Below are 112,606 nucleotides of genomic sequence, written 5' to 3' on the forward strand. Positions count from 1 at the left end.
CGGAAATTAAAGTTAGTTGTTAGATGTTAAAGATAACCATCTTGAAACTTGTCAAGTATGTTATCAAAGTTAGTAATGAAGATCGATGGTGAGTGAAGGATGTTCTCGGATTTAAATTCAATGGAAATTTATCAGAAGCTTGACAAAATCATAGCGACTACACGATAAACCTCCATAAGTCTTAAATCAACCGCATACAATTCTCTTCCATATTTGATCTTTTTTATTCGGGACACGAAATATTGCGCTATTGTAATACGGTGAACTGACTTTTATATCGAAATGTGCAGTAAGCAAGAGTCGCCACCGACTTTTATTTTATCCAATTTTAGGAAAGGCTAAAAGAACAAGAAAAACCTTTTAAATAAAAAAAACTGAGTTCGGGGGGTAATTATGCAAAGGGAAGGTGTAAGGCACCCTTTGCATCCATGGTTTTCCATGGGATCTTAATTGCTTTGCTCTTTGTTTTTTCAGAAAAAGTAGAAGAAAAGAATAGGGACTTTAGCTCGTAAATGAGCGTAGCCCTTTTGAAGAATTATGAGAAAGAATATAACAAAGGTTTAGAGCAAGGCAAAGCAATTAGGGGCAATTACCTTAAAGTTTTGAAAATGAGGTTCTTTTAGCCTTTCAGGGTGAAAGGGTCTATCCTTGCCATAAGGGGGCAAGAAGCCTTTCGTTTGGAGGTTGAAGGGTCATCGTGTTATCGTTCGCCACAAGACTGACCCATGCCATAGAGAGGCAGGTAGTCTAAGGGAAGGATCAGAATAGCCTTTTTCGTAGGCAGCCAGAGGATACCTCAGCCTTTTCGAAGGCAACTTTCGAGGGTCGAGATCATGTGTATCGAAGGCAGCATCATTAGGGACCATGATCTTTAATCGAGGCAACATGGCTGAGAAATCCTCGTATTCGAGGGACTGGCTATTCTGCAAAGAAACACAAGACAACAAGGCAACAGGCAACAGGCAACAGAGAGGTTTACCCAAAAGCGTGCGTGTGTGCACCAATCACGTGATCATATTCAATTATATTATCTTATAATTAGGTGATTCTAATTCAGTTCAGAGTTACACTCCCTAAAATTACTAACCACGCAGTTTAATATAAACAGTAATAACGGGGAAGGGAAATTGTAACCAGCGGAGGAGAGGGGAATTGAAACCAGCGGGATAAAATAAATGGGTTTGAAACAAGTAATAATATAATTGAGGTTAGGGTTAGGGTTACCGATACTCGACGCTTTGGCAATTGACAAACCTTGAAAAGGAGGGGAAAAAAATTAAGAAGGCAAAATATAATGAGTGCATTATCGGTTCGGAGGCAAACAAAGCTAAACCTAAAAAATAAAGAAATTAAAATAAATAAATAAAAGAATAAGCACTTAGCTTTTGATTTTGATCTGAGATGGTTGGCGGTCGGAGGAAACCTCGGGGTCAATCCTGAAAATGGCAAGGCAAGGGCAGAAGAAGGAGTGAATGTATGCATAGTTCAAAAAATATAAAAGGTAAACACTAAAATCAAAAGGAAACAAAATAGACTTTAAAGATAAAAGAGTCGAATACTTAGCTTCGTATTTGAAGTGGCGCGTAGTCGGAGTGTATTTAAAGAGTCAACCCTGAAAAGAAGACACAAAACAAAAATACTCAGTGTAGGGTTATTTCTTGTAAACCCTGATTAGGGCACAAGTTAACCATGGTTATACTTAATAGAATATAAAATCGATTTAATTAGTTATTGGTTTTTCAACCTAACTAATTGAATCGGAGAAAATGAAGTTTTGATTAAATATCTAACCCTAGCGTGTATTTTTAATCAATGGATAAAATTAATAATCAACTAAATAATTTAAAAAATTAACTAAAAAAAAACAATTAAAATACAATTAAAACAAATAAATATATTTTTATTATTTATGTTTTTAGAAAGAAGGAATTAAGTTTTATGTAAAAAGAAAATTGTTTAAAATGTTTTTAAAACAAATAATCGAAACAAAAATAAAAAACCAAATTATATAATTAAAATAAGAGAAATTTAGAAACTCTTAGCTTGGATCAGGTGAGGGATGCTGCTGAGTGTGTATGATGTGCCATCAGCATGAGGGAGCATTAGATCTGACTGGACACGCATCTGATGGCCAGGATGAGATGGAGCAACGTATGTCTCCTGGGAGTGCGCGCGTGGGATCATGTTTTTGCTAATTCAAAAAATTATAATGCAATAGCAGGGTATCGAACCCTGCGTGGCCGGTCATCAGACGTTTTGCTTTACCATTTGCACTGGATCGCTATAGTGTTATCATTCCGCGCGCAGTAAATTATATAAAAAGCAATTTAACCAGAAAAAATATTAAAACAAAGAGGCGCCCAGGGGTCCTTCGTCTTCCCCATTGGTTTTCTGCAGAAACAAATATTTCTACCTACGGTTGTTCTTCCATGTCACTATAGCCCTGCATCGATCAAATTCATAATAATGCAAATAAACTCCAACCAAGACCATAAATCAATGGGAAATATCCTACCGAATAGAATAATGCCCTTATTTACGGCTAATTTCGCTTCCAAGAAGAAGTCCTGAATTGGAACCTCGAGAAACCTATCAATGGTGTTTCGCTGTTCATGGTTTTAAACTCAAATCAAAGAGTTCAGAAACATTTTATAGGTCAACATGATCACGAATATATGTTCAGAATATGTTTATAATGCACCTATGGTCAAGATGAAAGTTTAAATATATTATGCAAACCGTAAAACGTGAGGGCGATGATGATGGCCGACTGAGATAGCTATGATGCGCGTATTCAATTCAGAATGTGCCGCGAGCGTCTTTGTTGGATCCTCAAGAAGGCTGGGATCGTCTTCTCCGATACGCCGCTTCCTTCTCTAATTCTACAAACTTTTGCGCTTCGACTAGGGTCCTGGGGCAGCCGAAAAAAACAAAAACCTCTCAGTCTGGAATCCTTGCACCTTTATAATAGAACACTTAGGTTAGGAAACCTGAATGAATCCTTGTGATAGAAATCATTGGAGATTTTATTTGGAAGAGATTTATAATTTGCCATTTTGAACCCAATGATGTTACCAATCACGCTTCAATTAGCTTTAAGTCTGATTCTTGATTGACTATTAATCATGAAAACAAATCTACGTGCATTACCTCCATGTTTGATTATTTACTTGATTTATTTTGATTTATTTTAAATAAAAATCAAAATAAATAGAACCAAGATCAAAATTATGCATAAATGGGCTTGCTCTTCACACCCCATCAATTAGGCCCATTTACTCAAACCTTTAATATTTTTTTCTTCTTTTTTTTTTTTTAAGATAGCATAACTTGTGCCAACCCTTCCTTACAAATTTCTCTATAGTAAACTCAAATATTTACTCGGGGTTTGACCATAAAATAAACCAATATTGTATCTTTTATTTTATTATTTGTTTACTTTTATTTAAGAATTTAAATAAATAAATTCAAAAATAGAAATAAAATAATAATGACACAAAACAAAAGAATGGCTTCATGGGTCTTGTAATGGGTCATGAACATGCTTGAGATGGAAATGTTTTGAATTAGAGTTTGAACTTTGTCATAGAGATAGTCTGAAACATCATAAACCATATGAGGTGCCCTGGAGCTCTTGATTCACTGATTTTCCTTTGAATAAGCCAAACCCTAGTTTTAGAGCTTTGTGTAGAAGAATGTGTCTAGGAGCTTTGTGTATTGATTTGAATTTGAATAGGAGGAAATGTGTGGGCAAATTTTGGGGTATGACAGCTATGTTAAGCAGATCGCCAAGTGATTTATATAGAAATCACCCTACAACGAGGCCGGTCAAAACTTTATGTGCTAATGCATGCGAGAGACATGATATGTAGATCATTCTCCGAAAGCAATACCGCACGAAAAGAAAATAGGTAACGATCTAGTCTTTACTAAGAATCCATAAGAATTCTCAAAGTATTAAGACTTTCATCGATCAAAAGAAAAAAAGGAGAAGAAGAAGATAAAATGCATAAAGTAAAATCAACTCACACTATCATTAATATCATTCATCTAATATTATGGATTTGGTCCTTTCAAACCTATCAACATCCTAGATCCAATGATATTAATGAAGTAGAGGAAGAAGAATAAAATGCATAAAAGACAATCAACTCACACTATCATTAATATCATTCATCTAATATTATGGATTAGGTCATTTCAAACCTATCAACATCCTAGATCCAATGATATTAATGAAGTGGAGAAAGAAGGAAGCCAAAACAAGCATAAAAAAGGCAAAAAACACATTCTGTCCAGGGGAAATCGATTTGCCTAAGGAGGAAATCGATTTCCTTAGTGCAGGTTTTCAAATCTGGCGCAGAAACGGAATGGAAATCGATTTCCCTAAGGAGTAAATCGATTTCCTCTGTGCAGTTTTCAAAAAATCAGCATTAGGAAGCATAAAACTTGACTTAAGCAAACATACAAACACCTTATGATCACATATCAATTGGAGCACGAATTTTCCATCAATTCACCATCAAATAGGACCAATATAGCATCAAAGATGCATCACATACAAGCACAAAAGAATCACATTATGATGGATGAATAAGGACGGAGAAAATTACCAAATCTTGAACAAAACTTAGATCTACTTCAAAAATCACCAACACAAATCTTGATCTCTCAACAATTGAAGAAAAAAGAGTGAAATGGATGGTGGTTTAGCTCAAAGTTTGTGAGGTTCAAGATGTGACTCACAAACTTTATGAAAGAAAAAGAGCTTTGGTGAATTTGGTAAGGATGAGGAGAGAAATTGCAAGGGGTTTTTTGGCTCTCAAAGCTTGAGAAATGAGAGAGTAGAGACCTCTATTTATAGAATTGGAGCAAGAGTAGTGGCAATTTGGTCTTTTTGAATTTGGTAATTAGCTTATGTTTATCTTAGGGTCAAAAATTAGCTTATGTTTATCTTAGGGTCAAGAGTAGTGGCAATTTGGTCTTTTTGCATTTGGTAATGATTGAATGCAAGTGATGTATGATCTTAGGGTCAAAAATTGGGGTATGACACCATCACACCAAAGGACATATTGTAGTTGCCTCTGGAATTTCTAGTGTTTGGATATTAATGTGTGAAATGACATATGTTAAAGGATCATTCAAAGTACGATATGGCGAGTCTGCACCTCCTAATTTATTTGACCTGGTGTCTTCCTAGGGAAAATCCATCTTAGATTTTGCGATGCTATAACCTTCTTGTGGATAATTTTTATCACGGGTTGACATCATCTTTTTTGACATTGGGAGAGTGACGTCAGTATCCTTGATGATCTTATTCGTCGGAACACAAACCTTTTGCCGAAAGTAACTTATAAGTAGTTACTTTATTTAATAAAAATTAATTAGTTCTAAAAGGGTAACTAACTTATTTAGAGATAATTACATTTAAGTTTTTTATTAATATAATATGTTCGATAAAAAGGGCCCAACTGGGTTTGAACCAATTATCTCTTGATCTATAGTCAAATGCTTTACCAATAATATATCGACCCAATGATGGCATTCCATTGGTTATTGAAGCAGTTGGTTTTTGTTACAGAAATTAATTATTTTTAAAAATGTAACTTCTTTATAAATAAATATATTTTGATGGTCAAAATACCTCTTTTTGGTATGGCACCTGGTAGATATCTTATTAGGATGAATCTTAATTTAACATCACTAATTTGTGGAATTAGGCTAGTGTTATGTTTGTGTTTGAAAGTATTAATGATTTTGTTGCTTAGAAGAAGAGTTATGAGTTTTTTAAGAGTAGGTTCAGGTATGATTGTTTTTTTAGTAGGAGTTATGTTTGGAGTTATTGCAGAGACGTTTGGTATGGTTTTGGTACATGGTGTGATAGTTACAGTTTATTTTTTATGACTTATAATGGTGGTTTCTTAGTGGGTGTGTTTATTATTGTGAATTTGATGTTTGGCATATATCTTCTTGCACATATTTTACATAATTCATATATGCACCTTAAGCTCTTGCTAGAGTTCGATTAAATTGATTGAATGCATTACTATATGTCACACCAAAGGACATATCTTGCAGTTGCCTCTAGAATTTCTAGTGTTTGGATACTAATGTGCGAAAGGACATATGGTAAAGGATCATTCAAAGTATGATATGACGAGTCTGCACCTCCTAGTTTATTTGACCCGGTGTCTTCCTAAGGCAAATTCATCTTTTACTTTGCGATGCTAAAACCATCGTGTGGATTGTTTCACTAGCGAGTTGACATCATCATTTTGACATCGGGAGAGTGACGTCAGTATCCTTGATGATCATATTTGGCAGAACTCTGACCTTTTGTTGGTAGTAACCTATAAGTAGTTACTTTATTTAATAACAATTAATTAGTTCTAAAAGGGTAACTAATTTCTTTATAAATAACTAAATTTAAGTTGTTTTTAATATAACTTGTTTAACAAAAATGGCCAACCAGGTTCGAAACACTGACCTCTTGATATGCACTATAATGTTATACCATTGATCTATGGGCCCAAGGATGACATTCCATTGGTCATTGAAGTAGATGGTTTTTGTAATAGAAATTAATAATTTTTAAAAATTTAACTTCTTTATAAATAAGTATATTATGATGGTCAACATATCTCTTTTCGGTATAGCTCCTGGTGGATCTCGTATTAGGATTGATCTTAATTTTACATCACTACTTTGTGGAATTTGGCTAATGGTATATTTGTGTTTGAACCTATTAATAATTTAGTTGCTTTGAAGAATAGTTATGAGTTATTTAGGAGTAGGTTTAGGTATGTTTTTTTAGCATTAGTTATTTTTTAGGTTATTACATGGATGTTTGGTATGTCGTTGGTACATGGTAGTGATATATGTAATTTGTATTGGGGGTTTCTTAGTGGGTTTTCTTCTTCTTTTTTTTTTCTTTTGTGAATTTAATGTTTTGCATGTATCTTCTTTATCACATTTTTCATATTCCATATATGTACCTCAAGCTCTAACTAGAGGTCGATTAAATTGGTTGAATGCATTATACTATATCACACGAAAGGACATATCTTGAAGTTTCCTCTAAAATTTATAGTGTTTGGATACTAATTGTGTGAAATGACATGTGTTAAAGGATCATTCAAAGTACGTTATGACGAGTCTTCACCACCTAGTTTATTTTACAAGGTGTCTTTCTAGGGCAAATACATCTTAGATTTTGCGATGTTATAACCTTTGTCTGGATGCCTCTTTATAAATAAGTATATGTTGATGGTCAACACGCCTTGTTTCGGTATGGCACCTTGTAGATATCATATTAGGTTGGATCTTAATTTTACATTAATACTTTATGGAATTTGGCTAGTGTTATGTTTGCTTTTGAACCTATTAATGATTTTGTTTCTTTGAAGAAGAGTTATGAGTTATTTAAGGGTAGGTTTAGGTATAATTGTTTTTTTTAGTATTAGTTGTTTTTGGAGCTATACATGGATGTTTGTTATGGTGTTGGTACATGGTGGTGATAGTTATGATTTGTTTTATATAACTTGTATTGGTGGTTTCTTAGTGGATTTGCTTATCATTGTAAACTTTATGTTTTACATATATCTTTTTTCACATGTCTTACATATTTTATATATGTACCTGAAGCTCTTTGATACTAATGTGTTAATGGACATATGTTAATGGATCTTTCAAAGTATGATATAACGAGTCTCCACCTCCTACTTTATTTTACCCGATGTCTTCCTAGGGAAAATTCATCTTATGTTTTTTAATATATAATTTGTTTAACAAAAAGGGCCCAACCAGGTTCGAACCGGTGACCTCTTGATCTGCAGTCAAATGCTCTACCACTGAGCTATGGACCCAATGATGGCATTTTGTTGGTCATTAAAGTAGATAGTTTTTGTAATAGAAATTAATGATTTTTAAAAATGTAACTTCTTTTTAAATAAGTATATTGTGATGGTCAACATGTCTCTTTTCAGTATGGCATCTTGTAGATATCGTATTAGTCTGGATCTTGATTTTACTTCACTACTTTGTGAAATTTAACTAGTATTATGTTTGTGTTTGAACCTATTAATGATTTTGTTGATTTGAATAAGAGTTATGGCTTATTTAAGTGTAGGTTTAGGTATGATTCTTTTTTTATTGTTAGTTATATTTGGAGTTATTGCAGAGATGTTTGGTATGGTGTTGGTACATGGTTGTGATAGTTAATTTGTTTTTTATGTCTTATATTGGTGGTTTCTTAGTAGGTGTGCTTATTAATGTGCATTTGATGTTTTGCATATATCTGCTTCCACATGTTTTACATATTTCATATATGTACCTCAAGTTTTGGCTAGAGGTCAATTAAATTGGTTGAATTTATACCATATGTCACCCCAAAGGACATATCTTGCTGTTTCCTATGAAAATTCTAATGTTTAGATACTAAATTGCTCACAGTTATGAAAGGTGTTGCAAATCCTGCATAGAACCTCATATTTCGAGTCTTTGATTAAACATTCGTATTTTTCAATTCATGTTCATAATGTTTTAATAGGATTTCTGGTATACTATGTTTGTCTCCTACTTATAGTTCATTCATAAAACCTAAATTAATATTATTTAAAAGGAAAAATATTGAAAAGAGTTTTATTCATTTTCAAGGTTTATAATGTTTAGTTAATTGATTTGACAACTTGCAGTGATATGTAGATAAAATCTTTAAAAAAAAAAAAATCAATTCTACATAAAAATGACTTGTTTAGAAACAATTAGCCATTTATAAGTTGTTATTTGTGTTAGTAAAAAATAACTTTAAAAGGATATCTTCTTTAAAAATTATTAATTACATTTAAGTAATTTTTAATATAAATTATTTATCAAAAAGGGCTCAATTGAATTTAAACTGACGATCTCTTAATCTGCCACCAAATACTCTTCCACTGAGCTATGGACCTAATGGTAGAATTATAATGATCATTAACTGAAATTTTCTATATAAAAATAATTAAAACTAAAATATATAGAAAGAAGAAAAAAAAGGCAAAATTATAAAGAGAAAGCGTCAAACCAAAAACCCTCGTGTTAGCAAATGCGGAAGTTAGAGAAACCAAACTTATTTATAGTGAAGTCATCCCTAATAACAAGAGACAAATCAGACTACCAGACAAAGTTATGCAAAAAGACCTAAATTTACTAGCTTGTATGCATAATAATTTCCTTCTATATACATATGAGTTATCATAAAGTTCACATTAAGAGTTCTAGTAAGAGATATATCTCGTCTATTTCTTAAGGTTCCAGGAACCATGTAAGGAGTTGTAAAAGCTAGAGTAGTGAGTTTAGAATCATATTTAATTCAAAAGGTGTTTCAACCATTATCAAAAGCAGCTTCAATTGCAAAGAGGACCCTTGGAACAATGAATAGTTTCCTTAGTATGTGTAAAAAGTAAAAAAGTGACACTTAAAAAGGAATGGATGGAGTATCATATATTATCGTGTACCAGTGTGTTTCTAACTGTAGATTGGAAATTTCTTATGTATTCTTGGAGATACATCTCTTAATTCACCTCAGAAAAATTTGGAGATGCATCTCGGAACTAAATTTTGACAAAAATGAAGAAATGATGTGTTCGGAGATATATTTTAAAAAATATGAAACATTTTTCACATTTCGCCCTAGACCTAAGGGAAGGTATAAGGTGCAATGAGAAATTCTCCAAATCAAGGGCCCGTTTCTTTAGGTTTTTTTTAAAATGATTTTTATAGTGTTACATAATTTTGTGTAAAAAATATTATAAAGAAATTTTTCATAAAAGTTTCAAATGAAAATTTAATTTGAATAGTCATTCTTAAAATATTATTTTAAATATTTCATCTTTTTATTGAAACGTTTTTGGATATCAAACTTTTAAAAAATCAATTAAATTTGAAGCTATTTCAAATAGATTTTCATGAAAATCATTTTTAAAATAGTATTTTTTGAAAATTGCGATTTTGATTATAATTTGGTCTTCAATAATATTTATTTATGTTATAGAATCTCAAAAGTAATATTTTAATTTAAAAAAATTAATATAAAAAAACTTGTAATATTTTAAAAAATATTTTGTAAAATCTATTTTCAAAAATAAATATAAAAATCATTTTTCAAAGCTGAAATTAGGGCCCGTTTGTTCTGGCTTTTTTTAAAAATAATTTTTATAGTGTTACCAAATTTTGTGAAAAAAAATTTTACAAAGAAACTTTTTATAAAAGCTTCAAATAAAAATTTTGTTTGAATAGTTATTCTTAAAATGTGATTTTAGGTATTTCATCTATTTATGGGGAAAAAATTTGGATATCAAAATTTTAAAAAATCACTTAATTTTGAAGCTATTTCAAATATATTTTCATAAAAATCATTTTTGAAATACAACTTTTTGAAAATATTATGATTTTGACTAAATTTTGGTCTTCAATTATGTATGTTTATGTTATAGGATGTCAAATCAAGTGTTTCATTTTAGAAAAAACGAATATAAAAAAACTTATAATATTTTAAAAAACGGTTATAGAAAATCTATTTTCAAAAATACAAAGAAAAAATCCATTTTTTTAAAGCTTAAACAAACTGGCCCTAACCGATCCTAAATAATCCTATTTGTTCTAAATCTCAGCTCGCGCTTTTTGGGCCTTGGAGAGAACGGCTCGAGGATGGTTCATGGAAAGAGCCCAATAACTTCAAATAATGAAATTACAACGAAACCCTCCAACCCTCGAGTGATAAAGATCACAACAACGCTCTTCAAAATTCCTATTCTCTCTTTTCATCGCTATTTCTATTCGAAACAAAATTCCCAAATTCTATCCGAAGAAAAATCAAAACCCTAGTTTCATAATCCACCATGGGGAACACCGAAAAGCTTCTGAATCAAATCATGGAATTGAAATTCACCTCGAAATCGCTTCAACGCCAAGCAAGAAAGTGCGAGAAGGAAGAGAAATCAGAGAAACTCAAAGTAAAGAAAGCAATCGAAAAAGGAAACATGGACGGCGCACGGATCTACGCGGAAAACGCGATCAGGAAACGAACGGAGCAGATGAACTACCTCCGATTATCCTCCCGACTGGACGCCGTCAGCGCTCGTCTCGATACGCAGGCGAAGATGTCGACGATCAGCAAATCGATGGGAAACATCGTGAAATCGTTGGAGTCTTCTCTCGCTACCGGTAATTTGCAGAAGATGTCGGAGACGATGGATCAGTTCGAGAAACAGTTTGTGAACATGGAGGTGCAGGCGGAGTTTATGGAGAGTGCTATGGCTGGATCCACCTCGCTTTCGACGCCGGAAGGTGAGGTTAACAGTTTGATGCAACAGGTTGCTGATGATTATGGACTTGAGGTGTCGGTTGGGCTTCCTCAGCCAGCTGCTCATGCTGTTCCGCTTAAGGAGAAGGATGCTGAGAAGGTTGATGAGGATGATTTGTCGAGGCGGCTTGCGGAGCTTAAAGCTAGAGGTTAATGTTCGTCTTGTTTTCTCATTGGAGAATGATGATACACTCTGGTTATATAGTATTGTTATTACGTTGCTGTTTTATGCTTTTAAGAAGTGGGTTGTGTATATGAATTTGGATGTTTAGCTTTAACATTAAGCGAAATTGTTATGTTTGTGTGTTCACGATGATCATATGTTTATATTTGATTGTTTGTTTTCATCCTTATGTTTAGTGTTTGTCTCTATTGAATGCTTGTAGTTTTTTTGGGCAAGTAGCCTAGTGACTCGAATTCCACCTTTTAAAGGTGATTAAGTGGGATGGTGCGGGTTCAAACCCGCGTCCATGCGATTGATGTCCTTGTATAGCCATCAATTGAGTTTGAGTTAACTTAGCGAGACAATGCATGTAGTTTCCTTTTGTTGTATATTGGAATATATTTATTAACTCATGATGAGGGAGAAAGTTTGAAGTTGGCTAATTCTATGAAATTAGAATGTGTATATTGGTTAGGGTACATAGTTGTGAACCTTATGTCGGTGACTAACTTAATGTAATGATTTTAATTGGAAACAAACCCTAATTGAGGGTGACCATTTTTTTGATCTTTCCTTGAGGAGTAGAGGAGTTTCACATTACAGCCTGTTCCCTGTTAATGTTGCTGCGAAGGTGGCAAAGATTCTTAGAATTTTGGGGTCAAAATTGATACAGTTATATTGCTGATCAATACATTGGAATGTTTGTCAAGTGTTTTCATTCTTTATGTAATGGCGATTTGGATTTTGGGTACAGTGCATTTATTCTTTGTGGGTTATATCCATTGTTACCGTAGTTGAGACCATTCTATGTGTGTTTCAATGGTGCTCGATGATCTCCTTGCTATGATTTTCCCAACAATCTAATTTGGTGTTATTTCCGTAATAGCCTTAACTACAATGATCATAAACATAGAAGTTGAATTCCTTTGGTTTATAAAGAGACTTGGTTTGAGTTTAAAATCCAGGAAAATACTTGTACTTACATATCCAACAAATTAGGAAGTTCTGATAGGCTTCACTATTAAGTAACTTGATTGTTGAGTCTATGTGAAACATCTATTTAGAGCGCTAAGGGGTGTAGAATTGGGCTTATAACTGGAAGGATGGAAATGTATCACCTTCAATGCACAGGTATATAAGGCTGCATCAATGGCACCCTTGATTACCATCTGATAGAGTTGATTACCATCTGATAGAGTAAATAGTATCTGTCTTTTGGATATCGAAGTATCTGTCTTTTGGATATCGAAGTGTTTGCTCTGAGGAAAGCTTCATACAGTTCTGAACACTATTTGGGGAGTTTAAGAAATGGGCTTGATGGTAATGTTTTTTGCTTGTGCCGAGTCTCTGTATTTTGTGTAAATTATTGAATTTTATCATTAGTAGAAACAATGCCATTGGGCAAGTGTTCTAATTGGTCTAGAGTTGTTGAAAAAACAAAGCTGGTATCAGAAGAATTTTGGATAGAACCGTAAACACTAGCCCGTTAGTCAATTTGTTTCTAGTTCAGCATCTAGCTTCCATTTCCTCCTGCCTGGTTTGTTATGCAGTATGTTACGGAAGCCAGGTACGTAGGAAGTTGGCTCATACTCATACCCTACAGATGTTGCCCCCCGGAATAAAGATTTTGTTGCGAGTAAATTGTAAGTGGCTCATACTCATACTCTACAAATGTCGCCCCGGAATAAAGATTTTGTTGCAAGTAAATTTTAAGTATTGTCAGTGTTTTCAGAGTCTGGAAGTTTGGGAATAGATTCTCTGCGTGACATTTTTCTGCAGTGAGATCTCACCAACTCTTCTTTATTCACAAAAAAAATTGAAGTTAACTTTAAAAGAATTGGATATGGGCAGAGGATCCATACTCAAAAGAATTGGATGGTATAAGATTGTAACTGGACCCTGTCCGGTGAAAACTTCAGAGTTTGGAAGTTTGTTTACCCTAGTGAGTCTTATAAAACAATTTGTCTATTCAGGTAATTTTGTCTCAGTCTCAAGCTATTTGAAAAATGAAACGTTCCTCTCAAAAACATGTTCTACGCCACGAACATGTTCGACGCCACGAATGCATCCCACATTTTCACTCAAACCTTCCCCACCATAATAATTGCCAACAATTCTTCTAAACAGTGCAAGTATGAGCTTTTTAAAAATTACTCGATACCTTTTTTGTTTTGTGCTTCGTTTATTTAATCATATTTTTAGATATAAGAAATATATGCATTTTACACTCATGTTTTACGGACTAGAAAAAAAGGAATTTTAAATCATAGTCCTGAGTGAAGTAGTTCCTAAAAAAAAAAATAGAAACTTAATTTGAGTGAAGTTTTTACTTGCAATTTGAATAAAGTTTATCACGGACACAAAAGGTTAAAATATTTTTAAGCCTTAAATGATTTGGACTGAACGAGAAAACTCCATAGTTGATAATTGGTTTAAGCCTTAAATGATTTGGACTGAACAAGAAAACTCCTTAGTTATTCGATAATTGGCCGTTATCGGAATCTGGTAGTTACAATTTGTTATAATAAGTTTTTTTATCTAGACTACAAGTGCACCATTGTAATCGTTTTAAAAAGTATGAAAAACAATTAACATAATTGTAAATCAAAGTCTGCATTATTATTTTCTTTAGTCTAGTATGGAATCAGCAAGATAGTTTGATCATTCCACATCCGTCACAAAATGGTGGTTCCATGTCGTAGCAGTTGACTTCTTATCTGTATCTTTCAAAATCTCTAAAAAAAACTCACCCAATACAACATTCATATATAGAGTCAACAAGTATAGCTTTATATGCACACAATATCATTGATTTGAATTCATTGTATGTCCAAGAATTCAGATAAAATTCCTGAATGACGGGAATTGAAACATGCATATCTCTCGTGGAGACCTCGTGGTCAGATGCTCCTATTGTGGTTATAGTTCATGTTATCAAGTCTATTATTGTATTGAGTTCTTGGTATGTCTCATGCTCATGAGCTAGGGGATTGATTGTTCACCTATTTTCAGAAACGTCATATTCGTTTTGAACTTTTTGCAAACAAGTTTGAAAATGTGAGGCTAAAAGTTTATCGCTTTCAAATACACAAAATTGTGGATGCTTTGGTATCAATTGGAGATCTCGTTCTTGTAAGTCATCATGTTGATGTGAGTTTAAAAGGATTATCTTCATATTATGCACAAGTCATTGCTTTAAGTGAAAGTAAATATGAAAGTAAACTAGAGCTAAATATGGTTTCATTCAACCTAGACTTGAACATAAACTTCTACTTACTCACACTGAACCCAAGAAAGACAAACAAGCTCTCTTAGAATTTCAATGGAAGGCAGTTATACAAGCTAAATATGATTTTGTGCAACAAAATAATATTGGCATTGTGGTTACTCTCCCAACATATAGGAAAGTCATTAGTTGTAAATGGGTTTTTAGAGTTAAAGAAAACACGTATGACAGTGTCAACAAATTCAAATTTAAGTTAGGGGCCAAACAACTTTATCAATTACAGGGTTATAATTTAAATAGAACTTTTCTCATATGGCGAAACCTATAACCATCAGGTTGATTCTCACTCTTGCCATTTCATACAAATAGACCGTCCAAAAACTAGATGTCAATAACCATATGGGTTTTGGATTGGTCATGAAGCTCTTGTTTGCAAATTTATCAAAGTCCTTTATGGCATCAAACAAGGACAATGGTTCGAAAAAATTCAGGATTCTCTTCTTCATTTAGTTTTAAGGCTAGAAAATATGACCCTTGATTATTTACTTTGTCTCAAAACAAGTGAGTTGTCTACTTATTAGTTTATGTTCATGATATCATAATCACACTTAGTTTTGCTTCTCTCATTCAGCAACTCATAATTAAACTTAACAAAACCTTCTCTCTCGGGCAATTAGGTGATTTGTGTCAGAAACATATGGGTATGTGTATAATGGTCTAGAAGGGAGGGGTTGAATGGACTTTTTCCCTAAAACCATTTTTAAAATCATTTTCTTTTCTTTTTTGACTCAACAACTAGTGGGAAACCCGTGCGTCCGCACGGGTTTTGGTGTGGGTTGGACTGTGCTTATCAGATACATATAATCTAAAGTGAAAAAAATCGAAAAGTGTTATCATATGAAATTGAAATACAAATGTTTTATTTGTTTAAACAAAAATAGTAAAGTGAAAAAAATTCAAAAATAGAAGCCCTTGCATCCGGAAGAGTTCTGGTGTGGGCCGCTGATATGTCATAAGTTTGTCATGAGAATTCAAACAAATTAAAAAATATCAAAATATTATTGGAAATAAGAAGAAAAAATAGACTGCAAGATAATTGTAAATTTTTTTTTAAATATTATTAAGAAGAACTATTAAACACATAATTTATAACAACAATTGAGAAAAACACATAATTTGTAAGAACAGACGTTGTTAAAAACAAATTTAAAGACTAATTTAAAAATAATAATAATAATTGTGCAAAATAGATAGAAATGAATGTATTTCTCAATACTGCTTACTGTGCGTTCACATGGTATTGATGTGTTGCTCGTGCATTCGCACGGGTACTGGTGTGGTACGCCCGTTTTTGTTTTCAAAATATGATAAAAGTGTAAATAAAAAAACAAAATAGTTTTACTAAAAATTTCAAAATAAAAATATTAGATACATAAATAATTAAAAACAACACATTTTTATCGTGTTTGAATTCATACATTAATTTAAATATATTTTATTTTATTTTCTTCACTTGTACAAAAAAAATGTAATTACCTGTGCGTTCATACGGATTTTGACCTACTAACTCATGCGTTTACACGGTACTCGTCTATGACTCGTGCGTTCACACATATTTTGGCTCGGTTATGCGTTTACACGGTACTGTGTGTTACCCGTGCGTTCACACGAATTTTGACCTGTTACCCGTGCTTTCACACGGTGTTGATGTGTTACCCGTGCACTCATACGAGTTCTGGTGTCGATTGCGGATATGTCACCGGTTAGTTTTATTAAAATAGTTTATTATTAAAAAAACACATTTTTAAAATAAAAGCAAAATTATTGTACATCAATAATATAAATTTTAATTTTCTACTTATTATCTTACTTCAATATTGTTTTTTTAATTAAAAATAATTTTTTTTTAAAATATTAGGAACATAAATAATTTATGAAAAGTTGATTTTTCTCGTGTTTGGGTTCATATATTATATTTATTTTCTGTAATTACACTAATAATGTAATAACCCAAGGATACGCACTGATATGGTTGATATGGTTACCAGTGCATTGATACGGTACAGGTGTGTTACTCGTGCATTCGCACGAGTATTGGTATGGTACGCACGCTTTTGTTTTTTAAATGTAATAAAAATGTAAATAAGTAAACTAAGTTGTTTTACCAAAATAAATTATTAATTTAAAAAAAAAACTATGTTTAAAATAAGACCAAAATTGTTTTACATCAATAATATATATTTTAGCTTTTGTATCTTAAAATTAAAAATAATTTAAAAATTAAAAAATTAGAAACATTCATAATTTAAAAACAACTCATATATTAAAAGATGTTCACCTACCCACATTTACACATTGAAGATGTATTTTTCTACTATCACTTAATCGAAACAATCTAAACTGTAGTAATATTTGAAATCAATTAAAAGAATAGATATTCACTTTCCATAAAAAAAACTTCATATTTATTTTCACATAACTTTCTTCTTTCACGTTATCTATATTTCTTACTCTTTTAAGAGGAGCTCCTAATAAGTTTGGAAGCTCTATTGTCTTTTATAAGAGCACACAATTCCTTTCTATTATTACACTTTTCAAATATCCTATAATTATGGTCAGCATCTTCATGGAAAGTGAACCCTTCCAATTAATATATTATATATATCTTCCTGTGAACAAAATAATTGTGTACTACACTACTACTACCATAAATTTACAAAGTCTATAGCAAACAGAACACTGATGTTCCAACAAAGATAACATAAAAACCCAAGTTCTTCATTAAAATTTCCTGTGTTTTTATGTGTATTCATTGTATCACACAAAGCATTTATAGGACATTTCTTTCTCCTCTTGTAATACAACAATGTAATATAACATTCTCACAGCTCCAAACACACCAAATGAGAGAATATATTATTCTTCCTTCCAACAGATATAAAAAATGGACAGAATATGCATCCAAACACAATAGCTTGTCCCACCACCGACGTCGTTGTATTCCGAACACACGTCGAAAACTGCTCTATAATTTATATCAGAAACACATTATAAGCTGTACAAACACTGCAACACAAACATCGATACGACACTAAAGTTGAAACCCGTTTATTAAAATTGTATGGACCTTACATTCACCTACATTCACCTTTGGTTGATGTACATGCAATAAACTTCTATTGGTACACCAATGAATAATTGACCCTACATTTACAAAATGAAAAACCTGTTAAATGCCTTTTCACTTAAGTTAAATGCATGACAGAAAATCAATTTAGTAAAAACATAATATATAAGTTACGAACATGACAGGAAATACCAAATTGTAGCTAGTAAGTATAATTTCCTGAACTTCGGTATAAAATTGTTCTGTGTCTGCAATCATACGAAATTGGCAAATTAACAAACACTTTGACTTCATATAAGAGTAAGAGATGATTAAAGTTAATAGCTAGCTGGAAAGGTAAACGCAGAAATATTACCGATCTCGACATACCAATTTAACAAATACATATGATGTTCAATTTGGTTATTAGATAATTTAATCCATATGCTACTATCAATCAATCTGTTAAAATGGCGACATATTGATATCATCCAAAATAGCTCTAAGATTGATCCAAAACTAATGCCATTTTGCTTGTTTCATGATGCACCAAAAAAGTTCTTGAATTTATTCATAAAACTCACAAAAATCATGTTCAAAATGTGTCCAAACACATGCCCATAAACCAGTCCAAAAGCAAGCCAAAATTGATTCAAAACTTGGCCAAAATGCATTGTACACTTCATGATTTGTACCTAATCCATTTACATCCAAGCACCTGATCAAAATTCATACATATCCAAGCAAACCGAACATCCATTCTACCACAACAACAATTTCGACCGAACCTGCATCACAAAGTCATCGAACAGTACACGTGTATCAATGAAAGAGAGAAGAATATATATCAAAATAATTTCTGTGGTCCATTCAAATTCGATCATTGTCTATCATAATTCGTCTAACATGCATGAACTAAAAACAAAAATTAAGAAAAAGAAACCAACCTGAGCAAGTTTGTTAACGCCTTTATACAGTTCATGTTGCGAATGAAAAACAAAACCGTGAATTTAGCATTCAACATGAAGATTTCCTTGCATTACCATGATTCAAAGGTGTTAGTGCAGATTATGATATGGATATGCACCAGAAATATGGATACTGCATTCCTCTCTATATATAAAACAATACAATTATATACAAATTACCACTGCATACAACAACTTTTCCAATATGCAAGCTGGCGAGGCAGTAGATGTTGCTTAAGATTCAACGTTATGAGTTGAATATTTTGTAAGTCTTTAGGTCATTCGCAATATTGGTAATTGAGCCAAAAGCAGTCATAGTTGTTACGCTAAGGCATAAAAGACTTATGGTTTTCCAACCAAATCCACATTATCAAAAAAACCAAAATTGAACAAATGATAGGCTGAGACATTCGTATTCTCCAAAATTCCTCAATAAAGTTACACTTACAACAATGTGAAGCACTAACATGACGACTGTCTCAGTCCCTGACCTGAAGCAGCTTTGACGTTTGGTTACGAAGCTTCCTACAAGAACTTTTATTCTTTTCTTGAATGAATGGCACAACCTGCTCTTGAAACAGTAGTGAATTGGTTAACTTCTGCCGGAGTTGTTGACTTACTACCTAGAAACAGAGAAACTATCCAACACATCCAACATAGCAGGCCACGAAATGAATACATTGCAAGCAAAACTGAGTTTCAACACTGACCCTTGAACCCGAACATCACCATATGCTAAATCATGTCCATATTTGCCTGCAAATTTGCAAATTTGCATTTATTAGGTTAGTGAAATGAAAGCATAACAAACTTGTTAGGTTACTGCATATTTGACAAAAGCAAGACAAACCCATCAAGGTGTTAACACAATTCCTATAATAAACCCATGAAATGAAAAAAAGAAGACAACTTGAAGTTGCCTGTAAACTCATAAACCTGATACTACCAACTATAAGTTATTTTTCTTTTCTGCAAACTCATAAACCAAAACAACAAAATCCTACCAAGTCTATATTATTTTACTTGTTTTGAGTTGGATCTTTTTCTTTGAGTTGGATCTTTTTCTTTGAGTTGGATCTTTTTCTTTGAGTTAGATCTCTTCCTCTAAATCCATAAACTCGGAAACAAAAACATAAATAAATATCAAAATAATAAAAGGATAAAACTCAGAAACGAAACTAATTTCACAATAAAACTCATAAACTGATAAACTCAGAAAGGAAACTTAATTCACAATAGAAAACAAAATCAAAAACATTTCTATTCCCAAAAATATTTCACATTTCCATTAGCAAAAACCAGAAACCATAAACTCAGAAACGATACTTTTTTCACAAAAGCAACAAAAACCAGAGCAAGAAATGTTACTTACTTCTTTATCACACAATAACATCTCAAAATGTTCCGTATTCTTGGAAACAACGGTCCATTTGTGATGGAATCTCACAACTATTTTCCATAGCTACTTTGTGTCATTAATGTCTTTCACCACCTTAAAAGATCTTGTCATATTTGAAGTTGAAAGCCGAAGAAGGAACAAAGGACCAAAGCTGTAGAGGTGAAGAACAGTTGAAGCATTTTGGAGAGGTTGTGGTGTTTGCAGAGAGAAAGTGGTGATTGAAGGAGAGAGTATAAACGAAGAAAGAGAAAAGAAATAGGAAGACCAACTCGGAAGTGATAGAATCAGATGGTACAGGAAGTGGTTCATGAAGGGACATACCCATTTAGGTGATTATTGGGACGAGAACGGTAATCCGGTGGACAAAAGAGTTCTAAAGCTGAATAACCCGATGGACAAATGGAAGGGCGGTATAGATCTGTTTTCAAAAATGCAAATTTTTAAAAAAAGTTCAAATCTCAATAAAAGAGATGCACCTTGTATGCTTTTTTATGTACTTTGACAACTTACTTTTTCAAATATCTATTATATCAAAAAGATATATGGCTTTTGATATACTATTTTGTACTTTTAGTTCTAACATTTTGTCCCACTCTAACTATTAAAATCAAATATGCTTGCAATTTGTAACAATTATCAGTAAAGACATTTAAGGTGTAACCAATAGTACAATTTGGTTACAAAAAGTAAATTTTGGACACATTTTGCCCCCAAATCAATGAGGTGGAGGGTAAAGAAGAAAGGTTAAAATTATGTTTTCCAGAGCCATTAATTTTCTTATATTATAGATTTCTTAAAAATAGGAGTTTTGCAAGCAAAAGTGTGACATCATGATTTCATAAAAGATGCTTAAATGAGCATTGCGTCAATTAACCTAATTTAATTTACACACGAGATTTACATTGAATGTTATTGATTGAACATTCAATATAACATAAAGATTTTATACAATCATAATCGTCTGAAAGAAGATTCAAATGTGATTCTTTTTCCCCTACGTTTATACAATAAATCATTATAAACAGATAAAAACTAGCAACATGTGATTCTTTTTCAGACAAAGTGTCGAATACGTTTGCAAAAACTTAACGTGCTCATCATTTTAGGCCTCGTCATATGTGTCAATTTTCTGATCTTGGAGTAATTTGGCTTTAACAACTTTACCATGTGACTTTAGGGAAATTAATTTTACCTTATTTAAGAGATCCATTTGCATTTACCTAAATCTCATGGGTCTTCATTTGGTAGAAAAATTTTTGAGAATCTCCATCACATGATTTGTTGTAGTGTAACTTTAATCCAAAACATTAAGTCAAAAGTTTGAAACCTTGAAAACATGGTTCCAATATTATTATATTTCTTCATCTCAATAACTCTTGCTAATGAATAAAAAGTCTAGATTTGGCTTCTTTGATTTGTTGGTCTTCTTCGTAGATGTTGACTAAAGAATAATAGATGCTCTTAGCAGTAGATGGATCCGGAATTTTGAGAAACTCCTTGAAAGAGATAATGTCACCATGATGTTTCTTACTTTATGATGAAGTTTTTATTTCTTCTTAATCTTGGGTGATAATCATTTTCTATCTGTAGCAATTCCTTGCTCATTGAAAGAAACTATATACCTAGACCATCTTCAACTATGTCCCAAAGAACTTCATCTTGGGACATGAAGAAACTATATACCTTATCCTTCCACCAGGAAAATTTTCCAATATCTATATTGAATACAAGTGGTTAGGAAAGAACTGAATGTTTAATGAAATTTTAAAAAGAAACAGAGGTAGATTCATGATCCATGGCAGTCGTGTTTTTCTCTAAGGAACTTTTATGTTTACTCATTTAAGTGTTTAAATAAGAAATTGGTGCTCTGATACAAACTGAAGGTGAGAAAAACACGACAAATTAAAGTTTTAATTGTCTTAGTTTTAAAACTTGTTTCGGTATTCTTAATCCCAAAGTAGTACTACAACTAAAAGTAGATATGATATGGAAGAGAACGGCGCGCTAATGTTATATTGGTTCAACAAGTTAACTAGAAGCTAATTAAGTCTCACTATACTTAAGAGATTTCAACTATAATCATACCTGATTACAGACAATCTAGTCTTAGATTTCCTTAAATCATACTAGAGTATTTGATTGCCTTACAACCTATGGAGACTTATTTGTATCACATTAAAAGGCTTCCTTGCTTCACACTAGAGGACTTCCTTGCCTCTTACAACTTAGATACAATTGTAATAATTTTTGTCTAAAAGAAGAATGAATAAACAAGCACTTGTGTTTTTGTATTTCATTATTTTCTAACATGACAATGTTTTGCAAAGTTTAAAAAATATATATATATATATATATATATATATATATATATATATATATATATATATATATATATATATATATATATATATATATATATATATATATATATATATATATATATATATTAGTGACACAATAATAGTACGGTTCTATGTCATGGTAGAGTGCAACCTTCAATATTTTAAGTTAACATTTATATAGGACTTACATTCTAAATTGCCATGTCAATTAATTTTTTCAATTATTTGGTGATTGTGAATGAAGTCGTTGAATTATATCACATGCACAAAGACTTATTCATGCATTATTTGTACTTATCGATATTATTTTATTCTTTGTACATATATAATTGTCATTGAGAATATTCTTTATGGTTACACAACATATTAGGTCTTTGTTATTTGAGCAAGGATGATCACTTCTTCTGGACACAAGATCTCACTTGTGTTGAATACAAATGATCATGTATGTCTGAGCATAAATAATCATTTTTTCCTTGAGGTATAGATGATTGTGTTAGCCTGATACATATGGATGACTTCAGGCACAAATGATCAACCCCTTTCATTAGGGCATATAATCATTTCTTATAACATAGTATAGATGATCATTAAGTTCAACTTGTTGAGTTTGGTGCATATGATCATTTACTTTGCATTGATGTAGATAATCATTTCTTCTAACATAGTATAGATCATGGTTGTCAAAATCGGGATTTCACTCAAGATCGTTGGGGCATGAAAAAAGCGTGGATCGTAAGATCGTGAATCGGATCGTAAGATCCCACAAAATCAACAAAATTATAAAAATAACTAGAAAATAATAATCATTAATATAATTTCAAAATTCAAAAGATAACATAAACTAATTTAACATAATTCATAATTCCAAACAAACATAACATTTAAATTAAATCCAAAATTCAAAACACAAACTAATTTAACAAATCATTCAAGAAATTCTGATCAAGTCCTCCATGATCTTCATCTTCATTTCCTCCATCATCTTCATCTTCAAGGTTGTTTACCTCCAAATCACCTTGATTGGCAATTTCATTCTCTACATCATTTTGGTTGGCAACTTCCAAATCCCCTTCTTCAATTGTGAAATCTAAAATATCATCATCCAACGCGCCTTGATCATTATCCACAATGATCCACTCTTCATCCGACGCAATATCATCAATGCTATAATCTACCACCTTCCTTGTTTTCTTCTTCTTAGCTAATTTTGAATTCGTCATTATAAATACAACGTCATTCATTGTTTTTTGTTTCAAACGATTCCTTCTCTTTGTATGAACCATCTCAAAGGCACTCCAATTTCTCTCGCATCCCGATGAGCTACAAGTCAAGCTAAGGACACGAATCGCAAATCTTTGAAGCTCGGGATGCTCATTACCATATGACTCCCACCATTGTGCCGGAGTTTTATTTTTAAGCGCCGCCAATGCTATTGGACTACCAAAAAATTTTGCCTTTCCCTTGAAATCTTCCAATTGAGTATCAATCTTACTTATTTCTTCTACATCTCCAATCATCCTTTCCATACAATCATATAACCCTCGTTTCACTTCATAGTCAGCTTTAAAACTAGAGCTATAATGCAGAATTGGATTGAGATAGTAACCCGCAGCATGCAAAGGTCTGTGCATTTGCTTATCCCACCTTTCATCAATTATATCCCAGAGAGGCTTGTAACTAGATAATAATGATAATAAAAAATATTAGAGGCTGGATAACAGAATTGGAACAGAATGGATAACAGAATTGGATTAGAATTGGAACGGAATTGGAACATAATTTAAACATAATTTAAAAGTGAGCTAAATTGGATAATATATTAGAAAAAAATTGGAACAGAATTGGAATAAAATTGTATAACAGAATTGGAACAGAATTTAAATCAGAGCGAAATTGGTTAAAAACAGTGAGCTTCTTTGAACAAACAGTGTCAGATTTGAAGAGAATTAGAGAATAAATTATTACCTTCTTTGAACACCATTGAAGCTAGCTTGAATTTTCTCTTTAGCTTGGTCCATTGCCTCATAAATTAATCCCATTGCCGGCATTTCATCAGAATCCACTAAACGGAGTACTTTGATTAGTGGATAAGCACCCTTACAACAGATAACAATATCTTTCCAAAACTCTTTATCCATAACCACTTCTTCAACTTGCTTTCCTTCACTTGTTTTTGCAAACTTGGTTACCGTCCACTCATAAGATGTGAACATCCTTATCAAACCTCCTTTATTCTCCATGAGACACCCCAAAGTTAAATAAGATGTCGCAAATCGAGTAACCGCGGGTCTCACCAAATCCTTTCCTTTAGTATGAATTTGTAACAAAGAAATAAGGGAAGGCTTTGAATAAATGAATTGAGTGATTTTTTTACCTTTTGAAATTGTTTCACTGTGAACTGAAATTTTTTTCTCAAAATCCTCTAACATGAGATCAATGCAATGGGCCGCACACGGTGTCCAGTAGAGTTTCTTTCTCTTTTCCATTAACATTGTGCCTGCTGCTTTGTAGTTGGCAGCATTATCGGTGACAATCTGTACAACATTCTTTTCTCCCACATCTTCCACAATGTCATCGATCATCTTAAAAATTGCATCTGCGGTTTTTGTAATGTGTGAAGCATCAATAGACTTTAAAAAAACCGTACCTTTAGGGCTGTTAACTAAGAAATTTAGAATTGTTCTTCTTCTTTTGTCTATCCACCCATCACTCATAATAGTGCATCCGGTTTTCTCCCAAGCAAGCTTGTGTTCTTCAATGATTTTCTTTGTCTCCTCCATTTTAGAGTTCAAGTACTTTGTTCTAATTTCATGATATGAAGGTGCCTTGAATCCAAGACCATGTCTTGAAACTAACTCAAACATTTTTTGAAATTCTTCACATTTTGCCGCATTAAAAGCTATGGCATTGTTGTAGAAGAATGAAGCAATTTCATCACATGCTTCTTCTCTCAAATTCTTTTTGAAGATGGAGTTGATGGTGGATTGAGTACTCCCTCCCTTCTTCTTGAAAAGTTTTGCCGGCGTAGCATTACCATCATCCTCCACTGGCCTCTTTCCGGTTACTACTTCATCTTCATCCTCTACTGCCTTTTTACGTTGCGAAGATTTTAAAATCTCCCACATTTGGACTCTAACATCATCAGGTACAGACTTACATGCCTCAACATTTAGTTGTGTACCAGCCAAATGATGCTTCAGTCGGTACACTCCTCCGATAACTACCTTTGAACAGTAGTTACATTTGATTTTTCTGGTTCCTCCATCCACAGATACACCATGTTTCCAAGCAATGTCAGTTCTGCTTCCAGAAGCATTTTTTTGAGGTTTTGGTGGTACAGACGAGGAAGCTTGAACTGGAATGGAAGACATGGAAAAAAAAAAAGGAAGAAACCGAATAGAGAAGCGAATTAAACGTGAGATTGATGAGAGATGAATAAGGAATGAAAGCAATATATAGAAAGAATTGAAGAAGGAATAAAAGGAATGATTAAATCAATTAATGGGTTGATATTTTCCATAACTGATAACCCTAACGTTCCAAAAAAATAGCTTTGGAGAGAGGAATCGTTTTTGGCTATTAACTCAATACGGCTGAAAAACGGCTGGAATTTAAGTTAAACCGGGTCGGGTCAAACTGGGTCGAATTGGTCCAAGCTAAAAAAACGGTTCGAAATAGATCTAGGATCTCACGCTTTCACGATCTTCCACTGCGCTCCCGCCGCTCCGCCTTCTCCTACGATCCAAGCTGCGATCCGCCGCGGAAACCTTGCTGCAACTCGTAAAATCTCACGATCTCACGATCTTACTCTAGATCTTGACAACCATGGTATAGATGATCATTAAGTTCAACCTATTGGCTTTGGTCCATATGATCATTTACTTTGCATTGATGCAGATAATCATTTAGACTTGAGATCTAGATAGTCATACTTGTTGACTCTGGTACGAATAAGCATTTCTATTACAAACAATCATGACTTTATTTCTTATAAATTATTGCAAATTAATGTACACATGGAAACAAATACATTATTAGACTATCAATTGTTCTTAATTATATTTTTATCATCATAATTTTACAAATAGAGGTTATTGTTCTTCAATCATATTTTATTAAAAAAAGGAAGGGAAAAGATGGTATTCATCTCAAGTAATTAGAAAGGAATGTAATGTCTTCCCATATACCTAGACCATCTTCAACTATGTCCCAAGAACTTCATCTTGGGACATGAATAAACTATATACCTTATCCTTCCATCAGGAAAATTGTCCAGTATCTCTATTGAATACACATGGTTAGGAAAAAAATTAATGTTTAATGAAATTTTAAAAAGAAACGGGAGTAGATTCATGATCCATGGTAGTCGTGTTTTTCTTTAAGGAACTTTTATGTTTACCCATTTAAATGTTTAAATAAGAAATTGACGCTTGATGGGTCTGTTACGTATAGCCTAAATATAGAACTGCAAGTGCACAGCCTATCGAAATAATATATAAGATTATCGAACCACAGAGACCAATCATCAATCTATCAATTCTATTGTTAAGGTGTTTATCTAAGGTGAACAAGAATATTTGATGTGAGTGCAGTGCAAGAAAGTAAATAGATAAAATAAATAGCAGATAAAGCAACAGGTTCGAATGTAATTCACGTAAATTAGACAATGGTTCAGTCATGCATAGATGGAATTACTTATGGGGCAGTATTTTCTATTTGTAGCAAAGAATCAATTTAATGGGAACTTGTAGCTTTTGACTACTAAGAACCGAGTTTACTCTTTAAATTAAATTCCTTTATTGTCACATATAAAGGGTGCCTTCCGCGTTAAAGATGCAAACCTATTTTTAAGAAATTAATAGTTTTGACTTAGTAGAAAAGTAATTTTGACTTGGAAAGATTAAATTAAAGAGACTCTTGGCTTTTGGCCAAGAGTCAGATTTCAAACCTACAAACGCGTTCAAAAAGAGTTTCAAAATCGTTTAAAGATTCGTATTTAACCAATCAAACTGTTTTCACCCTTTTTGTTTGGTTAAATACTAAGTAAGTCATATCATAAGTATGGACGGCTTTCGATCTTACCCAATAAACAATTAAACATAGTTGACTTAAGTTAAAAGCAAAACATCCCCAAAGTGTTTTCACTAGCATGACATTTGGAACACGATCGTCACTACGATCCTTACATCCTAACCTTTTTAAATTAGCCAGACATAGTAATAAATGTGAGTCTATAAAACGTGTAGACTATGGTAAGAGCATTTAGAGTCTATAAAACATGTAGACTATGGTAAGAGCATTTAAAGTCTATAAAACATGTAGACTATGGTAAGAGCATTTAAATTAGAAAGAACATGCTTCAGGAGGAGACTTCAAATATGATACAAGATGCGGGAATGTAGATGATCCAAAATTGATACAAGAACAATTGTCATAATCCTCCGAGGTGGAGGATTATGACTTTCAAATGGTGAAGTATATGGCTTAGATTGCACTAAGCTTGGATGGAAAACGAAAATGAAATGAACTTGCTATTTATAGAGAATTCTGGAGGTGTGTAAATACAGGAGTGCCCTTCAACATCTCTTGAGCGGGAAACAAAACGTGAACACCGCGCCCGCGGTGGGGGGGGCGCCCGCAGCCTTTGGAATTTGAGAAGATCGTGGGATCGTAGGGGTTTGAGGATCAGTTGAGAAGCACCGCGCCCGAGGCCTTCATATTTTCCATGGTTGTAGATCTTTTCGTTTTCTTTCCAACGCTTCGAACGGGGGGTCATTCCGACCTACGGTTTAGGAGTTATGGCCAAAACAGTCGGACAACATATCGCGTGCAAATTACTTCATTTCTTCTGTTTTTTCGTCTGTTTTGCTTCGTTTCTTCGCACACGCCTCTAAAAGGGAATGGAACCTAAAAACAAAGAAAACAAGGGCATAATACAAGAAAACAATGATAAAAACTAAGGAAAACATGTGATAGTCGAGCCAAAAACATAGTGCGATTCAGTGCGATCAGCGCTCTGATACAAACTAAAGGTGAGAAAAACACAACAAAGTAGAATTTTAGTTGTCTTAGTTTTAAAACTTGTTTATGTATTCTTAATTCCAAAGTAGTATTGGAATTAAAAGTAGATATAATATGGAAGAGATGGCGCACTAACGTTATATTGGTTCAATTTGTTGAACTATAAGCTAATTAAGTCTCACTACACTTAAGAGATTTCAATTATAATCGTACCTGATTACAAAAAACCTAGTCTTAGATTTTCTTACATCATACTAGAGGATTTCATTGCCTTACAACCTATAGAGACTTGTATATATCGCACTAAAAGATTTCCTTGCTTCACACTAGAGGACTTCCTTGTCTCTTACAACTTAGATACAATTGTCTTAATTTTTGTCTAAAAGAAGAATGAATAAACAAGCACTTGTAATTTTTGTGTTTTATTATTTTCTAACATGACAATGTTTTGCAAAGTTTAAAAAAATTTAAAATATATTATTGACACAATAATAGTACCGTTCTATGTCATGGTAAAGTGCAACCTTCAATATTTTAAGTTAACATTTATATAGGACTTACATTCTAAATTGCCATGTCAATTAATTTTTTCAATTATTTGGTGATTGTGAATGAAGTCGTTGAATTGTATCACATGCACGAAGACTTATCCATGCATTATTTGTACTTATCCATATTATTTTATTCCTTTTACATACATAGTTGTCATTGAGAATATTCTTTATGGTTACACAACATATTAGGTCTTTGTTATTTGAGCACGGGTGATCACTTCTTCTGGGCACAAGATCTCACTTATGTTGAATACAAATAATCATGTATGTTTGAGCATAAATAATCATTTTTCCTTGAGGTATAGATGATTGTGTTAGCCTGATACATATGGATGACTTCAGGCACAAATGACCAACCCCTTTCATTAGGGCATATAATCATTTCTTATAACATAGTATAGATGATCATTAAGTTCAACTTGTTGAGTTTGGTGCATATGATCATTTACTTTGCATTGATGTAGAAAATCATTTCTTCTAACATAGTATAGATGATCATTAAGTTCAACCTGTTGGCTTTGGTCCATATGATCATTTACTTTGCATTGATGCAGATAATCATTTAGACTTGAGATTTAGATAGTCATACTTGTTGACTCTGGTACGAATAAGCATTTCTATTACAAACAATCATGACTTTATTTCTTGTAAATTATTGCAAATTAATGTACACATGGAAACAAATACATTATTAGACTATCAATTGTTCTTAATTATATTTTTATCATCATAATTTTACAAATAGAGGTTATTGTTCTTCAATCATATTTTATTAAAAAAAGGAAGGGAAAAGATGGTATTCATCTCAAGTAATTAGAAAGGAATGTTAATTTCTTCCCATATAGATACCTAGAACATAACAAAAATAAAACTAAAATGCAAGTTAATGATACATTGAAATCAGGAGTGATTCTCCTTGTTGGCGCTGGACTTGGTAGGGAGGACCATGGTTCGATCCCCGCAACTGCGATTGGGAGGGGGCTTGACCCGCTTGATGTCAGAGCTGCTCCACCGAACCGGACTATACCGATGGTGATAAGCCAAAAAAATGTGTTTTCTAGTCTGATGATACTTGTAAAGAAGAAAGGCGAAATGTGACGGATGTGCGTCGACTATTATGAATTAAATAAGGTAAACATTCTAAACAATTTTCCTTTTATGGTAATTGATAAGCTCTTAGATAAATTCTAACGCACAATATTTTTCCTAAATTAAACATAAACTCAAGATACCATCATGTAAAGGTGAAGAGATGATATATCCATAAGACTGGATGTCATACTCATGAAAGTTATTATGAATACCTTGCAATGCCTTTTTAGCTAATAGATGAGCATTCAACCTTTCTAACTACTATGGATGATATTTTTAGAAGTTTCCTAAAGGAATGTGTGCTGGTATTTTTTGCCTACATCCTTGTCCAAATTAAGAAGATCACGTTACTCGTTTAGTTATTGTACTAATTATTTTGTAGCAACAACGGTTGGTGGCGAACAAAAAAACTGATCTTTTTAAAACAAATGTGGAGTATCTTCAACATATTAATTTTAGGGAATGAGTGGCAATGGATCGAGCCAAGATAGAGAGGTTCCTACAATACCCCCAATCTAAGAATGTCAAGGGAGTAAAAGGTTTCATAGGACTTACACGATAATATTGTAATTTTATCAAAGACTAGGGTAAGTTGGCTAGACCTCTAACTAATTTAACAAAGAATGGAAATTTTAAGTTGGGGAGAAAGCAAAAGAAACATTTAATTTGGTAAAATAAAAATTTACTACAACCCCTCTTTTTCCACTTCCCAATTTTCAAAAAGAGAGATATGATTCAATACGGGAGATCCATTGCTTTTTCAGCAAGGCCTTAGAAGAGGAAATATATTTTGAAAAATAAGCTTATAAGAAGTTGTTCATTATTGTAGCTTTAGCTATCCATCATTGACGTTCATACCTCATATGGAGAAAATTTACAATTTGTACCGATTTAGTGATTTTGAAGTTGTTACAACAAATTATCATAATGAATCAAAAACTAGGCAAACAAATTATTAGGGTATCAATTTAACAGTGTCTACAAATCAGGGCTTGAAAATAAAGGTGTTGAAGTACACTCTTGTATGCATAAAATGTTTCCATTGATTCCATTCCGTTTGAATTGGTTTATGAGGTATCCCCCAAACCTCATCAAATTTCTGCGCGGAGACCAAAGAAGAAGAAAAAATTGAAATAACCAACTTTAAAAAAAATACAAAAAAAATACATTTTAAAAAAATTTATCTGGGTGACCAGATTTGGGGGTGCCCCACACATAGGAGCCACCCTCATGGCGTCAATGCACAATTTTTTGAAGGAATGCGCCACCCCCCCACGACGCTAATGTGCAAGCCCAAAATGGGCTGCAATGTGGGTGGCGCCAATGCCCACTTCCGTGTTTTATTTTAGTTTTTTAAAATTTTTTAATTATGTTATTTATATTAAATATTTAATAAATAATTATAAATACGGAAATATATATTTATCATAAAAGGTGCATTACAACTTTTTTTTAAAAATATTACAAATATTCTAATGTTTATTGTCACCGCAACGACCGTCAGTTCCGCACCTAGGCGCTACCCGATTTCATGTAACATGTTGTCGACCCCTACCCCCTTTGAGGTTCTTGTTGTGTTTGGGTAGGTGGGCTTTGGATTAGCCCCTCCATGCTCTTGTTGTCCATGTACTCTTGGATCCTAGTGTCAAAGAGTCGGTTCCCCATGCCCTCAAAGTTTTGTCATGGTGGTGGTGGTACTGGTGGGGTAGCCATATATGGTTAGTAGCAACTGGAACTTGAATTGACATGGTAAAAAGGCATCGTTGATTGGGGTGTGGTGTAGCCATATTGTTGTTATTGGGAGCTACGGTAAAGGTATTCTTGTGTGATTATTGGGTGGCTTGGGTCGTATTCCTCATCTGGGCTCAAGTCGAGCTAAGATGGGATGTGGAGGGGCCCGCCTCAGGGCGTTGTTGGGTGAAGCCATATGATTGTTGTTGGTAAGGTTGTTGTTTGTAGGGTTGTTGTTGGTAGGGATTTTGATACTCTGCCTGGTAAGGGTATTGGTTTTGGTGTTCGGAGGTCTGATGGAGTTGGTACTAAGTTTGGTATGAGCTATTTTGGCTTGGTTGGCTTGGTTGGCTTGGTTGACATTGTTGACTTTGTTGGCTTTGTTGGTTGTATTGCTGTTGTCGAGGGTCGTGCAAGTAGTACGGGTCAGACACATACATTTCAGGGGTTGTGACCGATCTATACCAATTTATATATTCTTCAGATGGATACAATAGGAATGGGGCAACGGGGAACCGGAGAACATGGCAGCAACGTTCCTTCCACATCTGACAATATTCGGGTGTGAATGATTTTCAATCTTGGACATCCCATTGGTGATTCACTCTTTTCATATGCCAGTTGCCCAAATCAGTTAGGGGAGTCGGGATCTCTTGACGCATGCCAAATTGAAGTTTCACACGGTCAGCTTGGTGCATCTTCACAATGTTGAACCTTATGATAGGTGTTGTCGCAGACCAGACTTCTTGGTCATCGGGGTTCGACTCATGTTTGAGATCCATGTATGGTCTCCAATAAAAAGAATACAATATATTATTTGGAACATGGTTGGTAATATATATATGATTCATAAAAAATTTAGTGGTAATACATCTTGAGGCCGTTGGTGATCCAAAAGTTGTCGATACAACAAAATTCTCCCCCCCCCCCCCCGGGTTCTTGCTGTAATATAACCCAGTACCACAAAACCTAAAACAAATAAAGAAGGGAACCTGAAGTTGCCGTCGTTTGCAGGGGCTAGGTATGCATTAACTCAACCAACGTTCCATCATTATCAATGTGAAATCGTATTGTCAAATTCGGATGCAGGCAGATAGATAGATAATCTAGACAAAGAGAAATGGACTAGGGCTTACGACAACGGGCAACGATTGCGGAACATGACTACAAATTTTGTGGAGTCAATGAACGGTGTTTTTAAGGGCATAAAACACCTTTCAATTACTTCCTTGGTGAGATCAACCTACTTTAGGATGGCTTCCCTTTTCGCAAGAAGAGGTGAACGGTGGAGTGCAGTTTCAGAATCGGGACAACTGTTGAGCGAAATTTGCATGAAATTTATGAAAGAACAATCAGCCAAAGCCAACAGCCATCATGTTACAGCTTTCGACCGATTCAACCACACCTTCAGTGTCAAAGAAACAATTGATCATAATGAGGGTATGTCGAGACAAGAGTACGGGGTTCTGCTGGAAGAAGGGTGGTGCGACTGTGGAAAGTTTCAAGCTTTTGCATGCCTTGCTCCCATGTCATAGCAGCATGTTCATATGCGCACGGAGATGTCTTAGCACTCTTATCTCCCATTTACAAGACTGACACCTTGCTTGGAGTATACTATAATGCATTTCCAGTGCTGGCAAAGGAGGATTATTGGCCTACGTATGAGGGGGGTAGTTTGGCATAATGACAACATGTGGCGAAAGAAAAAGGGTCGACCCAATAACACGCATATCAGAACCGAAATTGATGATCATGAAAAAATGGTAAGAAAGTGTAGCATTTGTCGTCAAGTCGGGCACGATAAAAATAATTGTCCTAATCGTGAATCAACCTCCACCAACCAATAATTGTATGTCATGTATTTGTACTATCTTTATGCAATCAACTAGACTTTCTTTATTCGTGAAACATATTGGTGTTACAACTGAGCAGACACAAACAAGAATCAAACAACAACAACACAAACAACGCATAAACAACAACATAAACAACTTTAAACAACAACAACGAAACAAACAATGCTTAACAACAAACTCTGACGTAAGTTAACTACATTAAAACAACTGCAGTTTCACGCTATCACAATCATCAAAACGATGTCGTATGTCTCATGCGTCATAATCATGACATCAGCGTCGTTCTTAACTTCAACCCACCAACGTTCGGTTTTTCCCGTGATGATTGATGTCCTCGTTCTCTGCCTCTAAATTCGTCTAATGCTTTCACCAGCTTCGTACTCCACGTCTAACCAGTGCAACAACGATCTCTTCAGATGGTCCATTGAATGAATGTTCCAAAATTTCATTTTAATCGAAGGTTTCACAGCTAAGTAAAACACGTGACCATCTCTCTTAAAAATCGGCAAATCCGCCATGACAAGAAAAATCAAAGAATGTGAGAAAACGGTGGAGAAAAGATGTAGAAATTGAAGGGGGATTGGGAGTATATTTATGGAAGATACCCTAACACATAGTAGTCATCCCATATGTCTCCTATATACAAAATATGTACATAGGCGCCACAAAAGGAAAACCCTAAATTTGGCTTGCACATTGGCACCACCTAGAGTGGCGCATTCCTTCAAAAAATTGTGCATTGGCGCCAGGGTATCTCTACTCGACAGAGCTCACGTATAATGGTCCAGATGGTGTGCTTAAGATGTGGAGAGTGGTGTGAAAAAGAGATGGTTTACTTAAGATGTGGAGAGGTGTGAAAAAGAGAAATCACATTGGAGATTATGTTAGGAAGTGATTTCTCCAAAAGAAAGACCCTGACCTAGATTCCATGTAATAGAAAGAAGAGTCGATTATTTCACTCAATTATTTTTCTCGAACCGTTTATACATTTTATATACATCTGCAACACTAGATTTGTCTTTATCATTCACTTCAACATATTATCTCCTTCAATGAACCTATGTAATGATAACAACCATCATCTTGTTTTAAAATCAACGAGTAGCTTATTTGAAAAACTATTATATTTTTGCAAAAGTAGCAACTTTAAAATCCTGCAAACTTTTTGAGTAGACATAAAATCACTTCTTGACAACTGAAGAGAAATACCCAGATAAAATTAAAACAAATTAAAAAAACAAATTAAAAACAGTAATAATATGGTATTGGTCTTATATTTAAAAAGACAATAAAATTAATGTACCAGACAGAAATCCAAAACTCCCAAACCAGTTCTAGAATAGAAAAAACTACAAAAAGGTGGACACAATTCATGAAAATGTAGCATGCAATTAAACTCTTCTCAATCTAATTCAATTAAGCATGTCTGTTCCTCTTCTTTGCACCAGACTTTGCAACTTTGAGGCTTCTGTTAACAACACTCAACCTTGCAAGAGCAGCCTTCTTGAGATCAGGTCTGTAGTAGTTATCTGCCACCTGTATCACATCAAGAGCAACCCAGAAAGTTAGCATCCTAAATTAAGTCAATTAAGCTTAAGAATGATATTAGGTAAAGGTGAGACATAAATATGTAATCATAAACAAGATGCAAAATTAAGCTGATAAATCACATACATTATAGCCTAGTATTAGGGGGATAGTAGTTAGATAAAATGTAAAGAACATAAAGTTAGAGATCAAGGAGAAGAACTTTTGAAGGACCAGATCTAAGAAGCCAAGCGTAACAAGCAAATTTCATAGAAGAACCCCACAAAGGGATTCTTCTTACGTGTTAAAGAGTTCATCACAGATGGGGAACATTCAGCCATATTAGAAGTAGTTCAAAAGAATTCAGTTTACACGGAAAATATGCAAAATAATATATGAAGAGAATAGTTGACCTATAAAGGTTTGCTCTCCTCAACAAACTTAAACTAGAAAGAGATCAAAACAGAAGAACATTTGGATGCAACAAAGGGATCAAGGAGAGGAGAAGAACAGTTGGATGACCAAGTCTCAGAAGCCAAGCGTAACAAGCAAATTTCATTGAAGAACCCCACAAAGGGATTCTTCTTACGTGTTAAACAGCTCATCACTGATTGGGGGGAACATTCAGCCATGTTTCAAAGGAAAATATACAAAGCAACACTTAGAAAATAGTTAACTTAGAAAATAGTTAACTTAGAAAATAGTTAACTTAGAAAATAGTTAACTTAGAAAATAGTTAACTTAGACAGGCCAGCTCTCCTCAAGAAACATAAATTATGAAAATATCAAAAGGTTGCATTCAAAACTTACTATGATGATTAAAGCTCAGAAGCCAAGCGTAACAAGTAAATTTCATTGGAGAAACCCACATAGGGATTCTACTTATATGTTAACGGCTCATCACTGCTGAGGAACACCCAGTAACACTTGAATATCAAATTGATACAGCATATTATTTGCAATGTGCAATTAGGAACAAAATAATTTAACACAGATAAGAGGCCAGCTTCCCAGAATGAAAAAAATATATACTCCCTCTGGTCCTATTTATAAGAAGAAATTTGCTTTTTAGATACATTGAGTAACTAATGTATCAAGACAATATATGGGTCAAATACATTGTCTTTTCAATGAATCTAAAAAGTAAAGTTTTTCTTATAAATAGGACCAGAGGGAGTATTTAACAGATTCAGGCTGAAATTCATAAAAACAAAATCTTTTGAATAACTAGGTTAGGAGTCAAAAAGTTTAGTCATAATTATCAATGAAAGCTCAGAAGCCAAGCGTAACAAGTAAATTTCATGGAAAAAACCCACATAGGGATTCTTCTTATATGTTAACGGCTCATCACTGCTGGGGAAACACTCACTATTACTGGCAGAAGTTTAACTTGATTAAAAGGATAGCAATCAGGAAGAAAAGATCAACTGATAAAAAAATGAGAGGCAACAATTTCTGAACGATCAAAGCTCAGAAGGCAAACTACAAAACAATTTCTTTGACAGCACACACCTACGGATTCTTCTTGCATGATGATGAACAAAGACTAACATCGAGGCATTATGGGGAATATAGTAAAAATGACAAAAGTAAGAGATACTAGCTCAGAAGCCAAGCGTAACAAAAAGATTTCATTGAAGAAACCCACATAGGGATTCTTCTTACATGTTAAACGGCTCATCACTGCTAAAAACTCACTCATACAGAGCCAAAATAATCGCAATTCTTAAACATATAACTTGCAGGGCAGGATTTGGTGAGAATAGTGTAATTAATAGAAGATAGGCTAGCTTTCGAAGATAGTGGAAAAATGTAATGGATAATTAGCATCAAGTTACGAGCAATATACAGACAGCTAACACAACAATAATGTGAAACACAATAATGAACAGCACAATTGTAAAATCATTCCATAAAATGACAAATTAATATGTCCCACTAAAGTTCATCACAAATTACCTGGTTTTGAACAGCCTTTGCCATCCTCCTGAACTCCTTCTTCATCACAGATTTGTGAAGCAAAGCAGAAGGCTTGTTCTGCTTCCTTGGCTTGGTGGTGGCCAACAACACAGACTGATCTTTGCCAGCTGGCTGAATAGTAACAGTTTTCTTGTTTGCCAAACCTATCAAATTCAGCCATACACAAAACTCAGATCCATGTACAGAAATCAACAGAATCACAAACACATCACACAACTAAATATTCACAATATCAAAATCAAAATCTTAATACTAATTTCACAGAATACAAATAACATCACATTTAACATTAAAAAGAAGCTATTTTCTACTAACCAGAGTACTTGTAGGAGTTGAGGTTGTAGAGATTGTTTGGCTCTCTGCTAAACTGAACACTCTGAGTGTTGTTACCGAACTCCTTAACCAAGAAAGAGTTGTTCCTCTTCACGATCTCCCAAACAAGAGGTCCCGGTACTGTTGCCATCTTCTTCTTCTACGTGCAAACCTGCAACACAGATCAAAATCAACACCGAATCGGTAACCAAATAAAACCCTAATAACACATACACTACAAAAACATAACAGAACCTTTACCTGTTGTTGAGAAATGAGATTTGGATTTGAGAAGAAGAGAAAGCCGCAGAGCAATATATGTAGAGAGAAAAATGGATCTAAAACCCTAATTCGCTTTTGTAGTTAGACTGAAGATGTTGGGTTGAAATGTTTATAGCCCATTAAGCGTAATAGAGGCCCAAAACTAATTTATAGTAAAAAATATAATTAAAAATATTTTATAATATATGAGTGAATTTATATTTGTATACAATAAATTTAATTAGCTCACACTCCAAATGTAAAAATAATTAGAAATTTTTAACAGCAGATACAGATTATAATTTATTATTGACAAAAATAATTGTCTAGATAAAATCGGTATGGATTTCTAAACAAAAAATGAAAATATATTTCTATAATAAAATAAAAATAGACTATAGATAAATAATTATAATTCTGCCAGGCAAAATTACTTATTAAAAAAACAAAATGCTTATAAAAAACAAATTAAATAACAAATATTATAATATCATTAATAATTTTTGCAAAAATTAATTTATAAAAAAAGAAAAGTATAGAGGAACATAAACTATATCAAATAAACAACAACAACAATTATGCTTTATTTCATTAGGTGGATCGGCTATATTGATCAACTTTTATCCATAATATTGTGAAATATCGATTTAAGTTGTGTGATTGTTAGTTGACTGAATTGTTTAAATTAATTAGTTGATGGGTTACTATCATTTTTGTCCCCTGTCATATAGGCGACTTTTGGTTTATCCCCTGTAAAAAAAGTTTTTGTAAAAATGAAGATTATGTCGTTTTAGACGACTTTTGGTTTACCCCCTATCATTTTTGTCCCCTGTCATATAGGCGACTTTTGGTTTATCCCCTGTAAAAAAAGTTTTTGTAAAAATGAAGATTATGTCGTTTTAGACGACTTTTGGTTTACCCCCTGTAAAAAAAATTGTAAAAATGAAGATTCTGTCGTTTTAGACCTCGTCGGCAAATGGTTATGTGGCATGCTGATTGTGTAATTCTTTTATTTTTTTATTTTTTAAATTCAAATATGCTTACGTGTAATTATAAAAAACTTTGTCACAAGTTAGACTTGAACTCGTTCCCTTTAACTCCTTACAAACAATACACTTACCACAATGCACATATTATTCTCACTTAGTTATCACTTAATTATAAATTTTACTTTAATTTTATAATAAACTGAAATTAATTATATATAAAATATAAAATAATTAAACAGAAATAATATATATAAAATAAACTGAAACTAATTGAAATAATTTAAATATGTTAATTTAAATCATTAAACTATATATAAAATCGAAACTAATATAAACTTAAATTATAAATTATTCTCTTAAATATATAATTTTATTCTAATAAATAAACTGAAACTATTATTAAGCACCCCCCTCCACTCAAATGCTTAAGTCTTTACCACTACACTATAACAATTGATTTTTTAATATTTCCCATGATATTTATATGTAGTAAACATTGTCAATAACATAGTATTTCACATATTCTCTTTAAAAATATTTAGAAATTAATGTTTTAAATACATTTGAAAAATTAATATTTTAATTATTTTAATATTAACAACTATTAGATTTATTTTAATTAATTTCTAGTTTTAATATTTTGTTTTAAGTGCTTTTTATAATATATAGCATATAATAATAAACTGAAATTAGTTTATAATATATAGTATAATTTGGATAAATAAACTAGAATTAATTTTTCATATTATTTCAAAATATATACTATAGTTTATTGTTTCATTTTATTTCAAAATTTATCTTAATTTATTTTTATATATCATTTTAAAAATAATTGTACATCAAAACACATTTTAATAGTATATATTACAATAAAAAATCACTTAAAACCGGAAATTAATTAAAATAAATTAAATAATTCTTAATTATTAAAATAATTAAAATATTAATCATCCAAATGTATTTAAACTACATGGCAAATTAATTCAATATATTGACATGTTTACTACATATAAGTATTATGTGTAATATTAACAAAGCAATTGTCATAGTGTAGTGGTCAAGGCTCTAGCATTTGAGTGGGGGGAGTGGGTTCAAGTCCCATGCGTAGCAAAATTTATGGGGGTAAACCAAAAGTCGCCTATATGGCAGGGGACAAAAATGATAATAACTTTTAGTTGATTATTTAGTTGATTAAGTTGTAGAAATAGTATTAGAGATAATAATATGTTATTTATATGGGTTTTGTGGTTAGAATTAGTAATAGTGGGAAGGTGTAAAATGAAGCCCAATAAGAATAACAGAATAATAATATTCTCATCATATTAGTTAATCATAATAAAAAGAGGATTACACTATTTGATAAAAAAGTTTAACCAGTCGACCCACGTGTTTTAGAGAGAGACTCTCCAACTTCTCTCTAGAACTTATTGTGTCCTCTCCTCTCTTATCCTTTAGGGTTTAAGAGTTTATCTCTCTCTTTTGAGCGCCTTCCCCAGTTTCACTGGTCTCTCACCACCGACGGTGGTCTTCTCGGTTCTTGGAGCTCTTCAAGAATCTTGTCTGCTACCAGTTTTGGTGGCGAATCTGAGATTAAGATTTGGTTTGTGGTCTCGCTACCATGGATAAATGGAAATCAGTAAGTTTCTCAAAGGAGGAGGAAGAAGGAATAACGGCTGAGGTTGAAGAAGTGTGTGAAGGAGAAATCTTCCAACGGACCTTAGCGGGGAGGCTATGGACAGACAACAGCTTCAACTCAAAAGCGTTTACAAATACAATGGTGGGGGCTTGGAAGCTGAAAAACCCAATCGAAGTGCAGGAACTGAACAAAAATCTTTTCCTCTTTCGTTTCGCAACGAGAAGGGATCTAGAGAATATACTGAAGAACGGCCCTTGGAGTTTTGATAGAAACTTGTTGGTGCTCAGCAGGATTACAGGTGAAGAACAACATCCAGATCTTAATATGCATTACGGTACTTTCTGGGTCCGTATTTATGAACTACCGCTAATGCTTAGATCCGAGGCGATGGCGAAGAAACTAGGAGGTATTCTGGGCGAGTTTGAGGAACTTGACACAAAAGAGGCTCATCGGAACGGAATATTTCTAAGGATAAAAGTCACCATTGATCTAAAGAAATCGCTTAAGAGAGGAACTGTGGTGAAACTCAAGGAGAAAAATCTACGCGTTCACTTCAAATACGAGCGCTTACCCACATTTTGTTTTGTGTGTGGAAAGCTAGGACACCAGATAAAGGACTGTGAAACGGTGGGAGATTTAAGTGATGAAGGATTTGAAGAAAACGAAGAACAAGATCTAGCATTTGGAGCATGGCTGCGTGCATCACCTCTGCCGAGAATTCAGGAAGAAGCGAAGAGGAAGGATTCCACATCTAGCTCATGCAGTAAAAACCTATCCAATGTCTCTTCTAGTCACAGTAGATGCGAGGAAAGAGGAAGAAGCAAGGATATAGAGGAAGGAGAAGTGGAGCAACTACAGGTAAAAGATCAAATGGAGAAAGGGGAAGGTACAAATACGAACAGAGAAAGCGGTAAGGAACTGATGATTAAAGGAAGTAACTCAAATCAGAAAGGAAAGGGAGTTGGTAAAGCGCTACTGGAAATAGAGGCAATGGCAGAATCATTGTTGGAGCGGTAAAGCGGCAAGCAACAAAAGTTTTGGAAATATTTATCCGAGAAGTTATCGTGTCCACAGAGATTGGTGAGAAGAATTGCCATTCGACTATCTCGCGTTCTAAGTTTCATGATTGGGTGCGGAAGGTAAATGCGGGAAAAGTAAATAAAAGCAAATAAACATTCTTAATAGTCTAAGAGAATTAGTTATGGAATTGCATTTCATTCTACCCGTCTAATACTTAAATCGGACGATCTTATCGCAACATACTCACAATACGCATCAAAATCACCAAGCATCAATCGAGACGCCACGTCAGTGTCCATGTCTGAAACACCGACGGAAGCTCAACCGTACTATTCACATCAGCGATCTCTCAACTGACACAAACAACACGGAGGCATTAAATTCGATACCCATTACGCTCGTTAGCCCTAAATCCATTTCTGAAACCTAGAAACTAACAGTTATCATTCCTAATCAAGATCTACGGTGTCCATTTCTGAGACAACACAAATCCAGAGCATTTAAGCAAAAAGATCAAGAACAACAACAATGATGATTTATAAAGTGAATATTTAAACGATCCCAAGATCGACAAATATACATACAATAAGAGTAGAAATATACATACAAACCCACCGTTGAAATGAAACATAGGGAAGAAAGCAGATGAACCGGAAAAATCTCACCGTCACAATGAAATCGATACAAGTCCAAGATCAATCCACATGATGTAGCATCCAATGGTGTTTCCTAAACCTCTAAACTACCAAACATGGACCAGAGCCACTCCAAGGGGGAAATGGGTGATAAAAACCCTATAAAATCTGTTCTAAACTATATATACAAAAACAGAAAAACGCAGAGCGCGCGACGCAAGCTGGAGCGCGCGACGCAAGCTCTCTTACTTAAAACACTAAACCGCCCTAGCGCGCGAAGCGAGCTACATAGCGCGCGACGCGAGCTATCTTCTGCCAGATTTATTTCTTTTTATCCTTCAGCGCGCGACGCGGCCTCCTGCGCGCGACGCGAGCTACACCAGAACAGCAGAATTATTCTTCAAAAAATGCATCCGCAGCCGTGTCTTCAACACTTTATTCCTCGAGGCTCCGACAACGCAGAAAAACCTACAGAAATACAACAAAACTATCAAACGGTACATATTTACACGAAAACGTAATAAAACTCAAAGTATATGAATTTACACACAAACGGGGAATTATTCAAACGGTATTAACAAAATGTATCGATAAGTGCCACTATTTACATACACAAAATAACTACATTTTGGCACGTATCAAACTCTCCCCAGCTAGAATCTGTTTGTCCTCAAACAGGGCCAAACACTCAAATCGCAAAAGTAAAAATCCAAAGAATCAAGAATCAACAAGATTTGGAAAAACAAAACAATTGTACGGTTTAAACAAAAACGTACGAACAAAGTAAAAACTTACCACAATCCTACAACGACAACATGAAAACGAAATGAATCCTAAGTACAAAAATCATACAAAACATTCTAAAACATAACAAGCTCAATCAAGAATCCCGCCTAGCAAAAATTCATCAGTAGATGAAAAACACCGAAAGGTGAGGACTTGACACACACCCGACAAACTTGCAAACAAAAGACAAAATTATGCATTCATCCAAAAATAGTATTGAAAATGCAATGGCACGAATCACAAGGGCTTTAAAGGTTGTAATGTGGCTCGGTTAACAAACAAGTGATAAGTCCTAAAGCTAATCGAAACAAAAACTTGCCTAAACCTAAGGGGGTAATTACTTCCACAAAGTTTCAAACAAAAGAATTTCAATCCAACTTTTCTCTTCAACACAAGTTTCACACCAAACACAATACTTATTAACACAAATCTTATTCAACTCTTTTTTTTTTGTTATTTTCTCTTTCAAACTTTTTCTTTTTTTTTTCTTTCTTTTTCTTTTCTTTCTTTCTCACATTTTTTTCTTTTTCTTTTCTCAACCTCACATCAACCACAACATAAGCAAGTAAACATCCTCTCCCCAACTTAAATTCAACCATAACATAAAGTGAATACTCCCTACTTTCTAAGGCAAGGTAAAAATACAACTAAACATCATAGTTAAGGGTTCAAGAAAAATGATAATCAAAATCCATCACAAATGTGAACTATGTCTCAAGTTCAAAAACAAAATGGACAATGACAAAAAGGCTCAACGGGGTTACGAATGGTCACACACTCACAAGGTAAATTGATATTTGGCTAATGGTAGTTGTGCTCAAAATCAAACAAGTGCCTTGATCACTTTCGTGCATTCACAAAATCAATACAAACGAAAGATTAAACATAATAATATCCAGTTAAAACAAGAAATATCGTTCACTCGCATATATACAATGGAAAGCCACCTCACATTTATGGTAAAAAGGGAAATCTAATTGTGATTCAAGTCATGAGCAAGTTATGCAAAAAGAATGACTAATATGAAAATTGTACAAATGAAAAGTCTCCTAAACATGTTATGCTATAGAAAGCGATAAACGAGTACCTTCCTATGTACAAATTCGGCCAATCATTATCGCACAACCGGCATGTTGAAACAATCAAAATTGGAGAATTACCAAATGCAACCACAAGCGAACGGGCCAAAATTTGAATCTAAACACGAACAAAAGAATTACAAATAAAACTATAAAATACTAAACTATAAGGCCTTGGTGTAAGTGGAAAAAAAACGGGTCGAGTGACCGGTTAAAAAGAGGTCACTGGCCAAAAGCAACACAGCGCGCAACGTGCGCTACACCAGAAAAACAGAACTAGTCTAGAAAACACAGAATTTCCAGTGCGCCACCACTTAACACCTACACTACTCATTTACAGAAAAACAGAAAAATAAAACCGTTGGGGTGCCTCCCAACAAGCGCTTGTTTTACGTCGTTAGCTCGACGCCTTTATTGTTTCGCGAATGGTAAGAACTTCCCCGCGGTACGCCAATGCTTTCGCCTCAAACGCCACCTAAAGAAAACGTCCTGCCCAACACTTAACAAACGAATTATAGTGCAACCTTCAATCCAAGGTAATGGTGGGGTTTTGATTCTATAATAGGGTATATGATGAGTAGTATGTGGGATTGGATTTATGAAATCGTTTCTGTTTGTGTTTGATTGTTGTGGTTGAATGTTGAAAATTATTTATTGTCAATGAGTTGCTGTCATGCCCTCGATTTTTTATATACCTCGTGTGAGAGATACGAACTGACTCTTCTTTCGCTTTTGAGTTTTGAAAATCAGAGAGTCGCCACCGACTTTTATTTTATCCAATTTAAGGAAAGGTTTATAAAAGAAACAGAAAAAGACCTTTAAGAGATTTTGGGTAAGGGGGTAAGTTATACAAAGGGAAGGTGTTAGCACCCTTTGTATCCATGGTTATCCATGGGCTCTTAATTGCTTAGCTCACTTGTTTGAATCATTTTGTCTTGCCTTGAAATGCTTGTATGTGGTTTTAAAATTCATTTTTTGTGAATTGACTTTGTAATGATCCTTGTGCGGATGTATACAAAATATTTTATCTTTCGAAAGATGTTTTGAAAAAAAGAGCTTTAACTTCGTAATGATCCTTGTTTGGATATATACCAAGTATTGTCTTTTTTGAAAGTTTTATTTTGAAAAACAATGATATATGAGACATTTGTTATTTTGATTTGAACAAGCAATTAGGAGATCTACCCTAAGTTTATAAGGTCCTTTCCTATTTCTTTTAGAAAATTCTCCTTTGACCGGATGTAAACAAAAGTTTGAATTTGTATTTGAAACAGTAGAACTTGATTTTGAAAAGAGTAACAGAGGGATTACCCTAAGAGGTGCAAGTGTGATTGTGTTTTGATTCAGATATTTTTTGTCTTTGAAGTTAGTGACCTAACGCTTCAGTTATTATCTTTGACATACACGCAGTTTTATATGTACAGAATTTAAAGTGCGGGAATGTAAAATGCGGAAAATAAATCTACGCTATTACATCGATTGTGCGAGAAATGTAAACTACGCTATTTACATGATTTTGACAACCTATACACTTTATCTAGGAAGTTAAATTGCAATAAGATAAAATGAAGTATTTTTGGAATTTTTGTATGGTTGATTTTAATTAGAATTAATGCATAATTAATTTAATTAAAATGAGAAAAAGGTAGAAGTAAAATTTAAACCTAAAAAATTAAGTCTAAAATATGTTCATATTGCTTATAAATTAATTTTAAAATAAAAACTAATTTTTTGGATTTTTTGAAGATGTTTTTGAAATTATTAAGTTAATTAACATATAATTATGCAAATAATTATACAAATATTTAAAACTTAAAGAGAAAAATATTCTAAATATGTACAAAATTAGTCTATAATATATATAACCTAATTTAATAAAAAGAACAATTTTGTCTGATTTTTTTGATTGGTTGAAATAATTAAAAGCAAATATATAAATATATACTAATTAATTAAACAAAATATTTTAATTATCAAGAAAAATAAAATATTTTTATGTCAAAAAATAATAGATTATCTTATAAACCTTAAAATATTTTTATTACATTTTTTTGATTTTTTAAACTATTTTAAATTAATTTTGCAAAGTAAATAAAATAAAATAGAAAATATATAATTAATGATCAGGTGTGGTTAATAAGAAGGTCCATGGTAAGGATGAGCATTCAGACACGTTGGATGGGGGAATTAATGAGATCAGATGGCCAGGAATGAGAGGGAGCATGATAACACGTACGTCTTAACGCACTGGATCCATTTGTTTCAAACCCAACGCGCGCGCAAACAAGCGAATGAGGGAGCGACGCGTGGTCATCTTCAACCTCCAGACCGTCGTTTTAGGTCTGCAACTACCTTTAGTGACGGTTCCCGTTCGTTGCTATAACCCTGTCAATACGAATGCAAGCAAAACAACACAAAAATATTTCGCGAGGGTACCCATGGATTCGTTTGAATCTCACGAATTCAACCATGCCTTTAGTTGTAGGGAAAAACCCTAAAAGGATTTGGAAAACCCTAGCTATGGCATCTTCTTGAATACGTGACCAAATCTTAATTAACTATCCAGAAACGTTCATCAGGTTAATCTAAACATGAATATATAATCAAAAATTATTTAAAACGCATGGAAGTATGGATTCGAGGTTGGTTTTACTTAGTACAAACCGTGAGCTCTGAGGTACGATTCTGAATGCCTCCAAGCTTGGAAATGATTTGGAAATGTTCAATGATACTTGAGGAATGTTTTGGAATAGATATTTGGACTTGAATTGGACTGAAACTTAAAATTCGAATTTTAAATTTCTTACAATATTTCAAGCATGATACAAGTATGTTTCAAGCATAGATTTGATTCTGTAATTGTGTGTGTCTATTACTGAAGTATCCTACTTCATTTATAAGCAATGAAGTGCTTCAAAACTAAGCTAAGAAGCATTGATGATCTTTGTTGAACTTTTGAATTCTTTAATATAAAAAAGTTTGAATTCTTGACCATGGCTTGATTTTTCTTCAACCTCTTGCCCTAGGCCTGCTTTGTACCTCTCTTGCTGCAGAGTTGAATCATTCTTGGTGGCCTTAGCTTAAGAATCAAGCATTGCACCATTATCCTTCATCATTTCTTTTTCAATTTAACTTTAAATGTAATAAAATTAAACCAAAAAAGAAATAAAAATGCTATGGGCCTTAGGTTGGTCGTGGGAGGCCCTTAACATTGTTAGAAGCATGTTTAGATCATGAAAACTTGGCCCCTTTTGGAAAAAAAACACTTTTGATCAATGTTGGTTTCATGCATTTTCCCAAAATATAGCCAACTTCAACAAGGCATAAATCCCTCAATTTTTATCATATGAAGGAGTTCTTGTACTTTTTAGAAACCTCAAGATATCCTCTACAAGCTACTTTGGAAACTTTTTTTCATTTGGAGAAGTTATATTGATGTTATGGCCTTTGACAAAAAACCACTTTTTGTTGACTTTGAAAATGACCTGTAATGTCTAAGCTCATATTTTTCAAATGGTGAATCCAATGACCATGGGATCAATTGCATTTGAAAGATAATTGAATTTCCTTCAAAACAAGATTTGGTTGGAATTTTTTGAATGAATGAGGAGAGAGTTATGGTCAGTCAAAGTTCAGTTGACTTTTTAGGAGAAAACCCTAATTTTGAAACTTAGGGTTTTGTTGATTTTTGATCTTTCCTTGATGAATTATGATCAACCAATGATCAAATGATGAATCTTTTGACAAAATATGGATGTTGACAAAAAATTTCATTTTTGACTGTCTGTTGACTTTTCGGTCAAACTGGTCGTCTGTTGACTGTTTGAACTGCTGACTGTGCGTCTGAGCGAATTGAAGTCTGAAAATTTGTATGGTGGTACTTTGAGATATATGGAGGTCCATGAAATCCATTTGAGGTCTCAAAAAACTTGTTCTCCTGAAAAAAACAAAAACCCTAGTTAGGGACTGTTTGTGTAGGAGACAGTTAAGCGTACCTAATTTTTGTGCAGTGCTGAGTCTCTGTTGATCATGTGATGTTCAGAAGACTTCTAGAACAAAAATCTTGGAACTTTGAAATGCAAAAAGATTGATTTGATTGATGGTACAAAACACGGAGAATTGCACTGTCAGCGGGTTTGACTGTCAACTGGTTGTTCGGGCATTAACGTAACAGTTAAAGTGAAAATTCAACAGTTAAAGTTAATTTTTTATTTTGTTTTTTGTTGTGTTAATGGTGAAAATTTATTTACATGAGTTGTTAGAAAAACACAGACATAATAAATAATTAAAATACACCGTACGCGAACGAAATTACCGATAATAACCTTGAAAAATATTTAAGGCACAGAAAAATAAATATTTAACTGGCAGAAAACACACAAGATATTATCTGGATAATTAAACTACAACACGACAAATAGTACGACATTTAATACTGACAGTACAAATATTACATAATATAATGAACAGTACGACAAATAAACAGTACATTATTTGAAAGCAAAAGATACGACAAACTTTAAAAATGACAATTAAAAACCCATGCTATAAATAATAACATATAGATGATCGGGAGTGTAAACAACCCAGGTCCGCATTTTTCAGGACTGTGCAGACAGAAAAAGGACATGATCACCACCAAGACAGTGATGACCATAAGAAAACACGTATCCATCCACTTCGCCATTTTTGCCGGGGAAGAAGAGAAAATAAATTTGAGAGATGAGTTGAAATTTGATGTGAGAATTTATGGAAAAAATGAGAGGTATTTATAGAGTGAAAAGAAGGATAGAGACGTTGAGGAATGAAGTGATTCCGTACAAAAAAGGAAAATTTGAGTGGTAGTAGGATTTGAAAGAAAGTGTATGGTAGGGTTTGAAAAAGAGAGATGTGTAGAATAAAGTTAGGATTTGATTTTGAAAGAAAGAGATTTGAAAAGAAAGGAAAAGATTTTGAAAATAATAGAATATAGTGTAAAAATTAGTGGGAAACAAAACTAATAATAATTTACTTGTTACCAGTACAGTCTGAATCCCGGACTCTGCGCCTGCAAAAATTTAATTCTGTACCAATTGCGTCAGTACTATTTATCTGCAAATAAATCTCAAATAAACAGCGCGTGTGAAATGATAAACAGTAATTAGCGTTTGGGTAAGAATAAATTCAACAGCGAACCAAAATACCGTATAAGAAAAATTCTAAAAACCGAGTATTCATAAAAATCAGGATATCTGTGAAATAAAATCCAAGATTATATGAAACTCCCAATTTTTAGACAGAAATCTGTTGCCTTCTTTTTTGAAAAAGATGCGGGCAAATTTTGGGGTATAACAGTTGCTGTTGAAAAATTATTTTGTGTTGATTGAGCATAATTTCTATGTTGTTGTAATTTTGTTGTTATGTTGATTGGATTTTAAAAATGGTAATCGAAGAAAAAACTGGGAATAGTATGATTCTGTAAGTAGCAGAAAAATGAAAAGAAAAAAATATAAGAAGGGAGCGATCGCTCCCTGTGTGTGTGAAGGGGGAGGTCATCCCCATGTGTGTTAGGAGGGGGAGCCTATCCCCATTAGGTGGAAGAGTTGAATGGAGTGTGTGCTCCCATGGTCAAGGTAAGGGGGCGGTGGCTCCTAGTGAGGAGGTGGGGGGCCATGTAACATATAATTAGTATAATTCTCACATGACTCCCAATAAAAATTAGTAACAGTACCACAAGATAATTAGCTGAACATGTCACAGGAAATTGATACAGTGACATAAGCTAGATTAGCAGAGTTTTAGAAATAGCAGAGTCGGTGTATAATTAACAGTAGTAAGAATATATATAAAAATATTAGAGATTAGCAGTATAATTGTTGAAACTACCATAAAGAAGGCTAGTAAAAGTAAAACAACAGTAGAAAATTAGCAAGAAGATCAGTCAGTGAACTACAGAAAATTATGGGATTAATACTTTATTATGCTGCTATTTTCTTTGTGATATATAATTGAAGATGTAATGTTATTATTTTGTTGATAATGCGAAGTTGCAGGAATTATTGTGATGATGAATTACCTATATTTATTGGTAATAACAGTTATATAGGCATATGCCTTGCGATGAGATTTGTTGTTGTTGAGTAGGTAATGCCGCATTTATTGAGTCACATACATTTGCATACTCTGCGACGGCCTGGACTGATAAACTGTGATGAAGGCTTATGCCTTGTTGATGCCTCTATTAATTAGAAATTTAGCGATGAGCGCTAAAGCCCTGTTGGTACCACATGCATGTGCTAGTTAGTGTCGCATTTTATAATGCATAAGTGTGAATTTATGTGAAGTGTTGTGACTTGAATTGCTTGTTGGATATAATGATGTGAATCGGTGGTTTTATATGATCTAAATTTATTATATTATTTATCATAAACTCAATTATATGGTTCGATATCTCACCCATTATGTTTGAATGTTACCCCTATGTTGGTAACGTGCAGGTAATCCAGAATGAAGGTTGTCTGCCTTCATTAGCTCGAGTCAAGTGTTGGTCGCTCTGATACGTAACACTCCGGAGGATGGACGCGTGTTTTCGTCATTGTTGGTTTTTATTATGTTGCTGAATTTTAAAGTTGTTTTCATTAAAGACTTGTTGTTTTAAAGTTGTTTTAAAGTTGTTTTAAGTTGGACAAGATGTTTTGGTACTTTCCGTTGAATTTATGAATCTGCGGCGTAGTAATGAAATTTGGTATAATTTTAAAGACTAAACAGGTTGTTATCGGTTCATCCGAAATTATGTGTTATGTATCTGATTTATATGTGATTGATTGTCGTTGTTTTTAAGTTGAAAGTGTAGCATCCCATGTTTTGTTGGAAATTTTATACTCTATTTTTTATAATATTTGCCGGGTAGAAATGGGGTGTTACATGGGGCAGGGCAGCCATATAAAAAAGTATTGGTCTAAAATTTTGTCCCGCACAAAAAAAAAGGGAACAAAACAAGCATGTTCAACAGGTCAAAACTATTTGTCACTCTTAGCTATATATTTGTAAGAAGTTATTACTTCTTTAACATTCTAGTAGATAATATGAGAGAGTTTATTAATAATATTATCCTTGTGAGCTAACTACAAAGTGTCGATTGAATTATTAGACACATGGGTGTCATTTTCTCTGTATTTTTTTGTTGTGATAAATGGATCAAATGAGTTTGTTCCAAAAGACCTTATTAAGTGTTTTTAGAAAAAATTTAGCACATAAACTCAATTTCTCATATGAACCACAATTTACTTCTAGGTCCTTATCAATAACATTTGTTAACCTAATTTTTTTCAATATTAGAGCACACATGTATTCTCTTTTGTAAGATATAAACAATAACATTCTCTTCATCAACGACAGTTTTTAAGGTATTAAAATTCTTAAATCTTAAAAGAGGAATATTATAATACACTTAAAGCATACACATTTTTAATGTACAATTACATTATTAACATAACCATCAATAATAACTTCAATGTAATCCACTAGTCTCTTTCCTTTCACCCAAATCGTCCTTTTTATCAAGAATAATATTTACTTACCAAATGTTTAGACTTCTCCCAAATGAACATCTTATATGGATCCACTTTAACATTTAATATATAAGAGAAAAAACTATGACTATGCAATGACAAGAAAAACAAAAAAGAGTGACATGTTCTCATATTCATTATTAATCATAAAACAAAATATTTTTTAATTCAATTGTTTTTGTGACAAAACAAATATGACTTAATTATAATTAATTGTGAAGTTTATACAAAAGTAAAAGGCAAATAGGCAATAAGTTGTGTCATTATTCCTTTTTGAAAGGAAAAATTAATCCTCTTAAAAACTAAATTCATAGACCTAGGAGATACAATATTGATATTCTTAAGTCTTTGAACTCTCTGTAAAAGATCATCTGCTTATAGTGCTAGGAAACCAAAAGTGTCAAATGCAAATGATATAAAACCATGTTGATTGTTAAAAAAACATTTTCTCATGTTTGACCACTTTACTTAAAGCAGCTTTGGGAGTTGTTTGTCCCACAGTAAAGCCATCAGCTCTCAATTCGACAAGTGGGAAACTCCAGTCAAATCCACACAAGCATGTTTCCTGTTAGTAAGATCCTAAAATATCACATTGGTTGGAGACATGGCATTGAGAGAGTTTATATAGAGTGACACCCCTCACCTTACAAGTTGGTTTTGTATGAATGAGTTTGGCCAAACTATAAGCTGGTATCAAAACCGATCGATCAGATCATGGGCTGCCCACCGTTATTATTCACGCATTAAGCCCAAAAGGAGTGTTGAGGCGTAAGGGGTGTGTTAGGAATATCATAAAGTCCCATATTGGTTGGAGATAGAGCATTGAGAGAGTTTATATAGAGTGGAATCCCTCACCTTACAAGCCGATTTTGTCTGGATGAATTAGGCCAAATTTTAGGACCTTCATAACACTCCCTTATACCCGCTCGTACACCAGAACATCCACACAAGCAAGCATGTTTTTATTTTTAATAGACAAATCAAGATCTATTACAACTCTAAGAAAATATTCAATAAAACTATCAAGTAAACTCTTGCTTGTAATTACACCAAAATGTATCTCATCACACACAACACTTCATACTCCGTATACATGTCTGAAACTTAAGATGAATAAAAGCAGGTTTATCCTCTTATTCCATGCCACAAAAGTTTTCATATGATTATACAAAAATTTATGTAGTTTGTATATTAGTTTCTCTTTTCTATTTTTTCAAATTTGGGTGTTTGGGTAACAAATATAATTTATTTTAACACTCCATTAAGAAATGCATGTTTGGCATATAATTTAGGATTAAATATGTTTGTGGTCCTTATAAATATCCCAAAATTTACTTTTAGTCCCTCTAAAATTTTCCTTCAATAAATAATCCTTATTAAATTTTTCATCTATAATTTTGGTCTCTGCCATCAACTACAGGAGGGCAGCTTGGCAAAATTTTGAAAACGCTTGAAATTACAAGAGGTTTAAAACCCATATAAACAATCCCAGAGAAAAGAAGGAAGATATTGGTTCTGAACATTTATGGAACACCTTGCGAGCAAGTTTTGCAACAACAATTACAACACACAAATTCATCAATGGCAACTGACCTAAATATTATATAATAATTAAAATGCTACCAAAACAATAGAGGGAAATTTATATTTCAAAAGAAGCAAGATTGACACCTATTGTTGCCTCGACTGGTGGATTAGTGGACACAGTCAAAGAAGGATTTTCAAGGAGTTTAAACTTGGGATTATACGTGATCTTGGACAGTTTATTATTTTGCTTTAGAATTATAGATCATCATTCCTTTTAGTTCGAACTAAACCAAATTGGTTGATGTTCAACTTGAACCTAATTGAAACATGTTGTCTTTCTGAACCGAAATGGTTGAAGATTTAGGAGTAGAGTCATTATAGTGTTTTAAACTAGATTTATTTTTAACTCAAGTTTTGAATTGGATTTAAAATCAGTTACATAGGTTCTTTAGTTCTGATTTAGTCTTAGATGATAAAAAAAAACTTAATTACTGAACTTGAAGTTGTAACAACTACACCCCTCAATGGAAGATGAAATAAAAAATCTTGAAAATTATAAGCTTGATAAACTTGAAACATAAGAGCTAACTCAGTGAGAAATCTTCTCCTAAACCTATGAAGTTGTTTTTCCATAACACATAAAATGCATAAAAAAACTAGAGATAAAGTGATTTACACAAGGGAAGGAAAAAAGACCCGTGCAATGTTTTCAACAGTTTGGTTTTGTGAGTTCAGTAACCTGATTTATTCCACCAGTTCAAGTTAACAAACTCCATTTCAACATTCGGTCCAATATCAAAAAGTTCATTTATGAAAAACATTAAAGCTTAATTATGGAATTTGATCTGGAGACAGAACATCGAACATTTTCCTAGTTGAGAAATTGGCTATATGAGAAATATGCTTGGATTGGAACATAAAACTAAAATTCACATCATTATCTAGATACCCTTTATAGTCTAAGCCTAAATCCGATTAAAAAACCCCAATGAAATTTAAAATGTTTTCATGGCTAAAGTATATAATTAAACTAGTTGGAAGAAAGTTAATGTCAATGATGATAAAAGATCAAAATAATATATCTGCAAATGAACTGTGTGACTTTCTGCACAAGAGAGGTGAATCGGGCACGGTTAACTATTTGTCCAACTAAAATAGGATAAATTGATTATTGCGTCATGGTAAAAATTAAGCTAAAAACATTAACATATTAGCACAATCTAAAGCAAGAGGCACACATGAACATAGAACAAACCACTTGTCAATTTTTAATTCTTAGGAAAAATTGATACTAACTCAAAGTCTCAAGTTAATAGCACAACAAAATCTTTACCTAATAATGCAATCAAAACAAAATGAAAACCTAATTAGTTCTACACCTGACCATTACAAAAATTGAACAAGATCATACAAGTGCTCATAATCAAACAAGTTGAATCTCATGTCATCATCACTTTCTTCCTTTGGTTCTTCCTGCAAGCACAACCAAACACGTCAATTAGATAACCAACATCTACAAGACTAAGTTCAACAACAACGTGTTCACCAAAAAAACCTACCTTGTTTTCCTCGACTAGAGCAGTAACCGGAGCTGATACAGAAGCAGGAGTCCCACCTCCGGCAGCATTTAAAATCAAATCATCAAGATTTTTCTTCTCAGCGAGCTTGGCAAATAAATTTGGCCAATAAGCTTCAACATCAACCTTTGCAGCTTTCAACAACGCCAAGATTTTCTCACCCTATTAACAATAACTTAGGAGAAAACAATCTTTAGAGAAACACATTATCTTAAATATATTTAAAAAGAAGCATGATTGGTTGCGATTGATGAATTTGTGTGTTATAATCAGTGTTGCAAAATTTGAGATATTTATTAAAAACACAAACATATTTAACCTTATAATTTATGTAAATGTCTAACTTCTATTACTAGTTAGAGGTGCCATAAATCTAATAGTTTCATGCTAATACTTCCTAATAGTCAAACTCATACCTTCTTTGGAAGCATCTAATAGCCAGTCTTGCCTTATGCTTTGAGACATTACCACTTAGATTTAACTTGACTTTAAAAATCCACTTAAAATCAATTGTCTTTTTGTTATTTGGTAGTTATACAAATTTATATGCCTTTTTCTTTTCCTTTACTTCCATAAAAAACTTCAAATTATTTTTAGATATGTCCACCTACAATCAGTGGCGGAGCCAGATAAATTATAAAGCCTGGGCAAAAATTTAAAGACCGTAAATTTACATTGTAATTATATATAAATAGTCATCAATCAAAATAAAAGAGACTCGTCATTTTTTCAACAAAAATATAATTTAAAATAAAAGAGATAAACATAATTTTACAATAGCGGGTTAAATAAAATTACGAGACAAATGTCCTTTCTAAAACTTCTTTATGTTAAATGTTCGAACAATATCATCAAATGACTTGAATATCTCCTACTCGATATAACATACCATCAAAAACTATAATAATATTAATATGTGGGAACTATTAATAAACTTGATGATTGGCTAAAATTTTAGTCCAAGAAGAAATGAGAAAATGAAAATTAAATTTGACGACTAGCTAAAATTTTAGTCGAAGAGGAAATGAGAAAGTAAAATCAAGAACATAGAATTTTCTAATTTTTCTATTTTATCAAACTTATGTTACTTTCATAAAATAATTACTATATTATAAATAAAATATGGGAAATGTTAATCAATATTTTTAGGGTACTCTTTAAGTGATTAAAGTGGTAAGTTTTTTTAAAATACGTGTATTTAATACATTAGAAATTGAAATATCGATTTTTGTAAAAAATATTTTTTTTATTTAGTATCTTAAAGAGTGTCTCGAGGACATTCGTTAAAAAAACCTATAAAATATTAGTATTTCTTATTAAACAACCTGCTAGAATTTTATGTGGTTTATGTTAACCTATGAAAAGGTGACAATTGGTTTGCGCTTTAACTTGATTAATTGATGATGCTATTTATCATTCGGGCTAAGGAGTTAGAATAAAAAATAGTGAATGCTAAATTTTTAATATTAGTGTGTAGGTAGTGTAGAATGAGAACAAATTAAAAGTAGATGGATAAGCTGCAAAATATATAGCACTAGTTTGATGTAGAGCCTGGGCAACTGCCCGAGGTTGCCGTATGCTAAAACCGCCACTGCCTACAATATCAGTTCTCAAAATCTTTATTAGTCTCTTATTATCCGTCAGAATCTTAAACCTCTTGAATATTTCTAGTGCTTCACTATTGAGTTTTACTATGTATAGTCAATTGATTCTAGTGTACTCATCAACAAATATAATGACGTTTCTCTTATTGATAAAACTTCAAAAGATCCACGTATATTAGAAATTTAGAATGCACCAATCTAAAGTTGCAGTTGATCTCATATGTGAACTAAAAAATGAATGGCAAACTACTTTGCTTTTCAATAAGTTAGAATTCACATATTTTTTCAAATGCAACTAATTTTGACAATTATAGAACCAAACTGATATAAATTGAATGGTTTAATTCTAGAAAATAGCAACACAATTTTTTATCATTGCATTCTTGTCATCCCTTCTTTTAGGGTGCGTTTGGTTGAGGGGTTTTGGAGGGGAGGGGAGGGAAGGGGAAGGGAGGGAATATTTAAAGTTAATTATGTTTGGTTCAATTTTTTATGAGGGGAGGGGAGGGGATTGGAGGTAATCAGATTCCCTTCTGGAGCAATTTTGTGTTTCCTCCAAATTGGAGGGATTTGGAGGGGAGAGGAGGGGAGGGAGAGGAGTTATGATAAAATTTATTTTTGTTATATTGACAAAATTATCCTCACTTTTTAATTAAAATTCTAAATTATTTTTGATATATACTATACGTTAATTTTTGTCGCCTTATTAGAATTCCTCCATTTTTTACGACAACTCTATTATTTTTTCTTTATTATTTTTTATTAATATGCTAACTTTACTTTCTTTATTTTTTCACATGTTTTATTGTATTCATTTTTATTTATTATTTTATTTTTAAGAACTTAATTGTTTTATAAGTTATGTGTTGTATTATATATTTATATGTAATTATAGTATATCAGCTATATATATTATCTATAATCTAATTTTATAAATATTTTATGGATTAGATGGATCATCAAAATGATAAAATAATTCACATATTATTATTGATATTATTATTGTACGAAATTTATAAATATTTTATTTATGATTTAATATATTTTAAAATATTTCAAATATTAAATATTTTGTGTTAGATTATCTATGTTTGTGAATTGCCAATTTATTTTTTAATATCACATTGTTTTTATTTAATTTAGCATGAGTGTTATAATATTTTAAGGATTAAAAAGTAAATTAATTTCAACCAAATATAATCATTATAAAACGCTTTAAAAATACAAATAAATAGGGGCGTGCATGGTTTGATTTTTTTAAAGCCAAACCATTTATAAATATAAGTTACATATTTAATTGGATATAAAAGCTAAAAATCACTTTTTTTTTAAAAAAAAAACTGGTTTTATAACCCATTCTAAATTTAGTTATGGTTTTAAAATCAAAATTTATCCGAATCCAATTTTTTTTAATTTTTAAGAGGATGTTCATGATTCATAAAACATGTTCATGGTTCACAATACATGTCTAAAATAATGCTATTTCTTTTTTCGTTTTAATTTTTAATTTATTAAAAAAATATAGTTTCAAGCAAGTAACGTGAGTTTTTAACTCGCATGTGTAAAATAATGCTAACTTATTTTTTGTTTTCCTTTTTTTATTTATAGGAAAAATTATTTTTTTAAGAAAGTTTATGAAATTTAAAAACTGATTTTTATTTTATTTTCGGTAAGAAAAAAATACAAAAATATTTTTTTAAGATAAAAACTTAATTGTTTTTAGTTTTCAAATTAAAAAATCGTTTTTATTATTATTTTTAATTTTTGAATAAAAAAATTATTTTAAAAATTGTGAAATTATTATTGAGAGAGTATATGAGGTTTGTGTTTTTTTGTTTGACAAGAGCAAAATTGACTAATCAATAAAATAAAAGTTCAACATACAAGGAAGAATAACATTAACAATATTTTGTCTAGACCAAGAATCGATCGCCTTCGCTAACAAATGTACAACCATATTTGTTTGACGTTTAACAAATTTCACCTCAAAGTTGAGAATAAAAAGTAGTAACTGTTTAATAGAAGAAGCAATACAATTAAACTCAGAACAACTGACATTGTGTTAAGCATCCGGATTCACTCATTTTACGGGGAATAACACTCAAATTACAAGCTGATCTAAAAATTATATATGTATGAATAACCAACCATATATAAATAAATCTATCGATAACCATTTAATTATATTCGAATATTTAAAATAAATTTGAATTTGATTATGGTTTTAAACACGTAACTACTGCTGGATATTTTGCTTTTGCACATTAATAGGCAACATCTTGAATGATTGAGGACTAGCTATGGATGTAACCATCCTAACTAACTCATGTCCTACTACATTAATTTGCCTCCTGAAAAACTCAACCAACAGTTTGTACAATACACATGCTAGAAATACAATCTTTAATGATAAAACTAAAATAAAACAGATAGGAGAGGGGTTTTGTTAAAACCATCAACTACATTTTTTGCATCCAACTCAAAAATAACATCATTGTCAACCAAATATCATCTTGAATCAGAGAAATTTTTTTATTAAGGCCAAGTTATATCAAGGATTTCAATCCTAACATTTATGCTATAAATTGGTACTTTTAATTATTACCACTCTTATTAATGATGAATATTAAACATGTCATGAAACTATGAAGACAGGTTTTCATTCTGATTAGAATAAAAATATATATACAGATACCACCAGACTCGAAGATATTTTTATATGTGAACACTGATCCAATTACCTGATAGATGGGAAGAGCCTCATAAGCAAGAAGCTTAGAAACATGCAATCTTTCCAGAACCCCTCACAACACCTCCAAAGAAAAATATAAATTAGAAAAAACTCCTTCATCATGGATGTATACACAAGAAATGTAATCAGCAACAAATTTACACAAGATAACCGGTTTTCAAAAAAGCAGCTAAAAGAAAAAACAGACACGATTATTGAAGTACAATACACACAAATGGGAGAAATTTCTAATTTGGATGGAGTTTTGAACTCTAGACACACTGTTAACTAAAATGAGTTCTCACACCAATATAACAATGTCTAAACGACAATAAACGAGGTTGCACCTGAATGAGTTAGTAGCAAGAATCCCCTTTAAACAATTTCTTGAAGTAAAAGAGATACCTTAATCTTTTGAGCTATTTATTCAGGTCAACAAATATGAACATGAATCAAGACATGCACGGAAAAGACTTACAATGATCTTCTTGGTCAATAGTGAACAAGCATGTTACTTGTCTTGCAAAGTAAGTTGGCCGATGTAAGATATAGGCAATGATCTAAGAAGTTGCAGCCGTGGAAAAGAAACCGAAAGGACCCGTCAGAAAAATGGTATCTTATTGTGAAATTCCAAAGAAATAAAAAATATGGAAGGTTATCACATGGCAAATTATATACATAGTCATGCGTGTAACGGTGTAAGAATTAAAAGCTAAATTACCTGCAGCTTCAGGTTGAAGACCAAAATATCCTTGGTCCTGCAGATCTCTCCGGCATAAATAAGGCATACATAAAAGTTTCTCAGCTCCCCTTTCTGCTGTGAATGCACATATGATCAGTATCGCAATATGTTCTGTTCCTGAACTAATTAAATATGTGCAAGCTCCTCTATATTCTTTTGTGAAGTGCACACGTAAAGGTGTACTGTGTATCCATGTTTGAATTTTAGTATGTCAGGATCACATTGTACTTGAAATTTTAGTATGATGTTTATGCACATTCATTTGTACAAAGTAAAACAGTCATCCAAAAAACCAAACATTAAAACACACAGGGAAAAAAAAAATCAAATCTACATTAACCAAATACAAAAGAAATGGCTTTCAAAGAATGTCAAAATTAAAAAAATATGAAAGACACAAATAATGCATGCTCCAGGTTTGCAAATGAAATTATACCTTCTACTTCAATTAAAAGGTAAGAAATTCAGACAATTATACCCGATAGTCCATCAACAGTGATTCTATATTTATTGTAATAGTATTGATTAAAGTACAGAGAGGTATGTCCACAGTACAATGATGCTATCTAAGAAGTGAAAATCTATAATCACAGTCATAGATAGCCGTGGCAACTGGCAAATGATAACTCAAAGAATAATAGAATACATATCTTTCTTAAACTGACCCTAAAGAACAGGTAAATTTCATAACTCATCAGCTTTATAGACAACCTTATGATAAAATGCAAGCAAAAAAAAAAAACTTCGTCATCTCGCATAATATTTTAATTTTCTAATAACAACTAGCTTATAGAACCTTCGGGTCCGGAAATACAATGCCAGACTGACCAAAAATGCTAGAAAAGACACACCGGCCAGGATCAGAAATGACAACATGAAACAGTGGATGCCGAAGCATGAGTTATCTTCACTTGCTTCCTTGTCATATATATATCCAACAACTCTCACAGAAAGTATATAAGACCCAAGTGGACTAGCTGCAGCAATAGCGTTGAAAATGGTACCCATGTGCTTCACTCCAAATATCTCAGAAGTGATTGTTGGCATTAAGGACCAATTTGTGCCATAGCAAATTCCCACCAGGACAGGACCCAAATAAAAATTTCCAGGGAAACCAGAAGCTATGATTAAATGACCAAGAATTGTAATCCCCAGAGTTACAGCCAACAACAGGGGCCGCGGCCATCCTCTTTTGTGCATTATATAATCCGATACATGGCCGCCACCAAAGCGGCCGAGAAAATTCCACATACTCCATAATGACACCATATTGCTAATTTCAATAGTACTATACCCAAAAGATTCTCCTATTTGACTCATATTATTTATCATCGTAAGCCCAGAACCCAAACCGGCTATCATGGTCACAAACAACATCCAAAACTCAACGGTACACAAAGCTTGTAATATGTTCATCTCTACATCAAGGGGCAACTTATCACCCGAAGTATCCTGTTCTTGCACCTCCTCTCTAGGCAGCTCTTGGTATTCTATTGCAGGGGCAGCAGTCTCAATGGATTGACTTTGTGAAAATATCTTCGAGTCCTCTCTCTGAGCTTTCACAGCAATGCCAAACGGCGATGCTAGTAGAACCATAAGCACAACAAACGTAAAAACCCGTGCCCAATATGGCAAGCTCACGAAATTCTGCAGAACTATTATGAACATAAGATACACAACAATAATAACAGTGACCACGGAGAAACCATCCAAATGCTTTTTGTAATTATAATCTTGCAATTCATAGATCCTCAACAGAAACATAAACAACAGAGAAATGATTGCAGGTAAGCAAGCTATCATCAAAAGAAAGGTGGCTGGTTCACCATCAAAAAATGCATGATACAGTTGAATCAGGATAGCTCCACTTAGCCCAAGAAAACCCTGAAAAATAATTAGGATGAAATTCACTTCAATTTTCAACGTATTAATATTGTTACCACCGTTTTTATATTAAAGAACAAATTACAGTTAAGTCAGACCGCGACGACTGCAATCAATGTTGCGACCCCTGTACCGACTAAAATCGCAAAAGACTTTAAGCGACCGCGTCTTTTTTAAATATCTATATTATTTGAAATTGTTACCTTCATGATACCAATGATGGTGCCACCATATTGAGGAAAATTACGCAAGCCAGTAACAACATTGGTAGTATTCAAGAACGTTTGACCATTAGCAGAAAGCCAAGCGAAAAAGCACATAAGAGGAACAGGAGGCTGATTGATCAATCCCACAACCGAAGCCCAAATGAAGAAAAAGCCCACAAAACACTGAACAGCACCGGCAGCCACAACAATCCAAGGACCGCCGAGTGAACTCCAATTCGACTTAGATGTCAGCGATCGTTCACCGTAAGGCGTCACGGCGGAGTAAAGGAGACCGGCGAGAACGCCGAAGTTGGCGCCGATGTCTTTGAAGACGGAAACAGTGTCGAGAGTTGATTGATCGTAGCCTTGTGTTGATTTGAGGATCGGAGAGTAGATGCTGAAGGTGTACGATGCACCGCAGCTCGATTGGATCCATATCGCCGCCGCGACGCCGGTCCAACGGTTCGTTAACCACCCCATGTTTGTTAATTAACCGCCTAGCTCCGTCGCGTTATGATATACTCCTTGAAAATTGGAATGAATGATATAAATATTTCATACTTTAATTTAAGAAGTTAATTAATTAATATTTTTTTATGGACCACGTTGTGATGGAACCATTATTTATTGGAATAAATATATGTGTTGGCTTATTAGCTTAATTAAGAAAATGACACATAGATAAGTACTAGTAGTCTAGTACAGCTCAGATGTGGCTTTGCCAATGTGCTGGCTAAAGTAAAACAAGGCACGATTGTTAAAATTTAAAATAATAGATATAACTAATTTTCAAAAAAAAAAAAAAAACTAATTTAAACTATTCGATTAATTTTTGTTTTGTTTTATGTGTTTATATAGATTAAGTTTTATTTATTTCTAAAATTTGTTGAATTATTTTATGAAATTAAACTAATTGATGAATGATGAACAAAAATCGATTTAAAATTTAAAGAAATCAATTTGTAAAATTTTAAATAATTATAAAATTGAAAAAGATAACAACACTCTTTATTGTCCGTATATTTCTATACAATTTTAATTGTATATGTAGATTTTCAATAAATTTTTGTTATTAAAAAAAGAAAAAAGTCAAGTTTGAGATCCACACGATAGATATAGACGAACAACTTTTATATTTTAAATTTGTAGAGGCTATGCTAATTAGATTAGATATACATTTTTTAATTTTCTTTTTACATTTGCCACTTTTAATAATTTCGCATGACTAATGATATATAGTGGCGTAGCATAACTTTGAAAATTTTACTTCAATTATATTCATACCTCTCTATATTAAAAACATTTAGACTAAAATATATTTTATATAGAATTTATATTTTAAAAAATTTCACTTTTTTTCACATTTCGGTAAAGCTACCGGAACACTCAACAATATATAAATTGGAACATTTTTTAAAGTAATTTGGTAAAAAAAAATTAATTTTTAATATACTTGAAAAAAGAGTTCCGATAGTCAAAATATTTAAATTGCATACTAAAACACTTAATTAAAGTGTTTGATAGTTTTAAAGTTGATTAAAGTGAGGATTGAAGTTTCATATCGAAACACTTATTAGGCAACGGTTTTATTTTATTTGTCATTCACTTTAGACAACGGTTTTAACCTATTGCATAAAGTCTAGAATTTTAAAAAAAATAAATAAATCATCGGATGCAACTTCAAACTCCACTTTAAACAACTTGAAAACTACCAGAACTCTTGGATCTAGCTAATAAATAAATAAAAGTCTCACTTTAAGATAGATTTTGAAAGAGCGTGTGATTTAGTCAGTTGGAGCTTTCTAGATTATATGTTTATCCAATTTAGTTTTAATGCAAAGTGGAGATCTTGAATGTGTACATGTGTGTTCTCTATAAATCATACGGATGAACATGCTAAATGATATAATGGTTACATCTTGTGGAGATTAACCGTTGATGCATAGTCAAGAACAATCATGAACGTTGAATAAATAACAACACCTATACTTAGTCCACACGAACAAAGTATATTCAATCTCATTTCTATCTATTATGGAGAGAGAGAGAGAGAGAGAGAGAGAGAGAGAGAGAGAGAGAGAGAGAGAGAGAGAGAGAGAGAGAGAGAGAGAGAGAGAGAGAGAGAGAGAGAGAGAGAGAGAGAGAGAGAGGTATGGTAGGGTTTTACAAGCCGAATTTGGTTAAATATCAAATACTTCTGTAGAAGTGTTATATTTATAGAACCAATTGTGTGGACTACAACTTGAACAAGCCCATTAAGCACATTGTACCTTATGATGTATTGTATTTCACTTAAGACCATCATATCTTACAATGTTATGTGTTTTACTTAAGTACATCATACCTTACAATGTTTCTTATTTGACTTAAGTACACTATACTTTACGGTGTCCTATATTGCACTTAAGTACATTATACCCTACAATGTCCCGTGTTTCTTTATTTAACACTAGTGCATTGCAAGTTCACACAATCGAATAAGCTTCACTTAATTTATTTTATCCCATCAGTTTGTGCTTGTGTGTGACCTTATAGGTTCTCGCGACGTGGACAATTATATCAAATTACACTTTTAATATGATAAATAGTGAGCGATATCTAGAACACATCACCACAACCCAAATCACAAAAATACCATTTGATATGACAAAAAATCTTTATGTGATATATTTATGTGTATACTTACTCTTTTTTCCCTCATGTCTATATTGAACATAAGGCATAGACTGTGTCACCCTTATTCAATTCAATATTAAGCCCTTAGACATTTATCGTGTTACGCATGGTGTGAAAATTTCATTTAAGTTACCCATGTCCCTCAACATAATTTGTGGAGTATCCATCAATTATCTTTACGGTCCTCCTATTACATAAAATGTTTGATTAATTATAAAATACTCGACTCCACATCTAGGATCCATGGTGGTTTCTGGTCGAAGGGTGGTATACACTACTGAAATTTTATTCTTGAGGGGACAGATGTTGGAACATCCAGTCCATCAAGTTAAACCAGATTTAATACACAGATGGACAACAACACATAATCAATGTAAAAACGATGAATAACGCCAGATATTGTGAACCTAGTTCGGTGCAAAAAACACCAACGTTTAGACGACACTCTACCCAATAAAGGAAATTCACTACTTTGAATTAGTACAATTAGTCTTATAAGAACATCAAACTCTATGATGTTCAATGCCTCTTCTTAATCCTAGTGACTTTCTATTTAGATCTCCCCCTAAATATGAAAATAGCTGATTTTGTTGGACAATGATCTTCTCCATAAATGTCTTCAACAATTAGATATGATTTGTTATATTTCAAATTCAAATTTTAATCTCCACTTAAATTAATTTGAACATCTCCAACTGTCAAAAAAATCAAACAAACATTTCTAAATTAACTACAACAAATCTAATTAAATAATAATGATAAATTGTACCCCAAACAACATCCATATGACCTGCTGATAAGGCCAAGTGTTGTACTGCACATGCTGGAACATTGAGTTCCATATGTTGCACCAGAACATCCAAATTAACTATTCATCATGAATCTATGGATCTTCTTTGTAGAGTGAATCTTGGATAGAATAAGTCAGAACCAAAATTGCAATAACATTTGTCTTTTGTAAGAGACCAGATGTTGCAGCACACATGTTGGAACACCGGGTTCCACACGTGTCCCTTCTGCATCAGAACTAGCTTAAACAAACTCCATGTTGTTTTGCATAATTCAACCAATCTAAAAGGAACATTAATCTTCCCCTTTGGTAAATTTTGACAAAACAACTCTTCAAGAAGAAATCATAACTGAGTATTAGAGATCTCATACTCAGAACAACCATCAGCAGCAATAGAAGAATATCCATCAGAGCAACACATCAACAATAACATAAGTCAGAATAGCAACAAAATATTTGTATCATGGACAAAAATCATGAGGTAGTTACTCACACATGACTTTGCATGTCAGAGGTCATGAGGTAGTTACACCCACATAAGTCATGAGGTAGTTACACATACATGAGAATGCTACACAATTCTAGCTCCAAAAAAAGTCATCCATGCAATCATTCAAGTGACTTAGTCAATGCATAAACACACAGTTAGTATTCAGTAGTCAAAGATTAGAAGCTACTACTAACACATAGTCAGATTAGCACAAACAAATCTGGGCCAAATGTCTGGTCGGATTTTTCAGCATGTGTGCATTCCAAAGAATACCAGAAAACCAAAAAAGTTAGTACCAATGAGTACTAAACACATCAGAGATAGTCAAAGATCAGAAGCAACTACTAACACATAATAAAATCAACACACACAGATATGAGCCATATGTCAGGCCAGATGTTTTAGCATGTGCGCATTCCATAAAATACTAGAAAATCAGAACAAGCAGTACTAAACACATTAGAGATCTGCAGATATCAGCTCCTCACAATCAGTTGTTAGTAGTCAAAACAAATACCCTTTACACACTGTTACTCTCCCTTTTGGCCATAATTTGACAAAGATATTCCTCAAAAATATTGGTCAGTCATCACAGAATATAGTATGTTAGTACATACATACATTAGATCAGGAGTAGACAAACCTCAACCAATAGTGCAAATGTTGATCAAGATACTAATGCATCACTCTCAATTATTGGAAACAAGGCCAATACATATTTAGTCATATGAAAACAAAGCATGCCCAAAATACAGGGGCTAAGCAAAAGAAACACTTTGAATTAACACCCTTAAGTCTTGATCAGTCCATCTTCTGGAATCACATATATGCTTAACTCGAATCATACACATATAAATGATTTTGGGTTTTGGTTATGTGGATATGATTCAAATTAGAGATTTTGTTGACTCAAATCACATAACTCGAATCATAAAAAGCTTGATTCGAATCATGGGAACACTTTTTCTTGGTTATTAGATCTTAATTCAAATCATCTACTCTCTTGACTCGACTCGTACTCATTGCCTGTGACTCAAATCAAATAGCATTTTCTCTTATTTTCGTGTTAGCTTTTCAACACATATATAAATCTTTCTCTCGAATCCCTTTCACAATGTGCATAACATACACATCAACTTTATGATTTAGAACTCACAACACACATTTTCTCTCAACTTTTAAAAAAGGTTTTGAATTTTGTTTTCAATTTTACAAACGAAATCTCTTCATCTTTAACCTCTTATATCATCCACTATCGTTTGGATTAAGCTCTCTCTTCTTGTGTGAGATCTGTGAGGAGGATCGTTGTTGTGATTAATGTTTTTGTGGAGATTTTTTTAATATTTCAGGAGTTTGCATTTGTGTGTGTGATTGTGGTTGGGATCGACAAATTCTGCAGAAAAAAAGGAGTTTCTTCTCTTTGGGATTACTTTGGTAGAGCTATGTGGAAGCCTACAGACAAAGTTGGAGTTTTTTTCATCTTCAGACAGTCCAAGACTCAAAATACCTGTAGGGTCGAGTAAAGATCAGTGCAGAACAGTGACTTAGAACAACATTCTTGGAGCTAAAATATTTAAGCCGCGGCCGAATAAATATTACGCAAGAATTTAGTGTTAGATGTTGTATACAAGTCAAAGAGGATTCTGATCAAAGATCTTTATTTTCAGCATTATTTGAATTGTGATTGTACAAAACAATTTTGTGTAATTTTGTTAAAATAATAATGGAAGAATAACAAACTTTTAATGGACAATCATTGGAGAGTAAAATATACATGGGGAGGATGAATTGTTAAACCACTATACATCCAGACTACTATCTTTCTCTCTCTTTATTTACATTTTGATTATAATTGCTATTGAAGAGTAATTCAATATTCAGAAGTTCTGATGTGGGCTGATCTCCTGATGGTTACTCAGAAGATAGTGTTGACCAGAAGATGTTACCTTCTGGGTCCCATTAGCTTAGCTGTTTAGTAGTAAGGGTACTTTAGTATTTCTAAGTATTGTACTGTTTGTACACTAAACTTGTTCACTAAGTTTAGTCTGTTAGGGCTTAGGTGGCAATTTTCTTTTGTATAAATAGCCTTGTAGTAGCTATCATTTATTAACAACACAAGTAGGATCAACAACTTTATTCTCTCTCATTAATATTTGCATCGTTATTCTCTTTGTCATCATTTTTATTCATTGTGCACCAACAATTGGTATCTAGAGCTCCGGTTCCAAACACAGGGAAACACGAGTGAACGCGAGTTTGTGTGACTGTGTGATTGATTTTGTTTCCGGGAAACAAAGTTGTGAGTGAAATCTGTTTTTGTCTGCACAAGTTTAAAGATGAGTGGAAGCAACTTGAATACCAAACTTCCAGTTCTTGATGGTAAAAACTGGAATAGATGGATGATTCAAATGCGTGTATTATTTGGTGCTCAAGATGTTCTAGATCTTGTCACTGGAGGATATGTTTCGGTTGCAGCGGATGCAACAGAAGAACAAAGAGAAGCGCAGAGAGAGACGAAGAAGAGAGATCAAAAGGCGTTGTTCTTCATCTATCAGTGTGTGGATGTGAATGTGTTTGAGAAGATTGTTGATTCTATGACGTCAAAGGAGGCGTGGGATATACTGGTCAGGTGTTACGGTCGTGACGTATTAGTGAAGAAGGTGAAGCTTCAATCCATGAGAATGCAATATGAGAATCTCAACATGAAGAACAATGAGAAAGTTTCTGAGTATATCTCTAGAGTGATTGTGATCACTAATGAGATGAAGGCTTGTGGAGAAACCCTTTCTGAACGAGTACTCATAGAGAAGATATTGAGGTCTCTTACTCCTCAATTTGATTATATTGTTGTATCTATTGAACATTCTAAAGATCTGGAAACCATGAGAATAGAAGAGTTGCAAAGCAGTTTAGAAGCACAGGAGTTGCGTCTGACTGAAAGAACTTCTGAGAGGGAAGTTGAGCAAGCTCTGAAGGCTTCTTTTATCAAGAAGGACCAGAAGCTGAAAAAACATGGTAGGTTGCAGAAGTCAGAAGTCTTCTATTCTGATGAGGAGAAACATCAGAAGGGAAAGGAGAAGTATGACAAGAGAGTGGTTCAGTGTTACTGTTGTAATAGGTTTGACCACTTTGCTAAAGATTGTTGGTCAAACAAAGAAGAAGCAAAAATAGCTAGAGGAGATTCTGATGATGAACCTGTGCTATTAATGGCTTATGAATCTGATGAGGAACCTGTGAGTTTGTCGTTTTCTGATTCTGAAGGGGAAGAAGATAACTCTGAATATTCTGAAGGAGTGTTTTTATATGATTCAGAATCAGAAGATGACTTTGAAGATTCTGAAGAAGAGTCAGAATCTGAGGTTTCTTCTGAAAATAAGTCAGAGTTAGAAGATGACTCTAAAGCTGAAGACAAGTCAGAATCCGAAGGTGATTCTGAGTCTGAAGGAGAATCAGAAGATGAGTCAGAATCAGAAGATGAGTCAGAATCAGAAGAAGATTCTGCTTCTGAAGATGAGTCGGAACTTGAAAGTTCTGAAGAAGAGTTAGAGTCAGAAGATGAAGAATCTTCTGGAGACTCTGAAGATGAGTCAGATGGTGAATCTGATTCTGATCCAGATTTTGATGATGATCAAGAATCTGGTGGTGGTCATGCTTCTGGAAGGGAAAACTCTGAAGACATAGGTTCTGGAGGACAAGCTTCTAGAGATGACCGTGTTTCTGGTGTTAATCATGACGTTGAAAATGGAACTTCTGAAGGCGGAGCTTCTGAAGGTAGTCCAGCTTCTGACGGTGGTCTTGATTCTGAAAGAAAAGATTATGAAGTTGGAACTTCTGAAGGCGATCCAACTTCTAAAGGTGGTGGTTTTGAACAAGACCCAGAAGTTAACAAAGGTGGAACTTCTGGTGGTAATCAAACTTCCGAAGAAAATCTAGAAGGAGATATGGTTCCAGAATCAGAAGGAGATTCTGAACTATTGGGTATTGAAGAATCACTCGAAAAGAAAGGCTGGCTGAATGCCATAAAAGAAGAACTTGAGGCTTTAGAAGGAAACAAGACTTGGAAGTTAACTAAGCTTCCAAAGGAGAAGAAAACCATCAGCGTCAGATGGGTTTTCAAGGAGAAATCTGCATTTCTAAATGGAGTATCAGAAGTTGCACACTGTAGCAATCAGAAGAAACTTGCAGATGTTCTGATGAAGAATGTCAAGACTGAACACCTTATCCGTTTGAGGGATGGAGTTGGTGTTGTAGATTTTAGCGAGCTGAATATATGGTATTGAAGAGTAATTCAATATTCAGAAGTTGAACATCAGAAGTTCTGATGTGGGCTGATCTTCTGATGGTTACTCAGAAGATAGTGTTGACCAGAAGATGTTACCTTCTGGGTCCCATTAACTTAGCTGTTTAGTAGTAAGGGTACTTTAGTATTTCTTAGTATTGTACTGTTTGTACCCTAAACTTGTTCACTAAGTTTAGTCTGTTAGGGCTTAGGTGACAATTTTCTTTTGTATAAATAGTCTTGTAGTAACTATCATTTATTAACAACGCAAGTAGGATCAACAACTTTATTCTCTCTCATTAATCTTTGCGCCGTTATTCTCTTTATCATCATCTTTATTCATTGTGCACCTGCATGTTTAAGTTGATTGTTTTCTTAGAATTGATAGTGATTTTGTTGATAAGTTTAAGTTTTGTTAGTTTAATATATCCAAACAATCTTGTTGTTTATTAAACCTTTACATTGTAATATTATATTTAATGTCTGATATTGGTTTCGTACCATCAACGAATTCAAAACTTGTTTTTAGTGCCTAAAGCTTTTCGCATTGAAAGTGTCCATGCAAGATAGTTGTCACTGTCCGAGTTGCGGGGAAAGAGTAACGAACTTGGGCACGTCCCTGGAATCAACATAATACAACGATGTGATGTTCTGCTCTGGATCAATTGTTGGGGTTGTCGTAGGGAAAACAAAAAAATGGAAGAATCAAAGAAACTAGAAATTTGGGTTTTCTGTGAGATTGTTTGCTTAAATTGAAATTGATGGATGTTGAAGAAAAATGCAGTGATTGCATGTAAAGAATTGAAAAGCAAAGTACAATAATTCATGATTTAAAAAGCAATATGAATCTTCACCATATATAAAGCTTATCCATGTCACAAACAATTACTATGTCATTTCATGACATCAAAATTAAAGTGAATCAAAAAGATCTTATGATCTAAACATGCAAAATTTCAACAATTAAACATAGTAGCCAGTGATAGTGAATCCTCTTCCTACAATCTCACCCCCACAAAACCATGCAAAACACTCAAGTCCAAACAAAGCAGCATATCCAGCATTCTCCACGTTCAGATCCTGCTTGTTCTTCATAGCATACTCCAATTCCTTCTTTAATACATTGTAACGATGAGGAATACTACAAAAACACAAACATCAAGTTCAACACTTGAAAGAAAAACATGTAATCATAATATAAACAATAAGGATTTAATTCATATACATCGTACCTGGCGAGTCGAGTATAGAACAATTGTTTGGCCAATGATTGACACTTCTCAACCGTAGGTGGTTCTTGGATATAGTGTTTGTTCTGCTCCATTAACAGCTTGTAATATGAACTTCCATGGCTTGACACTGCTGCTGATGCTTGAGCTACCTTTGATTGCATTTGAGGAATCTTTGATGCCATTGAGTTTTTTTTCTATACAAAAGTATCAAGATATATTAACAAAGGTGAAATACTCATTGATTTTTTTTATAAAAGTTTCATAATTTGATGTTTTTTCATACACAAATCTCTTGGCCTTCATTGTACACAAAATAAAAAAGCTCAATAATTCAATATATTTTGGGTGATATATTTTTTATAACAAAAAATACATAACTGAAAGGCAAACCCATAACAAATTGCGGTGTTATCATCTCTTGGAGAGCTCAACCGCGGTCCTAGACCGTCCAATATCAACTCCGGCCAGCTATCTAGATCCATTTCAGATCAGATTATAATATTTAAATTGATGCGTATTTTATTCTATACATAACAAATTTGGATGAAACTTATGGATTTTTATTATATAAATTACAATTTATTAAGAGATGGATCCTCATTTGTTAGACATAAAGAAGGTAGGAATGAAAGAATGTAGTAAATTACGTGAGAAAAAGAGTATGAACATTAAGAATGATGAAACAGGAGATTTGATTTCAGTACCTGAATTTTGATTAATGCAATTTACAGGAAACGGGTGAATCTTGTCTCTACTCGATGTGCTAGACTTGAATTAACGTTTGTAACGCTGGTTTGTTTTGCCCAGTCAGAATGGTAGTTAGATACAAGTTACATGGATGGATTGTGTTAAGAAAAAGTCTTACTGAATTTAAATCCAAAATTACTAAATAAACCAACAATATATTTCTATACTTAAATGTTAGTATAACACTCGTTCAAAACCACATTTTGTTTTTGTTTCTCTTTCTATCCCCATCATTCATCTATGTTTATGTTATATGGACACCCATATGTGACACGAGTGCGGACTCATTCAAAAATACAATGAGTCATTTGTAATTCACTAGTAAATAACGCATCTAACATAAAAATAGTTAAACAACATTTGTTTATAACTTACATCACGTATCAAAATAGGATTAGAAAATAAATATACAAGCAAAACAAATAAAAGAAATATGTTTCCATAATATATATATATATATATATATATATATATATATATATATATATATATATATATATATATATATATATATATATATATATATATATATATATATATATATATATATATATATATATATATATATATATATATATATATATATATATATATATATATATATATATTATTGTTATTTTTAGTTAATTTGCGCCGGTTATATCGACCCCGACCGACCACTATGAGAAAATAGTATTTTATTTAAAATCTTCTTAGCATATAAAAATTATCATCATTACGATAACAAATGTCTCAACAACAAATACATCCAATGACTCTCCGCAATTCACTCCTAACAAATAACGAGTTTGTTATTTCCTCTCTATTATATATAAAGAATACGCCAAATTCAAGTAACAAGTTTTAAACACAATTTCATCTCGTTTTTCTTCCTCACTACTGACTTGAGCATTATAGTGCTAACCTTGCAGGTCAGCCCCCTCTCCAACGAGCCGAAAGCTCAGATCCACCATCACTTTCGATCCTCGCTCTATTTGTGGTTTCGGAACAGAATTGTGGCGCCGTCATTGGGAATCAACTTGTGATTTCTGCGTTTTCCACAATTTCATGATCGCTTTGTAATTCATCAGTTTGTAACTTTCTCATGTCACTGAACTAGGAGCAATCTGAATTAAACACGAGGATTCGTCGCGTTTGATCCAATCAAACTCTATCTCAACCTCGATTTCTTGAATTTCTGAATCTCTAATTTGTACATTTTCAAGTGATGGTTGGATCCAAAGCTACTCGTTCAATTGCTGCTCGAGAAGCCATCATCGATGCTTCAGCTCAAGCAGTCAATCAACCACCTCTATTTCCACCTCTTTAGCAAAGCGTCGCAAATTCAACAGTTTTGATTCTGTTGTATCTAGATATAGTCCAAACGCCTCAAGTAGCTGAATTTGTTCAATTGCCTTCGAGTAGACCTCAAATTTCACCTTTAGTGACATAACAAGAAGTCTTACCCGATTTTCAATTGTTGCAGACTAACCTTGTACTACAAGCCGTTAACGAACTGTTGGACAATATGTTTCTCTTGAACCTTGCTCGACTTTACTGCCACTATTTTACATTTTAGTTTTGATGCCAACCCTTAATTGCGCCTGTTCCAACACATGTTCATGTCCATGGGACTATTGTGTTACCCAAGCAACTTCAAATACAATAGAGAGATAAATTGTGATATAAAAAGCTTTGAAAGAGTTGAAAAATTAAATTAGTTTTTAAATTGATTTTAAGAAGAAATGTACAGGAAGAAAAGAAAGACAAGTAAATAAGAATTAAGAAGAAAAAAAGTTGAGAGATCAAAGAAAAAACACCGAATTATATTCTGGTTCGACCCAAAACCTTGAGACTTCAACTATCACAAAGCTTTTAACATGAGATCAGCCCACAACATTTTTACACCAAACTTTTATCTCAAGTTAAGCTAGCAACTTTTATAGCTTATTAGAGTTCAAGAGAATAATTATCTCTTGCTTTACAATTACAAATATGGAGGATAAAGTCGTAGTTACACATGACAAACTCTACTAAATGTTTACTCTCTCAACTCTAAAATAATATTTTAAATGTATAAGAAAATTTTGGAGCAAGTAAGAAAGAGTATAGGAAACGATAATGTTCAGAATTCTCGTGTTTTTAAATGAACACGTTTTCTCTTTGAATAGTAAAATATTTAGTCAAGAAAGGAAACATTTTTAGAGTTGGATACGCATCATAATCAATTATGCTACGATCATAATTGATTATCACTTACTAATTTTTTTTATAATAAAAAACATAATTGATTATAAAAATTCCCTAATTGATTATTAAGCGAGTTCACCCCATTATTAATTATACAGATGCCATAATTGATTAGCGTGTGAGTTTTTCTATATAATCATTTATGTAATCATCGCACTCAATTATACTTTGTTTTTAAAGAGTATTGTCGAAACCTAGGTGATTTTGAAGAAACTTTGAAAGCACATGAAGTATGTGTTATACTATGTTTTTAAAGAGTTTTGTCGAAACCTATGTGATTTTGAAGAAACTTTGAAAGCATATGAAGTGTGTATGCGTGCTTGTCTTATGACTTTAGTATTGTACTTTGAGAGTGACAAATTTCATATTACATTTTTTATTCTATAGAAAAAATAATAAAGCATATCATCACAAGCGAAGTTTTAGTAAATTACATCGTTTCTTGATGATGCTCTTTAGCATTTGATTCGTTTGCACAAATCACCAGAAACTTCTTGTTTTTTTTATTTGGTTCAGACTTTCTTCTTTATTTGATGATGTGTGTGATATTTTCTTTGATTTTTTTTTTTTGCATTCATCAAAACTTTGTTATACATGTTCAGCACATAAAATCACACATTGTAGACTCTCATCCGACGACATCTCCATCCGTAGATCCGATCCAAAAACTTGAGTTGGATCTTCTCATTTCTTTTTATATAGGTATTGACCCAAAACATAATATATTTATGCTTTATATTGATTTGTGTTATCATTATATTCCCAGTTGCATTATACATGCTAGTCTTCTATGCCTTATGTTTTTATTCTTGAATACCGAGGCTTCTAGAAAACTTGTGTTTTCTGAATTATATGAGGCGAGTAAACAAACATCGAATCCATGGATATTTGAACCTGAGTATCCGGGAAAGAGCAGATTATTTGATGGAAGAACAGGGAATCCTTTTGAACAGTCCGTTATAATAGGAAAGCCTTATATCTTGAAATTAATTCATCAATTTGATGATAAAATACACGGATGTTCTAGTGGACCTTATGCACTTGTTACACAGCAATCCCTTAAAGGAAGGGCCAAACTAATAGGACAACGGGTAGGCGAAATGGAGGTTTGGGCCCTCGAGGGATTCAGTGTTGCTCATATTTTACAAGAGATGCTGACTTATAAATCTGATCATATTAAAGCTCGTCAAGAAGTACTTGGAACTACAATTATTGGAGGAACAATACCGAAACCTGTGGATGCTACAGAATCTTTTCGATTACTCGTTCGAAAACTACGACCTTTGGCTTTGGAACTGAATCATTTCCTTGTATCTAGAGAAGACTTACAGATTCAAAGAAAGGAAGTTTAATTGGATTGAATCGGAAATTTTATTTTATGATTGATCAGTATAAACATCAACACCTTCGAATTGGATCAGTTTCTCCTGAACAAATAAGTGTTTGGGCAAAAAAAATCCTACCTAATGGAGAAACTGTTGGGGAGGTAACAAAACCCTATACTCTTCATTATAAAACCAATAAGCCTGAAAAAGATGGATTATTTTGTGAAAGAATTTTCGGGCCTATAAAAAGTGGGATTTGTGCTTGAGGAAATTATCGAGTAATCGGAGATAAAAAAGACCAAACAAAATTTTGTAAACAATGTGAAGTAGAATTTATTGATTCTCGGATATATAGATATCAAATGGGAAGTATTATAGTATCCCCCCAAAAAGTATTTAGTTAATAGTTGTTGGCTTTATATGGTGAAAGACGGAAAATTGATCGAATGAAGGCTCCCTAGTGATCAACTATAAAATTTTTGGAATGAATTATAGTGATACTTTTTAACAAGTTGCCAATATAACATATTGGACTTCTCTCTATTACAACCATTCGACATTAGTCATTTCATGATTTCATCAGTACATTGTGATATTGAAAAGGGGTTGTGTATATGAAACATTTATTAGCTTTAGGAAAAGAGGGAGTAAGAGATTGATTTGAAAATTGAACTGTCTCATAATCATCAGTCCAAACATTTTCTTTGCAATTAGTGTGGCAAACTTGTTCTTAAATTCTCGTTATTAACACATGGATGTAATCCAAATTCTGAAATAATCAAAGGTCCTCAAAAAATGTCTTATTTATGTAAAATTAAAGACATGACATAATCAGTTAGTCAAATGCTGCTTGATCCATTGATGAGGCAGAACATTTAGCCATGGCACTAGTTACATGTGAGCTTGATAGGCCACATTCTGAAGCAAGGAAAGCAGAGACAAACATGTTAATCCTACAATGTCACAACAAAACTCTCACTTCTCACTTGTGCTTTTTCAACCAATCATACCCTAACTACATACTACTATGGAGAACCAGCAAATTTGGTGGCATATCTCACCAGAATGAAAGGAAGCATAGACAATATAGCAACCTAAACTTATTACCTTTTACACAGATTAAAGGGTACAACAAAATAAGACTTTGAAACATGTCAGATAGAATTCCAACACAAAAATAATCAATGAAAAAATGACGTACTAGAGGTTTTGGTTTTAACTGCTCCAAATATCTGTCCTAGAAACAACAAAAAAACAAAAACTACATTTTCCAAATAAACTTCCCTAGTGGCAGATATTGAACATTCTTTAGTATCTGTTGTAGGAGAGCTACAATCACAGTTTTTCATCTTCACTTGCAAGCCAAAACACAATTTTTGAAACATTGACTGCACCTCCTCCTCTTTCAGAAGAAGATACAGAAATAGGAGAAAGAATATTAGCGTCGAAAAGGAGGTGGTGAACCGCGAAACAAAAAGGAAAAAAAAAGTTCTTTTTCTCCTACCCCAGAATTGGGAAACAGCCACTTCTGGATCTTGTCTAAAAGCTCTGAAGGGCACCTGTAGTGTGAGTGAGAGTTAATGTAATAGCCTCCAACTTAGTGTGGTTGGTAGGAATGGAAAAGAAGCCGTTTCCACAAGCAAAACGCGCATGTATGATATAATCTTCAATCGTCTCTCTCCCTCTCTCTTTATGCATAGTACATGTACAAGCTATTTGCTGCAGCACAGGCAATTGAATTTTCAGATGGATGCCATGCTAAGTGCAACAGCTTTGTTGTGAAATCAAACGAATTCCCGTTTGCATCAACACCGGGGTTTTCTGCTCCTGTATAGAAACATAAACTTGTGATTATCTGTAGAAGAAACAAAAAAATATGATGCGATAAGAGAAAACGAAAGAAAACTCACCCCGTCTTACAACTCGTGTTAGACTATTTCCAAGTGATCTAGACGGCCTTGAAGGAGTCGGAACTTGTCTTCTGATAAAACGTGCAAAGTTAATTTAGATCCCACAATGTTAACTGAAAGTGAAAACTATATTCTTGAAGTCGGAGCTCTAATAAACTTACCTCATTGGATTTTTACTGGCTTCCAAAGTTGTAGCCTCGGTACTTCCAGGAGAACAGCCGAATACTCGGAATAAATTGCTGGCAACACAAATGAAACAAAATAGTAACATGCAGGGTGATAAACAATTCCAGAGACAATTGAACCATGGATTAAGTTTGTATCACAGACCTGTAAGAACCAGTTGCTACTCGTAGTCCATCGCCGCTCAGACAGCACTCGAACTTATCAAAAATCGAATCGTTTTCATATAAATCACAAAGCTGGCAAGTCCAAACCAAAACATAGTTAGTTATTATAACACAATAAAGCAGCAGAAATAAATTTAAGGTTAATCATCCCTTATGCAACCACAGGAACCTAACCTTAGGTCTTAGATACTCATGAACCTGGTAAGTAGCAACAGGACCTGAATCCATATTAATGTCCCATAACTGATAAACAAGTCAAGAAGAGTAAAAATGAGATGAAATTCAAAGGAACATAAAAGCTAAATCAATATTCACAATTCAGATAGTATTAATCTTTTTAGCAAAAATTGACTAATGGGATGCTGTTTGAAAGTTGAAGGAATTTGATTGACAAAAATAAGGGGGTCTACTTCTGAAGTCCGAATATTGTGAAAGCTTTAACAGAAGCGTTAATTTATATATCGTAAAACTTCCAAACCTTTAAAGTCATGTAATCACGACTGAGTATGTATCTTCCATCCTTCCCAAATTTTATGTCAGATATAGAAGCAATGATCTCGGTGAAAAATGATCTGGATCCTGGAGCCTCCTGTTCCTCGAACCTGCATCAAAGGGCATTGCCTATTAGAGTCTAGAAAGAATATGAAAGTGCATAAATGGCATGCATAGGCTTCATAAAAAAATCTTCTTTTAAGATAAGCAACAATTTAATGGTCCGCATCGAAGTCATCTTTTCAGTTCTAATGTAAGCTGTATGGGAGGAGCACGATACTTATTTATTGGTTAGGAATCAACAAGATTAACAGTGAAGAACATAAAAAGAACTAAAGAAGAAGTACTTACAGTTTGGCATGAGAATCACATAACGCTGACTGCCGCAAGTCAATTAGACGGATTGAACCCTTTGAACTGCTATATGCCAATGTATTACAATGTGTAGGGTGGAATTCTGCTGATGTTATAACCTCTACAATAACAATATATAGGGTCATGGCTCAGCCAAGACTATATAAAACAAGAACAAGTTGGCAACAATCGAAAAACATGATTCTTTCTTCACTTTGCGCCAAGACTCGTGAAAGCCCGCAGCACTTAACAGGTTGACAATCCAGCCTTAAAACTCCATCCTATTGTTTGTAAATCCTATTCTTGGAGTAGCACACATGATAGTCAAACGTGCGGGCTAGATCGTGAGATTGTAAGATCTCGCATCTTACTAATATACATTCCGCAACGAAACACGCTCGGTCAAAAAGTATAGAGCATGTGATAGTTAAGCATACCGCACAATAATTATCTACCTTGTTGGGATGTTAACGGCTAAATAATTAAAAGACAAAGTGAAGTTCTTTCAATTACCATAGAGTGACAAATTTATACTGATACTGAAAAATTGGGTATCGGAGTTTAGAAAAAAAAATCATGAACATATAACATTGGCCTGTATTGGTTCTACGCGAATCTTAATGCAGTACCAACCAAGTATTTTTTTTTTTTGATCATCAGGCTATCAGTTTAGGTTGGGTTGGCATATCAGAAGGTCAGGGTCGGCATTGAGCACTCACTTGTCAGTCAACGACAACTTGTAACAACTATAATAATATGAACTAAATAGTTAGTGTTCTACCAACAGAGATATGTTTATAGCACAGATTTAAAAAAATCATCAAGCTTACCTGTCAGATCCTCCATGTTTGCAGGTTTTACATCAACGATATTAAAACTTTGACTGCTTATTTCCAGGTTCCAAAGATTTATTCTCAAATCATCAGCTGATATGAAAGTTTCGCCATCACTAAAAGGTTTCAGCAACATAACACCATCAGAATTTGATCAGTATCTATAAAACTACGTAAGAAAGTAAAAAATAAGGTACAAAAACGCATATAGTCATCAAGTAATGCTCCAGATTCCAGAAAGAAAACAACTATGCATCCATTTTAGGAGCACCCGCCGCAGTAAAGGAAATAAAATTACCAAAGCAAGATTCACCTTAAATAGCCTTAAAATTAGAATATGAATCCTCGGCGTATTCAATTTCAACCAAAACTTACTAGACAATAGCAAAATACCATGTGGACTAAGAAAGCTAAATACCTGTTATTTGAAATAGAATTGATATGATAATCGTGTGCATGGGCATAAACTCTACGGCATCGAGCCACCAAGCTTGTTTCATGACTACTTACCTGCTTTTTTTACAAAATGAGTTAGTACTGCCAAAATCCTAAACATGCATTAGATATAGTTTGGAAATGAAAGTACTTGAACCACTTTATATAGTTTCTTCTCTTCTAAAGCATCAGGATTAGACTCTAATATTTATCTTTTTATAAAAAGGAACGGAATAATCAAAATATGAAATCAAACTCTAATATCAATCTTTTTATTTCTTATTCTACTTTCATTTTCTTCATGAATGAAAAATAGCAGATTGTTAAAATTCCGTTACGCAGTGGTGTTATTGAACCACTATAGATATTGTGTACTGAATAGAGTATTGTGGAACAATAGCGGTTTCCCCAATTCCTCTACGCTATACCCTTATAGTACCGCTATAGCGGCTGTTTAAAAACTTTGACCAAGCCCAGAGAGTTCAATCTTTTATCTTCCCGGTTATTTTAACTTTAAAGTGATACGAAACAAAACAACATAACTGTATTCAGTTTTAAAGAAGAAAAGGTAAGAACTGTTAAACTAACACTTTCATTTTTATACATTAATTCATTGGTTGTTTATAGTATCTTATGCCAAAGGAAATTTATCCTCAGTGAACAAGTATCAGAAAAAATAATTACAAGTGGAAGGGATGAATACAACTACCACGGGTAATCTTAGTGACGGTATGCCTCCCGGAGGAAATGAGAAGTCAGAGCTAAGATAGTTGAATGATCTATCTGAATCAGGATATCCTCCATTTTCAAGGCTTGGCTTAGGATTACTTAAATTACTTGAACTAGCAATACTGCCATTTCCCATTGTTTTCAAAGAAGGGTCAACATTCATCTCAGCAATTTTCTTGACCTTCTTTTCTTGAACCTGTTCAACCCTCAGATAAGGAAAGATAAGAAAAGGTGATCTAGAAGACCTATAGATGATATTATTCATATGAAAGAAAAAAAACAAAGTGGAATGCAGCCATATTCATTATTTATAGATGCATAAGCAAACATTCAATATGCTAACTATGTAACATTTATTCAAGATGAATTTCCCGCGGTGTGATTTCATAGCATTTCCTTTCATATATGTTTCTCTCCGTATCCCAATGCACTTAACTATTAAGATGCCACATAACATGATAAATGTTTAGAAGTTGAAGGAAAACAGCAACAGATTTGTTGGCTAAGGCCCTTGAAAGGTTTTGATATTCCGAAAGGAAGTCGCCGTATTAAACACTTGAAAACAAACAGCCTACCCGAGCATTCACCCTCAAAAACCACTCTCTCTACATGCAAAGTTATCTGATTCCACAAAAGTGCAACCTTGTGAACAATGCATTGATAAGAGACAGCACTAAGAATGCTACAAATCAGCATTTATTTCATACCTTCCAAAATTTGATGGTTTTATCATTTGTCGAGAGAAGGAAAAGGGCGCCATTAGCTATTTGGCACCATCTGATTTTGTTGATTTTCTCTTCTATCTCCAAACTCTTAAGGTAGTCAAACTGAAACAATTATCACACATTATATATGTTGGATATTCTAAGACAAATGATGTTGGGGGAACGTTGCCGGGAATATGATTATTACCTCGGGCTCGTGACTCTGAAACTCTGTTTTGTAACGGAATTCAGGATGCCTGCTGATCGAATAATCCATCCTTTCTGAATCCCTTCTAGATTCACCATGCTGCATGTTTCAGCATACATATAAACATACATAATACAATACTACGGGCAAAACATGAAATCTGTCAAAACATAAGTTTAGGTTCTTTCTACTAAAACAAAGATTGCCTAAGCATAAATCCGGCTTACATCTTTTGTATCCGTCCTCTCAAAGAGAACCACTCGACCACCACGATCACCAGTAGCAAGATGATCGCCAGACTTGTCAAATTCGATAGCAGAAATTATGTCCACTGTAGAAACACATTTGGGCAAATAATTAGGAAAGTTTCACATTATCCTGCAACAAAACTATTTCAAATTTTCAATGACTATTGCAACTATCATGGTATTGACCCGTCAATCTCACTCCAACCACCTCTTCTTGAAAGCACTTAGTCCCATATTGTAAACAATACCTTCATATAGCACACAACATATCGGTCTCTATCACTTATAGCATGTTTGGATACACATTGCAATGGTCAAAAGCACGTTGAATTCTCACGTTAACGCAAAAACTAGGTTTTGTTGCTTCTCAATTTTCAGTGGCATAGCCTTGAAACGTGCAAAAAAGAAGTTGGACGCGAATCCAAACATACCATGAATCTACTGATATTTCCACTTTTCCTTCCCTTTTTTGATAACCATGTTTTAGGTACAAAGTATTATTCACCGCTATTTGGCAGTGACTAATCTCTGTCAGGAAACTTGGTCGCCACACAAGGCGAGATCTCCTCTTCCAAACCAAGTTTTCCTTCATACTCGAGGTGCTCGAGTCCCTTACCACTAGGACCAACCAATAACATGTTGGTTTGTTTTGGCCGAAAAATGATGTTTTCTTTTTTGGCAGAGAATTGCCACACACCCACTCTATAACTACCAGCTAAATACTTTTCATTCCAACCCAGCAAACTCTGCCAAAACCTTATGTTTTTCCATTGTCAAATGGCACAGATAACAACAGACCCAGCAGTCAAACTTCAACACTACTCATCAAATCAAACTACACAACACGACATTAAGAATTTAAGATCCAACAAATCATACTTAAACAAACTTACAAATTAGTTAACAAATTAAAGAAGCCTATTCTTAACAAAAGAAACATCAATCAAACCCGAAAACACCAACCAAGTCACAACAACTCAGTTTCAGTCAGAAAAACCAATCCACTAAATTCACAATGCAAAAAAAAAACATTCAACAGAAAAAACACTCGGTCAAACAAACCCACTACTTTCCCCAAACCAAAACCAAACACCGATAATAGCAATGAACAAAAATCCAAAACAAACATTACTCAACAAAACAACATAGTCACACAAAAATACGATCCATAACCGTAACAGATCGAATCAAACCCTAATCCCAAAACACAAATTGGATCCAACAAACTGACACAAAAAAAAACACATCCCTTTCCCCAACCCACCAACACCAACAAATTACCTTCCTGAACCTCTTCACCCGCCGTACGTTCACCAAACACCTGAGAGAATTTCCACTCCAAAGGAGACGGTGGACCCGCCGGAGCTGCGACAACGTCATCGCCACCGTTCATTTTCAAACGAAATCAACGGTCACCGAATACACGAGTGAATCTACCAATCCTATAACTGCATCAAAGATTGCTTTATGGGTTTTCACAAGATCATAGATTCAGACAGACTCGTCGAAGAAAGACATAAAATTTCTTTTTTCTTCTCTTTGTGTTCCCAGTTGAACCATTGGAGCACAAAAAAGAACAAAAAAAATTCTCTCTCCTACAATTTTCTCTAATCTCTTGTAGTATTTTCTCTCTCTAAAAGGGTAAAATTGGAATTTCAGTAAACTTTGATGTTGGAGATGACAAAACAAAAAATAAAACAAGAGATACGTACACACACACTTCTGTTTTGAGTTCTCTCCGCTTAACAATTGGTCTCTGTCTTGTTTTTTTATTTTTATTTTATTTTTAAGTAGATAATAAAATATATAATTATCCTTGTTTGTGATATTCTCATCTGTTTGTTACGTAAGGAGGTGAATGACGATGTTTGATTGGACTGTGATTTTGTCTGGACGGTAATGACTTTGCGGTAGAGCTTAGTGAGATTATTAAGAATAATTTTTATGAAGGTTGAAGTTTATTAATTAAAGTATTTGTTCTCATGGAAAAAAAAGGTCTTTGTGGGAAATGACATGGATGGATGTCTTTGTGTTTAATTTTTTTTTTTTATTCTTGAAAGAAGACTGGAATTAAGGAATCAAATAGTTAAAATACAATTTAGAATTAATAAAAATGTAGTGTTATTTTTTTTAACAAAGAAAAATATAATATATATTATATTATATTATATATATATATATATATATATATATATATATATATATATATATATATATATATATATATATATATTCCTCCTCATATATAATATAGGCTAAATTACAGTTTTAGTCCCCCTGTTTTGACATTTTTACGATTTTGGTCCCCCTATTTTCTTTTTAAAAAGTTTTAGTCCCCCGTCCCAATTTTGTTCATAAACAGTGCATGATCCGTACATGATCAGTACATAACCGTACATGAACAGTACATGACCGTACATGAACAGTACATGACCGTACATGAACAGTTGATTCAAAATTGGGATGGGGGATCAAAACTGTTTAAAAAGAAAATAGGGGGGCCAAAATCGTGAAAATGTCAAAACAGGAGGACCAAAACTGTAATTTAGCCTATAATATAATATATATTATACTTCTTTGTTAAAAAAAATAACACTACATTTTTATTTCTATATATTAAAAAATGAAAAGATTAAAAAAAGGTTGAACATCAATGAATTAGCAAAATTGGAAAAGGGAGAATAAAGTAAACCTAATTTATTCATAATTTAATCATCTTTTACAAAAATAGAAATTTTGGGTCATTTGTTTTGACTTTTTTTAAAAATAATGTTTATATTGTTATATAGTTAAAAAAATTTAACAAAAACTTCAATTGAAATTTTTATTTGAATAGTTATTCTTAAATAATTATTTTAGGTATTTTATTTTATTTTTTTAATATTAAAATTTGAAAAATCACTTAATTTTAAAGCTATTTCAAATAAATTTTTTATCAAAATTATTTTTAAAATATAACTTTTTTAAAATATTGTAATTTTTATTATGTTTTGATCTTCAATAATGTATGTTTATATTATATAATGTCAAAGTTAGTGTTTTAATTTCTTTTCTTCATATTTTGAAAAATATTTTTATAAAAATCATTTTTAAAAATACAAAGAAAAAACTAATTTTTTAAGCTAAAACAAACATGTCATTCATCTCACCAAATAAAGTCAGATAATCAATTCTATTTAAATCAATTTATCTGCATGCTAATTTCCTTCTCTGTAATTATAAGATAAGAAATTATGTTTCTAGTCAGCTATGCACTTTAGTCATCTGTTCTAAGCTATCAAATAACTATATTATGGTTTTTCAAAGCTATTGTGACTAATTTATAATAGGCTTCGAGCCAACTACTATTTGATCCTCTAATATGTGCAATTTGAATTAGTTTTATTGCTCAAATGAGCTCAGCATATAGTGCCAAAGTGATATTTGAAATTCTGGAACTTGTAAAATAGATGTCCTAACAACACATAATGTCAAAATATATGTTATAACATCTGCTGACTGACAATATAATTATCAAAACTGAAACTAAATGGAGAATGATAAATAATACAATTAATTGTTAACTCAGTTCAGTGCAACAACTCCCTCACTACCAAGCTAGGAAAGAAATTCACTATTAGCAGTACTAGTTCAAAGCCTAAACAGTCATACACTACTAAAAAATTCGCTTTTAGTGACCGATTTAGTGACTGAAAAATTTTGGTCACTGTAGTGGCCGAATTAGCCACCAAAATTTTATATTCATGAGCAAATTTTAAGAGGTCACTAAATCGGTCACTAAAATAAATCAGTCACCGATTTAGAGACCAATATTTTGTGACCGAATTAGCCACCAAAATTTAATATTCATGAGCCAATTTTAAGTGGTCACTAAATCGGTCATGAAAAATAATTTTATATACAATTTAATTTTTATATATAAATTAGAGACCGGAATTTCGGTCACTAATATTTTTTTGTTTTCTTTTTCTATTTTTAATCCTCTTTATTATTTTACTATTTTCTTTCCATTTTTTTAAATATTTTAATTCTCTTTCAAATTTTAAATTTTTACTAAAATTTTCATATTTTTATTCTTTTAACATATAATATATAAAAAACTATATGTATATATGTTAAAATATAAAATATAACAATAGTTGTTAAGTGTTGTAGTGGCAAGTTAATATTAAAATACACGGAGGTCACAAGTTCAATTCCTAGGTATCACAATTTTTAATTTTATTTTATGAAAAAGCACACTGAATTCGGTCACAAATTCGGTCTCTAAATTTCGGTCACTAAATTCGTCGCAAAAGCTTAGCGACTAGCACTTTTTCAACCGAAAAGTAATGGTCGCTAAATCGGTCTCTAAACATTTTAGTGACCGATTTTTATGCTTTTTCGGTCTCTAATTCGGTCACTAAAAGCGAATTTTCTAGTAGTGATAGTTTACAACTTTTCTCCTAATCACTACCTAATACAACTTCTACCTAGAAATCAACATCTAGATATGAGAGACCGACATCTCACTCCAAATCACCATAGTGATAAACACAATACACACTTAGTGACCAGAGGAACCAAATAGAAAGATTACACTTTCAAATAAACAATACTTAGTCAAAAACCTTAACTAAGAACAATATTTCATCTTACTTAAAAACTTCAATCAATAATAATACTCAACTCTCTTGTTTAAAAGCTTTAAGAGTGAGAACACACTTTCACCTCAATGTATCAGAAGATACATGAGTGACACAAAGAACAAAAACACCTAAAGGACTTGAACTCCCCTCAATACACTAACCCCTATCGCACCCACGATTTCCCTTTTATTCGCCTGCAAAACTAGGTTTAGCAAGTCCTTATTTATAGACTCTTGTAGTATGGGCTTGGACTTTTGAATAGAATCCAATCTTTTCCTTTTTGAATCAGCTACAAGATCTTCACCGAAAATAGAACAAATCAAATCAAATCAAATATTAGTTTCCTAAAAAAGTCTCAATGATCCTTTTTCTGAAACTAAATCAAATCTGCATTTGTCCTAAAAACTCCTTGATTGGCTGTGTCTATAATAAGTATTTGAATCTTCTTGAATCTCATATTTTTGAATCAAATCTTCAAGGATTAAACACTAGTCTGAACTATCAGGATGTTCTGGTATAGAATGTCATAACATCTGGCAGAACATCTATCAAAATATATAACAATTGAACCTGTTATGACAGTAGATCAAGATGTTTCAACATCTTGTTTAAGATTAGCTAAGAACCATGTTTTAGTAAAATTAATTCCAACACAAAACCATGGAACTAACGATACTAATATTCTTCGCATCAAAGTAACCTAAGGAAGGTCCATTAAAGTTTATGAAAACATCGTCGAAAGAAGCTTATCTATGGACCCCTAAAGGTATGTTATTTATGTTGCATTTTAGCCAATTAGTAATTGGATATTACCAAATGACTTATTTTATGATTGTATTTTTAGGAGAATGAGATTTAACCATGAAAATTTTAAGAGTGATGAAGTCTCTGGTGGAATTGTAGTTTGAGGTTTTAGTTTCATTTCCAGAAAAGGAGACATTTGAAATGATCAAATTGATTGTACTTTTCCAATACACAAATAATATTATATTTGTAAAGACCCGTCGTCTACAATTGATGGTAACCTCGCCTTTAACGCCTTTTACTCGCCTTATCGTGGGAATCATGGAAAAATATACATCTTGATCAGAGAGAATTCAAAGTCAACAGACTAAATTGCGTCTTCCTAGGAAGTAGGGATTCAACAGTCCACTACTATGACTAAGTAGGCGATTATCATTCTCAAGAAACCCTAACTCCAGGACAACGAACCTCTATAAATACCTCGTTCCTAGCATGAGGAAGGACTACTTATATACATACGAAATACTTAAGATTATAGATCTTCGCACCTCATGTGAGCTTGCTTTATCCATAGCCAAAAACACCACTTAATAGGGTTTCTCACCATCGTGAAGAAACTAGCTATGGTCGTCGTCACTGAGAGGAAGTTTCAGCCCTATTTTCAAGGCCATAAGGTTCTCATAAAAACCAACTACCATGCCCGACAGGTCCTTAAAAAGCCAGGCTTGGCAGGAAGAATAATATTTTAGGCGGGAGAACTCAGAGTATGAGATCCAATATGTTTCAAGATAAAGCATAAAGTCCCAAGATCTAGCGAATTTTGTTGGGAAAATTCATCTCGCTAGTGGACGAAGAGGCTCCCCATAATGGGCGTTGTCATTTGATGGTGCCTCAAATGTTAAAGAAAGCAACACTGAGATAATATTATAAGGGTCAGGCGACATAGTGATCAAACAAGCACTAAAGTTAGAATTCAAATCTAGCAATCATGTCTAACCGTTTAATCCTATCCGTAGTTCCCAGCTTGCCATGACAAATAAGCCATGAGGTATGGATAGCTATAGGCCTCACATTATTGCCTTTAAACAGAAATCTCCAATGCAAGCGGTTAGTGTCATTAAAGGAATTTGATTCCATGCCTTATTCATTCAATGATAAACCAATATATACAAAAATACAATGCCCCAAATTAGGCACCTCATCAACCTATATTAATGTACATTAATATACTAGTCAACCTATATCAATATAAATTAATATACAATAATCACTAGTAATAACTAACTACAAATAATTAAGATTATTCTATAATCTATCACACCCATGTAGTCAGAACGGGAGGGTCACGAACACTGAGACTGTTACAGAAATCTTCCAACAAGATAAGAGGCAACCCCTTAGTGAAGATATCGACTATTTGATAACGAGAAGGAACTTGACAAACCCGAACCTCTCCATGCGCCACTTTTTCTCAAACAAAGTGAATATCCATTTCAATATGCTTTGTGCGTTAGTGTTGAATGAGATTGCCTGACAGATAAATGCCACTCACATTGTCGCAATAGACCAATGTCGCTTTACGAACCGAACAATGTAGTTCTAATAGCAAATTAAGAATCCAACAGGATTCAGAAACAAAATTAGTCACTCCCCGATACTTGGCCTCTGCACTAGAGCGAGATAAAGTAGCCTGACATTTTGACGACCATGAGATTAGATCATAACCAAAATAAACACAATACCCTAACGTGGATCGTCTAGTATCTGGACATCCTCCCCAATCGGCATCAGTATAGGAGACAAAATCATCTATTGAGGAAGGAAAAAGATGTAAACCAAAAAGAATAGTGCCTTGAATATATTGTTTTATACGCTTCAGAGCATTCATATGCTCATCCCAGGGGTCATGCATATGTGGGCAAATCTGTTGAACAACATAAGACATGTCTGGTTTCGTAAATGTGAGATATTATAGAGCACCTGTTTAGTGTCAACAAGGGTTTGAGTTGATTTGCAGGAGATCATACCAGCAAGATCGATTATTTCCTCTGCATATTTTCGTTGTAACAGAAACAATCCTCTTTTGTGTTGAGTCACACTTATGCCCAAATAATCATTCAAATGGCCTAAGTCCTTCATAGCAAACTCATAGCTAAGGCTAGCCATTAAATATTTTCGAAGATCATTAGTAGAAGCAGTCAAGATAATATCATCAATATATAACAATAGGTAGGCCATATCAGTCCCATTATGAGAAATGAACAAAGAATTATTTAATTTACAATTAGTGAAACCAATGATAGAAACAAAATCATAAAACCTTTTGTATCACGCACAAAAAAACCACCCAACTACTCCAATATCTCCCACGGCGCAACCAACTACTCCACACTCTCCCACACCGATTCCTATGACTCAACCTTCACCAAGTCTGCCCACATTGCCTAGCCCACATGTTGGACCGATGCCATAACCCACACAAATTCAACCCCGTCCTTCTCCTATTCATGGTCCAGTAACTCGCAACCAACATGGTATTCATAAGCCCAATCCTAGATACAAACCAAACCAAACTTATAATACCACAGTTACAAAAGCACCACTTCCCCGTAACCTCCTTGTTGCCCTTTGTGACCCGAATTAGAAATTGGCTATGGATGATGAATTTAATTCTCTTATTAAGACGTGGGATTTAATACCCCGTCTACCTGATGTTAATATCAGTAGTAAAGACTAATTACAAATAATTAAGATTATTATATAATCTATCAGTCATCAATTAGGGGATCATAGAGGGTCTTCATACAGAACTTTCTATTGCTAAGAAAAGTATCCCAAACAGGCTAGACATGATTGATCTGCTCTCTAAGATTCATGATATTTTTCATTACCCATGAGCTATTCATTCCTACCACAGCTTCCACGACATTCATGCCTTTCAAGTAGTGCATGTGCACCCATTTAACCCACACATTATCTTACTTCTGGCACAATTTCCAAAAACATTTCATCATAGTCACCTTATTCCAGATAACCAAATTGAATATGTTTAAACCTCCCTGTCTTTTAGGACTGCATATAGTATTTCAAGTCACAGTGCTTTTCCTGCTAGACTGATGCCTACCAGTCCAAATGAATGGCCTGCTCATAACTTCAATCTTCTTTAGCATAAATTGAGGGATAAGCATACATTGCATCTAATAGTGCGTGATTGCTAAATTCACGCTCTTAACCAACAAGACTCTACCAACATAGCTCAAGAGCCTTGAAGTGCAGTGCCGAATCCTAGCCATTATCCTGTCAATAAGAGGCAAGTAATGATTAATAGTAAATTTCTTGCTAGTGAGAGGCACCCCTAGGTATGTCACATGAAAATAAATATATATATATATATATATATATATATATATATATATATATATATATATATATATATATATATATATATATATATATATATATATATATAGGATGGCAAAACGGGTCGCCCGTCCCGTCTCTAGCTTGCCAAAAAACGAGCGGGACGGGCAAGCCCGCCAAGTAAAATGGAAATAAAAATCACGCCTGCTCCCCGCCTTGATGGCGGACGCCTATTTTTTATTTATAATATTTTTTTCTTTTTTAATAGATTAATAGACTTTTTTTACCTTTTAATTAAATTTTTCACTTATTTCTTTAAAAGAGTGAAAGTTTATTTTAGTCCCTTACAAAAAGTGTAGAGGTCAAATTAGTCCCAGAGAAAAAAAAAAAAATTAAATCCCTTACAAAATTTAACCGAGCCATGTTAGTTCCTCTACTAATATTTTTTTCAAACTGTTTTTTTTCTTATTTTTGAACTGTGACTGAACTGCCAATGAAGACTCATTTTAGTTTCTCACAAAAAGGAGAGAGTCCAAATTAGTCCCTAAAAAAAGTCTCAATTTAATCCCTTACAAAATTTAACCGAGACATGTTAGTCTGTCTTTTAATATTTTTTTCAAATGATTTTTTTCTATTTTTAAACCGTGACTGGACTTGACAGAATAGACATGCTTTCAGAAGTTGAGTAAGAGTCAGAGGTTAAGTTCCCTTGCTCATGGTCTTTAGAGTCTGAGTTTCCACCAGAAGCCGAGTTACCTAGTTGTGAGGCATCAAAATCTTATCATTCAGACTTTGAGTCATCATATTCTGATCTTTCATAATCCGAGTCACAAGCTTCTCTTCATATGTTCCAATTAGAGTCAGAGTTCGATAAACGTTTTGACTAATGATCCTGCACACTTGAACATATGTTAGTATACCTAATTGTTCATTAAATAATTTGTTATCATCAAAACCTAAGGAATATGATATAAATTAATTTTCTTCCAACATATCATCTGTATTATTTTTGCCACAAGTATTATTTACAAAAATAAGAAATTAACCTTAATCACCTTAGTATAAGAACTAAACCTTCCTAAAAGATCATTAACAACTAAAACAATAACAACACCTAATACAAAAGAATACATAACAAGAAAAATCGTAGTCACTCACCCATAAGCTTGATAATAAACTCAAAAAAAAAAAGAACATCGTGGTATCAGGATGATTTATCTACAATCTCTTCACAAATAATTTCAAATCAACAGTCGTAAAATAAGAGTCCAGTCATGGTTTAAAATTTGGAAAAAATCGTTTGAAAAAAATATTAAAAGAGGGACTAACATTACTTAGTTAAATTTTGTAAGGGATTAAATAAGAATTTTTTTCTCAGGAACTAATTTGGACTCTCCATTTTTTGCGAGGGGCTAAAATGAGTCTTCACTGACAATCAAGTGACGGTTCAAAAGTAAGAAAAAAACTGATTTGAAAAAATTATTATGAGAGAGACTAACATGGCTCGGTTAATTTTGTAAGAGATTTAATAGAGATTTTTTTTCTCATGGACTAATCTGACCTCTGCAGTTTTTGTGAGGGACTAAAATAGATTTTCACTATTTTTAAAATAATTTTTTATAAAAGCATCTTTTTAACAATTTTTACTTAAAAAAATAATACATATATTTGCAAATAAATGTATAAAATAAAACCATCAAGAATTAGAATTACTAGGATTAACTAAAAAATTGCGAGTGTAAGGCGAGGCGGGCTGAACGAATAGGCGAGGCAGGTTTTGGCGGGTGACGGATTTTGGCGGGGCGGCGGGCCCAAAATTCCAACGCACCCCGCCAACTTCTGGTGGGTGCGTGAACCGACCGCAGCCCATTTTGCCATATATATATATATATATATATATATATATATATATATATATATATATATATATATATATATATATATATATATATATATATATATATATATATATATATATATATATATATATATATATATATATATATATATATATATTATTTAAATATGAAATAAACTTTATGATTTTACGTTTTAAGTTTACCTAAATAAACGAGTCAAAAGTAAAAAACTTGTAACAAAACTAACTCCATTAAAGATGAATGGTTGACATAAATTAATAAATAGTAACACTTATCTATAACTAGAAAAAATATGATATTAGAAATAGTGACTAAAAAAACGATTGAACAATAAAGTAAGGTTTGTATGGCCACAACCACAAAAGCTTTTGAATTTAGGCACACAGAAATAGTAAACATGAATTATATTCTCTTTTACGTTTTATCATGTTGAAATCATTTGTAGTTTTGAACAGAGAAGCATGCTCATCCATATACCAACTTAAAAGAAACACTAGAGATTCATAAATCTATAGAACTTTGAGAACATCTAAAAAGTTTGTACTTGATTACAAAATTAAATTTGTCTTAAACAAATTCCAAACTATAAGAAAGGTCAATTCAAAAGTAACACAAGTACAAAAAATGAAAATACTTTGTAAATACATCAAACTAAACTAGCTTGTCATAGCATAAGAGATAAAACTTTAGGTAAAGCCTCATGTGGAGAGATCTTGAATTCATTAGAAATGAATTGAGAAGTTTCTTCCATTGAAATTTTGTTGATTAATTGATGCAATATCCTTTCTTGTTCTTCCCAATCACTCCATTCATAAATTTGAGCTTTCACAAGAGAAGGATCTTTGCAAATCAAATCCCATACAGGAAAATTCTTCCTTGGCATCACAAAGTCTTTTTCTTTAAGATTCAAGCTTGGACAATAATCTCCCCTACCATCACCAAGATAGATAAACCTTTTATTCTCTTCACATGAAAAAGAATCTTGGATTCTATTTATGATTAGACCCTGAAAATAATGTTAATTAAATTTAATTAATTTATAATATTATTTAACTTAATAGTTAATACCCTAATTTTAGTTAAAAGGCTCGTAAAAACAAAAATAAAATAATTAGATACAAACCTTGCACATGTTTGTAGGGCAGAGGTTACATCTATGAGGAAGTTTGTTGAGATCATGATATGGCAAAACTCTTAATGTTCCTTCTTCATCAACATAACCTGGATTAGTGTTAATCTCAGAAAAACATTCTCTAATTCCAAAGTTCTTGAGAATTGTCTCTATGAAAAATGTGTTTGCATCACTAACAATCCTAAGATCACATCCTAAAGCATGGGCTGCTTTAATGGTAGGAATCATTCTAGGGTTTATAGGAATTCTCTTCAAAACTTCAACAATGTCTTCAATTGTTTTTCCATTAGAATGAAGCTCCATCATCATCTTATCCTATAATTCAAAAAACAAATAAATAAAAATTAAGAATTAATTATTTATGTAATATGAACATAATATTGGATGAAATGAAAAAGGTTACCATGAGATTGTTCAATGGCATGGCAGGAAAGAGTTGATTGAATAAATTAGAGAAACCTAATTCATCAACAACCCAATCATCACTATCACAATCGATTATGGTTTTGTCAAAGTCGAAAACCACAACAATATTACTATTATTCATAATGTTGACAAAGAGAATGAAAAAGATAAACGATAGCAAAAAAAAAAGAACAAATTCCCAAGAATTTGATTCTTAATAGTTATTTGAAACTGCTATAAAAATTGTTCTTTTAAAGGATGTTTATTTATAGTTAATAATATTAGGCGTCAATGTGAAGGTTAACTCAAAAAACAACAGAGGTTTTGATTCCAATGCCAATGGAATATTATAATTCATGGTTTTGATCTTAATCAAATTAAATTACAACGGTTGGATGTGAGGAAGTTTAGGTTGATCACAAAACGGAGGGATGAGATGTCTGGAAAAAAAAATATTTGTCGGGAATTAATTATAGTGTAGTTAGCCCGGAGAAATTCTTGCATGAAAATCACCTTAAATTCATATTCTTAGGAACAACTAATAATTTTTTTTTTAATTTTTTAATTTTTTTAATTGAATTCATGGGATGATTGTGATTACGAATGAGAGAAAAAATGTTATATTGAATTCTACTGTCTACATGAATATTTCGTTTTCATTCTAATTTATATTTATGTTTGATAATATATTGAGTTTCTTAAAAAGAACAATCCTACTATAGTTGGTTATATATGAATAATAAGTGCAGAGAATGCGAAAAGGTTGGTGTTATATACTATCTCCATTCCATATTATTTGTCGCATTTGAACATTTCACACAGATTAAGAAATAGTAATAAATGAAAGAGAGAATAATGACTTTACCAAATTATCCTGATTAAATATTGGTGTATTCAAATTAACGTTAATGTTAAGTTAGAAAATAATAAATTAAGATTATTTATTAGAGGATACAATTGAAAGATTAAATATAAAATTGCATTGGTAATCTAAAGTGACAAGTATTTTGGGATAATTTTTTTTTAAACGTGATAATTATTTTGGGACAAAGGGAGTGTATAATAAGTGTAGAGAGTGTGGAAATTTTGGGTTCAATAGAGGGGCTTTGAAGATGCATTGCAAGTAGGGGTGGGAATAGGCCAGGCCGGCCTACAGGGGCCTACGGCCCAGCCTACATAGGCCTAGGCCAGGCCAGGCCTATTTAATAAAGAGGTCAGGCTTAGGCTTTTTTAAAAGCCTATTTTATTTAATAGGCCAGGCTTAGGCTATTAAAAAAGCCTATGAAGCCTTATAGGCCGGCCTATATTTTCATATATATTAGAGATATGTTAAATAAGTTGGTTCATGTATGCATATAAATTAGAAAAAAAAAAGCTAAATAGGCTACCATATATATATATATATATATATATATATATATATATATATATATATATATATATATATATATATATATATATATATATATATATATATATATATAACAAATGCTAAATAGGTTCACTTATATATGTATATATAGGCCGACCTACAAGACTTCTTAAGTTATATAGATTAATTAAAAACTTTAATGAGATACAGGCTTTTTAAATAGGCTTTTAGGCCAGGCCAGGCTTTTAAAAAGGCCAGGCCAGGCCAAAAAACTGAGCCTATGATAGGCCTTAGGCCAGGCTTAGGCCTTTTAAGTTTATCGTAGGCCAGGCTCAGGCCTTCTAAAGCCTAGCCTAGCCTAGCCTATTTCCACCCCTAATTGCAAGTAGGGGTGGAAATAGACTAGGCTTTATAAGATCTGAGTCTGGCCTACGATAAACTTACAAGGCCTGAGTTTGGCCTATGGCCAATTATACGCTCTTTTTTCAGTATGGCCTAACCCTTTTAAAAATTTGGCACTATTCAATGGTTAAAAACCGAGATAATAGTTAAGTGTTTCTTTCACTATTTTCATTCAACGGCCTTAAACAAATCTTTGTCGTCCACATAAAGGTTATCAACGCTTAAGAATCCACCATTAGTGATCCGTGTGAAACCTAATAGACGTCCATTATATAAGTTCTCTTACGATATTGGAAATCTAAATGAAAACATATGAAGTGCTTGAAACATAAGGAAACTTGGAAAAGTTCTCTTCGATGGATTGCAAGAGCAGAAAATCAACAGGGTTCAAGGTTTGTTCTATTAAATTTTTATTTATACCAAAAAATATTTTTGATTATTGATATTAATTATCTTACCCATTTTTTCCACCAGAAACAAATTCATGCAAGATCCATAGAGAATATTCTTTAACAAACCCTTTTGTTTTGTTTTGAGAAAAGAAGTTCCCCGTATTTGATTGTGCCCAAAATATCAAGGAATTGAAGATTGAACAACATATAATCTTCATGGACAATTAATGTAATATTCTTTGTAAACACTATAACGAGTTTGATTAAAAAAAACTAATGACCCCTCGGTTTTTATGTTAAACAAGATTAAAAAAGGCGCTAGTTTTTGTAAATAGTAAAAGTGCAGAAACTGGGGTTCGAACCCATGCCATAATAAACCTTTACCTCGATATTTTAAAAATCGAGCTGTTAAGTCATTACTTTTTATGATGCCCTTCGTTACCTCGATTCTTTTGCCGAGGTAAAATGCAATTTGCGTCTGACGTTAGAAGTGATATTTATAGTAGTGTATAACATCAAATACTATATCTTTTAAAGCGGAAATAAGTATATTTCTAGCTTTCAAATCATATGAGGTCTTTTTGGTTTCATCATCATTCCAATCCTTTGGGTGTTTAACAACTCCATCATCACTCGTGGGAATAAAAGGTCCCTGGGTGATGGCACACCAAATATTTTTGTCAACTGATAGTAAGTGTACTTTCATGATTGATTTCTAATAAGTATAATTTTTACCTTTGAAAATCGACGCTCTATTATACATTCCCTTTGGGTCGTCATCATCTGCCATATACTCAAAACTTTTGGAGTCAATTAGACTTAATCAAAAGATCAACTCGTGATGCTAATTGTTTGGTGAGAATATAGTGTAAGAAAACAGTCTAGAGAGGATGAATAGACTTTTAAAACAAATATAAAATATCAATAGATTTTTCAAGAATGAAATATCGGAGGTTATAAGAGTTGCGCACATAAATATTTTAAAGCGAAATAGAGCAAATTATACTTGAATTGAATTTAAATCATATAAACACTTAATCAATGTATAAAAATCACAAATTGAATTAATGATGATATACAAGGTATTCAACTGATACTGATCGTACAATTCACAAGAAGTGATTATACAATGATTCAATTTGCAAATTATAATCTCAAAAGATTTTAAAGATTTTAATCACCATGAAAGCTCGTCTATGTCCTAATTCAAATAAAACCTAATCTTAAGCAATAAATCGCTATCAATGCAATAAAATGTAAACTATTCTATGAATCGAAATCCTAGGCATGCAATATAGTACGAAATTTAAATGTAAGAGTAAAGGTAGAGAGATGACACTAGGATTTATATTGCTTCGACTCTGTCGTCCTCGCGGGAATTTACGTGCATTATTCAATGGTTTTCCATTGGGACCTACATAGCTTCATTATATTTTGACAAATATTCCAAGAGTTTGTACAATCACTAGTCCATAATAAAGCTGAAGAAAATAAAAATTCAATTATGGATCATGACTTGTATGCAGTTTTATGTCAAACTCTTCTGTGTAATCTTTACTCGATCACCGCTTCAAGAATCTTCTAATATCATTAATTCTGCTTCAAGCTTTCGTATGTAGAAATCAACCCTTTGATCATATTGATTCCTTGAGTGTGAATTGTTTTAAGATCCGAGAAGAACTTTTCCTTATCCGTAGCCTTCCAAACAATCACTGCTAAGGAAATCTAGAGAGAAAAACGTCCTTCTTTTGACAATGGAATTTGTCAGCATCAATGACAACTCACCAATATTGCAACAACCTTAAAATCTCTACCCAATATTCAATAACAGTTAGTTTCAAGACAACGTCTCCCCGATCAATCACATATTTCTCATTATCAAGATCTGAAAACAAAACTGAGGTTGTAGATGAAAGAAATTTAAATGCAATGATTTTGAACTTTTTCAAGAGAGTTGATTTCACAAAAAATAAAAATTGATTTTGAAATTCCACACATAAAAAATGTTGACAAAATATTTTATATATGTTTGAGATTAAGCACAAAAATGAATGGTAAAAGTTTGAGTAAAGTGAACAAGTCAATGGAATAAAAGAAATCCAGTTTTTTTACCCATTTTTGGTTTTATTTGAATCAAGTATAAAGCATGGTTCGAATCAAATACCTCGTGATTCTAATCATGTATACAGTGTAATTTGAATCAACTGCAACATGCCCTTTATAAAAGTGTTTAAAAACTAGGTGATTCAAATCATATGCAAAGTGTGATTCAAATCAAATTAAGTAGAGTTGACTAGTAATTTGCTTGATTCGAATCATGTACATAATATGATTCGAATCAAATTGTCTGAAAAGCTTTGTTTCACACCTGTTGCATTTGATTTGAATTGGAATGTGTGTTTAATTTGATTGGTTTGAATCAAACACTTAAGATCTCAATTTCTCATGTTTTCGATAGTACTTTGAGATATTTCTTTGCACCTAACTTGAATAAAAAACACATATAGTTTTTATTCCACCAACTCATGAAATTGATTAAAAGAATCTTAATCAAGTTTGAACATAATCATTGATTTATACATGCTAAAACGAATTAAGAATTATTTTTAAACTTAGTTCAAAAGATGTGCAATCATGAGGGAGATTCAATAAACAATAATAAACTAAAACGATCAGACAAGCAACAAAATAACCGTATTGAGGGTGCTCCTCTTGCATGTGTTAGGGACATGAAACAATCTCCCCCTAGGACCCTAAGACATGCAACTCAACTAACAAACAAAACTCTAAGCCTTTAGATATGAAACTTTAATGCTTAAAAAAGTGCATAAATAATAACACAAACAAATACTCAAAATAGAAATCCTAACATAATGATCTTCAATGCTTGCGCACACTTCAAACATTAGGTTTGAGTCTCCTTAAATAGTAATGCTATTTATGGGCTTTTCTCTAATGACCATAAGATTTGACCACGTCCAGATTTGTAGAGGATTATATTTTGATTTGATTTTCAAAAGCCTAAAACAACAAGATTTGATTTGTTTTAAATCAAATTTAAATCTCCCAATAATTTGATTTGATCTTATTCAGTATGCCAAAAAAATCTAAGTAACACATTACTAAAGGATAACAACAAATCTGATAGAAACCCAACTAGAATTTTCTCTCAGAATAACAATAACCACGGACTGCTAACAAAGGCTACATGTTGCACATGCTGGAACATTGTCTCTCACATGTGTCCTTTCTTCACCAAAACATCTTGTACATTCCATGTTGTTTTGTATAATGCAAAACTTGCAGAACTTACAAGATGTGCATTGGTAAATATTAAAAAATAACACAAATTGAGCATCAAAAGTAAACCATAAACATTTAGAACAAATATAGAAATCAGCAGCAACAAAAGAAGCACACAATCCAAAATCATGAAATGTGGTTGCTAAATCATAGCAGATCAAACACAATGCTCCCATACAATTCACACACAATCAGTCAGTAGTCAGTCAGAGCACACTACTACACTATGAGATGTTGGACAATCACTCATATCAGACATGTATGCACACACCATATTACTCCCCTTTTTTCCCCTCAATTTGGCAAAGGTATGAAAAGGAAAAAAATTTAGAGGAATACTACCAAACAACTCATAATAGAGAACCAAATCTTTCTTCAAAGCATATCCAGTTAAATATTTTCTTCAACGAATACTACCAAACAACTCATAATAGAGAACCAAATCTTCCTAATTAAAATAAATCCAAACCTTTTCCAAATTGATTTGGATTAACAAACTGCATCCAAAAGACATCTTCTGGTTAATTCATAATCAATAGAGATTTTCTAACCAAATTCAATACTAGCAGTCTGTGCACCAAGATGTCCCACAACATGTTACAGACATCTTGCTTTTCATTTTTCCTGTAAAAATAAACCAATAAAAGGAACAAAATCTCCCATTGGCTATTTTTTAGGAAAAGCACAAATTAAATATTTCTTCAATATTGCACCAGAACTAGTGCACAAGAGACAAACATTATCAATAAGTGTTCCCTTTTCTCTTTCTTACCATCTTTGCCTCAAAAGAGACAAAGGACATAGGACCACCATCAAACAACAAATCCTGCAAATAGACATGATGAGATAACAACAACACACGACTTCTTACAAACACCAGTTGGAAGCCACATCCTTTCTTGAAAATCATCATATCATCTTCTTCCCCATAAACTTGCAGTAGCAGCAAAAACAAGTTAAGGTGAAAAATATCAAACATTTCTTTATCAAAAACCCTATATGTATCCCAATGTCTAAGACATATTTCCCAACATCCAGTATGTAACTCAAATTCAGCACCCCAGGAGAATTACCATCATTCTTAACCATTAATTCCTTTATCAACTTAGGATGACCAGATCCATCATTCATCATTGTCTTTAATAAAGGAGCATCACTAAGAAGCTCCATAATTTCATTATAATTTAGTGCTTTAACATAATTTTCATTTTCAAGAGCCATTTTCCCATGATGAGCAACCTTCCTTTTCTTCCTAGCTGATTTCTTACTAACAATCACATGTTTATTCTTCTTCTTGGGAGTATTCTTTGCCTTGGTAGGAGTATGGACATTCTTGGAAGGAGTCATTTTATCCTTCAACACAAAATTTCTATTTTCCACCTTTCTCTTTGACTTCTTGTTAGACCTTATACTAAGACTACCATCTTTAGTTACACCTTCATTGACAGGAGCAGGCCCATCATGAACTTCATTATTCTTAAGGGTAGAACCCTTATCAGCACTGACAGAATCATTAACAACATCATCAATATTGTCATTCACATTATTCCCCACATCATTCACTTCCGAATTGACAATGACAACTTTCCCATCCTTCATATAAGTTGGAAACTCAGTCACCAACATGTCATACAGATAGTCTGGCACATTCTGGTTGATATCTTCATTACCATCTTTAAATACAATTATCTTATAATCAATCTCTTTAGTAATATTGTCAATAGAGGGAATCTTGTCTGACTCTGCATACTTGTTTCTGCTCAAATAGTTATTGATGATGGAAAGGGGAAAATTCACACATTTTCCTTTATCATACACCTTTTTCTATACTCATTACTTATTTCAACATTGCAATCAGAATAGATGTTCATAATAAACTCCTCAACTAGTTTTTCATAGCAAGGACCAATATTAATATCTGTCTTCGTTAATCCAACAACTTCCATGATTTCTTTGCAATCAAGAGATTTTTTACCTAACTTTCTCTCAACTAAAATCCTTCTTTGAAAAGCATATTTCCATTTCTGAACATTTTTTTTAATTATCCTTGTGGGTAGTAGAAATATTTACATGAATTCTCTTTCCACTGACCTTTCTACTTATGATGGACACAATGTCCTAGACATCTTCTTCAGCATCTGTCTCAGAGTCACTTGATTGTATAAGCTTTATCTTTAGAAACTTATTCTCTTTTAATATATCAATAACAAACCTATCTATACTTTCATCACAATAACAACATGTTTTTTTCTCAGTTTCGATCTCTTCATCCACATCCACCACTTCTTTATCCTTTTCTTGAGTAGCCTTGTCTAGAGACTTTGTTATATTCTTAACGGTTCTCTTTATTACGCTTCCAAAAGGAATGGCATCATCTTCATCAAATTCCACATACTTATTCTTCTTAATGATACCATCATAGTCAGTGACATAATTACTAACATCTTGATTGAATTCCACATTCAAGTACATATTAAGGAATTCACTTTTCACATCCATCTTATAAAGTGTGAACATAAGGCTCATTGCCAGACTTACCAACATTATGACGGCTTTAAGAAGAACAATAGGAGTAGAATCTTCATCAAAGTCAACCTCATTGATTTGAGCATAGTCTTGTGCTACAAGTTGTGCCTTGTGAAGGATAGAAAAACACTTAGAAAGGGGGGGTTTGAATAAGTGTAGCTTTAAAAACTTGACAGATAAAAATAAATTGCACAGTTATTTTTATCCTGGTTCGTTGTTAACTAAACTACTCCAGTCCACCCCCGCAGAGATGATTTACCTCAACTGAGGATTTAATCCACTAATCGCACGGATTACAATGGTTTTCCAGTTAGTCCGCAACTAAGTCTTCCAGAGTCTTCTGATCACACACTGATCACTCCAGGAACAACTGCTTAGATACCCTCTAAGACTTTTCTAGAGTCTACTGATCAACACGATCACTCTAGTTACAATCTGCTTAGTTCACTCCTAAGACTTCCTAGAGTATTCTGATCAACACGATCACTCTAGTTCCTTACAACTTAATGTAATTCTAAGAGTATTACAAATGCTTCTTAAAAGCGATAATCACAACTGTGATATTTCTCTTAACGATTAAGCTTAATCTCACTAATATATTACAAAAGCAATGTAGTGAGCTTTGATGAAGATGAAGATTCTGAGTTTTGATTTGAACAGCGTTTCAGCAAGTTAATATGCGTTGTTTATGTTCAGGATCGTTAACCTTGCTTCTCATCAGAACTTCATATTTATAGGCGTTGGAGAAGATGACCGTTGAATGCATTTAATGCTTTGCGTGTTCCGTACAGCATCGCATTTAATGTTATACGCTTTTGTCAACTACCTCGAGCCTTGTTCACGCTGTGTCTACTGACGTAGCCTTTAATAGCTTTTAACGTTCCTTTTGTCAGTCAGCGTAGCTTGCCACTTGTACTTTCTTCTGATCTGATGTTTGTGAATACAACGTTTGAATATCATCAGAGTCAAACAGCTTGGTGCATAGCATCTTCTGATCTTCTGACCGTGAAGTGCTTCTGAGCGTGATACCATCTTCTGAGCTTCAGTGCTTCTGATCTCATGTTCTTCTGATGCTTCCATAGACCCATGTTCTGATTCTGCTTCGACCATCTTCTGATGTCTTGCCAGACCATGTTCTGATGTTGCATGCTGAACCCTTTGAGACAAAGCTTCTGAGCGCTGAATTATGCGTACTCTTTATATATATTTCCTGAAAGGGAAATTGCATTGGATTAGAGTACCATATTATCTTAAGCAAAATTCATATTATTGTTATCATCAAAACTAAGATAATTGATCAGAACAAATCTTGTTCTAACACCTTGTTTCTAGTAACAATCTCATTACTTTTCTTGTTTGGAGGCACGTCTATGCTATTAATATCTTCCTCCACATCTTCTAGGACATGATGATCATTACTAAATACAAGATAATTACGTTTTAGTGTCGGCCAAAAACCCTCATTAAAAGGCAAAATCGACGCTAACGGGTGTTAGCGTCGTCCTAGCGTCGAGGTCGAGGCGAACACCACAAAGCTAGAAGAAAAGCTTAGAGTTCAGGCACAACTAATATTACCATCGACCCACTGAAACGTTAAAGAGACGCTAATACACAAAAGCTGACGCTAGAGTACAAACATGTTTAGCGTTAGCGTTGACCTGAATTGACACTATTGTGTTGTATATATTTAATTAGTGTCAGCTTAGAGCGTCACTCACTAGTTACTATATATAGAGTTGGTCTGTGGCGACACTATATTGTTGTATTCATTATATAACATCGGCCTGATGCGACACTAACTTTCTAGATATAACCATGTAGCGTCGGTCTTAGGTGATACTATTTATCTTGTTCACATTCAGTAGCTTCGACTTTTGGCGACATTATCCGGTCCCGTGTAGCTAACTTTAATTGTTTTCAGGATCGACCTAAACCTATTTGATATGAAACCTGCTTTTAAAAGAACTTCCAAAACCTGTTTAAAAATTTGCTTAGGATAAAACGTTCTTTTATATTTTCTTTTTAGGACGTACCCAAACTAAATGAAATAACATGGTAAATTATTGGTTTATCATTATACAACAGTGTAAAATTACTTTATTTTTATATATTCTTTTTAAAAAAAAATTAAGAATGAGAAAAATAGAAATAGAAAATTGTTGTGAAAAACGATACCAATAACAAAGTATAATAGGGAATTAGGGAAGAGAATAAGAACACAAGAATTGGTTATAACTGCTATTCTTTTACTTTCTCTTAAAACAAGATTACAAGTTTACAAGAATAACAAATAACCTCTCTCACCCTAAATTAGGATTTGCAGCTTAGCAATGATGAGAGACTAGTATGCTATTTATAATAAAACCTAACATACTAACTAATGGGCTTTTTCAGCAAGGCCCATTACACAAGCCAACTTAATAAACAAGCTAACTTAACAAATTAGGGTTTAAACACTAAAACCTAATTTAACATGCTAACAACCCTAGCATCTTCGACATCTGCATGCTCGACCCATCTTCGACTACAGCATGCACACTTCGACACCAGCATGTGAGCAACCCTTCGACTTCATGCTTAACTCTGTCGGACTGTCGAACCAAGAAGCTACCCTTCGACAATACTAGAGTTCGATCCAATATCTCACAAATCTCCACCTTGGACCTAACTCTACAACGTCAAGGAACAGACTAGCTTTCTTCACGCAGCTTTAACAACTGCATACAATGGAAAAACTTGCAACTCGGCAATGTCTTGGTGATCATATCAGCAGCATTGTCTTCAGTCGAAACCTTCAGCACTTGGACTTCTCCACGCTCGATTACTCCTCTGACGAAATGCAGCCTCACATCAATGTGCTTAGTTCGCTCATGATAGGCTGAATTCTTTGACAGGTGTATTGCACTTTGACTATCACATTTAACAGTGATACCTCGATCTTGAAGTTTCAGCTCCTTCGCAAAACCTTCAAGCAACAATGCTTCTTTCACAGCTTCAGTGAGAGCAATATATTCCGCTTCAGTGGTTGATAGAGCAACAACCTTCTGAAGAGTTGCTTCCCAACTAATTGCTGTGCCAAACATAGTGAATACATATCCAGAAATAGACTTTCTAGAATCCATACAACCTGTATAATCAGAGTCGACATATCCTTCTATTACTGCTTTACTATCTTCACCCAAGGCTCCACCATAAATTAGGACTCTATTCAGAGACCCATTTATGTACCTTAAAATCCACTTCAATGCTTGCCAGTGAGCCTTTCCAAGATTCGCCATGTACCTGCTTACAAGACTGACTGCGTAAGCTATGTCGGGTCTAGTACAGACCATAGCATACATCAAAGAACCAACTATATTAGCATATGGGATGCTATTCATATAGGCTCTTTCGACATCAGTACTGGGACACTAATCAATACTCAGCTTGAATTGAGGGTTTGTTGGAGTCACAACTGGCTTCGAATTCGACATACCAAACTTTTCAAGAATCTTCCGTAGATATGCCTTTTGAGATAAGCATAACTTCGACTTCTTTCTATCTCTTCGAATGTCAATTCCAAGAATCCTGGAAGCAGCTCCCAGATCCTTCATATCGAACTCCTTATTGAGTTCAGCCTTCACCCTCGTCACATCTTCAACATTGTTGCTTTCTATGAGAATATCATCCACATAAAGCAACAAAATAACAAATGAATTACCAGATCGAAATCTGAAGTAAACGCAGTGGTCGAACTGACTTCTAATGAAACTTATGCGTGCCATGAACTTGTCGAATCTCCTATTCCACTGTCGAGGAGATTGTTTCAGCCCATACAAAGATCTCTTTAACTTGCACACATAATCTTCCTTCCCTTTTTCGACATACCCTTCAGGTTGCCTCATCAGGATCGTTTCATCTAAATCACCATACAAGAACGCAGTCTTCACATCCATCTGTTCCAATTCAAGATCGAACTGTGCCACCATGGCAAGCAACATTCGAATGGACCTATGCTTCACAACAGGAGAAAACACATCATTGAAGTCGACACCTTCTTTCTGAGTGAAACCCCTTGCAACTAACCTTGCCTTGTATCTTTTCGAAGTCACTCCTTCAATTCCTTCCTTAACTTTGAAAATCCATTTACAGCTGACTAACCTTGCCCAAGCAGGTGTGCTGTTAAAAGGTGTGCTGTTAAAAGCCAATTTTGGCGTAGTGTGATCAGTTCCCAGGTATGATTATCATGAAGAGATTTTATCTCATCATCCATGGCCTTCAGCCATTCAGTCTTATTTCGACTCCTCATAACTTCCTTATAGTCTCTAGGTTCTTCGTCTAGAACCTCACTTGCAGAGATTAAGGCATAAGCTATAAGATCTGCATATCCAAGTCTCTGAGGTGGCTTGATGACTCTTCTCGACCTATCTCTCGATAATAGGTAGTCATCGTCAGTTTCCTCAACTTCAGCATCTTCTGCTTCTTCTTCGACTTCATCTGGGATATGCAATTCAGCATCAACATGCTCCACCTCAACAAGAATCTCTACCTGTTCCAGCTCTTCGTCAGATGTTTCTGTACTTCGACCAACATCATCAGTTTTCTTAAAAGCCATTTCAGCTTCATTGAAAACTACATCTCGACTGGTGATACACCTCCTGTGACCTGGCTCTAGGCACCATAGCCTATAAGCTTTGACTCCTTCTGGGTATCCCATGAACATGCATTTCAGAGCTCTAGGTTCGACCTTGTCTTGCCTAATGTGAGCATAGGCTACGCAGCCAAATACTCTCAGTTTGTCAAGATCTGGTGGATGTCCCGACCAAACTTCTTCAGGTGTCTTCATATCTAACGCTGTCGAAGGACATCTGTTTATCAGATATGTTGCTGTCGAAACAGCCTCAGCCCAGAACACCTTTGTTAACCCCGCACTAGTCAACATGCATCTGACTCTCTCCAAAATAGTTCGATTAAACCTTTCAGCCAAACCATTTTGCTGTGGAGTACCTGCAGTAGTTCTATGCCTTGCAATACCAGAGACAGCACAAAAACTGTCGAATGCCTCATTGCAAAATTCAAGGCCATTGTCGGTTCTCAACCTCTTGACCTTTCTGCCAGTCTGATTTTCAACCAGAGTCTTCCAACTTTTGAAATTCTCAAAAGTTTCATCCTTAGTCTTCTGGATGAATACCCATAATTTTCTGGAATAATCATCTACTATGGATAGAAAATACATTGCTCCTGAATGTGATGGACACCTTGCAGGCCCCCAAAGATCAGCATGGATGTAATCAAGGGATCCATGTGTTCTTTGTTTGCCTTTGTTGAACTTCACTCTGCAAGTTTTTCCAAGTACACAGGGTTCACAAAACTTCAGCTTTTCGATTTTGTCTCCACCAAGCAGATTTTGTTTCCCTAATTCGACCAGACCCCTTTCACTGACATGGCCCAATCTCATGTGCCAGATTTCTGTCTTCGACAAAGGTTTCGTGGATACAACATTTGTCGAACCACTTACAACTTCAGCCTCAAGGGTATACAAGCCTTGTTTCTTCACGCCTCTCAAGACTTCCTTCGAACCCTTCGTGACTCTTAGGATACTTTTCTCTCCTTGGAAAACATATCCTTTCTTGTCGAATTCACCAAGAGAAAGCAAATTTCTCTTCAAATCAGGAACATACCTGACTTCAGTCAACAACCTTATTGACTCATCATGGAGCTTGAATCTCACAGATCCAACACCTGCAATCTTGCAAGCCTTGTTGTTTCCCAGCAATACTGATCCACCATCTTGATCACATAATTCCTCGAACAAGTCTTTGTTTGGAGTCATGTGCCAAGTGCAACCTGAATCCATAATTCACTCCTTCTTAGAGTCACTGCTTGAAACCACAAGAACATCAGATGATTCGAAATCATCTTGAACAATGGCAGCGTTGCCATTATCCTTACCTCCATGATATTTCAAGCGTTCAGGGCTCACCTTTCTTGTGTGACCCTCCTTCTTACAATGGTAGCATCGAATGCCAGATGCTTCGCCACTGTAAGTCTTCGACTGGCTTTTGCCTTTCTTCTTGTCGAACTTACCATCCTTTCGTAAGAGTTTTCCTTTAACGGCCAAACCTTCGCCAACAGTCGAAGGTTTATGCTCCTTTCGTTCATTCAAGTCCTTAGAGTACAAGGCTGATTGAACTTCTTCAAACGTCAGGGACTCTCTTCCATACAAGAGAGTTTCTTTGAAGTGAGCATGTGATCGAGGCAAAGAACACAATAGTAACAGCGCTTGATCTTCATCATCGATTTTCACATCAATATTTTCAAGATCAAGAATCAGCTTGTTGAACATATCCAACTGCTCAACCAATACTTTGTCTTCAATCATCTTGAATGAATACAAAGCTTGCTTCAGGTAGAGTCGATTTACCAGCGATTTGGTCATGTACAAACTTTCAAGTTTCACCCATAACCCTGATGTCGTCGTCTCCTTTGATACCTGCCGGAGAACCTTATCACCAAGGCTCAACAAAATTGCGCTGTGTGCTTTCTCGATCATATTCGTCTTCTCCGTTGCCGTCAATTCAGCATTCATGGCTGCCTCTCCCTTCAACGCTTCCAAACAACCCTGCTGAACCAGTAGGGCTTTCATCTTCAAGCGCCACAGACCGAAATCATTCACTCCGGTGAACTTTTCAATCTCATACTTTGTTGAAGGCATCTTCTCCACGCTCACCGCACCAATTTGTTGTGAATTCAATGCCACGAACAAAGTATAAAATAAGGGATGAATAAAGGACACGGAAGAAGAGGAACACAATAATTGGTTATAACTGCTATTCTTTTACTTTCTCTTAAAACAAGATTACAAGTTTACAAGAATAACAAATAACCTCTCTCACCCTAAATTAGGATTTGCAGCTTAGCAATGATGAGAGACTAGTATGTTATTTATAATAAAACCTAACATACTAACTAATGGGCTTTTTCAGCAAGGCCCATTACACAAGCCAACTTAATAAACAAGCTAACTTAACAAATTAGGGTTTAAACACTAAAACCTAATTTAACATGCTAACAACCCTAGCATCTTCGACATCTGCATGCTCGACCCATCTTCGACTACAGCATGCACACTTCGACACCAGCATGTGAGCAACCCTTCGACTTCATGCTTAACTCTGTCGGACTGTCGAACCAAGAAGCTACCCTTCGACAATACTAGAGTTCGATCCAATATCTCACAAATCTCCACCTTGGACCTAACTCTACAACGTCAAGGAACAGACTAGCTTTCTTCACGCAGCTTTATCAACTGCATACAGTGGAAAAACTTGCAACTCGGCAATGTCTTGGTGATCATATCAGCAGCATTGTCTTCAGTCGAAACCTTCAGCACTTGGACTTCTCCACGCTCGATTACTCCTCTGACGAAATGCAGCCTCACATCAATGTGCTTAGTTCGCTCATGATAGGCTGAATTCTTTGACAGGTGTATTGCACTTTGACTATCACATTTAACAGTGATACCTCGATCTTGAAGTTTCAGCTCCTTCGCAAAACCTTCAAGCAACAATGCTTCTTTCACAGCTTCAGTGAGAGCAATATATTCCGCTTCAGTGGTTGATAGAGCAACAACCTTCTGAAGAGTTGCTTCCCAACTAATTGCTGTGCCAAACATAGTGAAAACATATCCAGAAATAGACTTTCTAGAATCCATACAACCTGTATAATCAGAGTCGACATATCTTTCTATTACTGCTTTACTATCTTCACCCAAGGCTCCACCATAAATTAGGACTCTATTCAGAGACCCATTTATGTACCTTAAAATCCACTTCAATGCTTGCCAGTGAGCCTTTCCAGGATTCGCCATGTACCTGCTTACAAGACTGACTGCGTAAGCTATGTCGGGTCTAGTACAGACCATAGCATACATCAAAGAACCAACTATATTAGCATATGGGATGCTATTCATATAGGCTCTTTCGACATCAGTACTGGGACACTAATCAATACTCAGCTTGAATTGAGGGTTTGTTGGAGTCACAACTGGCTTCGAATTCGACATACCAAACTTTTCAAGAATCTTCCGTAGATATGCCTTTTGAGATAAGCATAACTTCGACTTCTTTCTATCTCTTCGAATGTCAATTCCAAGAATCCTGGAAGCAGCTCCCAGATCCTTCATATCGAACTCCTTATTGAGTTCAGCCTTCACCCTCGTCACATCTTCAACATTGTTGCTTTCTATGAGAATATCATCCACATAAAGCAACAAAATAACAAATGAATTACCAGATCGAAATCTGAAGTAAACGCAGTGGTCGAACTGACTTCTAATGAAACTTATGCGTGCCATGAACTTGTCGAATCTCATATTCCACTGTCGAGGAGATTGTTTCAGCCCATACAAAGATCTCTTTAACTTGCACACATAATCTTCCTTCCCTTTTTCGACATACCCTTCAGGTTGCCTCATCAGGATCGTTTCATCTAAATCACCATACAAGAACGCAGTCTTCACATCCATCTGTTCCAATTCAAGATCGAACTGTGCCACCATGGCAAGCAACATTCGAATGGACCTATGCTTCACAACAGGAGAAAACACATCATTGAAGTCGACACCTTCTTTCTGAGTGAAACCCCTTGCAACTAACCTTGCCTTGTATCTTTTCGACGTCACTCCTTCAATTCCTTCCTTAACTTTGAAAATCCATTTACAGCTGACTAACCTTGCCCCAGCAGGTGTGCTGTTAAAAGGTGTGCTGTTAAAAGCCAATTTTGGCGTAGTGTGATCAGTTCCCAGGTATGATTATCATGAAGAGATTTTATCTCATCATCCATGGCCTTCAGCCATTCAGTCTTATTTCGACTCCTCATAACTTCCTTATAGTCTCTAGGTTCTTCGTCTAGAACCTCACTTGCAGAGATTAAGGCATAAGCTATAAGATCTGCATATCCAAGTCTCTGAGGTGGCTTGATGACTCTTCTCGACCTATCTCTCGATAATAGGTAGTCATCGTCAGTTTCCTCAACTTCAGCATCTTCTGCTTCTTCTTCGACTTCATCTGGGATATGCAATTCAGCATCAACATGCTCCACCTCAACAAGAATCTCTACCTGTTCCAGCTCTTCGTCAGATGTTTCTGTACTTCGACCAACATCATCAGTTTTCTTAAAAGCCATTTCAGCTTCATTGAAAACTACATCTCGACTGGTGATACACCTCCTGTGACCTGGCTCTAGGCACCATAGCCTATAAGCTTTGACTCCTTCTGGGTATCCCATGAACATGCATTTCAGAGCTCTAGGTTCGACCTTGTCTTGCCTAATGTGAGCATAGGCTACGCAGCCAAATACTCTCAGTTTGTCAAGATCTGGTGGATGTCCCGACCAAACTTCTTCAGGTGTCTTCATATCTAACGCTGTCGAAGGACATCTGTTTATCAGATATGTTGCTGTCGAAACAGCCTCAGCCCAGAACACCTTTGTTAACCCCGCACTAGTCAACATGCATCTGACTCTCTCCAAAATAGTTCGATTAAACCTTTCAGCCAAACCATTTTGCTGTGGAGTACCTGCAGTAGTTCTATGCCTTGCAATACCAGAGACAGCACAAAAACTGTCGAATGCCTCATTGCAAAATTCAAGGCCATTGTCGGTTCTCAACCTCTTGACCTTTCTGCCAGTCTGATTTTCAACCAGAGTCTTCCAACTTTTGAAATTCTCAAAAGTTTCATCCTTAGTCTTCTGGATGAATACCCATAATTTTCTGGAATAATCATCTACTATGGATAGAAAATACATTGCTCCTGAATGTGATGGACACCTTGCAGGCCCCCAAAGATCAGCATGGATGTAATCAAGGGATCCATGTGTTCTTTGTTTGCCTTTGTTGAACTTCACTCTGCAAGTTTTTCCAAGTACACAGGGTTCACAAAACTTCAGCTTTTCGATTTTGTCTCCACCAAGCAGATTTTGTTTCCCTAATTCGACCAGACCCCTTTCACTGACATGGCCCAATCTCATGTGCCAGATTTCTGTCTTCGACAAAGGTTTCGTGGATACAACATTTGTCGAACCACTTACAACTTCAGCCTCAAGGGTATACAAGCCTTGTTTCTTCACGCCTCTCAAGACTTCCTTCGAACCCTTCGTGACTCTTAGGATACTTTTCTCTCCTTGGAAAACATATCCTTTCTTGTCGAATTCACCAAGAGAAAGCAAATTTCTCTTCAAATCAGGAACATACCTGACTTCAGTCAACAACCTTATTGACTCATCATGGAGCTTGAATCTCACAGATCCAACACCTGCAATCTTGCAAGCCTTGTTGTTTCCCAGCAATACTGATCCACCATCTTGATCACATAATTCCTCGAACAAGTCTTTGTTTGGAGTCATGTGCCAAGTGCAACCTGAATCCATAATTCACTCCTTCTTAGAGTCACTGCTTGAAACCACAAGAACATCAGATGATTCGAAATCATCTTGAACAATGGCAGCGTTGCCATTATCCTTACCTCCATGATATTTCAAGCGTTCAGGGCTCACCTTTCTTGTGTGACCCTCCTTCTTACAATGGTAACATCGAATGCCAGATG

The 112,606-nt window shown here is 33.7% G+C and overlaps 10 protein-coding genes and 6 non-coding genes across 18 annotated transcripts; 3 read left to right on the forward strand and 13 right to left on the reverse strand.

Moving 5' to 3' along the window:
• Positions 1 to 7,793: 7,793 nt before the first annotated feature.
• Positions 7,794 to 7,865, reverse strand: TRNAC-GCA (transfer RNA cysteine (anticodon GCA)). Its single transcript has one exon. It is a non-coding gene; the product is annotated as a tRNA-Cys (tRNA).
• A 2,910-nt stretch (positions 7,866 to 10,775) lies between these two features.
• Positions 10,776 to 11,694, forward strand: LOC131654188 (ESCRT-related protein CHMP1B). Its single transcript, XM_058924610.1, has one exon. The coding sequence runs from the start codon at positions 10,878 to 10,880 to the stop codon at positions 11,493 to 11,495; it is 618 nt and encodes a 205-aa protein (XP_058780593.1). The 5' UTR covers positions 10,776 to 10,877; the 3' UTR covers positions 11,496 to 11,694.
• An 11,678-nt stretch (positions 11,695 to 23,372) lies between these two features.
• LOC131648449 (uncharacterized) lies at positions 23,373 to 24,235 on the reverse strand. Its single transcript, XM_058918205.1, has one exon. It carries the CDS (start codon positions 24,177 to 24,179, stop codon positions 23,460 to 23,462), a length of 720 nt encoding a protein of 239 aa, XP_058774188.1. The 5' UTR covers positions 24,180 to 24,235; the 3' UTR covers positions 23,373 to 23,459.
• A 237-nt stretch (positions 24,236 to 24,472) lies between these two features.
• On the reverse strand, positions 24,473 to 26,334 carry LOC131648448 (uncharacterized). Its single transcript, XM_058918204.1, has one exon. It carries the CDS (start codon positions 25,917 to 25,919, stop codon positions 24,510 to 24,512), a length of 1,410 nt encoding a protein of 469 aa, XP_058774187.1. The 5' UTR covers positions 25,920 to 26,334; the 3' UTR covers positions 24,473 to 24,509.
• An 8,710-nt stretch (positions 26,335 to 35,044) lies between these two features.
• On the reverse strand, positions 35,045 to 38,014 carry LOC131654189 (large ribosomal subunit protein eL28y-like). Its single transcript, XM_058924611.1, has 4 exons — positions 37,883 to 38,014; positions 37,625 to 37,793; positions 37,289 to 37,452; positions 35,045 to 35,338 (listed from the first exon to the last, which is right to left on the reverse strand). Exons 2-4 carry the CDS (start codon positions 37,770 to 37,772, stop codon positions 35,219 to 35,221), a joined length of 432 nt encoding a protein of 143 aa, XP_058780594.1. The 5' UTR covers positions 37,773 to 37,793; positions 37,883 to 38,014; the 3' UTR covers positions 35,045 to 35,218.
• On the reverse strand, positions 35,565 to 35,655 carry LOC131654432 (small nucleolar RNA R24). The gene has a single exon (XR_009299471.1). It is a non-coding gene; the product is annotated as a small nucleolar RNA R24 (small nucleolar RNA).
• On the reverse strand, positions 35,853 to 35,943 carry LOC131654431 (small nucleolar RNA R24). The gene has a single exon (XR_009299470.1). It is a non-coding gene; the product is annotated as a small nucleolar RNA R24 (small nucleolar RNA).
• Positions 36,150 to 36,239, reverse strand: LOC131654435 (small nucleolar RNA R24). The gene has a single exon (XR_009299473.1). It is a non-coding gene; the product is annotated as a small nucleolar RNA R24 (small nucleolar RNA).
• LOC131654434 (small nucleolar RNA R24) lies at positions 36,597 to 36,686 on the reverse strand. The gene has a single exon (XR_009299472.1). It is a non-coding gene; the product is annotated as a small nucleolar RNA R24 (small nucleolar RNA).
• LOC131654430 (small nucleolar RNA R24) lies at positions 36,929 to 37,019 on the reverse strand. Its single transcript, XR_009299469.1, has one exon. It is a non-coding gene; the product is annotated as a small nucleolar RNA R24 (small nucleolar RNA).
• Positions 38,015 to 40,489: 2,475 nt separating the features above from the next.
• On the forward strand, positions 40,490 to 41,524 carry LOC131651559 (uncharacterized). Its single transcript, XM_058921216.1, has one exon. The coding sequence runs from the start codon at positions 40,490 to 40,492 to the stop codon at positions 41,522 to 41,524; it is 1,035 nt and encodes a 344-aa protein (XP_058777199.1).
• An 18,885-nt stretch (positions 41,525 to 60,409) lies between these two features.
• LOC131654190 (protein NUCLEAR FUSION DEFECTIVE 4-like) lies at positions 60,410 to 62,418 on the reverse strand. Its single transcript, XM_058924612.1, has 2 exons — positions 61,846 to 62,418; positions 60,410 to 61,642 (listed from the first exon to the last, which is right to left on the reverse strand). Exons 1-2 carry the CDS (start codon positions 62,326 to 62,328, stop codon positions 60,506 to 60,508), a joined length of 1,620 nt encoding a protein of 539 aa, XP_058780595.1. The 5' UTR covers positions 62,329 to 62,418; the 3' UTR covers positions 60,410 to 60,505.
• A 6,592-nt stretch (positions 62,419 to 69,010) lies between these two features.
• On the forward strand, positions 69,011 to 70,084 carry LOC131651560 (uncharacterized). Its single transcript, XM_058921217.1, has 3 exons — positions 69,011 to 69,230; positions 69,561 to 69,782; positions 69,954 to 70,084. The coding sequence occupies exons 1-3, from the start codon at positions 69,011 to 69,013 to the stop codon at positions 70,082 to 70,084; spliced, it is 573 nt and encodes a 190-aa protein (XP_058777200.1).
• An 828-nt stretch (positions 70,085 to 70,912) lies between these two features.
• LOC131654192 (uncharacterized) lies at positions 70,913 to 72,253 on the reverse strand. Its single transcript, XM_058924616.1, has 3 exons — positions 72,020 to 72,253; positions 71,316 to 71,509; positions 70,913 to 71,224 (listed from the first exon to the last, which is right to left on the reverse strand). The coding sequence occupies exons 2-3, from the start codon at positions 71,495 to 71,497 to the stop codon at positions 71,047 to 71,049; spliced, it is 360 nt and encodes a 119-aa protein (XP_058780599.1). The 5' UTR covers positions 71,498 to 71,509; positions 72,020 to 72,253; the 3' UTR covers positions 70,913 to 71,046.
• Positions 72,254 to 76,701: 4,448 nt separating this feature from the next.
• Positions 76,702 to 83,584, reverse strand: LOC131654191 (serine/threonine protein phosphatase 2A 55 kDa regulatory subunit B beta isoform). 3 transcript variants are annotated; one of them, XM_058924614.1, is made up of 14 exons: positions 83,161 to 83,584; positions 81,859 to 81,962; positions 81,632 to 81,730; positions 81,427 to 81,546; positions 80,700 to 80,915; positions 79,974 to 80,065; positions 79,553 to 79,671; positions 78,720 to 78,843; positions 78,355 to 78,478; positions 78,051 to 78,119; positions 77,857 to 77,948; positions 77,688 to 77,765; positions 77,527 to 77,597; positions 76,702 to 77,443 (listed from the first exon to the last, which is right to left on the reverse strand). In XM_058924614.1, the coding sequence occupies exons 1-14, from the start codon at positions 83,270 to 83,272 to the stop codon at positions 77,307 to 77,309; spliced, it is 1,557 nt and encodes a 518-aa protein (XP_058780597.1). In that variant the 5' UTR covers positions 83,273 to 83,584; the 3' UTR covers positions 76,702 to 77,306. The 3 variants fall into 3 exon arrangements, with proteins under 3 accessions (XP_058780597.1, XP_058780598.1, XP_058780596.1); XM_058924615.1 differs by having other exon boundaries at positions 77,527 to 77,594; positions 80,697 to 80,915; XM_058924613.1 differs by having other exon boundaries at positions 80,697 to 80,915; positions 83,161 to 83,579.
• A 9,556-nt stretch (positions 83,585 to 93,140) lies between these two features.
• On the reverse strand, positions 93,141 to 94,193 carry LOC131648450 (inorganic pyrophosphatase 2-like). The gene is made up of 3 exons (XM_058918206.1): positions 94,027 to 94,193; positions 93,615 to 93,938; positions 93,141 to 93,497 (listed from the first exon to the last, which is right to left on the reverse strand). Exons 1-3 carry the CDS (start codon positions 94,168 to 94,170, stop codon positions 93,156 to 93,158), a joined length of 810 nt encoding a protein of 269 aa, XP_058774189.1. The 5' UTR covers positions 94,171 to 94,193; the 3' UTR covers positions 93,141 to 93,155.
• Positions 94,194 to 112,606: the final 18,413 nt, after the last annotated feature.

Source organism: Vicia villosa, linkage group LG2 (assembly GCF_029867415.1).
Source record: "Vicia villosa cultivar HV-30 ecotype Madison, WI linkage group LG2, Vvil1.0, whole genome shotgun sequence".
Lineage (NCBI taxonomy): Eukaryota > Viridiplantae > Streptophyta > Magnoliopsida > Fabales > Fabaceae > Vicia > Vicia villosa.

Excerpts from the sequence above, each read along its gene's own strand:
- LOC131654188 (XM_058924610.1), top strand. The coding sequence starts at position 10,878 with ATGGGGAACACCGAAAAGCTTCTGAATCAAATCATGGAATTGAAATTC.
- LOC131648449 (XM_058918205.1), bottom strand. The coding sequence starts at position 24,179 with ATGCACAGACCTTTGCATGCTGCGGGTTACTATCTCAATCCAATTCTG.
- LOC131648448 (XM_058918204.1), bottom strand. The coding sequence starts at position 25,919 with ATGTCTTCCATTCCAGTTCAAGCTTCCTCGTCTGTACCACCAAAACCT.
- LOC131654189 (XM_058924611.1), bottom strand. The coding sequence starts at position 37,772 with ATGGCAACAGTACCGGGACCTCTTGTTTGGGAGATCGTGAAGAGGAAC. Across the intron at positions 37,453-37,624 it reads CAACTCCTACAAGTACTCTG|GTTTGGCAAACAAGAAAACT; the intron begins GTTAGTAGAAAA and ends TGAATTTGATAG. Across the intron at positions 35,339-37,288 it reads CAAAGGCTGTTCAAAACCAG|GTGGCAGATAACTACTACAG; the intron begins GTAATTTGTGAT and ends GATGTGATACAG.
- LOC131651559 (XM_058921216.1), top strand. The coding sequence starts at position 40,490 with ATGGATAAATGGAAATCAGTAAGTTTCTCAAAGGAGGAGGAAGAAGGA.
- LOC131654190 (XM_058924612.1), bottom strand. The coding sequence starts at position 62,328 with ATGGGGTGGTTAACGAACCGTTGGACCGGCGTCGCGGCGGCGATATGG. Across the intron at positions 61,643-61,845 it reads CCATCATTGGTATCATGAAG|GGTTTTCTTGGGCTAAGTGG; the intron begins GTAACAATTTCA and ends ATTATTTTTCAG.
- LOC131651560 (XM_058921217.1), top strand. The coding sequence starts at position 69,011 with ATGGCTTATGAATCTGATGAGGAACCTGTGAGTTTGTCGTTTTCTGAT. Across the intron at positions 69,231-69,560 it reads AGACAAGTCAGAATCCGAAG|GCGGAGCTTCTGAAGGTAGT; the intron begins GTGATTCTGAGT and ends GAACTTCTGAAG. Across the intron at positions 69,783-69,953 it reads AGGAGATTCTGAACTATTGG|AAGTTGCACACTGTAGCAAT; the intron begins GTATTGAAGAAT and ends ATGGAGTATCAG.
- LOC131654192 (XM_058924616.1), bottom strand. The coding sequence starts at position 71,497 with ATGGCATCAAAGATTCCTCAAATGCAATCAAAGGTAGCTCAAGCATCA. Across the intron at positions 71,225-71,315 it reads TTCTATACTCGACTCGCCAG|TATTCCTCATCGTTACAATG; the intron begins GTACGATGTATA and ends GTGTTTTTGTAG.
- LOC131654191 (XM_058924613.1), bottom strand. The coding sequence starts at position 83,272 with ATGAACGGTGGCGATGACGTTGTCGCAGCTCCGGCGGGTCCACCGTCT. Across the intron at positions 80,916-81,426 it reads AAACCATCAAATTTTGGAAG|GTTCAAGAAAAGAAGGTCAA; the intron begins GTATGAAATAAA and ends AGGGTTGAACAG. Across the intron at positions 78,844-79,552 it reads AAACATGGAGGATCTGACAG|AGGTTATAACATCAGCAGAA; the intron begins GTAAGCTTGATG and ends TTGTTATTGTAG.
- LOC131648450 (XM_058918206.1), bottom strand. The coding sequence starts at position 94,170 with ATGAATAATAGTAATATTGTTGTGGTTTTCGACTTTGACAAAACCATA. Across the intron at positions 93,939-94,026 it reads TGCCATTGAACAATCTCATG|GATAAGATGATGATGGAGCT; the intron begins GTAACCTTTTTC and ends TTTGAATTATAG. Across the intron at positions 93,498-93,614 it reads GCCCTACAAACATGTGCAAG|GGTCTAATCATAAATAGAAT; the intron begins GTTTGTATCTAA and ends CATTATTTTCAG.